Source organism: Loxodonta africana, chromosome 3, assembly GCF_030014295.1.
Source record: "Loxodonta africana isolate mLoxAfr1 chromosome 3, mLoxAfr1.hap2, whole genome shotgun sequence".
In the NCBI taxonomy this organism is placed as follows: domain Eukaryota; kingdom Metazoa; phylum Chordata; class Mammalia; order Proboscidea; family Elephantidae; genus Loxodonta; species Loxodonta africana.
In genome coordinates, this window is record NC_087344.1 from 81,717,279 (window position 1) to 81,859,597 (window position 142,319).

At 46.7% G+C, this 142,319-nt stretch overlaps 4 protein-coding genes and 1 non-coding gene across 13 annotated transcripts in view; 3 read left to right on the forward strand and 2 right to left on the reverse strand.

Annotated features, from left to right (window-relative positions):
- Nucleotides 1–21,509: 21,509 nt before the first annotated feature.
- RNF220 (ring finger protein 220) lies at nucleotides 21,510–41,441 on the forward strand. 4 transcript variants are annotated; one of them, XM_064281881.1, is made up of 11 exons: nucleotides 21,510–21,632; nucleotides 21,770–21,812; nucleotides 24,998–25,119; nucleotides 25,477–25,609; nucleotides 33,970–34,066; nucleotides 34,272–34,358; nucleotides 34,498–34,553; nucleotides 34,682–34,763; nucleotides 39,359–39,467; nucleotides 39,631–39,705; nucleotides 40,434–41,441. In XM_064281881.1, the coding sequence occupies exons 1-11, from the start codon at nucleotides 21,579–21,581 to the stop codon at nucleotides 40,503–40,505; spliced, it is 930 nt and encodes a 309-aa protein (XP_064137951.1). In that variant the 5' UTR covers nucleotides 21,510–21,578; the 3' UTR covers nucleotides 40,506–41,441. The 4 variants fall into 4 exon arrangements, with proteins under 4 accessions (XP_064137951.1, XP_023410414.1, XP_023410415.1 ...); XM_023554646.2 differs by having other exon boundaries at nucleotides 34,685–34,763; XM_023554647.2 differs by having other exon boundaries at nucleotides 24,998–25,041.
- Nucleotides 41,442–42,161: 720 nt separating this feature from the next.
- Nucleotides 42,162–62,913, reverse strand: TMEM53 (transmembrane protein 53). Of its 3 annotated transcripts, none has more exons than XM_023554641.2 (3): nucleotides 49,392–49,499; nucleotides 48,613–48,789; nucleotides 42,162–44,531 (listed from the first exon to the last, which is right to left on the reverse strand). In XM_023554641.2, exons 2-3 carry the CDS (start codon nucleotides 48,691–48,693, stop codon nucleotides 43,878–43,880), a joined length of 735 nt encoding a protein of 244 aa, XP_023410409.1. In that variant the 5' UTR covers nucleotides 48,694–48,789; nucleotides 49,392–49,499; the 3' UTR covers nucleotides 42,162–43,877. The 3 variants fall into 3 exon arrangements, with proteins under 3 accessions (XP_023410409.1, XP_010593607.1, XP_003415403.3); XM_010595305.3 differs by having other exon boundaries at nucleotides 48,613–48,769; nucleotides 49,392–49,487; XM_003415355.4 differs by lacking the exon at nucleotides 48,613–48,789 and adding an exon at nucleotides 62,661–62,913 and having other exon boundaries at nucleotides 42,164–44,531; nucleotides 49,392–49,513.
- Nucleotides 62,799–101,839, forward strand: ARMH1 (armadillo like helical domain containing 1). The gene is made up of 7 exons (XM_023554319.2): nucleotides 62,799–63,065; nucleotides 77,425–77,537; nucleotides 78,599–78,825; nucleotides 95,857–95,925; nucleotides 97,329–97,495; nucleotides 98,674–98,870; nucleotides 101,360–101,839. The coding sequence occupies exons 3-7, from the start codon at nucleotides 78,620–78,622 to the stop codon at nucleotides 101,507–101,509; spliced, it is 789 nt and encodes a 262-aa protein (XP_023410087.2). The 5' UTR covers nucleotides 62,799–63,065; nucleotides 77,425–77,537; nucleotides 78,599–78,619; the 3' UTR covers nucleotides 101,510–101,839.
- A 35,360-nt stretch (nucleotides 101,840–137,199) lies between these two features.
- LOC111752096 (U5 spliceosomal RNA) lies at nucleotides 137,200–137,314 on the reverse strand. The gene has a single exon (XR_002787114.2). It is a non-coding gene; the product is annotated as a U5 spliceosomal RNA (small nuclear RNA).
- Nucleotides 137,315–138,345: 1,031 nt separating this feature from the next.
- LOC100658789 (armadillo-like helical domain containing protein 1) overlaps nucleotides 138,346–142,319 on the forward strand; it is a 5,514-nt gene continuing 1,540 nt past the window's right edge. Inside the window, exons 1-5 of one of the 4 annotated variants that reach the window (XM_023554643.2) lie at nucleotides 138,347–139,001; nucleotides 139,086–139,158; nucleotides 139,301–139,430; nucleotides 139,510–139,946; nucleotides 140,021–142,319. The exon at nucleotides 140,021–142,319 is cut by the window's right edge and continues 1,540 nt beyond it. In XM_023554643.2, coding sequence (XP_023410411.1) covers nucleotides 138,839–139,001; nucleotides 139,086–139,158; nucleotides 139,301–139,430; nucleotides 139,510–139,946; nucleotides 140,021–140,081 — 864 coding nt within the window. In that variant the 5' untranslated portion in view covers nucleotides 138,347–138,838 and the 3' untranslated portion in view covers nucleotides 140,082–142,319. Of the gene's footprint in view, nucleotides 139,159–139,300; nucleotides 139,431–139,509; nucleotides 139,947–140,020 lie in introns of all 4 variants that reach the window. The other 3 variants (XM_023554644.2, XM_023554642.2, XM_023554645.2) reach the window with 3 other exon arrangements.

Sequence of the window (142,319 nt, forward strand, 5' to 3'; positions counted from 1 at the left end):
CAGGCCCAGGGCCAGAGTATGGATTTTGTCATTAAACCTGGGCAGGCCATGTCGTTAGTGCAGTAAAACCCACGTCATGACCACAGGTCTCAATATAAAATTATAGGGAACACAGCGGGGGAGGGGAGGCAGGGGGACCATGGCCATGCTGACACCTGCCACTGTAACCCCTGAGAAAATGGGGCAGGGTGGAGGGCATAGGCTGTGGGGTCCCTCTGCTGATCACTGTTAATGCTGGGAGCCAGGAAGAGGGCTCATTGTCCTGATAGGGAAACTGAGGTCAAGCTTAGACAAGTAGAAGATTCCTGTGGCAACAAAGCAGATGAACTGAGAATAAGTATATGGAAATAATGATTCCTGGTCCCCAGGCTCAAAGCGGGGAATCTGAGCTCCAGGAAGACCCAAGGACCAGACTTGGTGTCCCACGCTAAAGGGAGCTGAAAACTTGATATTTCCATCTTAGCTCAGGCCCCATGCCCTGAGTCCTCTTTCCTCATTCTCTTCTCTTACCACTTCACCCTTATACCCCAGACTCTGCCTCAATGACCTGATTTTGTTTGTGTATGTGTGTGTTTTATTTTATTTTATTGTGACCTGTTTTAATAGCCTTGTCAACTCTCCCATACTCATCCTCATGCCTTTGTTCAAGCATCACCTCCCCCATGGATCCTACGAACGCTCTGGCCCCTTCCTGACCTCCCATAGTACCTGTCCATGTCTCCCTCATACCCCTGATCAGGGTTACAGTGACTGGAATCACTGACTTCCTTTTTGGCTTTCCTGCTAGTTTGTTATATCCTAGGAGTCAAGAATGTGTTTTACCTCTGAGCTCCAGTTTCTCCTAGAATAATACCTGTCATAGAATCAATGTTTAATAAATGTTTGTTGAATGAATAAACAAATAAGACCAAGTCCAGGGATCCCTGACCAGTTTTGAACCTCAGCTTCCCCATCTATAAAATACAGGCAGTGGCCTGAAGAATGTTTCAGGTCTCATTCATCTCTGAGATTCTCTGACTAAGTGAATTTAGGGTCAGATCAGGGCCACGTCTGCTTCTTTACTCAGAGGTACCTTCCCGCTGTCCTTCCAGCATCTAAGGCCCAGCCAACAAGGTAGAGCCAAGCACATGATTGATAGGGCCCCTTCCCCTTCTCAGAGACCTAGCTACACAGACCGGAGCCATACCTACCCCACTCTGGCACTCACAAAGCTCCATACCTAATAACCAGCTCTGTTAAGATTCTAAAACAAGTTGCTCTTCATTCTCTCCCCTCCCCTCCCCTCCCCTCCCCTCCCCTCCCCTCCCCTCCCCTCCCCTCCCCTCCCCTCCCCTCCCCTCCCCTCCCCTCCCCTCCCCTCCCCTTTCCTCTTTTCCTCTCTCTTATGTCATCATTGAGCATCCAATCTATGTCAGTTCTGTTATCAATTATCTATAGATACGAAGATGGATATGAAATGGTTCCTGCCCACATGGAACTCACAGCACATTCATACATTCGTACATTCATTCATTCGTTTCCATCCATTCTCTGCCTGGCGCACTTCTAAGGTGCAACTTAAATTTCCCTTCTTTGGTTAAGCCTTCTTTTTGCCACTCCTCAAAACACACACTCAGGCGTCTGGGATCTTAAATGCTAGCAAGCAGCCATCTAAGATGCATCATTTGGTCTCAGCCCACCTGGAGCAAGGAAGAATGAAGAACACCAAGGATACAAGGTAATTATGAGCTTAAGAGACAGAAAGGACCACATAAACCATAGACTACATCAGCCTGAGACCAGAAGAGCTATATGGTGCCGGGCCACAACCAATGACTGCCCTGACAGGGAACTCAACAGAGAAACCCTGAAGGAGCAGGAGAGCAGTGGGATGCAGACCCCAAATTCTTATAAAAAGACCAGACTTAATGGTCAGACTGGGACTGGTGGGACCCCGGAGGCCATGGTCCCCAGATCTTCTGTTAGCCCAAGACAGGAACCACTCCCAAAGCTAACTCTTCAGACAGGGATTGGACTAGAATAGGGGATGGAAGATGATACTGGTGAAGAATGAGCTTCTTGGATCAAGTGGACACATGAGACTATGTTGGCATGTCCTGTCTGGAGGGGAGATGAGAGGACAGAGAGGGCCAGAAGCTACCCAAATGGACACGAGGAGAGAGAGTGGAGGAAAGTACTATGCTATCTCATTAGAGGGAGAACAGTTAGGAGTGTATGGCAAGGTGTATGTAAATTTTTGTATGAGAGACTGACCTGATTTGTAAACTTTCACTTAAAGCACAATAAAAATTAATTTAAAAAAACACTCAGCATGAACTGCTCCCTCCTTTGGGCTCTCTGATGACTTTATTTGAGCATCCAGGAGAGTTCTGATCATCCTCAGTCTTGTGTCAAAGGGAGGGTGGGTTCTTGTGCTCAGCCTGAACTGGGAGTTCCCTCAGGCCTAGGTTGTTAGATTTAGCAAATAAAAATGTAGGACACCCAGTTAAATTTGAATTTCAGATAAACAGTGAATAATTTTAGTATAAATATGTCCCACGCAATATTTAGAATATACTTATGCTAAAAAAGAATTCATTGTTTACCTGAAATTCAAATTTAACTGACCATTCTGTATTTAATGTGGCAACCTTACTCAAGCAAACATTTTGGTCATCACTGCATAGCCTTTATCTCTCTAAAAGCTAAGACCGTCTGCAGGCACCAGTGAGAAGAAGAAGTAGGGGGAAGATCTGAGCTCACTCTAAAGAACTCCTTTCTACAGTCAGAATGTCCATGGGTAGGCATGGATGTTTTTTAGATGAACAGGGCTCCTCAACCCCACACCTGTATGCAGAGGCTAGAGGAGCATTGGATGGGAAGAGTGGCAAGGAAGAGGACTTAGCCCTCCCAAGGGTATTGCACTAGGTGACCTTCAGTCTTCGTTCCAGCATGGAATGCTCTGGTTGCCATCAATGACAGAGTTGGGAATAGAGCTCAGACTCTCAGGTAGCCCCCAAGCCAGCATAGAAAGCACTACACCCACATGTGTTCATGTACTACTGTTGTTGTTAGGTGCTGTCGAGTCAGTTCCAATTCATAGCGATCTTATGTACAACAGAATGAAACACTGCCCAAGTCTGCACCATCCTTACAATTGTTGCTGTTTGAACTCAGTGTTGCAAGCCCTGTGTCAATCCATCTCATCAAGGGTCTTCTTCTTTTTAGCTGACCCTCTGCCTTACCAAGCCTGATGTCCTTCTCCAGAGACTGGTCTCTCCTGATAACATGTCCAAAGTACATGAGATGAAGTCTCACCATCCTTGCTTCCAAGGAGCACTCTGGCTATACTTCTTCCAAGACAGATTTGTTTGTTCTTCTGGCAGTCCGTGGTATAGTCAGTATTCTTTGCCAACACCATAAATCAAAAGCATCAATTCTTCTTCAGTCTGCTCATTTATTGAACCAAAAAAAAAAAAAAAACCCGTTGCCATCAAGTCGATTCCAACTCATAGCGACCCTATCAGACACAGTGGAACTGCCCCATAGGGTTTCCAAGGAGTGGCTGGTGGATTTGAACTGCCGACCTTTTGGTTAGCAGCCGAGCTCTTAATCACTGCACTACCAGGGCTCCAGGGTGCATGTATTAGGGCTACACAACTTTGGAGGAGAAAAACCCAGGATCACTGAGACTTACGAGAGGCCAATGAGGTTAGTGAGAGGCAATGAGACCTGAACAGGGAGAATTGAGAATCAAGGAACATTAAAGAGCAGAATGAACGTGACTTGGTGGCTCAATGAACATGGAGGGGCTGGTGAATGTGGGAGGGGTGGTAAGGCAAGGGTAGGAGCCTGGGGTGAAGCTAAGGTTTCTCACTTGGGGGACTAGGTAAATGAAGGTATCATTAACTGAGTTGGGCACTGCTGAAGGAGGAGCAGGTTTGGAGAGGGTGAAGCAGTTGAAGAACTCAATTTTGAATTGTTGCGTTTCAGATTCTTGCGGGACATATAGGCAATGATGTCCATTAGGCGTTTGGATATAAAGGTCTGGAGAACAGAGGAGGAATCTGGGGTTGAGATGGAGTCACTGGAGTCAACAGGGCACCGGTGGGAGTTATGGGTCTAAGAATGAACAAGATCATCCTGCATGCAGAGTGAGGAAGAAGAGGCTGAGGATAGAACCCTGGGGGGAAGTGATGAACTGGAAGAGAATTTTACCCTGGAAGCCATCTGGGTCCTTTTCATTCTTTCCCACTCAACTGTGAGGATCTCAAGGGCAGGGACTAGATCTGATTCTATTCTGTGTCCCTACTTCCCTGTACTGGGCCTGGTTCAGAGTAGACATCAGGGGATGTTTGTTGAATAATCGCAGGAATGAGTCCCCTTCTCCCTCTTTTCTTCCTTCTCCAGCAGTGGGGAAAAGAGATATAGAGGGGGCACTGGATATTGTGGGTGATGGTATGATTAAACCAAGTGATTCTTTACTAACACATATAAAATTACATGATCAGGGTTTGATTGCACAGAGCACTGATCGTGTCCAAGAGGCTACTAGCTAAGGAGGCGCCTTTCCTGGACACAGCCTCTGGAGCTACAAAGAGGAGTGATGCTCATGGACTCAGATCCTTATGCTCATCTCTCCTCTAGGCCAAGAAGCCCTAGGAGACAGCAGGATTAGGTCAGAAGACTGAGACACTGGGTTTCCCTCCATGGAGAAACCCAGCTTATGTGATTGTTCTTCCCCCTCCAGGTAAGAAGAAGGCAGCAGCGTTGTTTGACAGCCAGGCCCCCATTTGCCCCATCTGCCAGATCCTGCTGAGGCCCAGCGAGTTGCAGGAGCATATGGAGCAGGAACTGGAACAATTGGCCCAACTGCCCTCCAGGTAAGCCACCTACCATGTCCCAGAGACAGCTGACTGGCCCACACCCAGCCTTTAGTTAGAGGACCCAACAGTGATGCCACTCTCCTTCACTCTGCTTTCTCCCACAATTTCTTCTGTGGACCCACCTCAGGTCCTCTAGTTGAATAGTGCTGCTTTTCTCTCCTTGCTGTATTTCTGGCAGTGGGAGGAGGGTGACCCCTTAGGTTGCAGCCTCCAAAGAGCACCAGAGAGGCTGGAAAAGGGGTGAGCCGTGGCTACAGGCCTTACACCACCATGCCGAGCCCAGGGTAGGCTAAAAGGAGCAGGTACTGAGCATGACAGCCCCATTAGAAGTGCAGCCTAGTGCTGTCATCCAAGGGAGCGAGCACCACCTTCTCTATGAATGTCAAGGTCTCTCCCTTGCTTCTGCCTGAAGGTCTTGGCTCAGCTCCTCAAGGGCCTTGTGGAGGAGTCAGGTTATTGAAGGGAACAGAGGAGGGGTGTAACAAATTACCCCAAATCTTAATGGTTTAAAGTGACCATTTTATTATGCTCACGGAATCTGAAGGATCCGGAATTCAGACGGGGCCACAGTGGGTGGCTTGTATCTGTTCCATGATGTCTGAGGCCTCAGCTGGGAAGACTGAATGGCTGGGAGTAGAATCATCTGTAGGCTCCTTCACTCACATGTCTGGTGGTTGATGCTGGCTATCGCCTAGGACCTCAGCTAGGGCTGCAACCAAAGCACATCTCCATGTACCCTGCACCTCCTTATAGCATGGCAGCTTCAGGGTAGTTGAACTTCTTACATGACAGCTTAGGGCTCTAGAAGCAAACATTCCTGCCAAAGAGATAGAAGCAGGGTCACCTTTTATAACCTAGCCTCAGAACTCACTTGTCACTCCCACTTTATTGACTTAGGTAGTTTTAGCCCCCTTTTTATTCAGGGGGAGGGGACATGTACCCCACTTTTCGATGGAAGACGTGGCAAGGTCACATTATATTAGAGCATGTGAGATGGGAGATATTATTATAGCCACCTTTGGAAAACACCGTCTCCTACAGGGGTGAATAGTCTGTCCACTACCTCCTAACCACACCCCTTATTCAGTTGACTGATTCTCTCTCCTTCTCCCTCTCACCTAATCCCCCATGCAGGGTGCAGGGGACCCAAAGGTGAATCAGATAATATTCCTACCCTCAGATAGTAGATAAGTGGTAACTTTGGTGAAGGGTAAGATGGTACACAACACTGGGGAAATCTCTACAGCTTGACTAAAGCAAAGTCATAGAAGCTTCACAGATACATCCAAACACCCTGAGGGACCAAGCTATTGGGCTGAGGGCTGGGGACTGTGGTCTCGGGGGACATCTAGCCTAATTGGCATAACATGGTCTATAAAGAAAATGTTCTACATCCAACTGTGGTAAGTGGCATCTGGGATCTTAAAAGCCTGCGAGTGGCCTTCTAAGATGTATCTACTGGTCCCATCCCAGATGGAGCAAAGAAGAATGAAGAAAACCAAAGACACAAGGGACTAATGGACCACAACTACCACAATCTCCACCAGACTGAGCCCAGAACAACTAGATGGTGCCACCACCTGGCAAGGAACACAATAGAGGGTTCCAGACAGAGTGGGAGAAAAATGTAGAACAAAATTCAAATTCACGAAAAAAAAAAAAAAGACCAGGCTTGCTTCTCTGACAGAGACTGGAGAAATCCCAAGAATATGGCCCCCAGACACCCTTTTAACTCAGTACTGAAGTCACTCCTGAGGTTCACCCTTCAGCCAAAGATTAGACAGGTCTATAGGGCCAAGAATAAAACACATGATGGACACGCTTCATAGTTCAATCATGTATATGAGACTAATAGGCATGCCAGCCCAAAAACAAAGACGACAAGGCAGGAAGGGGCAGGAAAACTGGATGAATGGAAACAGGGAACCCAGGGTGGAGAAGGGTATTGACACATGCAGAGGTTGGCAACCAGTGTCACAAAACAATTTGTATATTAACTGTTTAATGAGAAGTTAATTTGCTCTGTAAACTTTCAGCTAAAGCACAATTAAAAAAAAAAAGAGAGAGCGAGAGATTCCTGCCGTCAGAAAATCATAGTATGCGCGTGAAGAGAGTCAGGCAATACAAACCCTGAGGGACAGAGACTGCTATAAGGGAAGAACTGAAGTGTGGGAGTGCCAAGGAGGCCCAAAACCCAGCATCGGGCACAGAAAACTTCCTGAGGGAGGTGAGGCCTGAACTGAATTTTGAAGGCAGATGTATTAGTTATCTATTGCTGTTACAAATTACCCCAAACAAACAAGCATTTATTATCTCACAGTTTCTGTGGGCTATCAATTCAAGAGCAGCTTAGCTGGGTGGTTCTGCCTCAAGATCCCTTATCAGGTTGCAGTCAAGATGTCAGCCTAGCCTGCAGTCATTTGAAGACTTGACTGTGATCCATGTCCATGATGGTTCACATGCATGGCTGTTGGCAGGAGGCCTCAGTTCCTCAACATGTGGTCCTCTCCATAACGCTACGTGAGTGTCCCCACAACATGGCAGCTGACTTTCCCCAGAATGAGTGATCCGAGAGAGAGAATAAGAAGGAAGACATGATGCCTTTTATGACCTATTCTTGGAAGTCACACACTGTCTCTTCTATATTCGATTTACTAGAAGTGAGTCATCAAATCTAGCCCACATTCAAGAGGGAATTATGCTCTATCTCCTGAATTAAGAGTCTCAAAGAATTTGTGGGCATACTTTAAAACTAACCACAGTAGACTATACTAATAACAACCCTTGCTGAGCCCTCACTATGTGCTCAGTACTTTACATTGCATTCACTTATTAAACTTCATAACTCTCTGAGGTAGGTAAGAATCATCACTCCCATTTTACAGATGAGGAAACTAAGGTACAGAGGGGTAAGTGACTTCCCTAATGTTGCACAGCTAGTAAGTGGGAAAGACAAGATTCAAATCCAAACAGTGTGACTCCACTGCTCATGCTACAATTGGCCTGGCAGGGACAGAGAGTGAAACAAATGCCCTTCTACAGCTGAGTTCCCATACCTCAGCTCTCCCAGCACTGGGGCGTTTTTGTGCAATTTCTCCCAAAAGAAGACTTCCCCTCAAAAGGAATGAAGAGAGGAAGAGATGGGGGGACCTGTGGCGCCTTGAAAAAGCAGTGTGCCTCTAAGGACCTAGAGAAGGGAGACCCCAGAGCTCTTCTTCTGCCCCCTCAGCCTAGTCTCCATGGCCCCACACGCACACTACCGAGGGCACCCACTCTGCCTGTAGCCTTGCTCCACCCCCACCCACCATCCTGAAGCCATCCCTTATCCTCCACATCCTCTCAGAACATCCCCTACTCTCACATATTTGCTCCCCGCCCCAATGCCCACTTCCCCACCCAGAGCCTCTACATCTGCTCCACACCCCTCAGGCTATGCCTTAAAAAAATGCCTTAGCGTCCCCCATTTCGTGCCCCTCACGTCTACGCCCAGCACAGCACCCCTACACCCATGCACCTCCTCCCCGTACAGGCACGCCCTGCGCCCCGGCCTTCCCCCCACCCCCAGTCGGGTGTCTGACAGCTGGACAGCGGGATCTGCACAGCAAGTGAAATTCCCGTCGGATCGATAAAGCCGAAGCGCTGGCGGCGACGGGTCGATGGTTTTATCTGTCTCGGGCCCGCCGCGCCCGGCGCGCTGACAGTCCGACCGGCCGGCAAAGGCGTTCAAGGGCAGCCCCGCCCGCCGCCCCCTCCCCTCGCCTCGTCGCCCTCCCCTCCCTGGGGCAGCTCGCCCACCGGACTGCGGGCTGGACCGCCCACCGCCACCCTTGTGATTTATCTGGATTTTTAATTGGAAAAAATTTGCGAATTAATTGATTTCAGGAACTTGCCAATTAACATTGTAATTGGGTGCGTGATAAATTCCCAAGGAACGTGTCAGCTCCCTCCGGGCTGATGGGCCGGGCGCGGGCGGTGGGCAGCGTGGGGAGGGCCTCCGCCTTGGTTGCCCTTGCCCCTCCCCTGCCCGCTCTCTGGGAGGCAGGAGGAGAGAAAAGGAGGTTGGGAAAAATGAGGCACCGGAGCTCCCTATGCCCCTCGGTTCCTCCTCCCCACCGTGAGCCCTCTGAGCTTAGAGGGGCCTTAGACCAACCATTTCACAGATGAGGAAACTGAGTCCTGCGGGAGGGCAGAGCTGTGTATGCATCACTCAGAGTTCTGAGGAAAGCCCAAATGAAGGCATCATCCATCCATGGTAGGTGGCCTGAGGCTTCCACTCCAGCTCTCCCGATCTCCCCTCTGCTTGCCTCCTCTCTCTAGCGCCTCCCCCCCCCCCATTGCTTCCTTCCCCACCTTGTACCTCCCTCAGCCCAGCCAGCTCCTGATTGTGTGGATGCTGCTGCCAGGGTGCCCCTCCATCGCTCAGGACCATCCCTCCCTCCCTCCCTCCCACAGGGTGGACCTGGTGATTATCTGCCTTCTGTCTTCCTCTGTCCAGACCACAGAATTGGAAGAGGCTGCTATTTCTGACACACACTGGGGCTCTCAGGGAACTTCCAGCTCTCAAGCTAGGGTTGGCTAGCTTTTCACAGACACACAGGTGCGCACACACACACCGATTCTAACACAGATAGATGTGCTCACACACACACGGAAACAACCACCTTCCCATAGATGGACATTGCCCCAGGCACAGGGACACAGAAATAAGAATGGTCAGAACTCCCCACTGCAAAGCACTTAGACTTTTCAAAGCACGTTTACATTCGAGATCAGAGATTATGCCCACACACACCAATAGACACACACCAATATATACTTACCCCACACCCTCCCTCACCTCACTATTTCCAACACATCCCCAGGATTTGGCTAGTTAGAGCCAAGAGGACCCAACTAGATCAAGGACAGATTGTGGAGGCCCTTCTTTGGAGTGTTGTCCTAGATGTAGTGGGGGAATGAGAATGTTCTTGAGCTGTTTCAGGGAGAGCTGGGTTGTAGCAGAATCACCCTGGAAACCAGTGTCCGAAATGGATTGGGGATAGAAAGTGGAAGCAGAAAGGCAAGTGAGTAGGTTGGGCAGGGTCCAGGGGAAAGATGATGAGGCTGGCCTGGGACAATGGCAGTAGCAGTGTGAACAGAGAAGAAGGAATGGTGAGAGACTTGGTAGAGGAAGAATCAAGAAGACTTGGGAAACTAGGAGGGTGGTGGTGTCAGAGAAGCAAGTATCTGAGGGAAAGAGGAGACAACAGACAGCACTCTGGGTAGGCTAAATCTAACATGTCTCCAGAGTGGTGATGGGGTGGAGATTGCGCTTGTGGATGTGGACAGGCAGGGACACAGCCAGGAGCTGAAGACTAAAGGATAGAGAGTGGGGGAGATGTCTCCAGACTTCTCTGTAGCCCTCAGACGGGAGTTTTCACTCAGAGAGGAAGGATTCCACCAAGCTGAGGGTGGGGCTTGGCCTGGCGGGACCTTAGCTCAGAGACATTTTCTGGGAGACTTCCAGAGCCACTGCAAGATCTGGCCTCTGGGCTGGGAAGCCACCTCTGGTCAGTGCTTTAAAAGAGCTGGAAGCAGCCAGACGGAGGCTGGGTGACACTAGAGGAGAGGCGGGGTGTGTAGATGGCAGTGCCCCCACCCCCACTTAAGCCTTATTTAAGGCCAGCCTCGGTGTTTGGTTGGGTAATGAACTAGATAAACAATTCCCCAAATAGATTAAAACGAAGTGTAACTTACAAAGGCGGCTGGTGATGATGGTTTATTCCCGGGCAGCGCACCATTTCTTTATTTCCAAGGATAATTCAGTGTAAATCACCTTAATTAAAAGTGTCAGCCCAGCCCATGAATATTGTACTTAGGAACGCGTTTCCTGGGTCCCAGTTATAATTTAAAACCCATGGATCACTAGGCAGCGAGTGACTGAGCAAGGGAGAAAATCGCTGGGGGTGGGCTGGGGAAACAGGGAGGGATGGAAGGCAGAGCTGATGGGCTGGGCGGGAGCCAGGCTGCCTGCAGCTCTGGACTCCAGCCTCTCCTCTCCAAGGCAGACCCTTCACCAGACGCCTCAGTCTCGGGGTAGGGTAGGAGGCAAGCACGCTTGGAGGTGATCAGGTTGTTGAGAAAGGTAGGGTGGGGGCCCTTGCTCAGTGAGAGGGAAGGAGTCTGGTGGAGTACCAGTCCAGCGTGAGAAAAAGGGAAGAGGGTTGCTAGGGAATGATCTTGAAGATTGGCAGAGCTAGTGGCTGGACATTCCAACCCTGAATGCCCCCATTTTTATTCACCCGCAGAGTCAACTGAAGCCCAGAGGTAGCAGGTGGCCTCCCCAAAGTCATACAACAAGTGGATAGAGAAAAAGCAGCTCAGAGCTCCACCCTCTCTCCTAATCCCTGAGTATCTTTAGGGAGGCAATGTGGGCAATGAAGAAGTATCACTTGGAACTCAGACAGGAACTCAAACCCCAGCCCTTCCACAGACTGTGTGAACATAGAGGTGTCACCTCGCCTCTCTTGGTCAACTTTATAACGGTTTCGTGCAGATTAAATGACATAGCATATACAAAGTGCCTAGCCCCTGTTTGTCATATACAGTGGGTACACATTTTTCCTTCCTTTTCTCTTCCAACCTCCATTCCAGGGGAGGGGCGAGAACAGTCTTATACAGTAGATGCCCCATTTCTGTACCTGCAGGTTCAGGCACAGTGCCCAGCTCAAAGGGGACATCAGTACTTGTTTACTGAGTGAATGAAGGAGTGAAGGAATGATAAAAGTGACAAACTCACAAACTAGCAGCTCCTCAATAGCAGCTCGATTTCCTCTCTGTATCCCCAGTGTCTAAATCAGAACCAGGCATGGAGCAGGAATACAAGGATCATTTATGAACAAAATGTAACTAAATAGAACCTGGTCTGGCTGTCCTTTTTAGTCTGTGGTGATCCCACTCTGTGAGTCGGACAGGCAGACAGCTCTGTCATTACACTCACACTTGGCCTCACTCTGCTGCTGAGCCTGGTGGCCTCTGACTGTGATGTATGTGTCTGTGTGTGTGCCCATATGTGCCTGTATTTGGGGGTGCATGTCTGTCTGGGTGTGTGTCGGTACACATGGGTGTATATTTCCATGCATGTGTTTATGTGGATATGTGCTTGAGCATATCCAGGTCTGTGTGACTGTTGTCAGCGTGTCTTTATGGACATGTCTCTGGGAATATGACTCCCTGTGCCCACGCGTCTGTATGCATGTCTGAGCCTCCGGCCAGGACCGCATGTATCTTTGTGACTTGGCAGAATTATAGCGGGTCTATGGATATATGTGTATCTGCCTTTATACCAGGGTTTCTCAACCTCAGAACTATTGACATTTTGGGCTGGATAATTCTTTGTTGTGAGGGGCTGTCCTGTGCATTGCAGGATGTTCTGCAGTGTCCCTGGCCCCTGCCCACTAGATGCCAGTAACAACCCCTTGTCCCCCAGTCGTGACAATCGGAACTGCCTCCAGGCATTGCCAAATGTCCTCTGGGGGGCAGGCTCATTCCCTGTTAAGAATCACTACTTTATCCGAATCTGCTTATGCCTTTGCTCACATATTGGGTATGTCTGTGTCTGGTCCTGTCGGTGCCTGTGCACATCTGTGAGTGTGGATACACTCTGTGTGTCTGTTCTGCCCCAGATATTCTGCCTTGGATGTGTGTGTATATGTTTTGTGCTCTCTGGATCTACCTGTGGTGTGCTGTATAGCTATACTCTGTCTGTGTGGGGTCCCTATGTGAATGTGCTGCGCTGTCTCCCTGTGTGCATGTATCAGCCAGTACCTCTGTGTGCATGTATTTGTGTGTGTGTGAGCACAGATGTGGTGAGTGCAGTGGGGGCGGTAGGGAGGAGGGACAGGAACAGGGATATTAATGTTTCTGAAGTGGATCTGATTTGATACGTCTTGTTCCATTGTCAGCATCTGTTTAGCGGGGATTTGTAATACTTTGTGGCTCTGGATCACTCATGCTTAGCACGGGATGTGGCCTTGCATACCAATTTTGTTATTAAACACAGTCCTCGCCTCCCCCACAGCCCATCCATCACCTCCCACCCCCGCCCCTGCCTACTCCAAGCCACCCACCATATTTCAGGGCCCAGCTCCCGCCCGCCCGCCTGCTGTGCCCGATGCCAGAGGGCCTGGGGCTGACAAATTGAATCAGGGGGAGATCATTCCTGGCCTAACGCAGTTTGTAGCGTGTTGGAGGGAGAATTGACAAGCGCCATGTCAGCTCCATCACCCCAATCCCATCGGAGCTAAAAGCAGGCTGGGGGCAGGGGGTGGAGAGAAGGGGCATTTAGGACAGGCAGAAACTTGACACCAGGAGTCAGGTAAAGCCCCTTTCCCAAGATCTGTTCGTGAGACTTCCATGTGTACTGCAGGTAGCCCCCTTTCAGGGGTCAGCACTGGCCTTTGACCCTGATGAAGGGTGAACCAGGCAGGGCCAGCTGGGTTTAAATAGGCTGCATGGAGCTGGGCTGAGCTGGCTGGCTGTGCCTTCTCTTGGGGTCCTCTCGCTACTCTACCCTTGCATGCCCTGAGCAGCAGGTGGAATGGTCACCCTGTTCTCTTCTTTCTTGGCAGCAAGAATTCCCTTCTGAAGGATGCCATGGTTCCAGGAACCCCCAAGGTAGGTGGTCAATTGTGTTTTCCCTCTGCCCATCCTAATGTAGCCCACCCAGAACTGTTTCTCCTGGAAAACAGGAGCTCTTCCTGCATCCCCAACCGTCTCCAGGGTTGGACTTCAACCAGAGGCCTTGGGCTGCTCTGTGTATTTAAGAGTGTGTGTGTGGTCTGTGTGTGTGAGTGAGGGTATGCTTGTGTGACTTCCTCCTCTCCTATCCAGAAAGGGGGTCAGACTTCAGAAGGACCCGGGGATTGTGAGCGACCCAGACACTGAGGCTGGGAAGACTTCAAGGAGGAAGATGAATTGTAGCAGGTGAAGAAAAATATAGAAATGCAGGTCAAGACAGACAATGCAGAGCCTTAGAGGCCAGACCGTGGGGTATGTGTATGTGTGTGTGTATGTGTGTATATGTGTGCTTTTTCCTGAGGCATCAGGGAGCCAGGGAGGATGCTGGGCTCATTTGGACAGATGGTTTGTCCCTCTGATCCAACACTATGGGAGAAAGGATTGAGAGGCATAAATGGAGAGAGGAGAAGTAAAGGCATGAAGTTTGCCCAAGGGAAGGGACCAGAGAGGCCTTAGCACAATGACAAGAACTTCCATATATGGCACTGCTTCCCCAAAGGGGATGATTTTGAGAATGGGGAGCTGGGGAGGACAACTAAACCCTCCCTCACTGGGTATCCCCTTCCTACCTCCCATCTGAGGTGGCCTCCTTTCTTATATTTCTCATAATAACTGGTAAAAGCAAGAGTCCCTAGCCCATTCTGTGGGAGCACGAGGAGTGAAGCTTTACGAATAGAGATCAGTGAGGGAGAGTATATAGAGCGATTAGCATAAAGCCAAGAAGAGACTCTGAAGATCCCTGCATTTAGGGGCAAGTTAAGGTACAGGAGACAGAGAAGGAATGGTCAGAGAGCTAGGCGAGGCACATAAGAGCATGGCGTCCAGAATCCTAAGGAAAACAAAGTTTCAAAACATATGGAGTGGTCAGCAGTCAAATAAGGGAACGCTGGAGAAGGGGCTATTGTATCTAGAAGTCTTAAAGCCACTGGTGAGGTCTCAGCAGTTTTGGGAAACGAGCCAGGGTGACAAGTATCACCTTAATGGGGTTGGCCCAGCTACCCTGCAGACCTTGAAAAAGGGTAGGAGTGGCCTTTGCACCTTCATTCAGGAAATCACTCAAGTGCAGTGAGCTGGGAAGAGGATGAACACATAACCTAGCCTTGCCTTGGATTGCTATAGGCTTCTCCATAGGCCCCTCCAAGAAGGCAAAGCCCCTCCCAGCCTAAAGGAAGAAAGTAGGGGTGCCAGGCAGCTGTAGACTCACAGAGATAAGGAGCCATACTCACTGAGTCCAGCCCCGCCTGCACATTTAACAGCTGTGTTTAAGGAATGTCATGGACTAGCTGCCAGGACTGCTGCCACAACCACTGACACCTTATACCTGACACCTGAACATGGCTGGCAGGGTAGGGGCACCCCAGTGAGGCCTGTGCTCTAAAGACAAATCCTGGCGTCCACCATCCATGTCCACACATGCATAGATCCATACACATACCCAGGTCAGAATATACACACAGAAGCCTGCAATGTGCGCAGAGTCCACAGCCACGGACACAGGCGTATTGATAATCACACTTGGAGACAAGGGACACTTGCCTGCTCACTCTCAGATGCATACATCCCCAAAACAGAACACTTCAGGGTCTACCCTCTGCCTTGACCTAGACTTTAGGGAAGCAGGCCATGGGTGGAAGAGGTTGGAGGTAGAAGGTTCCAGCAAGAGACTGAGAGAACAGACAGAAGGAGGGAGGGAGGAGAAGGAGGAGAGGGCGAGGGGGGCCTTAGACAAGATTGATGGCCTCGTTGCCATTAAGAAAAAAATTAGCCGGTGGCGGCTATCATATTAAAGGGTGAAGAAGCCGTGAATTATTTTCTTAAAGATCTTATCGCTTACAATGATAATTTTACCTTCCAAAAGGCCACTTTTAATGAGGCGAAGAGCCAGGCAAAAAGTCATGATTTAATGCGGGGATTTTTTTTTTTCAAAACACATTTTACTGCTTTTTGGTCCATGTTTAAAAAGCGCCAGTGACCTTTTTTTATTCTGCTTGCCCCAGGTATAATGCTGAGGCCTCTCAGGGCTTCTAACCTAGAGAGAATGAGAGAGAGAACACACAAGCACAAGCTTCCTCCTGTGATGGGAAAGCGAGGGGTGAGGGGCAACCCCACGTTGTCTCCCCTGCTCAGCATCTTCCTTGGGATCAGAAGAGGACAGTGCCTGAAAGCACCTTTTTTCTGAGCTGGGGACTGAGTCACCCTCTAGGTCTCCCACTGGGCCTGTGTGTGAAGAAGGGGCTCCAAGTTGCAGGGAGTCCCACCCCAGGCCCTTTCCAGCCTCTTTCCTCCTCCAGCTCTCCCCTAGATGGCTCCCGGGTGAGGGCAAGTCAGGGAGCCCTGCCAGACTAGCAGCTGCCCCTCCCTTCCCAGGGTCCTTGCCTGAGGATGTGCCGCGGGACCACAGCATGCAGGTCACATCCTAAGGCTCAGTCAGAGATGGAGGATAAATGGCTGCTCCATCTTTCCCAAATTGCTTTCTTTGGGCTGCCACTGGCGATTTGGCATGGTTTTCCAGGCTGGGGAGGCCTTGCAGTGAACTGTGTGCTTCTAGCTCGGAGCTGTGCAGGCTGGGGAAGTGGGGGAGGAAGTATGTGTTGCTCCCAGGCCTCCTGGCCTGTTTTTAGCTGCACATGCCTTGGCAAGAATTGGCTCTCAGGCCGAACGTGCCATGTGGTATTTAGCACTGTGGTGCTCGCACACAATTTAAGGCAGACAGTTTATTAATCTAAGCTGCAGGCGTATGTAGAAGAGGCCGTGTAGGATTGACACGGGGGGATTCATTTTGCTGGGGTTTTTGCTGGGGTCATCGCTGCAGCACAGGGGATAAATGGACCAAGCGTACATCCCTGGCCGCACACGAGAAACTCACACATACTATTTAATTTACTGTCTCCACAGCAGGGCTGCCAGCAGCCTATATTAGGGCCAGGCAGGGTGGCAGGTATGTGGCTTTGCCCCCAACCCTTCATGGGGTTCCCTGAGTCTCTGCTCTCTACAGGAGAGCAAAGCGTGTAGAGTGGCAGCCCGCTGGGAGTCCCGCTCCACTAAGGCAGAGATTAGCAAGCAGGGGTCTAGAAAAACAAACCAAACCCGTTGACATCGTCTATTCCAACTCATGACAATCCCATGTATGCAGACAGAACTGCTCCATAGGGACTTCAAGGCTGTGATCTTTTGCAGATCACCGGGCCTTTCTTCCAAGGCGTATCTGGGTGGGTTCAAACAGCCAACTTTTCAGTTAGTGGTTGAGCGCTTCACCATTTGTGCCACTCAGGGACTCCTAAGCAGAGGTCTAGGAGGTTTCAAAATGTGTAGGGTCAGAAAGGGGAAGGAAGGATGGAGAAGAGGCCATTGTATTTAGACGTCTTAAAGTCACTAGTGAAGGCTGAGAGGACAGCTTCAGGAAAGGGAACTAGAGTGACAAGTATCACCTTCACAACCTGGCCCCACCCTGGGGATCTCCACCCATCCCTAGAATCAGTCCACCCTCTCCCACAACCACACTTCCAGGGCTGGAGCACGTGCCTCTAGAATCTCAAGCAAGGTTCCTCGATCCCTACTTCTCTCTGCCTTGCTCCCAAAAGCTCCATAGGACTGAGGACTCAAGGGGACTGACTGTAGGTCTCATTCAGGCCTGGGGCCACATGTCCTTTTTCTTCTTTCAGTCCCTCCTGTTGTCTGCTTCTATCAAGAGGGAAGGAGAATCTCCAACAGCATCGCCACACTCATCCGCCACTGATGATCTGCACCACTCAGACAGATACCAGGTGAGGAGGGTGTAGTGGATGGGCATGAAAAGCAAGCTCACCTGGGTGAGTGCTCAGCAGTGCTAACTCCTCCCCATCCTCAGGAGCAAGAGGAGAGGCCTGAGCTGGGTTTGCTTCCCTCTGTGCCCAGAGCCCCTAACTGAACCCAGAAGGCCCAGGTGTCAGGGGATGAGCCTTAAATAGATGCATTTGGGGGAGCAGTGGCAGGTCCCCTGGGCTCTGGTGGGCTCTGGGCACCCCTGAAGCACCCCATCCATAAGGTGGTAGCCTACAGGGTTTGGTTTCCTGGGGGACCCAGAGACAGCCCAGAATCACCTGTGGCCCCCACCTCCAGGCTCAGACTTCAAAACCAGGATCCCTTGAGCAAATAACCCTTCAGACTTGCCAGTGTTGGTAACAGACCCAGAGAGATGGGCAGACATTAGGTAATAACATAATCCTAAAAGATCAGAGCAGGATGACGTCTAAAGGTAACATCCTAGCTATAGATGGGCCCTCTCTGTGGTAGGAAGGAGACAAAATTTCCCCCAGAAGTTTCTGTCTAAGAAGAGACAGAGCCCAGCCCTTAGGAGCCCTGGTCAGATGGAGGAAAACAGGGCCCAGCTCCAAGGAATGTTTGTTTAAATGGAGACGGCTTCTCAAGGAGCCCCAATGTGAAGAGGGAAAAACAGCCCTGGCTCAGAAGCCCTGATCTGATGTAGAAAGACAGGGTACCAGGGACCCATCATCTGAGCTAGAGAACTAGGGTCACTGCTAACACATATAAAGCCTCTACTGGAATTAGAGAAAGGCATCCCCTCTGGGCAGACCATTTGGAAAAGGGCCCCCTTTCCTCCCAAGCTGACACAACCTAGTGTCAGGGTACAGAGCATGAAGAGTGGCATGCTGAGTGTGGGCTGGATACCAGCCTCAGTGATCCCCCTCTGCTGGATGCCTTGGTCCGGGACTCAGCTTGTGGAACCCAAAGTGCTGGCCCTGTGGAGGTGTTCCTGCTTGTATGAACGCTGGTTTGAGATAGGGAGCCCAGTGCAGCCCCTGAGAGACATTGCCCTGACCCAGACCCTCCTGGTTTGAGGTAGAGAAATGACCCTACTCTAGGGAATTCTGCTCTGAGAGGGAGTTAAGGCTCAGTTCCAAAGAGTTTCACTCCAAAAGGGTAGACAGAGCCCTGCCTGCAGAGGCCCATCCGGTCTACTTCACTCATAGCATCAGCCTCATCACCTACTGAACTCGGAAAAGGGTAACAGGCAAAAATTGCCTCAACTCCTTGATTTCCATTCCTATCCCCAGAACGTTGATTTTACTTTTATTCTCTAGAGACTATGAGAAAAGTTATTGACCCTCTTGCTTAAAAAAAAAAAAAAGAAAAATACACATAAGACCACACACACACTTGAATACAGCACTTTACATACAACTTCAGGAAGTTAAGAAACCTCTAATTTCCATCCAAGCACCCTTTATACGTCTTTGGAGCCCAGGTTAAGACACAAGACCCTCGTCTAGACTCTAAAGTTTACCTTTTAAAGGACAAATCAGATTAGGTTACTTTTTACAAGATAAAGTTCAAGCTCCTTAGCATGGCATGAAGGCCTTCTGGGATTTAGATTCAACCCGTATTTCCAGCTTCCACTTCTAATTTCTCCCTCCATGAATCCTATGTGCTCTGCTCACTAAATGCTAATCACTCCCTGGATATGCCATTCCTTTCTTGCCTCTGTGTCTTCACACATGCTGTTTCTTCTAACGGGACTATTTTACCCCACCCCACCCCCAAATTTTTATTTCTCTTTCAATACCCTACTCAAATGCCATGCCCTCCAGGAAGCTTTCTGGGTTAGACATCTCATCTCAACCCCATGAGTCCCTATCATTGCCCTTATCACCCTATATTGTGATTGCCTGTTTAGGTGGCCTATATTCAGTTATCTCCTGATTTATAAAAAACTATCCTAAAATTTAAGAGGCTTAACAGTTTATTATTTCTTATGATTCCGTGGGTTGACTGGGCAGTTCCTCATGCATACAGCTCATTCAGCTGGAGGATCAGCTGGGCTAGAAAGTCCAAGGTGGCCTCACCACATGTTTGGGAGCTGGGATGCCTTGGTTTTCTTCCATGTTGCCTCTGATCCTCCAGAAGGTTAGATCGGCTGCCTTACTTGGCAGTCTTAGGGCAGTATCACACCAGGAGGGTGAAGATCAAAGCTGCAAGGCCAAACAATATCACTTCTACCACTTTCTCTTGGGCAAAACAAGTCACAAAGCCAGCCTGGAATCAAAGGAGGAGGAAATAGATTCTAACTCCTGATAGGAGAAGCTACAAAGCAATGGTGGCCGTATTTAATCTATAGCAATGAGTCTGACTTCTTCACTAGCCTCAGAGTCCTTGTATTATCCTTCTTTTACTAACCCTTCCTTCCTCAAACATTCACCTAGTACTCATGCATGTTCACCCCAGTGTCCTTGCCTTGCATACTTAGAAGACACAAATATGCAAATAAAGAGATAGTTGTGGCTCAATATTTTAATTGCTATGACGGAGGTATAAATAAGTTTCTAGAATAACATACTGGAGGAAGTGGGAAATCAGATAAAGCTTCACAGAAGAGGTAATGACTGAACATGAACATAGAAGAGGAGTAGGAGTTTACTTGGTGGCAAAGAAGAAAGGGTATTCCAGACAAGAGCAACTCTATGTGCAAAAGGCAGAGAGATATAAAACACAATGATATATTTGGGGATCAGCTAGCAGTTCAGTTGTGTTAGAATGCAAACCACAAGGGAGACTGGTAGATGAAGCTAGAAAATAACCCAAGGACTAGATGGGTATCCCATGGCCTGCTCTTTACGCAATGCGTAGCATATAGTAGTTGCTCAGTTATGTCAGAACTAGGCCTTGAAAGCAGGGGCTATTGGTTTCCGGTTTAGATTCTCATTTACTCAGCTCCTGCTGGGTACCTGACCCTCTTAAACATTATCTCACTTTACCCTCATAGCAACCCTGAAAGCTAGGATTCATTGCCCCCAATTTATTGCCAAAGAAACAGGTCTAGAGGAAAAAAGTACTCTTGGGAGAAGGAAACCTATTTTTTATTAGACCTGGAAGGATAAGTAGGAGATACACGGGGGTTGAGACGAGATTTAAGAGAGGTTTAAAGGTAGAACCTGCAGGATCTGATGAAGGATTAAGTGTGAGGGATGGAAGAGAGGATGTGGTCAGGACGGCTCTCAAGTTTCCTGAGCGGATGGTGATATCCTCTTATAAAGTGGACACCCAGGAGGAAGGCTTCCGTTTGAGGGTTGTTGAGTTCAATATTGGCAGCGTGGGTGTGTAGTGCCGGTGGGCGCTCCAGGGGATGTTCAGCAGCCAGCTGAAATGTTGGGGGTCCTCTAATAACGGAACTGTAGATGGGCTAACCTGGGGGGCAACTGATGGGAGCTTGCGGTGGGATCACCTGCGGGCGACCGGGAATTCCGAAGTCTCTTCCTAGTAAAGCGCTAGCTAGCCTCGGCGCCGCACGGAAACCGGAACCGGGCCTGGGCTCTGGGGCAGGAGCCCGCAGGGGAAGGGGCGCAGAGGGGAGGAGGGGGGGTGGAGGGGGGGTCTGAATCCAAAACCAAACCGGTTGACGTCCAGTCGACTGGACTCAGCGACCATGTAGGACAGACAACAGCCCCACAGAGTTGCCAAGGCTGTAATCTTTACAGAAGCAGACTGCCACCTTTTTCTCCCGCACAGCGGCTGGTGGATTCCAACGCTCACCTTTAGGTTGGCGGCCGAGCGCTTTAACCACTGCGCCACCACAGCTCCTTGGGAGGGTCTAGCAGCCGCTAAACCTGGGATGGGTTGGCTTTGCAGGCGGTGGGAGGGACCCCGGGGCGGCCCCAGCCGGTTGCTATCGGAGTACCAGCGGCCGTTTCCTAGCCCCTGTCTAACGGCCCCCCCGTGAACTTTCACCCCCGCGCGCGACGGCGGCGGGTCACGTGATCAGGGCCAACATGGCCGCCGCTGGGAGCTGAAGCGCCGCCACCGCCTGGCAGCCGGGGGGAATCCGCCCGCATCGCCGCCCTCGCCGGCCGGGCGGCCGCGGGGCCCGGAGCGCCGAAGGCCGGGGCTGGGGCGGTACCGCGCGGCGGCCACGGTCTCCCGTTAGAGCAGTCCTCGGCGGCTATGCCGAGGGCTCGGAGCGGCCGGCGGAGCAGGGGGGCCGGCGGGAGGGAGGAAGTAGGTTTGTTTACGGGCTGTTTGGGGCGGGGCAGGCCTGGATGGGGGTCCGGTGCTGGGGCGGGGGCCAGGACTCCAGGCTCAGCCTGACGCTCTTGTTTCTTTTTTTTTTGCATCTGTTCGGGATCTTCACCTAGACCTTCCTGCGAGTGCGAGCCAACCGGCAGACCCGACTGAATGGTGAGTCCTACCCGGCCCTTTTCTCCGCCCCTCCCCCGGCCTCCTCCCTCCCTCACTGCCTGCAGCTCCTGGTTGCTTGGGTCTCTTCGACATTGGAGCCCATTGACTTTTTCGCAGTCAAGGCGCCTGGGTATGTGCAAATCAACGACTGCCCTCAGTTTCCCCGTCTGTCTAGTGGAGATTATGGTTTCCATGTCCTGCCCAAGCCTCTCTGAAGGCCGTGAAGAACTCTGGGGGGCAATAAGTGCCAGAGAATGAGGAACAAGCCACACAATTCCACTCAAAAACTCAGCTTTGAATTTGCAAACTGCTGGGGCCTCACTGTACAAGCCGGCAGGGCGCTGGGAATGTTTTTCTTCCAGTTTTTAATCAGTGCCTAGTAGTGTGAATGCAGCCTCTCTGCTGAGACTTGACAATGCAGTGAGATCTGGAGTTCCCACGGCAACAGGAACTTACTCATCCCAGGGCTCTTTGAGTTATCAGTCGGCCCACATTTCACAAAGGTGATCAGCGTGGGCTCGACAGCTCTTAGAGGCCTCCTCTGAAAGCAGGCCGTGTATGCACTACCTGGCAGCCCTCCCTTTTGGATTCAGACCTCTGGAGCATTACTGTTTGCCAAACACAATTGAATGATCCTAGCTTTTTGTGCTGACTGGGGTGTAGTGTATCTGGGGGTGGCTAGAAGGGGCTTAAGAGTTTCTGGGCCATCGGGACATTCAAGATCCCCAGCTCTTGCCACTTGGTTTCTACTACCAGGCTGTACTCCAGTCTGGGAAAGCAAGAGTACTCATGGGCTGGCACCACGTTAAGCACCATTCTCACAACACACATTTTATAGATAAGGAAACCGAGGCTCAGAGAGATTAAGGTGATTTGTTTAAAATCACACAGCTGGGAAGTAACTTAGCTATGACTGAACCGAAGTCTCTTTATTTCCAGAGCCTGTGCTTCTCTGACCATGCCATAAAACCTTGGTAAATACTTTGACTGTAGGTAGAAGTAACTATTCTCTGGGTAACTTAGGGAGCAAAACTTTCCCTACCAAGCTTTAGTAAGCTTAGCTTAGGTTTTAGAAGGTGAATGGTGAGCAAAAAACCAATCCTGCCTTGCTTAGCTGACAGTTTCCAGGTGAAGCACATTCTATCAGGGTGTTTTCCTGGGACTGCCGGGGATCTTCTGCAACGTAGGTATCCCGGGCAAGGAGCGTGTCCAGTGTCACGCAGCTTTTCTGTGAAATTCATTTCTTCATTCAGTCATTGAGCAGTGTCTTATCATTGGCTCCTTCATATCAGGGTGGCACTCCCTCAGACAGGGCAGGGTAGGTGAGGGACTTTCATATTGGCACACTGCTCCATACTCGGCTTCCAGAACTCTCAGGATCCCTTGCTGAATGCCCTTCTGATATACAGCATGCCTTCTCCATCCCAGCCCTGGCTCTGAAATGTAAAGGCTGCTTGAGCCTGAGATTCCAAGGGGTAATGAAGCCAAGGCTGAGGGACTGGGATCTTTGTCTACAAAATTTGGTTGGGGTACTAGACATCGTCACATGTCCTATAGTTAGAGGACAGGAAATTGAAGAGATGGACCAGGCTATAGACCAAAGTTTCTCAAACTCCATGTTCATCCTGGTGGGATGGTGGCTTTCCTGTTGGTTTGGGTTTTTCTAGGTCTGATCTGTTTTGGAGTTGAAGTAGCCCCCTGCCTCAGACCCTGAACAGGCAGCAGCTGGATCCCCAGGTGCCTGAGGCCCAGAGGGAAGCTTCAAGTGCATATTCTTGCTTTCTAGCACATCAGTAGGGTCAGTCTTTGTTGATGCTGATCAGTCAGAGGGACTCTTGTGACAGGAGAGCATTCTAGGCTATAGTTAGGCCAGTCAGATTAATTTCCTATCTTGCCTTTGCCACTTTAAGGAACTTGGACAAGTGATTCTATAAGCCCCAGGTTTCTTTATCCGTTAAAAAAAAAAATGGGGTAAAGCAATCTAGCTTCAGCATATAGAATTGAATGAGCTACCTTGCATGAGGTACTTGGCTCCAAGCCTGACACACAGTAGAAGCTCTTTAAATTGTAACATACCCACTCTCACCTGTGTCCCCCCTGCCTGTACTGCATTCATGATCATCTCGTCACTTTGCATCAGGGTCAGTGTCCATGAGAAAATTCTTCCTGGCCCTGCAGTGGGGAACCTTTCCCTCCTTGGCTGGCTCTCCCCTGCTGCCACCCCATCAGTCTGGTGTCAGGGGCCATCTCTGATCCTGTTGTTGCATCCAGGGAGGGGCTAGAGGGAACAGAGTCCCTTGTTTTGACCCCTTCCTGCTTCAGTGACAGGAGGGCTGCAGAGAGGGATTAGTGAGCTAATTAGAAATGATTGCATCTCTCGGCATTAATTAGCAGTGCTGTGGGCTTGCAGTGTGCACTTTGGAACTGAGCCCCCTGCAGAACAGCATGGTAGGCAGCCTTCTGCCTCTGGGGCTTACCAGCCCCTCTGCACTGATTAGAAATGATGGAACAGGTCTGGGTAGTGCAGTAAAGGCTGCCTTCTCAAGGTGCCCTGGGCCCTGTGACCTGGCTGCCCAAGGTCTGATCCAGATCCTCCATATCTTTATGACTGGGCCTCAGTCTCCTCTCCTGTAAAATGGGACTAGTGGACATCAGAGGAATTCTTCCTGGGGTGATTCTAGGCAGGACCTAAAGGCTGTACCTCAGGGCTTTTGGCCCAGGAACAGCAGAGATTTGAGCATCTCTGATGAGTGAGCAACAGGCCATATCAGAGCCTTAGACCTTGGGCTCTAGCCCAGAGCTATCCTCCGGAGCTGCACTTCCTGACACCAAAAGAGCTTGTGGTCTTGGACTTCTAGGGAGATACCTAGTGACATGGAGTATCTTTGTCCATTGGACTCACTGAACAATGCAGATAGGGCAATGCAGGTTAAGTCTGAGCCAGCTTGACCAAAGAGCAGACACTTGGACACTTCCCTGGCCTAGCACCAGTCTCTTCCCCAGGTACTCTTGGCAAGACCCAGTCCCCAAGACAGGAGAAAGTGCTAAAAATGAGGGCCATCTCAGGCACTGAACAAAGGGGCTGATGGCTGACAGGAGGTCAGGCTGTGTCAGCCCCACTGGGACCCGGGAGCTAGAGTGACCGACTGCCTGTCCTGTGCTTTGTTTTCGGTTTCTCCATGCAGCTCGGATTGGGAAAATGAAACGGAGGAAGCAAGATGAAGGGCAGGTATGTCCCCTGTGCAACCGCCCCCTGGCAGGATCGGAGCAGGAGATGAGTAGGCATGTGGAGCATTGCCTTTCTAAGGTAGAGGGGCCACCACCCTCCCATTCCTCCCTTCCCTTCCCCTAACGCTAACTGCAGACTGCTCACAGATCTATGTGCTGTTGGGGTCTCTGTGTGGTCTCAGCAGCTTTTTCCTCTGTCCTTTGCCCTCTTCTTTTGCTTTCACTCTCCCATTTCCCGTGGGTCCAGTGGAAAATTATTGGGAAGAGGGCCAGGTCTTTGGCCTCTAGATTGGTTTCCTTCAAAAGAGTCCTAGAGCCAGGGGCCCATCTTGCACAGTGTAACTCTGAGGCCAGGGCAGTGTCTCCCTTGCAGGCCCTGGGGGCGGGCAGGTAGGGCCAGCCTGGGCCCTGCGTGATCCTGCTCTGCTCTTCACAGAGGGAAGGCTCCTGCCTGGCGGAGGAGGATGCTGTGGACATCGAGCATGAGAACAGCAACCGCTTTGAGGAGTATGAGTGGTGCGGGCAGAAGCGGATAAGGGCCACCACTCTCCTGGAAGGTGGCTTCCGAGGTACAAGCAGCTGACACAGGCAGTGGCACTCTGGTGGCCAGGCCTCTGCTGGTTATCCATCTGTTGGGGGCCAAGAGGCCAAGGCTGGTGGCTGGTCATCCATTCCACCATGTGGGTACTGCTGCTGGCGGGGCTCCTTTGTGACCGAGCTGCCTGCCTGTGATGTGCATATTAAAATGGATGTATTTGGGTGGAGAAATGGAATTGTGAGGCTGCAAGCTAGGAGTGACGAGGGGGGCTTTCAGCCTCGGGTGATGCATTGAAGGTGACAGCCAAGCCGCGTTGGCACCTGCATAAAATATTAAAGGGACGGTTACGCATTTATCACTCCATCCCTCTTAAGGCTGATAAATGAGAATCCAGCAACCTGCTGTACACCTCCAGCACTGGGGGCCCTGAGGGCTTCCAGCAAACACATTGGATTTTCCTCTTCCTCCTCAGCCCCATGTCAGGGAAATCAGTTACAGAGGAGAGAGTGAGTTATGGCAAAATTTGACCTCCCATGAGCTTTACTGGTGAATCTAATTTTAGCTGTGATCCCATCCCTTCTCCCTGGGCGCCCTCTGCCCTGAAGCAAGAGGGGCCTGGGCCCAGCTGCTCCCTGCTTCCCTTGGGCTCTCCCCAGTTGCTGCAGAGGGGTCTGCAGGGCCCTGCTCTACCTCCAGTGCCCTCCAGCTCCTCAGAGAGCCATGGCTTGGCCCAGTGGAAATCCCTCACTCTGACCAAGTCAGACAGCAGAACTGGGCAGGCACCCAGGGTCAGTAGTAACCTCTTGTCAAATTCCGTTCAGGCAGGGGAGAGGGGAGCGGCCTGCCTCCAGGCCTCCAGCTTTTCTTTCTCTCTGTGCACAAGCACACCTGGCACTGCAGCTTGTGGTCATTAAGTGAGCCAACCTGCTTCCCGTCTGCCTCCAGTTCTCTGGGCTACACCCTGGGGAGTGCTGCTGTGTCTGGTCCCTGGGGACACACCACAGCTGGGAAGAGGGTTTCTGCCTCCTTGGGCCCGTGCTGCTTGGGCTCGTGCTAAGGAGTGGTCTCTGCATTGACATCCAGTGCAGGCTGGCTACATGAAGGGATGAAGAGCTCACACAGGTTGTTATACCACTGGGCTTTTCTCAATTACCCAAGCTGTTGGGGACAAGCCCAGACGTAAACAGGAAGGCTAGCGAGACCAGACCATTTCCCTGGGCCTCAGCGCTGAGCTGGAGAGTGTTCATTGCCATTCACTCCAGGCTTATCTTGGAGCTTTAGTGTGTGAGACCCTGGAAGGATGAAGAGCAAAGCCCAGGATCCCACAAGGTGTATACACAGAGGTGGCGGGTGGCACCCCATGCAGGGTCAATTCCAGGACACAGCTTTGGGTCAGCTCTGTTGGCAGCTGCAGCTATTCTCATCTTCCATTGCTGTGGCAACTTCTCAGTCAGGACTCTTGGCCCAGCACTGGGCCCGATGGCTTCTGGGCACCAGACAGGGCTTAAGAGGGATAAAGCTGCGTTGGGCCTGTGATTTGACAAAGTATTTCTCCTATTCTGGATTGCACTTGCAGAGCGGGTATGAGGGGGCTCTTAGGCCCTGGGCGGGTGTCAGTTTTCCCTGAGTGTTTACACTGTGAGGTTGTTCCTTTCAAGAATTCCTGAGGGGAGTTCAAAGGGGGCTTTTCTTTGAGCGATTTGGAGAGCGAGAATGAGAGTGAGACTTGAAGAGGGAACAGGGGCCGGAGGTGCCTTTATCTGCAGAGAATTGCTCCAGCTTTTCTGATAGAAGCTGCTGCTGCCTCTTAAACAGCTTAGTGCAGTCAAAAGACAGGCAGACTTGAAAGGCTGTTTTACAGCAAGATCAGCGGGGGCCATGAGACGGAGAACAGGGCCCAGTGGAGCGGAGGAGGCTGAGGCTCCTCAGTTGGGGGGGCTATCAAAGGGAGGCCCTGGCTGATCCCGATCGCCTTTGCCCCAGAATCCTGCAGAAGCTGGCCATCTGTCGGTCTACCCTCCCTGACCAGCACCAAGAGGCCCCAACTCCTGGGGGGCTGGGTGTGGCCCCACCAGGCGGGCTGGTGTCAGTACAGCGCATTGATCGCCCGCTGGGCGGGCTGGGCCGCAAGCCGGGCAGCGCGGGCAGCGCGTGCTTAATGTGATTGAAAGGCAGTTAAAATGGCGGTGACCTTTTCAGGAGGAATTAGATTGCCTGCCAAGACCGGTTAGAGGGAGTGATAACGCCGGCTGAAGAAGCTGCCCAGCCGACTTCAGTGAGAGGGAGGCAGAGGCAGGATGAGCAGGCGAGCAGCGAGGCCCATTTAAGCTGCGCCGTGCGTGCTGACAGAACAGAGATTGCTGTCCTTGTTAGATATGAAAGAATTGAAGAATTGCAGATAAGTTCCTGTATCCGATCATCCCCTCTCCCTCCTCCCAGACCAGGGTCCCTTTGTCATCCTCAGCAAAGCTTCCCACCAGGCCTACTGGGAGCTAGTCTCTTGGATCACATTAGTTACCTTGAATGTAATCTCTTGTGGGAGGCTTGGTGGAGGCACTGGGCTGAGGGGGGCGGGCCTTAGAGATGGGAACCCATGGTCACTGAGGGGGAGGCCCAGATATCTTAGGCCTGGCAGTACTTGAAAATGATGTTTTAGGACAGGATAAAGGACCACACAATAGGTGACTGCCAGGAGAGGTCCAGCTGGAATAGATTTTAAGGGACTAAGAGAAACAGGTAAAGATTTCAAGAAAGCAGGTTGGCAGAAATTTGGGGGACTTAGAAGATACTTGCTCAGGCCTTTGCAGTTCTAGGAGAAATCCTCAGCCATGTGTCCAGGTTGTTGATTTTTCTCTCAGAACCATAAGTTTTTTAGTATGTTACTGCTGTTTCTCCCCATCCACAGTTGTGACTGTATAAAGGGAAGACTCAGAGCCTAGTGCTTCACCGGCATTCCCCGAAAGGGATCAGCAGTTAAGAGAAAAAGATGCTCTCCTAGGGCACCGTGCCAAATCTGGCAGAGCAAGGGGCCTCTAAGCTAGTGAAGCAGCCACAAGGGAAAGCCTAATTATAATACAGCCCCAGAGACAAGCCTACTCCTATTGTAGTCAAATGAGGTATGTGACAAGTGAGCCATACCTTTCCTCTCAATTCCTACACCCAGGGCCTAGATCCTGGAGAAGAGGCTTGTGGGGAGCCTTGGTTCCTCCCCTGTATGGGCTGCCAGTGAGAGCTCACCAACTGGATTTGGGAAGCTCAGGGCTCTGATGGCACCATCATATTTGGAAAGGAGGGAGGACATGGGAATGGTTGGTTTCAGATAAGCTGGCAGTGATGTGGTGGGCACAAGAGTGATGAGGTGGAGAAATTTCCCAGGAGGCTACACAGGAAACAGAAAGTGTCTGTAGCTGTATCTCTGGGCCCTGGGGGTGAATGCATTACTAGAATCCAGTATTAAGCCCCTTTGAATCAAACAGGTAGAGGTGAGGGAGAGGGAGGGGTACTACAGAGAACCAGCTGTGTAGGGCCTGTGCCCTGCCCAGATCTGGCCCAGGGACTACATCTTTCTCAGGTTCCTGTCTTAGATTTAGAATGGTTCCAAGTAGCCTGGAAAAGACAGGCAGGGCAGCTGTGACACAGATCTGTTAACTGTTTCGTGGTAAAACTTCAGTGCCAGATTGCGGGGCAACGAGATGGAGGGTATTGTGCATCCAAGGACATAGGGACATTGCCCTTGCCCTGCCTTCTTTGGTGTGTTGGCTCCCAAAAGATGGGAGCTCTAGATGCTAAAATGTCCCCCAGCACAGCTCTGCTGCCTGGTCCAGTCAGCGGCAAATGTTGGAACAGCAGCCTGCTTGAGGCAGTCTTAGAATGGAGAGGCTTATGGCTCCTGCCTCCCCGCCACCGTGTAGTAACAACTGTTGCCTGTTGGGAGGGGTGAGGAGAGGTGGCAAGGAGCAGGGCACCTTCTGTCCCCTGTGGCGACTGACGGGGATTTAATCGCCTTTTGGAACACAATTGTTAAGCTGGGACAGAGGGAGTGCAGGCAGAAGGAGCAAGTATCAATGGTTTTAAACAGCGTCTATCTCTACGCGTCTCTCCTGATGTGAGGCAGTGAAACGCGTTATCGAGGAGGCCCGGAAAGTGGCTAAGTGCGTTTGACACACGCCAACTCCCTGCCTCCACACTGGATAATTGCATTGTCAACTGTTCAGCGAGGTGGCAGGTGACACTGCAGGCCGATTGATTGTCCCGCATCGCAGCTCCCCAGACTGTCAGCTCCCCAATCGATGGCGTTTACACAAGACACCGTAACTGCATCTGTAACTAATTCCAGTGTAAAACTCTCCGGGAGCTGCTGCCCCTGCCCTTGCTGTTGGAGAGCACAGGCCTCCGAAGGGCCCAAGACTTTCCTCTCTCCCTGGGCTCTAGTTTTGTTGGGAGCAGCAGGTGAGGACATCGATGGTTCCTTTTTTGTGGTATCAGGTTCCAGAACATTACTGCCCCCGGTAAACGGGCATCTCTAGTTTCTCAATCGATCATCTGATCAATTGATTAAATTAACACTGATCCCCCCGCCCCCCTTTTCTCAGTGGCCCAGGAAGAAATGAGTTTATGGATGAGGGATCGTTTTTATAAAATTTAGACTTGCTGGTCATTTCTGTACTTAACTCTCTCCCTCTCTGTGGTTCAGTACTCATTTGAAGAGAAGGGGTTTTTTGCTTTGCTCTCCCCAGAACAGGGCAGTTCGGGCATCATTGGCCATCAGGTTTAGTTTGCCTGTGGACAGCACCCTCGATGCTGTTTTAAGGTGGGACAGAGCCCTAGCTAGGGGGCTTCCCCAGTGACTAAAATGTGTTGCGGAGGCCCTGGGTGCTGAGCCCCCTCCCGGGATAGCAGCGGGAGTGCCAACTTGCCTGTTATCCCCGAAGCCACATGGAGCAGGAGCCAGAGCCTTGGAAGGGAGCTGTCTGTGCCATCTTGCCTCTGACTACTGGCTTGGGATATTCCAGCAGCTGAGAACATAAAACGACTGTGGAGCCTTCCTCTCCTAGTGGGAGGGGGGCAAGCTGGCAAGGGCGCTGTCTGCATAAAACGGCTTTATGGCCGTTTCTTTTTATTATGATTCTGCCAGAAGTCAGCAAGTGACATTTCATTAAGAAAATAAAGTTTAATGTGCTGGGAAGGAGGTTGGAACAGGCTAGGGCAGCACAAGAGTGAAACTGGCAGCAGCAGCTTGTTCTGAACACCTGTAGGGGTAGGGAGAGGGTCCCAACATCTGTCTCAGCTGAGGCAAGGGGTCAGGGTCAGAGTCCACTGCTCAGACCAGAAGCGGAGAGGCCCTTTCCTGGGTAAACAAGGTATGTCACTCCAGCCTGCCCAGCTGGGGTCTGATAGGGAAGGTTATGTCCTGAGAGGTTTCTCCAGGCCACCAGCTAACCAGGCCCCAGCTTTCCTTTTGGTACAGGACTCCCCAGGTCCTTGTAGAAGAGTGTTGCCAGCATTCAGCCAGTACTACTAGAGGGCTGTTGTGTGGCACCTGCTGTGGACCTGACCAGCTCGGTGCCAGCTGATTCTGGAATTGCAGCTGTGAATCAGGCTTGGGACCTAACTTTGAAGCTTTCAGTCTGGTGAGGGCCAATGACAATAAATGGTAATAAATGCAATCCTGAAACGACACAGGAGTCTGGGCGAATGCCGAGGCAGGGACCAAACCCAGAACCCGCTGCTGTCAAGTCCAACTCAGCGACTCTATAGGACAGAATAGAACAGCCTCATAGGGTTTCCAAGGCTGTAAATCTTACGGAAGCAGACTGTCACATCCTTCTCCTGCAGAGCAGACTGGTAGGTTCGAACCACTGACCTTTTGGTTAGTAGCGAAGCATTTTAACCACTGCACCACCAGGACTCCCTTAAGGAAGGGACACCTGTGTATAAATACACAGGGAATTCTTATCCACCATCTAGCGTACCTTAACAACAGGGACCAGCTACCGAAACTCTGTTCACAACACCAAACCAGGGGATGAACTGAATAAAGTTTGGAAGAACGTTGTTGAGATGAGGTTTCATTCATTCAGCAAGTAGTTAGTACTTATAGAGCAATTACTGGGTGTAGGCTTTCTGAGTTAATGGTAGAAGGCTTGTTTGAGCTGAGTCAGACTTGAAAAATGAGCAGGTATCACATTCATTTTGCAGACCAGGAGGGTGAAGGTTCTAGGCAAAGAGAACAAGAGGTGTGAAGGATATGAGAGTATGAGAACACAAGTAGGATTTGGGAAGCCATGATGGCTATATTCCACGGGAGCAAGAGTCCTAGTCGAGGGGTAGCAGGCAATAAGACAGCAGTGGGCAGGACTTCAGACCAGAGAAGCCAGGTGTTTCCTGGCAGCTTTTGGGTGCCGTGTTCTCTCTGCTTTGACATGCAAGCCATGCTGGGCCCAGGAGTGGTGTCAGGGTTCTCTGCGTTCCTTTTTCCCACCCACAAAGCAGGGCTGGGCAGGGCCAGGCTGAGCAGAGGATGTGAGGCTGGCTGCCGAGCTGCATGTACTTAAGGGGTGTTGGCAGGGCTCGGGGGCACAAGCTGTAAGTGAACGTGATAGCTACATTCTGATTGATGGTGGAGTTTGTCTCCCAAACTGTCAGAGGGTTTATAGAGGTGCCACTCACCCACAAGGCGGGAATTGCTTGTCAGGACACCTGGCCGTGAGCAGGAGAGAGAGCTGTAACTTGGTGTTTTCTCAGCTTAATGGCCCTGCTGCTGACCTGCCTGCTGCCTTAAGTTTGTTGGTGCCTCTGCTTAGTGGGAAAATGACGACTGTCAGGAGGAGGTGGAGCCAGGCAGTACCTAGCTTCTTTCTTTCCCTGGTGCTTCCTACCCCTGGGTTGGGTGGAACCTTTCTGAGACTGAAGACCAGAAAGGTAGAAGGGGGAAGAAGGATCAGGAAGAAAGCGCTTCAATAAAGAGCCTTGGAAATGGGCTTTAAAGATGGAGGGAGAGTGTTTCAGATGGAGTGAAGAGCTGGACAGAGGTCTAAGAGCAGGGCATGCAGGGTATGTCTGAGGTGCAGTGAGTAGTCTACATGCTCAGTTACATGGTGAAGCGAGGAAAAGAGCCAGGGTGGAGAAGTAGGTGGCATCCAGGTCTGAACAGATCAGGGTGAGGAGCCTGGGTACGATTATCCATGCAGGGGAGCCACATGTGGTTTTTGGACAGGGAAAACAAGGGCTAGAACTAGGTGGTAAGCAGGATGAGGGAACAGACAAGAGACTTAAAGATCCATTACAAGGACCTGAGAGTGGGAAGAATGGACGAGAAGAAATTTCTAAGATCATCAGGCAGAAAGAACCCTGAGGTGCTTCCTCACCTCTCTGAGGATTTCCTTGCTGATCCCACTCACCACAGATTCTATCAGCTTCATCTCTTTTTATCCCTGGCAAGGCTGCTGTGCTGTCTGTGAGAGGTGGTCCAAGACCCACTGGGAGGGACGGAGGGAAGGAGGCAAAAAGTTCTGTGGCCCCTGACTCTGGGTATCAGTAAGGGTGACCCTGGGAGTCAGAGAGGCCACATGGCAGGTGAGTGGGCCTGGTGTACCTTTAATAACTCAGTCTTCTCTGTTAGCTAAGAGTCTGCCCGTGCCTGTGCCAAATGCATTTTGGTAAGGTCACCCGTCTGCACGGCCCTTGGCCCTGCCTCAGCCAAACCTGGCTGCCTTCATGGACTTCTTTGAGAAGCAGGTGTGCATGCCTAGCCTCCCTCATCTGTCCCTTCCTAATCCCTTTATAACTGCACTTGTCCAGGAATCTGGGCTGAGTGAGGTGGAGATGAATAATTAATGTCAGGCGTTTCAGACACCAAATATTTGAACAGCTGCCTGGTGTTTTTGCTGGCAAGGACCTGGCGGCCAAAATCAGGACATTGGCTGGTAGGGGGGAGGTGGTGGTCTCGCTCTATGGCTCTGACTGGCCTTAGCCAGCCTGTTCTCCCCTCTAGTGGACTTCTCACCCTGGACTGTGGGAAATAGAGGAGGCCTAGGTACTGAATGGGGTGACCTTTTAGACCTGAATTTCTCTGTCCTCTTCCTAGACCTGGAAGGCAGGTGGACAGCAGGCCTGGGCCTGGGTGTCTCCGGAGGACATGACAGTGTATGAAGGGGCTGGTTTATGAGCACTTGGAGCAGCAGGCAGTGGCAGAGGATGAGAATGAGGTGTGCAACGTGAGAGGGACTGAAATGTCCGGGTCTAGTATCTGGCTCTACACATCCCAGGCCCAAATTTCTATCTGGGCCTTATCTGACCCAAAACCTGACCCCTACTTCAAGGGCAGCAGAAGAGACACCCTTGGCCTACTTGTGTTGGTCCCTAGCCCTCCTTACATCCTCCTTCCCACAGGCTCTGGCTTCATCATGTGCAGCGGCAAAGAGAACCCGGACAGTGATGCTGACTTGGATGTGGATGGGGATGACACTCTGGAGTATGGGAAGCCACAGTATCCTTGGGGCTCTATGGGGCAAGGTGGGGCTGGAGGCGCAGGCCAAAGGGAGTAAGAAAAGTAGCTAGCACCTCTGGTACTTGCCACTCACCCCAGGGCCAGAGTCTCATAGCTTTGACATGGGGAGCCCAAGCCCTTCTCAGGATTCAGCCGTCATGGCCTACTGCAAACTAGGATCCATTGTCCTTGACCACCATGCCAGATACACGGAGGCTGACGTCATCCCCTGCACAGGCGAGGAGCCTGGTGAAGCCAAGGAGAGAGAGGCACTCCGGGGCGCAGTCCTAAAGCAAGTGTGGGCATAGGCTTGAGTGGGTGGGATAGAGGGATGGGAACCCCTGAGACCAGGGTTTACTCAGTGCCTACTCTCAGGGCTGTCCCACCTGCTTTCAGGGCTCACTTTGTTCTTTCTCCTTCCTTTCCTCTAGTGGTGGCCCTCCCAGCACACGCATCACACCTGAGTTCTCTAAATGGGCCAGTGACGGTAAGTCCTGCCCTCAGTTAGGAGTAATGGGGGAGAGAGGACATCCATGGGTGGTGGTTTCCGACTGAAGCCCAGCCCCTCACCTGTGCTGCCCAGTCTGGCCAGCATGTGTTGTCCCTTTATTCCAGCAGAGATGCCATCCACCAGCAATGGTGAGAGCAGCAAGCAGGAGGCCATGCAGAAGACCTGCAAGAACAGCGACATCGAGAAGTGAGTGTGGGTAGCCGGGGAGGGGCCCGTGGGGCAGCAGTTTAGGGGGAAGGAGAAGGGGCCCTTTGCTAGCAGGAAGGCCTGCTGCCAAGGGCTCCTGGCCCCTCCAGAGTGCAGTTTAGCCCTGTGGTCCTGGACACACAGCCGGCGATGGGGCCCAGCTGGTGCTAAGCATGATTCTGCGAATTGATCGCTGGTCCATGGCCCCAGGAGCCTTGGCGGAGGGAAGAGTAGGTCTGCCGGCCTGCCTGCCTGCCCGCCCGCCTGCCTGCCTGCCCATCCGCCCGCTGTGGCGGCCGCCGCCCGGAGAATGTGATGTATGGCCGCCCAGCCCAGCCGGCACACTTGATTCATCTCCAGTTTCTGTTTCTTAATCGGGAGCTAAATTGGTTTCATTTTTCTTGTCCCGGGTGGCACTCGCAGTGGGTTTTAGGCAGGAGCATTGGATCTCATCACTTCTGGGAGGAATTTTTGGCCTGGGTTCTCTGGCAGGGGAAAGGGATCCGTTAGCACTTCACCTAGGGCTAGGCAGCCTCTGGCCTAGATCCCCAGGAGCCACAAGGACTTGAAATCAGGTGGGTACCTCACTCCCTTTCCAGAAGCCCAAGCAAGGCCAGTTCTGGCTCCAGGAGGTAGTATCGCCCAATCTAGGCTGCCTAGAGCTACTGCCGTTGGCCGTTGCTTAACTCCTTGCACACTCACCCCCTCCAGTGGAAGCTAGGTTGCCTGGGGTTAAAAGGCAGCCTCTTCATTCCAGGGCCAGTGTTCCATCTTGCCTCCTGCCAGCAGAGTGGATTGCAGGCCAGTGCAGGGCTGGGTCGGTGGCCCAGGGTCACCTCCCATTTGTTTCCCTCCATTTTGTGTTGTCATAAATTCATTCCAGCCCGTTGTGGTTGATCAGTTTATCCCGGCCGGGGCCGTGAGTGCTGCTGGCATGATGTATGGGCCGCGGCGCGGGGCCCGGCTGCCCATGAATCACCGCAGCTGCTCCGTGTCAGCGCCGGAGCGGGCCGCACGGGTTTGGTGCAACCAGCTTGAGGGGGGGAAGGAATGACGTATGGATGTTTATTTAATAATTCTCTCCTACTCCAGCTGAGCGGGGCAGGCGGGGCCGTAAGGGGCGCCCACCCTCGTCTAGAGGGGCTGCTCATAAATCAGGAAGACAAGATCATTAATCAGGGATGGCGCCCGAGGGGGAGGTGGGGGCCAGAGCCAGTGGCCATCCATGAAGCTACTACCCACCAAGGCTGGGGGAAGTCAGGATTCTGTCCCACCTGTGAGCACAGGCACTAGTGGGCGGGGCTCTAAGACAAGGTGGGGACTGGCTCAGTCACATGCAAAGATCTCCATTGGGTCTGGATCTGCCAAAGTTGGGGGCCCTTCTCTCTCCATGGCTTCTCCCTCATACACAGAGGGAGATCTGTTTCACAACCAGGGGAGGGGAAAGGCAAGATGCCAGGCTTCCTCCAGGAATCCCTCCACCTGTGTCCTAGAGGGGCCCAGGAATAGCTCTTGACCAACCTGGGCATTTCACCAGAACAAAGATTAGAGGCCAGGTGTGTGCTGAGCAAATCCAGGATAGAGTGGACTCGGGGTTTGGATACTGGCCTCAGTGTGGCCTTAGAAGGAGCCCTGGTGGCGCAGTGGTTAAGTGCTTGGCTGCTAACTGAAAGGTTGGCGGTTTGAACCCACCAGCTACTCCACAGGAGAAAGATGCGGCAGTGTGCTTCCATAGATTCACAGCTTGGAATCCCTATGGGGCACTTCCACTCTGTCCTGCAAGGTCACTGTGAGTTAGAATCTACTCAACGGCAGTGGGTTTGGTGGCCTTAGGACTCTTGGAGATGGAGTGAGAAGTGCCTTCGGTCTCTCGTGGCCCCGCTTTTGGACTTGCTGCTGTAACTCATTCTTTGGTTTGGGGTTTGGCAGTTAGTTCTCCACTCTGGCATAGGCTGCCAGCTCCAGGCCTTATTTTCCCCATCTTTGAAATAACCACCTAAACCCAGCAGAGTCCCAGCCTGGTCCTTGGAGAGGGTGGGAGCATAACTCCCCAATCTTGTCTTCTGTCACCAGTGATTCAGATGGGGATGGCACGTATAGCTTTGGGCAGAATGCCAGGGAGAGAACCAGCTGTGCAGATAATTGTGAAGAGGGTAAGGGTGAAGGTTCCAGGGAGCTGAAAGGTTGAATGGAAGGAGCTGGCCTTAGGGCCTTTCTCAGCTTCCCTGGAGAGAAGCAGGGCAGAGAGAATCATGGACCCCTGGGGTGATGGATTCTAGAGCATCCCTGATACCAGGACACAGCCATTAGGAGCCATGTTCTGTGTTGCTAACACCCCAAGAGAGAAAGGTCAGAGATCAAAGTTTGTTGGTGTCCATGGAATTTCACCCCATCTGCCTTCCCCCATCTCCCTCCCCCCATTACCACGTGCATCTAGCAATGACAACCTATAAGCCTTCCCACTTTCTAAGCCAATTTTCTTTGTCAAGCTGGCAGAACAGACCACCCCAGGAGACTATCATCCATGCCTTAGCCACACCTCACTGTGACAAGGGGGGGGGAGTGGCCGCCACCCCTAACTCAGTCCAGTCTTTGCTTCCCTATTGAATACGTTTTTTAAACCCCAACTCTTATCCTACCACACCCCTCTCTTCCAGCATCCTCAGTGATGTCCCATTGCCTGTAAGATAAACTTCAGTTCCCAAATGTGGCATCTGAGGTCCTCCCAGACACTACCTCCTTTCTCGTTTTAGCACCTCGTGCTTAGCTATAAGTGAGCCTTCCAGCCAGATGGGACTCTTCCTGTCAGTCTCCTACTGTTTTCTCTACCTGGAGATGTGTCTCCTTCTGGGTACATCCAGTATCATAGTTAATCACACAATTAACGATTGACCCGTGTGCCAGGGTTTGAATCCTCTCTTCCTACTCTCTGTGAACCTTGGGCAAGCTGCTTTATTTTTCTGTGTTAGTTTCTTCATATATGTTAGAATCTTCTCGTGGAGCTTTTGTGAAGAGTAAATAAGTTAATTATCAGTCTCTCAGTACAATCCTTGGCATTTAGTATGTGCTCGATAAATTTTAGCTATTTTATTTGTATTATCATCACTATTATTCCCTAAGGCCCATCTCTAGTGCCATCTTTTCTGCTCCAGAAAGTGTTTTTCTCTTTTGAGTTTTCCAAGCACTGGTACCTCCTGTGTCCTGTTTTCTTGTTTTAGGAGGGGAGTGTCACTCCTTCAGATAGTCCTAGCTAGTTCATTTTCAGCATTGCAGCCCAAAGAGTCCTTGGGAAGTTGTAGAGACCTTGCTTGTGCAGGGCTTGGACAACAGCTAAGGATGACAGGGCATTGATGTGCCCGGGAGGAAATCACAAGGAGCCCTTGAGGTAGGCCAACCCTGTGGCCCGGGGACCTAGGTTATGTGGGACTCATCCAGTCCCCACATCTCTCACCCTTTCCCTGCTGGTGGGATTGGCTCTTTATTCAGCAAATGTGTCCTCATACTCCAAGCCTAGCATGGGGTAATGTCCATAGTAAATATTGGTTCAGTGAGTGGCCTATTCTCAGGGAACTCAGTCTAGCAGGGAGACAAAGACATTTGTGGTTACAATGTAGTACTGTCGCTGCTGTGGTGGTGTTAGCAGAGGGCGCTGTTAGAGCACAGAAGAGGTTAGCCACCAGTGGTGGTGCTGGCTGGCAGGGTTGGAAAAGGCTTCTGGGAGGAGGTGGTAACTAATCTATGCCTGAATGATGAGGCAGAGCTAGTTAGGAGGTAGAGCAGTCCAAGTAGAAGAAGCACAAAGTATAGAGGCCAAGGGGGTGTAGAATGGTCTTGTGTGGAGACTCGTAGTAGTTCAGTGTAGATGGAGCATAAAGTATGTGAAGCATAAAATATGAGGGATGCTGCTGGCTGGGGCTGGACCGAGGAGGGCCTTGTAAGCCTTATTACAGAGTTTGGTAGAGCTTTACTCTGGGGGAGCCTTTGAAATGTTGGAAGTAGAAGTGATCAGTTTGCATTTTAGAATGCAAATTCCTCTGCTAGGAGAATGGAATGGAGATGATAGGTCTGCAGGCAAAGAGGACATTTGAAAGGTTAGTGGAGTCATCATAGAAGAACTCATGAGGGCTTAGACTAGTGGTGGAAACTCTGCTGCTGTAGTGGTTAAGAGCTATGGCTGCTAACCAAATAGGTCAGCAGTTCAAATCCACCAGGTACTCCTTGGAAACTCTGAGGAGTCAGAATCAACTCGACGGCAACAGATTTGGTTTCTTGTTTTTGGACTAGCGGTAGTAGGGGTGGAAGGAGATATTTAGGAGATAGATGGAACATTTGGGATGTTCGAAGTGCCAGAGAAAGAATGATTACCGGGTATCTGGTTTAGAAATTCACTAGAAATTGTAGGAGGAACAGGAAGAGTAAGGTGTTCAGTTCTGGGATGGGATGTTTGCAGATAAGGGGATATTCAGGGGTTGGAGGGCAGGAAGGATGTCTAGGAGACATTTATATATGTGGTTCTGGAATCCAAGGGAGGTATGGGCTGGAAGCTCAGATTGGGGATTCCAGCCTGCTGCCCAACTGTGCTGTCCTCTTTACAGAATCACCGAAGATTCAGCTGTGACGACATTTGAAGCCCTGAAGGCTCGGGTCCGGGAGCTTGAACGGCAGCTATCTCGTGGGGACCGCTACAAATGCCTCATCTGCATGGTGAGTGGAGGGGACCTAGGGTGCCCTTGGTCAGACAAGAATAGGGAGCCTTCCGTGCTTCACTGCCCCCTTGGGTTGGAGAGGGTGTCTGTGCTGTGATCTGGGCTTTTTTGATGGTGGGCCAACCTCAGAGTGACCCCTTCTCTGCCCACATCCTCCCTAGGACTCGTACTCGATGCCCCTAACGTCCATCCAGTGTTGGCATGTGCACTGCGAGGAGTGCTGGCTGCGGACCCTGGTGAGGTGGCATGGGGCTGGGGAGGGGTGGCTGTTTTGGGGTCTGCCCAGATGCTCATGCTTGAGCCTGCTCAGGAGGGTGGGAAGGAGGAGCATAAAACAGCCAGAAGCCAGGATATTTACCCCCTTCAGGTTTACAGTGTTCCTCCCCTGCTCCAGGTTTATTAAATTCTCCCCCTCCATGGATTCACTTTCTCCTTCTCCTGGCCCCCACCCCCAGAGGGCTCACTGTATCACACATATTGGTGAGACCCCAGGTCAGGAGGAGGCTGGCTGTGGGTAAGCAGGACCTGGGCCTCAGCCCCTCCCATTCCTAAGCTCCTTCTGCTCCTGCCCCTGTTCTTCGCTCGGGAGCAGCCATTAAAATGTCGCCCGGAGACAGCAATAAAAGGCCCGGACGTGGGCTCTGTGTCCTGATCAAAGGCCGCGTGTAATCTCGTTAGGGCCGCGGCAGCCACAGCTGGACGCAGCCTTGTTCTCATTACCGGGGCTCCTGCTGCGGGGCTGGCCAGGCGGTTTGATCTTGGTGACCCCCTCCCCAACACAGGAGCGAGCATTGCCTGCCCGCCTGCTCGAGAGGCCCCCCATGCATCCTCAGCCTGGGCTGAGAGGACCCAGGGCCCAGCACACCACACTGATGCTGGAGACATGGCTACAGGCCCAGGTGCTCACATATGCAAACCTGTGGCATGCTGTGTGTAACCCAGGCCTTCCCTGCTCTCCCTACAGGGTGCCAAGAAGCTCTGCCCTCAGTGCAACACGATCACAGCGCCTGGAGACCTACGGAGGATCTACTTGTGAGCTTGCTAACCCCAGCAGGCCTTGCCTCGGGCAGCCCCACTTGCCCCCAGCCTCTGTGACAGTGACCCTCTCCCCTTGTACATACTTGCACACAGGTTCCCCATGTATATACATGCACTCTCACACACACACACATACATACACACACACACACACACACACACACACACACAACGACTCTGGAGCCAGAGGTGAACCTGAGGCCCAGGCCCTGCCTGCTGGCCCCCACCAGAATTGAGGACCATACCTGTTCCAGGCTCTTCCCAGGGTGGGACGGAGGGTGGGGAGAGTAAAGGGGCAAGTTTCCTGAGATCCAGCCCCTAGACTGACAGACGGACAGACATGCAAACACCAGACTGAAGCACATGTAATATAGACCGTGTATGTTTACAATGTTGTGTATAAATGGGACAATTCCTCCCCCTCCGCCCTCCCTTACCCCTTGGGTTGTATGATTTTTTTCTTTTTTTAAGAACACCTGAAGCAGTGCCTCCTTTAGGGTTGGCTGGGGGCTCGGCCCATCCACCTCTTGGGGTGCCTGCTCCCCTCCCCCCCCCAGCGGTGTCCCTTTCCTCTCCCATGTGCTCAGTGTTCAGTGGTGTATATTTTTTCTCCCAGACATGGGACACATGCCCCGAGGGACATGATCCTCTCCTTAGTCTTAGCTCATGGCGCTCTTTATAAGGCGTTGGAGTGGTGCAGGAAATGGGAACTGAGCTGATGCAGGGGCTGATATTGGGGCTGGATGAGGGTGCTCCTGGCTGCCAGCCTTCTGCCAAGAACTATTCCTGGACTTAAAGCTGCTGTTCCCAGGGAAGAGTGTCTCTCCCCCCCACGTGCCCCATGGTGTGATGCTGTGTCTGTATATTCTATACAAAGGTACTTGTCCTTTCCCTTTGTAAACTACGTTTGACATGGATTAAACCAGTATAAACAGCTGATGCCTGTGTGTGTGTGTAGGGAGGGGCAGGTGATGGGGGTGGACAGGGCAGTAAAGGGCTTAATCCTGGCAGCAAGGTGAGGAGACACTTGCTGTGATGTGTAAAGCCTGGCAGGACTGTCTGATCAGGGGCCCTGGAACATTCAGGGTGGGGTGGAGGTGGGAGGTCCAGGGTCCTGACTATTGATGGGTTGGGGCTCCAGGTTAATTCCATATTGATGCAGAATCGTCAGCTCATTAATCACAGAAGAGGTCAGAGCTTGGGGGTACAGAGGGGTTGCAGGCTCAATCCCCCAACCTAGGTCAGGAGCCAGCTACAAGCTTGGGAGAAAACACAAGCCCCAGGCCTCTCCCTTTCTAGTCCCCTGAAATGTGCCAGAGACTAAAATAGGATCACCATCCCAGCTCCCCATAGTGTTTTTTCTCCATCCTAGTGGCCAACATGTAGCTACTGCCTGGATCTTCAAATGGAAATGGCAGCAGTTCCTATTAGAGATGGACCCTGAAGTCAGGGAACTGAAGCTCGGTAGCTAGCACCAGGTAGCAGTGTCACCCATCACCACTCAGAACCTTCCGTGCTCCTACTGCCAGTGAGGTAGGTCAGCATCCTGACGCCTCCCGGGCAGGTGCTCAGAGCTGCAGATGATTCCTCTTCAGCTTTCTCAAAGCTGTTTGAGAAAAAAGATTGGGCTATAATTCGAGGCCCTGGAGTATCTCATGACTACAGACTCCTGTGCACATTCTTATAGGCCCAACCTCCGTCATCCCAAATCCCCAGCGGTAGATTCATCTCTTCTGGGATGCCCACCAGTAAGGACTACAGAATTGGGTGTAGTTGGCAGCTCCTGCCTCCCGTTGTACCCAGATGTACAGGAAACAATCACCCTATTTGGAGCCCACAGAAGGCCCTTCGGTCCCATGCCCAGCTTGATGGCATCAAGGATCCTGAACACAAGGATCCTAGGGCCTGAGATGCTAGGGAATGCGTGTGGCCTCTGTGGAGGTGTGCAGGATGGCTGAGGGCTTGGGGAAGATGCAGGCTTAGAAAAGTGCGTAGATGAGGGCAGTAGAGAGATGAAGAGGAGGATCTTGAATGCATGCTTCCCATGAGGCTGGCTCCTTTTATGTCTCTACTCTCCCCTTCCCTACCATGGGTTCAGTAGGCCCTTGATGGCTGCTACCTTCACCCTGCGGGCCATATGCTTTCTAATAGGGGACGTTAACCCAAAGTGAGGGCATTCCACTGAGGCCCACCCTGCTGTGGGATCCTTGAGCACTTGCGGCACAGGCAGCACTGCCACCTGTTGGCCGTGGCTAGGAATGCAGCTGCCCAGCATAGGAATTGCTGTAGCAGTAGTGGAGACTCCAGACAGCCGATGCAGATAGAGCTTGGCTCTGGGGACTGACAGTCCATCATCCATGAGCATATCAGGGGTCAGCTCCCACCCCTAACCCAGAACTTGTCCAGCCATGTCCTTCACTGCCTGCCAAACTTTCAAAGCCCAGCCCTGTCACCAAGCCCCTGGATCACCACAGTAAGCTCATTCAATCAACAAATATTTATTGGGTACCTACTATGTTCCAGCAGTGTCCAGCAGTAACTTGTAGAATGACAGATGACAGATCTAAGGCTGATGCTACCCCTCCTGCCTTGAAGGTATCCTTCAAGGAGATGAAGGAGTTTGTTGTTTCAGCCCAGTGGCCGCTTACCCTGTGCTGGTCTCCAAGTCTCGAGCTAGCTTGCCCCAGCTCCCTTTACAGCACGCTGCCTTCCTGCTCCCCACTCCATCTGCCCAGTATACACACAGCTTGCAACTTTCTGGATCCAGTGACTTCCTAGCAAAGGTTGATGGACCAGGTCAGGCCCCTCATGGTGTATCCTCAGCTTGTCACCAGGCTTTTCTACCTCAGACTCCCTGGCAATGAGGTCAAAGAAGCCTCAGTGAAATGCCAAGTAGGACCCGTGAGGATGGGGCTTTAAACTATACAGCTTTGCCTTTCTGGGCCCTTGGAGCACAGATCACAGCCCCTGCTTCCAAACTGACTACCCTCTGGCACCTCCCACAAAGCTCACCTTCCACTCAAGGAATCAAAAATCAACTCAGGCTCATCCTCAACCCTCTCCCCTTTGATAGCCCTTTATAGTCTAAATGCCACAGGGATCAGCGGCCTGACCTGACTTGTACTTGTCGAAACAACCAATTACAAGGCTCCGACAGAGACATGCCCAGGTATTCCCACCCCCTAAGATGCTGGGGTAGGCAAACTATGAGTAGTCCCCAGGACAGAGGCTCATGGGAATTTCCTACTTGGGGGACTACAAAGTCCCAAATGACCACAGAGAGTTGGACTAGAAGAGGGCCCCAAGGTGTAGGTTGTGCAGAGGTGTTAGGCATTTATTTCTGGAACAGAGGTAAGGGGAGGCGCAGGCCTCAGCAGTGGACGCAGCTGCGCATGAAGTTGACACAGAGACTCGTGTAGTAAGTAGGGTAGTCGCGGAGGTGGCTGACATGTGCGGATGACACAAAGTCCACAGAGCGCACCAGGACCTGGTGTGCCTGGCGTGCCTCCACCATGCGTTCCACATCCCTGGCCAGGACCACCTCGTCGGCCCGTGAGTAGAGGTAGAGCTCGGGCCAGCGAGAGGCTGAGTCCTGTAGCCTGTCATAGAAGTGGGTGTGGAAGAGGGCGGTGAGTGGAGCAAGCAGGATGTGGAACAGGACTGCCACCAGGGCAAAGGCCACCAGGAGCAGCAGGCGCAGCACGACAGGCCTGTGTGCCAGAATGGCTGACAGGGCCCGCAGAGCCCCCACCAAGTTGCTATCACCGGGACCGCTGTCAAAGATGGTGCCCACGACATGCAGGTGGCAGAAGCGCTGATGGGTGAGTAGGAGCTCCAGCATGTAGCGGTACAGCATGACACCAGCGTTGCTGAAGACATGGAAGAGCAGGGGCTCCTTCTCAATCTCATAATCAAAGAGTAACTCAAGCAGCTTCTGGGCCAAAACACGAAGTGAAGGGATGCCCAGGGATTCGGAGAAGAAGACCATGTGCCATGGGGCTGTGTATCGGATGACAATGCAGCCCTGGGGAGAAGAAAGAGGCCCAGTCGGTCCTCAGGGACAGGGACTGAGTGGGTTACAAGCTAAGGTCAGAGAGGTACGGCAACCCCAACTCCCGCAGGGCCCAGTGAGCCCAGCAGTATTCCAGCCCCACTTCAGCCTGGCTGCTTGCTCACCACGCACAGACACAGGTGCCTTCCAGGAACGGAAGGTACCTTGACCCAAGGCCTGTTTTTGGAATGATCATTTCATCCTGGCCAAACCCCCTCAGCTGGGAAAGTATTTGAGGTCTGGAACCCACAGCATGCTATGAAGACACCTGGGCTGACCAGAATCTCCTGGTTCGTTCCCTGTCTCCCCTACCAGAGGGCCTGTGGAGCCTCTCTACACCTTGCAATCTCATCTGCCCAACTCTTGCCCATTGAAGCCCTAGCTGCTTGGCTACCCCCTGCTGCAGCGACTCTGTCTATACTTTCCCTACAAGTAGATGCCTCCATGAGACTCAACTCCTGAGATACAGACTGCAAGTCCCGGTCCTGACCACCAGCAGCCACTTCTGAGCCAGGCCTGTATCACGTTCGTCTCTGGTCACTAAGTCCATGCTCTGGCCTCGGGTCTGACAGGCAAATCTGTCTGGCTCCAAAGCCTGGGATCACTCCTCCCATGTGCCCTGAAATTCCAAATACAGTAAACAGTGTTGCTTCTCAAATTTTAAAGTTTGGGCCCAAACCCTTCTAGGCTTCTGTACCCCTCAATGCCTGGGTCAAGTGTGCCCCAAATCTCCATTCAGGCCCCCTTTTGACCTATTAAAAATGGAGCCAAAGCAGCCCTGCCTGGGTCCTAATCCTCTCTCATTTTCCTGTTCCAGAGACAAAGAACCCCTCTGTCAGGGAAGTCTGAGTTGGGCAGGCCCTGGAATTAAGCAGGTGTGGTTCAATTCCTGATGCCACCATTTATTAACAGTAAGGACAAAGAGTAACTTACTTCACCTTTCTGAATCTCAATTTTCCCATCTGAAAGTTGGGGTAACATTCATCTCACGGTTTTGGTGAACATTAAATAAAAAACTGAATTTCAAGTGCCCAAAACAGCACATGACACAAAATAAACTCTGAACCAATCCCAGTAAACCCAAAACCCATAGCAGCAGAAATTAGTGAAGATAGCAGTAATACCCCTGGAGTACCTAAGCATCCCTCTGGGGACTCTGAGAAAAGGGTTGCTGATGCCCCTGATGCCTCCTGCCCCTCGGCTCTGGGAAATTTCACAAAGTGCTCTGCTCTAACTTCCCAGAGGGATGTGGAATGTCTTCCCATACCCCCGCTCCAACGTATACACAGTATTTCCCATAAATGCAACACACTGCCATATCACCACTACCACCACTCACAGCACTCCTGGGACTAAACAGAACCCACCCACCTCACATCCCGTGGACGCAGACACACACGGTACCCACCACCCACCATGTACACTTCACCACCTTCAAGTGCACAAAAACCAGACAGCTGCGAACACACACCCACAAGTACATACAGCACTGGCAGGTACACACCTACATGTTGCACAAACTTCAGGAGTGTGCACATGTTCACATACTCGCACACACATACACACAGCACTTTCTGGGATTATGGCCGCTCACGTGGTATTACACGTTTCTACCAGGATCATGTGTCTGCAGCAATGCCTGTCGGTACATGGACACACAGTAGTACTTCCTGGATGATGCGCACTGATCCGCTGCACCTTCCACAAGTGTACACACGCACCTCCTACCACAGGAGCACACATAACGCCCTCTCTACGAGTGTGGACGCCGTGAGCACTACCTGCCCTGCCTACCTCACCGGCAGCACTACCTACTAGGGTAGACACAGCCCCTGTGCCTGCACACATACATGCACACACACACACACACACACACACACACACACACCAGGAGCACTCATGTGCAGACCTATTTGCTGGCACACATAGAAACCCAGCAATTCCTGTACATGCGCCATCTATGAGGCCATACACAGTCCTCCTCTAAGCACACAGCACCCAGAGGGCACACACCTCACCCTGTGAACACCTGGCACTCCACGCGAATGGGCACACACACCAGGCTTCTCTCCATCCTAGATCTGGGCATCTCTGCTGCCACTCCCTCCCCAGTCAGCTACTTCTAGAAGTCCCTGTGCCAAGGGCCTGGCTCTCGCTGCACGTCAGATCCCAGTCTCTTCCCCACCCCACTCCCAAGCCAACCATCCACCCATCTCTGCATTTGGTCCCAGGACAAGGCCCTGCTCCTCCAGTTCTCCCCTCACTCTCCTGTATCTTCAGTCTCTTTCTCTCTCCAGATTGCTGCTCAAACAAATCTCACCCAAAAGCTCGGCCTTTATACTGTGTTCTGACTACACACGTCCCTCTCTTCACCTTCCTGGACAAACTTCCAGAAACAATTTTAACACTCACACTTTCCACTTCGTTCCCTTCCACTCACTCCAAACTGACTTCCATCCACTCCTTCCAGCACTGTTCTCACCAAGGTCACCCACGTTCTCCTGACCGGTCAAATCTAACCAACGCCTTTCAGCCCCCATCTTACTTTCCTTCCAGCAGCGTTTGGGATCACATATTCCTTAAAACAGCCTGTTGCAGCCCAGACTCTTCAATAAGTCAGTGTCACGAAGAAAGGGGCTGCCCGAGATTTAAAAGAGACTTAAGGAACAAAATAATTTGATTCAACTGTGGTCCGGGACTGGATCTTGGTTTGGGCAAATCAGCTGTAAAGGATGTTTTGGGGACAGTTGGGGAATCTGAATATAGACAGTAAACTAGATGAGATGAAAGTTCATTAACATGAGAAAGTAGAGATCATGATCTGAAGAAAGCAGGATACAAAAAAATATTCAGTAGATTTCATTTAGGCAAAGAAACAATACACTCATATACACAGAGAAAGAGAGCTGGAAGGATACATAAACCCCAAAAAACTAAACCCATCGCAGTTGAGTCGATACTGACTCACAGAGACCCTATAGGACAGAGTAGAACTGCCCCATAGGGTTTCCAAGGAGCAGTTGGTGGATCTGAACTGCTGACCTTTTGGTTAGCAGCCAAACTCTTAACCACTACTAATGTATAAATAGAGGACAATCTCTAAACGGTAGACTATGGTGTTTTCACTTTCTTCTAAATAATCAAATATTAGGAGTTTTGACTTGGAAAAAAAAATTTCTCCATAGCCATCCTGTCCTCCCTACCAGAGGGTACCCCCTTCCTTGCCAAGTCTACCCTCCACCAGCCCTGCAACCCTCGACCCCTTTGCCTTTTCCAGGAATCTGATTCCATCACCTTCTTCTCCCTTGTGTCTTCTGCCCCAATAATATCTCTACTCTCTCTCCGCAATGGCCCATTTCCCAAAGACTGTCTTTCTGTGGATTCTGTCACGCTCTCCTGGGTTTCTTGTCCATGTCTGCATACCTCCTTTCATCTGTGGGACCCTCTTCATTGTCCACTCTTCTCCTTTCCCTCTATGCTCTTTCTGGGGAATCTCATCCACCCCAGTCTTAGGGCTTCTCTTCTAGTGCTCCCTATTGCAAACAACTTACTCCCCTCTACCAGTAACTGCCCAGCCAAAAGCCTGGCATTATCCTGGACCTCCTCCCTATCCCTCAGCCCCATACCCAATCTCTCATTAAACTACCAACCTACCTCCTAATGAGCTCCTCAGTCCATCAACTTCCCTCTGCTTGCATCACCAGCCCCAAGGTCCTGGCCACACAGTCCTGGGTCACAGCAACCCCTCCTAAGTCAATTCCCTCCTTCCAATCCTTTCCCCACTCTGCATGGAGGGGCTTTCTAACACCACACCTCTGCTTAATCCCCTGAGGACCCCTGCCCGTTCTTTCATCCTCTGTTCTAATCACACCCAACAACTGCTGCCTGCCCTCAAGGATCTTAAGCTAGTGAAGAGCCCAGACAAACAAGCCTAGTTCAATGGATGGAATTCAGAACAGCTGAAACTATCTGCGGAGTAGGCAACCTGCAAAAGGTGACACCAGAGGATTTGCTGGTTAGACAACCCCACTCCCATTCCAGGTCCACTATATACCTTGGGTAGGGTGCAGACTTGGGTCAGTGCATGAGGAAGGCTGGCAGGTTGGGGGTGGGGGGTGCTGGAGCTGCCAGACATCTGCTGGCCTTCTTCCCAGGTGACTCCCACTCCTCCTCAGTCCAAGGCTTTCTTTTGCTGGTGACCCTGCAGGAAGCTGCTTTGGAGAGGTCTAGGCTAAGGAGGGAAGAGCCAGGCCAGAGGCCAAAGACTTGAAAAGATAACCAGGCCCTCCTCAGGCCCCTCTCCAATTACCACTTTTCCATCCTAGTCTTGGTGGGGCCTGAGAAGAACCATGAATACCTCACTTTTCCAAGAGATTCTTCTACTTTGGGGATGTAACAGGTGCCATGGTCAACCCTAAGACAGAAACTCACCTGGTCACAGGAGAAAGTCCTGGGAGTACAGGCTCCACCCAGCACACCCAGCCCAGGCTCCTGCTGCCACAGGGAGCATACTTCACAACTGGGGAGCTAATCCAGGCTGGACTGCCCACCATGGGGTGCAGGAGGAAGGAAGGGAAGCAGGTCAGAGGGCTGAAAGGGCCAGGCCAGGCCAAAGAACTGGCAGCAAAGGGTGGACAATCTTGCCAAAGTCCACATGGCTCCATTATTCTCCCCACAGGCTGATCTTGGTGCCATTTCCCAGCCTGTCCCATGGGTGGCCAGCCGTTGCTGCACACCAGAGGTGACAAGAGCCAGAAGCTCAGCGTTCCCTGTGAGTGGCCACAGGTGGCAAGGCCCCAGCTCACTGGGTACCCACATGCCTGTAGTACTCACCCTTTTATGGTAGATGGCGCTGTACTTTGCAAGATTCTTGTCCGTGCAGCCACCCCAGCCCAAGAGAATCACCACAGGCTGTCGAGTCCCTGCCTCCTTCCTCCCTTGCTCTGGGCTGCTCTCTGAAACACAGACATGGAGTATCAGCAGTGGAGTTGGGGTGAGGTGGGGTGGGCTGGCCAATCCAGAGTCAGCACCACTGTGGCTGCAGGCAGGGAACCAAGGGGTGCCAGGCCCAGGCATCCCACCAGTCCCTGTGCCCTAAGCTCCCACAGGGCTCCTTCCTCTGTCTTTTGCCCCAACTGGCTCTCTGCAGGCCTCTCAGGAAGCACTTGGAGGTCACTGGGAAAACCCGCGTGAGGGCACCTTTAGTGGCTCAAAGATACAGCCCAGGTGAAGTGAACACTGTCCACATGATTCCACCTAACTCAGGGATCAGCAAACTACCACCCATGGGCCAAATCTAGCCTACCGCCTGTTTCTGCATGGTCTGCAAGCTAAAAATGGTTTTACATTTTAAATGGTTTTAAAAGAAAAAGTCAAAAGAAGAATAGTATTTCGTGACACATGAAAACTGTATGAAATTCAAATTTGAGTGTCCATAAATAAAGTTTTATTGGAACACAGCCTTGTTTACCATTTACATATTATCTATGGCTGCTTTCACATCAAAATGGCAGAGTTGGGTAGTGTCAACAGAGACGGTATGGCTCACAAAGCCTAAAATATTTACTGGCCCTTTACAGCAAAAGTTGCCAACCCTGTTCTAATTCCAAGAGCATATGGAAGAAAAAGATTTTAAAAGGAGAAACAGAACAGGGGGGCAAACAGACTCTGGCTCACACCAAACCTATCCTGCCAGAGAATAATAGCCTACACTTACTGAGAAGTACCTGGGTAGAGCAGTTAACGCACTCAGATGCTAACTGAAAAGTTAGAGATTTGAGTCCACACAGAGGTGCACAGGAAGAAAGGCCTGGTGATCTACTACTGAAAAATCAGCCATTGAAAACCCTGTGGAGCACAGTTCTACTCTGACACGCATAGGGTTTCCATGACTCTGATCCGCCTCGATGGCAACTGAGTTTTTTGTTTTTATATTTACTGAGGTTTAGGACTATTATTACAGATGAGGCAACAGAGGCACAGGGAACTTATGTCAGTTGCCTGAAGTCACAGGTAATGTAAACCCAGGAATCTGGCCCCTTCTCCCCACCCTAAGGTACTTGATCACCTCCCATGCCAGAGACCCAGTCCACGCTGGAAGCATGTCTCCTTCAGTGATATGCCAAAAGACACAAGCCCAGCTGCCTCCTCCATGACTACTTTTGAAAAGGCCTCCCTGCAACCTTGCTGAACAGACCTCACCTCATTTCCCTCGTGAAGTGAGTGCCCATCCCCTCAGGGGGACTTCTGTGCAGGGACTGTTCACAGCTAGTTATCTGCCCTCATGAAAGGGCTGGCGTGTACCCTTCCAAGGACCAAGCCACTTGGCTATGCTCAGCTGCCACCCTGAGATTTATGGGTGCCAGAGGTGACCTGGCAACAGTAAATTTCAAGGCTAGTTAAGAGGATGGTAAATATAAATCACTAACCTTTGGACAAAAGGAAGACAACAATTTCCTGTGGAAATTAATGTGATTGAAAAGTTCAATGTTCCTGCTCTCTAGTCATGGTGACTCTGGCCTTCGGAGATTAACTGCCCGCACCCACTGGGATCGCAGGCTGGATGCCTGGCTGAGGCCTGCTGGCCCTCCCAGCCTCTGCTGACAATGGCTTCGGCACTCTCATAGCTCTAACTGTGGCTGCTATAAATATTCTCGCCTATCTTTCTCTGTCTGGTTTCCCTCTGTCCTCTGCCTGGGCAGCTCTTCCCTTGCACTTGCCTTTCTGGTGGACAGGCCACATCTGGGCCTCGCTCTGGCCCCGGCTGGATCTTGCAACTCTACCTGTCAAGCTCAGGTAGAGGCAGCCTCATGGGTGGCAACCAACAGTTACCATCTGACTGTCTTTTAGGCTCTGAGGTGGAACAGCTGGATTTCTGAGACCCTGCCCTGGGGAGGCCACCCTTACCACTGGACAGCGTTCTGAGCACAGCCCACCCCACCACCACCACCTGAAGGGATTCCCTCCATGTGCCACCACTGAGGCCCCAGCAAAGGGCTTTGGGATTTATCTCAGATACAGAGAAGGCAGACATAGAGGCCAGTCCCCCTCCCAAGCAGTGACGGTACACTCGCAAGGGAAGGTTCAAACAGCTTCTGCTGGGCCTCAGAACTGCCTTCCTCCCATAGCTGGGATTTATAGCTCCACTTTGCTAGAGACTGAAGCTGCGGCAATGGCTTACTTGCTCCCCCACATGTTTTGCTGGCACCCTTGGCTTCACCAATTCAGGTAGGAATGATTCTCCACCTACCAGATATAAGTCTCCAAAAAGAAACTCTCACAGTACTGGCATCCTGGACCTACTGCCTACTCCCAGAACGCAAGTTTTCAATAACGTTCTTTCCATAAAGCTCGGCCAGGCCCACAAGGCATCCCCTCAAGCCACAAGATGCTCTGCCTACCAAGAGCATCTCCCACTTCTGACACAGTCCCCTCCCAGTGCCCTATACATCATGCCCATTCCTAACTTGGAGACTATATCATGACGTTCTCCCCTTATGATTCTATACTGAAGTGCTGTAATCCAGGAGAATCCAAGGTGCTCTGCGAACACAGCAGAGAGAGTAACGGTGACCGGGAAAGAGCTCCCAAAGAATGACACCTTTATGCTGGACCTTGAAGGCTCTGCAGGAGCCTGCCAGGTGGACATACAGCATGAGCAGAGGCAGGGGGCTACGGCGATGTTACAGTCAGTCTGGGAAACGGCAAGCAGTCCTAGGAGGAGCAGTGGTCAAGAAAGCTGCCAGAAGTGGGACTGGGGCCTGATCCTGCAGAGCCACACTTAGGAGTTGGCATGTTATTCCATAGCAGTGGAGAGCGAATAAAAACTTTGAAATGGGGGAGTGACATGATCCAATCCCTATTGATTCATGACCTGCACCAGTTATTTGTTTAATGCCTGTCTCCCCTCTTAGCCAGTCGGCTCCATGAGGGCAGGAATGGGGCCGAGGTGTTGATCACCACATTCCTAAGTGCTCAGCACCATCCCTGGCACATTCAGGGGCTCTGTAGACAGGTGCTTAATGAATGAACACATGGCTGCAAAGTGAAGGATGGATCCAAGGAGAAAGAGTTGGCATTCTTCTTGTTCCCCGTTGCCCTTTCCAGGGTAATAAAAATAATTGTTATGGCTATTGTTATTTATTGCTACATCCGGATCAGTATTCCTCTACCCTCTTGTAAAAAAAAAACCCTGTTCTTTTCACACTCATTCCACTGACCATACCATGCTCTCCCCACCTGCTGCTGACATTCCCCAGCCTTCTGGCTGCTGCTGCTCAAGCACAGAAGACACTGACACCTGGCTCAGTTGCCCACCGTACTCCAAGATGTACCATCACCCTGGCCAGCTGCATTGGCTATGCAGGCAATCAAATCCACCTTGTTACTAAAGCATTACAGACCCCTCTGACTCCCACGTCTCCTTCCAGCGACTGCTCCTCCCCTCTTTCCCACGGCCAAGAATAACGATAACAGTAGAGAGAGCTAACACATGCAGCATTATGTGTATGGAATTATTCTAAGCACTTCACTTATCAGCTCATTTAACCTTCACAATAACTCCACAAGCAAGGTACTGTCATTATTCTCATTTTACAGATGAAAAGCTGAGGCACAGAGTATGCAACTCACTCAAGGATACACAACTAATTCCACAACTATTCACATTAAGTAGTGAATCCAAACCCAGGAGGTCTGACCCTAGAGGCCAGCCTGTAACCACCACTCTAGCCGGCTTGCATTCCCTCCCCTCCAACTTCAGCCCAAACCTCTGCAATCTCACTCCTGGCCCCTCTCCCCAGCCACCCTCCTCAGACTGCTCTAACCAAGGTCACCAATGCCAAATATATATCACCTACCAGAATTAATTCTTTGCAGTACTTGTCACACTTGACCTCTCAGCCTCCTTTCACACTATAGCCACTCTCTTCTCCAAACCCTGGGGCTGGATACGATATAGTGACCTCACACTCCCATCACACCCTGGGTTGCTCAGGCCACTTCCACTCATTATCCTCTGATTCCCCTCCCTTCATCTTTCCCTCCCCAGCCTCCTGGGCTCCACCCTTGGCCCTCTTTTCTTTTCATCCTATACTGGCTCCCTGGGTAACAAAACCCAAGCCCACGGTTTTAACCAAATCACATCGTCTCAGCTTCAAACCTGTACATGCAGCTTCCTCCTGTACATCAGTAGATCCAACCCTGACCTCATCCACCTGCTTCTCCGCGGTGACTGGCCACCCCAGTCAGAACTGCAACATATGCTGCCTTGGTCCTGCAACCACCCTAAGAGTTAACTATTACTATCCCCATTTTACAGATGAGAAAACTAAAGCACAGAGAGGTTAAGTCCTTTTCCCTAAGAACACACAGTCAGGAAGCAACAGAGCCAGCGTCTACTCTCTGACCCATGATGCAATATTGCCTCTTGCCTCCCTCCACATGCTCTTTACCCCCTGGCCCAGGATGCCGATGCTCGTGTTTATGGTTTGCTAATGCCCACCTCCTGGTGGCGCAGCGGTTAAGTGCTACAGCTGCTAACCAAGGGGTTGGCAGTTTGAATCCACCAGGTGCTCCTCGGAAACCCTATCGGGCAGTTGTACTCTGTCCTATAGGGTCGCTATGAGTTGGAATCAACTCAACGGCAGTGGGTCGGTTGGTTGGGAATGCCCACTCCACCTGCAGAGTCAGCTCACTATTCCCTTCCAGGAAGCTGCCCTTGATGCATTCCCCAGCGCTTTCTCACACCCCATACCAAGTCACCAGACTGGGCTAGATGCCTCTCCTCTGTAGTGTCACAGCACCCACCATCACTATGCCACTACTTATGACACTACATTGAAGTATCCATTAGGAATAGTTCGGAGGCTACTGCACACTCAAGGCAAGAGCTGGCAAAGTCCTGAATCAGAGCAGTGGGGGGACAAGTTGCAAGGGGATTTTGGAACACACATCTAAATCTCAAAAGCATGATCACAGGGTTGGCAACAAATGCCACAAAACAATTTGTGTATTAATTGTTTAATGAGAAATTAATTTGCTCTGTAAACTTTCTCCTGAAGCACAATTAAAAAAAAAAAATCTCAAAAGCATACACCCTTTGATCTAGTAATTCCACTTCTAAGAAAGAAAAATACTTAATCACATGGAAACACTCAATAATACATTACGTGGATCAGAGGCATAAATGTAAAAGCTAAAACTGTAAAATTGTTAGAAGACAACATGGGAGTAAATCTTCATGACCTGGATTAGGCAATGGTTTTATAGATATGACCCCAAAAGCACAAGCAACAAAAGAAAAACTAGATAAATTGGACTTACTCAAAATTAAAAATTTTTGTGCTTCAAAGGAAACCATCAAAGCAAAAAGACTACCTACTATAATTGCATATTATATATCTGATAAGGGACTAGTCTTCAGAATATACTAAAAAACCAAACAACTCAAAAATAAAAAGATAGATAATCCAATTAAAAAATGGGCAAAGGAATCTGGATCAAAAGGGGGAAAATCTACAGCAGAATTTCAAATTCTCATAGACTCCAGACTTTCTGGAGCCATGGAGGCTGGATGAACCTCCAAACCTACTGCACCGGGATAATCTTTAAACCTTAAACCAAAAATATCCCCTGATGTCTTTTTAAAACTATAGTTTAGCTTAACCAGTAAAAAATGTCTGCCTTGAGCATTATGCTCTTTTAAGAGCTATCTATATGGGATCAAACTGACAACAGCAACATGCAAGATTAGATAGGAGCCTTAGGGGGCAGTGAGTTTATGTTAATGGAGGAGGAACAGCTCAGAAAGGAGGGTGAGAATGGCTGCACAGCTTGAAGAACTGAATCAATGTCACCAAATTACACATGCAGAAACTGTCGCATTGCTGTATGTTTTCCTGTGTATATTTTCAACAACCACAACAACAAAATTATTTTTTTTTAAATGGGCAAAGAATTTGAAAACACATTTCTCCAAAGAAGATATACAAATGGCCAAAAAGCACATGAAAGGATCCTTGACATCATTCATCATTAGAAAAATGCAAATCAAAACCACAATGAGATACCACTTTATACTGCTAGGAGAGCAATAACAAGAGTTAGTGAGAATGTGGAGAAACTGGAACTCTCACTCATTGCTGGTCAAAATGTAAAATGCTGCAGCCACTTTCAAAACAATTCAGGAGTTCCTCAAAAAAATTAACGTAATTACCATATGACCCAGCAATTCCAAGCCTAAGAGAACTGAGAATATACATGTATACAAAAACTTGCACCTGAATGTTCACAGCAACAGTATTTGTAATGGCCAAAAACCAGAAACAATCCATTTGCCCAACAACCAGTGAACGGATAAACAAAATGTGGTATACCCACGCCACAGAGTATTATCTGGCCATAAAAAAGAATGAACTACTGACACGTGTTACAACATAAATGTACCCGGAAAACATTCTGCTAAATGAAAAATGCCAGACACAAAAGGCCACATATTGTATGATTCCATTTATATGAGATGTTCAGAACAGGCAACTCCACAGATACAGGAAGTAGATCAATGATTGCCAAGGACTGGTGGCAGGCAGAGGGGAGGCGGGCATCTGCTAAGGGGTACAGAGTTTCTTTTTGGGGTGATGAAAATGTTCTGGTATTAGATAGCAGTAATGGTTGCATGACTCTGTGAATATACTAAAAACTGCTAAGCTGTACACTTTAAAGTGAATTTTATGATACATGAATTATATCTCAATGACGCTATTATTAAAATAAAACTTTAAAACAATACGCTGTGAAAAAACAAGTTGCAAAACAGTACATACAACAGAATACTCTTTTTATTTAAAAATATATACATATATGTTTATGCATAGAAAAAAGACATCAAAATATTAGTAGCAATTATATCTGGGAAGAAGGGCAATTTCTTTTTCCCGATTTTTCTTTTTTTAATTTTACCATTTTCTATAATGGATATGTATCACTTTCGTAGATTTAAAAAGTTCTTTTTTAAAAAAACAGGGTGATGAAATTGGTGTCACTGAATCGTACATGTGAAAAATGCTGAATTGGAAAATGTATTATATTATTTTTACAACAATTTAAAAAATAGGGGCCAGTCGGCAGAGTCAAAAGCAGCTAAGAAGTCAGAGGCTACAGATGCCCAGAAACCCCTCTGCAGCACGGAAAGATTCTTTTCTACCCTAGACCTTCTTGGGCACTACTGGACACACCACAAAACAATTTAATCTCACAGTTTCCCTGCCCTCTAGAATGTCTCAAAAAAAAAACCACTGACGCCGATAATACAACAAGACCTACAGATACATATATATATTGTACAACAGTTCAAGTCATAAAACTAAAGCGTAAATTAGATTGTGTCTATCCCAGGGGTCCGCGGGGAAGACAAAGGAACGGCTGACAGGAAAGGAAAGGTCTGTGGTACAACGTGTGCTTTTTTATTTGCAAGCCAGAATCAAAAGACCAAGAACCTGTGTTTTCTTTTCAAAAATGCAAAGAATAAAAGGATCCTTAATCTCCCACTCTCCCCAGAAGTGTCACAGTTCCTATATTTAAACCAAATTATTTCTAAATTTATGGGTTTTTTTTTTTTACTTTTTGAAATTATAGTAGAACAGCATCGTATCTAAGAGTACATATTGTATAAAATCATATTCAGGTTGAAATCGCTAGCTCAAGGGAGTCTGGAAGGAAAAAAAAACTCTCTGGCTCAGCCACTTAATAACTATGAAACAGACCTTGAGCAAGTTTTCTAAGCTTCAATTTCCTTATCTGTGAAATGGGGATAATAATACAAAGGATGAAGTAAGATAATGACTATTTAGAGAGACTAAAAGAGGACTTAGCATGGTACCTGGCACAAAATAAGAGTTCAATAAATCAAAGTTATTATTATCACCTTACAAGTAATACACGTTCACTGTAGAAAAAGTAGCAAATGAATATCTACATAATAAAATTGGAATCATACTGTTTTGTAATCTGCTTTCTTCCGTTTAGCAATATATTGTGAACATCTTTCCCTGTCGTTTATATATTTCTACACCATCATTTTTAGTGGCTGCAGACCAGCTGTAGGATGTTTCATAATTTATGGTGACCAATCTCCCATTATTGAACATGATGTTGTTTTCAATTTTTTGCTGCTATAAAAATACTTGAATGGACACTCCTTTCTTTGTGTGTGTCCTTAATTATTTCCTAGAAACAGAATTGTATTCAGGGAGCACTACTTAACAGCAAATGGAACTTTTGCATGCACAAGATTTGGGGTGAGGCTCCTGAGCTGAAATCTGGGATAACTTTGGGCCAAATTCAACACCTTCCCCAAAAGCTTCTGTCCCTCACCTGTAAATTGGAATAAGAGTAGTCTCTATTTTGAAAGGTGGTTCTGAGGATCAACAACATAATGAAAGGACAGTCTGGTGGGCCTGGTATGTGGATAGGGCATGATCAACAGTGCAAATACCACTAAGACCTCAGAGAAAAGGAGGTCTGCAAAGTGCCTACTGGGTCTGGATCTCAAATCCAGGACCCAACACAGTGCCTGGCACTGACTAGACACTTCAAAAACGTTTATTCATGGGTGAAAGAAAAGAGACCATGATTTAAAAATAAATAAAAGTCTTCTGTTTAAATAAAAAAAACAAAAACAAAAAGCACTTCGCTCTTCACCTAGGCTTTTGAGAACTCTTTGGCATAACAATTCTTAAGGTTTTCATCTCATTCCTGGCTCCCAAAACCACACCACAGCCTCCTGCCAGGCTGTGTTCCCTGAGGCCACTCTGCCTCTTCCCTCAGAGCCCTGACTTCTGCACTTTCTGCTGCTCACCATCTATCTGTCAGCCTCCCAAAGTTTCAGGTCCAGCTCAGGCCTCCCAGACCACTGGGGCCCACAGGACTGTTTTCCAGGTGTAGTGGAAGCTTTCTGAGGGTTAAGAGGATGTCTACATTTCTTTGACCTCAGTCTGTGCTTAGCAAGAGAGCAGGCTCACCCTGAAACCTGGGGAACTAAAACCAGTCACTTTGCTCTGTTACCCCCTTAAGGCCTTCCTTTTACTCTAAGAGCAAGCTGTGTCCAAGGCCCAGGGCCCCATTCCCATTAATTCTGTGAATTATTTTTGGAAATGTTTACTGAACATGAAAGCAACATGGTACCTTTAAGAAGGCCTGCTTCCCTGCCAGGAAGCTGCAGAGGGACCTGGGGCGGGATTTGGCTGACCATTCTCTGGCTGGGAGGAGGGGCAGGGCAGCCTCAGCCAGGATGTCAGGCCAGCTTGGGCCCACAGTGCTGCCAAGTAATTCCATTTAGCTCAGCAGATGAACTAGGCCCTTCATCCCTGCCAAGCCCCAGCAACAGTGAGCAAAACCATCGAAAGCACTAGACCAACATGGCAATATAGTGCTGTGGGAGCCCCCCGCCCCCCAGGCGAGAACCTTCCCCAAGGAAATGAGATGGGAGCTAGGGAATAGAGGTTTGAGGGGATTCAGGTTAAAGAAGAAGAGTGTGTACGGTGGGGGTGGGATTCGGGGTCAAGGGACAGGCTTCGGCAAAGGCCCGGGCGGACTACCCTCAGCATACGCAGCCACAGATACTGGCTGGTGGAATCCCCAACAGGAGGATCCTCAGCTGCCTGGTCTGGCCACAAAGCCCCATGACCACAGAGATGCAGTTGTCTTCCAACCAGCTGATATGCCAGCGGCAGCTGCTCACTTCTCTGTCAACTTACGGCCCAGTGCTTCACTCTGTGGCCTAGATTTTCAAATATGGGGGAAATGCAATTCCAGAAACCCAATATGAATGTCCTACACACTTCTTACTATTAAACAGTAATTGCAAAAGGGAGACAATCTCTAGAGCCCCTAAAGACTAAAGCTCTGTGAAGCCATGTTAGCCTGGATGGGAGCTCTCTGCAGACGGGAAGCAAATGGATTCAGGGGATCACAGTGCTGTTACCTCCTTCTGAAAAGGGGCCCTACAAACTCTGACTCAGCTTTGGAGTCTACGGTGTGCGAGGAAGGGCATGACCAACTAAAAAGCAGGTCCTATGGGTCAATCAGGAGGAGGAGCACTATTTGAATCACATCAGAAGATGAATGGCTGATGGCCCTGGAGGTATTTCCCTTGGAGAAGAGATTTGAGGAAGGCACAAAGCTGTCCTCTTAAAGAGAGAGGAAGAGAGATTACCTTGCTCTGTGTTGCACTTCCACAACCCCCTAGCCCTGCAGTTACCACATCATTTTGAAACCACCTGTTTATAAACCCTCACCCTCTCCAAGACCACAGCTCCCTGAGAAGCCCATGTGAGTCACTTCTTAGGCATCAGCAACTAACCCAGGACCAAGACACAGCAAATGCTGAACTGAGAATGGAAATGACAGAAAAGTCTATTGTGGCTCAAGAAAGGGAAGCACTTTGTAACAATCCCAGGTGCCTTCAATAGACCAAGATGATTGGTGCCGAACTTCCTGTCAGGAAAGGGTCTGGCAGCAACAAGCGCCCTCAGGCTGGTAGCGGGATGCTGGACAAAATGGCCCCCTGAGATTTCTTCTGATTCTAAGGCCCAGCCTCCTGGAGGAGTGAGGAGAGCCACAAGGGGCAGGGAATGAAGGGACAGAGCACCGGCTCTGTGCAAGGCACACATATCCAGTCACTACCTCGTCAGCTTTCACAACTCCGTGAGGTAGGCACTATTATTATTCCCATTTACAGCAGAGGCATCTGAGGCGCAGGGAGGTTCAATAACTTGCCAAAGCCACAGAGCTACTAAGAGGTAGAGCCAGAACGTGAACCAAGGACCACCAGGCTGCCCACCTGGGCTGAAAACTTCTGGCCTCCTGGCCTTGCAGAAGGCAGCTCCAGCTTACTGCAGCTGAAGGTTCTCCAAGGGCAATAATATTAACTGATCTCACTTGTCAAAACTCTGCAAAAGCATTTTTACTTTTATAAACCCGAGACCCCTAAGTCAACAGATCCAGCTCTAGGGAAAAACAGCTGGGCTGGAGTCAGCTGTTCTGCGGAAGCCCAGGAGCTATCCTCCCCTCCTAGCCCCGAACCAAGGGACACAAGATGCTGTGGAAGGGGTCTGGGAGGTCCTGAAGGAGGCAACATCTGAGTTCGGCCTTAAATAATGAGCTGGACAAACAAGGTGGCAGTAGAGGGGAAAGGGCATTCCAGACAAAACAGCAGGAGCAAAACCAGAGAAGCAAGAAGTGTGTGGAGAATCGCAAGCCATTTGGGGTTGCCAGAACATAAAATTTAAACTGAGCCACAGAAGGACACAGTGATCAAAGAAGGAAGCAGGGGCGGCTAAATTATGAAGGACTTTGAATGCCATGCTTACCCATTACCTTACCCATTGCTGTCGAGTCAATTCTGACTCTTAGTGACCCTATAGGACAGAGTAGAACTGTCCCATAAAATTTCCAAGAAGCACCTGGTAGATTCAAACCACCAACCTTTTGGTTAACAGACATAGCTCTTAACCACTACACCACCAGGGTTTCTGAATGCCATGCTAAGGAATCTGGACACTATCCTGAGGGAAATAAGGAGCCACTGAAGAGTTTTAGGAGGTGCAGTGATAAGATCACATCTTCACATCAGGAAGATACTTGCAGTAGCAACCTAAAAGGCTGGGCTGCTGGCAGTGAGGCTGGAAGTACGAAGGCGAAGCTGCAGCAATGCTGGGCTTAGGGTGAAGAGGCAAGTGCCCCAAGCACATGAGTGCTTCAAAACTCCTCTGCCATAATTCCCAGTCGGGACCAAACTTTCCATTCCCTGGGCCCCAAAACCAACTCACACTGCCAGGAACCTAGGCCTTAAAGGCTACTAATTTTGAGGGACATATTGCACTGCTGAAATCTGCTGCAAAAGACTTCTTCAAAGTGCCACTTTGAGGACTAAGGTGTGCCCGACTCAAGCCATGGTATTTTCAATTGCCTCATATGCATGCAAAAGCTGGACAATTAAAGGGGAAGACTGAAGAAAAACTGATGCATTTGAATTGGGGTGTTGCTAAAGAACATTGAATTTACACCGTGAACTGTCAGAAGAACAAACTAATCGATCTTAGAGGAAGTACAGCCAGAACACTCCTTAGAAGTGAGGATGGTGGCTTTGACTCACTTACTTGGGACATGTCATTAGGAAAAACCAATCACTAGAAAAGGACATCTGGTAAAGCAGAAAGTCAGCGAAAACATGAGGTGAGATGCACGTGAGATGGACTGACGCAACAGCTGCAAAAATGGGCTCAAACATACCAACACTGTGAAGGGCAATGTTTAGCTCTGTTTATACACAAGGTGGCCATGAGTAGGGGCCAACTCTATGGCAACTAACAACAATTTTGTGGGGCCTCCCACACATCTTTTTTTAATGATAGGACTGTGAGGTAAAACTAATGCTAAATTCCAATTACTGAGCTCACTCCATGACAGGCAGTATGCTAGGTACTTTACACAAAATAATCTCAATTGTGCACCCAAAAACCCTACGAGGGCGGTTTGTGCAGATGATACTGAAATTCAGAGCGGTAGCTTGCCAAAAGCAAAGGTCATCTAACTATTAAAGGGAGGAGTCAGGATTTGAACCGAGCTCTATCTTGACTGTTAAGACTGTTCCGTTAGTCACTGCCAAGGAGAATGGAGAGGAAGGAGGGCTAAGGGTTCTGCGATGACCCAAGGTCCCGTGAAGACCCCCGTCCCTTCGGGAAAACAACGGGTAGGACCGCCCAACCACACCGCTGAGGAGAAGCTAAGTGCGAAGCCCAGCCCTAGACAAAGGAATCATGAGGGACCCTGAGAACACTGGACCGAATGGACAGAAAAAGGGCCGCAACCGAGCAGCTGACTCAAGGATAACTGCGGAACTCGGAAAAGGGGAGACATTCTGGGGGCGTGGCTTGCAAAGGGGCGTGGCTCATCGAGTCCAGTGACGCCTAGAACCAGGGGACCCTAGGAGGGGGCGGGCCGTGAGAGGGCGGTGCCGCAAGGGGGAGGAGCTACAACTGCGTTTGCGACCCACAGGCTGGTTAGGTCACCTCCCCAGGACTGGACCCAACCGTAGTTCCATACCCTGGCTCCGGCAGGGCTGATCCGGGATCTCGATGGTGTAGTCCAGCTCAGCCGAGGCCATGGTGAACGCGCCGGCCCTCAGCTCGGGCCTCCTGCCGGAACTCCGGCTCGCGCGAGCGCGCCTCACCCGAGCGCCACCGGGCTCCTCCCAATCGCTGCCCACCTCCTCCGGCATTACCCAATCCGTGAGCCGCGTTCTGTGACCTCCCTTCCTAGCAACCACCGAGTCTCTCTAAGAGTCTCTCTAAGAGCCTCTCGCCGCACGCTGCTAAGTCGGCCCTGGCAGCCATGCCCCGCCCCGTTCTAACTCCCTGGACCGCAACCATTGGCTGACTCTCTTGACCTGGATCAGGTATTGGTCATCCAGGACGCCGGTCAAGGAAGAGTACCCACCCTCCTGTGTAGGTAAGAGGGTCTGAGAGAGAGTAGTTGTATTCTGGGAATGAGGAGGGTCTCTGGTCGGAACCGTGTCTTATCCTGCCGGGAAGGCAGCAGTGCCCTGTGGCGTACGTGGTCTAGCTACATCCACCATCCTGCTCAAAGCCGCAGGTCCGAGGGCTGGAGGTAGAAAAACGTACAAAACGGCCTGGAGGCGCGTGCCATCCCGTCCTCCACCCAGGGGTGTCGAGGCATATTTTGGCTGGGGCGGGGAGGCAGGACGTCGGGAGGAGTGTCGAGACTTTAGGCAATAACCAGTTCGTGGGAGTGGGGGAGAAAATATGGTCTTGATTGGGCACATCAAAAAGCTATTGAGTACAGCTTTCTTGCATTTATACACACATTTTTTTCTTATTTACTCTTTTTTTTTTAATTGTACTGTAGGTGAAAGTTTACAAATCAAGTCAGTCTCTCATACAAAAAGTTATACACGCCTTGCTGTGTACTCCTAGCTGCTCTCCTCGTAAAGAGACAGCACATTCCTCCTCTCCACCCTTTATTCCCCGTGTCCATTCAACCAGTTGCTGTCCCCGTCTTCCTTCTCATCTTGCCACCAGACAGAAGTTGCCAGCATAGTCTCAAGTGTCTACTTGAGCCAAGAAGCTCACTCCTCACCAGTATCATTTTCTGTCTTACAGTCCAGTCCAATCCTTCTCTGTAGAGTTGGCTTCGGGAATGGTTCCGATCTTGGGCTAACAAAGGGTCCGGGGACCATGACCGTCAGGTCCTTCCCATCTCAGTCAGACCATTAACCCTGGTTTTTTTTTTAATGAGAATTTAAAATCTGCATCCCACTGTTCTCCTGCACCATTAGGGATTCTCTGTCGTGTTGCCTGTCAGGGCAGTGATCTGTGGTAGCTGGGCACCATCTAGTTCTTCCTGTCTCAGACTGATGGAGTCTCTGGCTTATGTGGCCTTTTCTGTCTCTTGGGCTCATCTTTACCATATGTCGTTGGCGTTCTTCATTCCCCTTTGCTTCAGGTAGGTCGAGACCGATTGATGCATCTTAGATCCCCACTTGCTAGCGTTTAAGACCCCAGATGCCTCTCACCAAAGTGAGATGCAGAACTTTTTCTTAATACATTTTGTTATGCCATTTGACCTAGATATCTCCTGAAACCATGGTCCCCAAACCCCTGCCCCTGCTAGTCTGGTCTTCGAAGTGTTTGGTTGTATTCAGGAAACTTCTTTGCTTTTGGTTTAGTCCAGTTGTACTGACTATCCCTGTGTTGTGTGTTGCCATTCCCTTCATCTAAAAAAATTTTTGTCTACTATCTAGTCAGTAAATATCCATCTCCCTCCCTCCCCACCCTGGTAACCATCAAAGAATATTTTCTTCTGGGTTTAAACTTTATCTAAATTTTTTGTAATAGTCGTCTCACACAATATTTGTCCTTTTGCAGTTGACTAATTTCACTTAGCATAATGCCTTCCAGGTACTTCCGTGTTCTGAGATGTTTCACGGATTCATCATTCTTAACCATTGCGTAGTATTCCATTGTGTGAATACACCATAATGTATTTATTCATTCATCCACTGGTGGGCACCTTGGTTGCTTCCATCTTTTTGCTATTGTAAACAGTGCTCCGGTGAACATGGGTGTGCATATTATCTGTTCATGTGAAGGCTCTTATTTCTTTAGGATATATTCCAAGAAGTGGAATTGCTGGGTCGTATGGTAGTTCTAGGTCGCTATGAGTCGGAATCGACTCGACGGCACTGGGTTTGGTTTGTTTTTTGGTTTGATGGTAGTTCTATTTCTAGCTTTTTAAGGAAGCACCAGATCCATTTCCAAAGGGGTTGTACCATTTTACATTCCCATCAGCAGTGTTTAAGTGTTCCAGTCTCTCTACAGCCTCTCCAACATTTATTATTTTGTGTCTTTTGGATTAATGCCAGCCTTGTTGGAGTGAGATGGAATCTCATTGTAGTTTTGATTTGCATTTCTCTAATGGCTAATGATTGTGAGCATTTCCTCATGTATCTGTTAGCAGCCTGAATGTCTTCTTGGTAAAGTGCCTGTTCATATCCTTTGACCATCTTTTAATTGGGTTATTTGTCTTTTTGCTGTTGAGTTTTTGCAGTATCATGCAGATTTTAGAGACCAGACGCTGATCAGAAATGTCATAGCTAAAAACTTTTTCCCAGTCTATAGGTACTCTTTTTAAGATTTTGGTGAAGTCTTAAAAAAAAAAAAAAATTTTTTTTCTTTTTTTGGATGAGCATAGGTGTTTGACTTTTAGGAGCTCCCAGTTATCTAATTTCTCTTCTGGTGTTTATACATTGTTAGTGATGTTTTGTATAGTGTTTGTGCCATGTATTAGGGCTCCTAGCGTTGTCCCTATTTTTTCTTCCATGATCTTTATCGTTTTAGATTTTATATTTAGGCCTTTGATCCATTTTGAGTTAGTTTTTGTGCATGGTGTGGTGTATGGGTCTTGTTTCATTTTTTTTGCAGATGAATACCATTATGCCAGCGCCATTTGTTAAAACAAAACAAAACAAAAAAACAAACCCAGTGCCATCAAGTCGATTCCAACTCATAGCGACCCTATAGGACAAAGTAGATCTGCCCCACAGAGTTTCCAAGGAGTGCCTGACAGATTCGAACTGCCAACCCTTTGGTTAGCAGCCGTAGCACTTAACCACTATGCCACCAGGGTTTCCTACCATTTGGGCCTTTGTCAAATATCAGCTGCTCATATGTGGATGGATTTATGTCCGGATTCTCAATTCTTTTCTATCCATACATTTAACAAATATTTACTGAGCACCTACTGAAAGGCCGGCAGTTCAAATCTACCAGCCACTCCTTGGAAACCTGGTGGGGCAGTCCTTCTCTGTCCTATAGGGTCACTGTGACTCGGAATCGACATGAGAGCAATGGGTTATTATGTACCAGACACTGAGCTAAGTAAGATTCCTTGGGCTGTAGGTGAAGATTAAGCTTTTGGCCTGATTTCCATAAGCCTTAACATGAGAGGGAGAGATACCATGCATGAACCAACTCTAATTCTGTGCCAAAGATAAATACTGTGAAAGAACAGGCCCTAAGGATTTCAGGAACTCACTCAGAGGGATGGCAGCAGGAATGGCTTTTAGGCTGGGCCGTGAAAGACTTGTAGAGATTTGAAGGGAAAAGAACTCCTTACAGGAACTCAAAGAGGGGAAATCCGAGAATGGGTGCCAGAAACTGCATAAGGTATCTTCTAGCCAGAGGAGAGACTAGTGTGAGAGTGACCTTGGAAGAAGAGTTAGGCCCAGATCCAGGAGGGTCTTTGATCCTAAGCTCAGCTTTGCGCTTGTAGATAGTAGATCTTACTGATAGTAAAAATTTTCCAATACGTTTTACCCCTAAGATCTTAGACTGTCCTGAGGACAATGGGAAGCCATTGCAGGGCTTTAATCAGGGGAGTAATGATCAGACTTGTGTTTTAGGAAGATCAGTGCAAAGAATGGATTGAGAGAAGGAGAAAGACCAGTTAAAAAATTGTTGCAGTATTGGGGAAGGATTATGGTGGCCTAAGGCATGGAGAAGGAGCCCTAGTGGCACAGCGATTAAGTGCTCTGATGCTAACTGAAAGGTCAGCGGTTCAAACCCACCAGCCATTCCATGGGAGAAAGATGTGGCAGTCTTCTTCCATAAAGATTACAGCCTTGGAAACCCTATGGGGCAGTTCTACAGTGTCCTATAGGGTTGCTGTGAGTCAGAATGGACCGACAGCAATGGGTAAGGGATGGAGTGGCAGCAGGAATGAAGAGGAGGGGATGGATTTCTTATAGACTTATGAGCTGGAAAGAACTGGACAAAGTGACTGATGGGTGTAAGGACGTAGGAGAAAGGAAGGGTGCCTTCTAGATTCTTGACTTACTCAAACGGAACAGAGAGGAACAGCATTTTTAGGAAGGAGTCAGTTCTGGTCTTAGAATGATGAGTTTAAGATGCCAGTGGGACATCCAAGTGGAGGTGTCCAGGAGGCAGTTGAATATGCCTATAGTCTTCTCACAGGAGAAATCTAAACTGGAGATAGAAATGTGGGGGACTGTAGTGCCTTATAGATAGCAACTAGTGGATTTGGTAAGCTTACCTGGGGAATATGTATAGAATAAGAAAGGAAGAGGGCCTGGGATAAAGCCCGGAGAAGCACCCAAATTTGAGGGTCTGGCCAAGAAGAATGAACCGTGAAAGTAGTTCAGATGAAGTGTCCCAAATGGTGAGAAGAAAACCAGTAGTAGAATGTGGTGTTTTAGAAGCCAAGGGAAGAAAGTGTTGAAGGCTGATGATTAATCAAGTAAAATAAGGTCTGAAAAGAATCCACTGGATTTAGAAACAAGGAAGTTGTTGGTGATCTTTAGAAGTACAGTTCCAGTAGAAAAGGTCAGATTAACAGTGGCTTAAGAAGTGGGTGGGAAGGTGAAGGAGTGAAGACTGAATGTACAGTGCATTTCTAAGAAATGTCCCAGTTATTTAGGAGAAGAAAGAGAGAAGGCAATACCGGAAGGAGACATAGGGTTTTATTCAGATGAGAGAAATGCCATTGGGATTGATCCACCAAAGAAGAAAATGACGAAATTATAGAGGAAAGAAGATAACTGAGAGTGGTGCCCCTGAAGAAGGAATAAAGTATGAGATCCAAAGCACTGGTAGAGAAATTCTCTTAGAAAAGTGGAGGGACATTTGAATTGAACAGAAAGTGAGAGTGCGTTGAGATTAGTATGTTAGTAGGTTTGGTGACAGGAAGTTCAGGGAATTCTTGTTTGATAGTTCCTATTTTCTCTGTGAAATAGGGACATGATATCAGGCAGTGAGAGTGGGATGAAAGGATGGCGTAGGAGGTTTGAGAAAAAAAAAAAAAAAACCACTGCCATTGAGTCGATTCCGACTCATGATGACCCTATAGGACAGAGTAGAGCTGCCCCATAGAGTTTCCAAGAAGTACCTGGTGGACTCAAACTGCAGGCCTTTTGGTTAGCAGCTGTAGCTCTTAACCACTATGCCACTGGGGTTTCCAAGAGCAGAGAAAGATTGAAAATGCTGCAGTAGAGAATGGGAGTGAGATGAATGAGTAAGGTAGCATACAGACTTCTGGGCAGTTCTGATGGTCCTGTTGAGGCTGGTGACCATTAATTTGTAGCAGCACCAGTCTGCATGGTTGTATATGTATCTTTCCCCCATGAACATTCGTCCACCTAGTGGTGGGTGCAGAGAGGTTAGTTGAGTTGATCCTGGTTTGGGTTTTACCAGGTGGATGATGCAATGGAAAAGGAACTTGAAGATCCTAGCAAGAAAATGGTTGAAATGATGGACCTTAGAACCTAAGCTAGATAGAGTAAAGATGCATGGACTAGAGGGCCCAGTGAGGTCAGAGAACCCATATCTTGGTACTAATTGAATGAGAGAGTTGTGATCAGAAAGTGGAGTAATGATATTTGAGTGGTTCCAGTGATGACAAGGTCTAGAATGTGGCCATGAGAATGGGTTGCAAAGTGGAGTACAGAGATGGTGGGAACACCGATATAGCCATGAAAATCCTCCTGGAATAAGGTGGGAAGGGAAGGGAGATGCTTGTGAGCTAGGTACCAAAGTCCTTGATGAATAAAGCTAGTTATTCTAGAAGCTGGACTATAAAAGCATAAGGAAGGGCAGAGGTCAGTGTAGTCAAGTAGCATGACCCTCAAAGTAGCAAGCATTTTCATAAGAAGGAAGTGGAATAAGGAACTGGATTGGACTTCAGTGAGGAGACACTAGCCGCCACCCCAACCCTGAGATCCTTTGGGTGTAAGAGTATGAGCAGTCTCCATAAGAGAGGGCTATGTAGAAGTGGATCCCTCAGGTAGAGCCAGTTGGAGGTGAACAGAGGGACTGTGGAGAAGCTGAGGGTGGGAAAGACTTTGCCAATCAGAAACAATAGTTTTTGAGATCACACTGAGAAGGTTAGGAAGAGAAGGAAGGACAGATAATTAGGTCAATGAAGATGAAGCATATAACACCGAAGTAGGTCAGGGGAGAGGATAAAGAGTTCTGCAGGGAGGAGATGGGGGAAAAGAAGTCTATAAGGAGAGGACGGAGACAAAGGATGGATGTGGGAAAAGATGGGGGCAGATGGAGTCTGTAGGGAAGTCATGAGTGGGAATGAGTGGGAAACAGAAAGGGCTCTATGAGAAAGAAGTGCATGTGTGCCTGAGGTGGAAGTGAAGGTGAGGACACCCACTTTGGCTGTGTGTGTGTGTGTGTGTGTGTGTGTCTGTGTGTGTCTGTGTGTGTCTGTGTGTGTCTGTGTGTGTCTGTGTGTGTCTGTGTGTGTGTGTGTAACAGTGACTGGCTTGTTCTCTGCAGGGCCATCTGGGGACAGTGAGCCAGGCTGGCAACCCATGCCTTGGAGGCTTCTTGCTATTAGAAATGTATCTTCTGATTCATTAAAAAAAAAAAAAAAAACCCTCAGGAAATTTTATTTAGAAACAAGACCTATTGACCTCTTGATTTTTAATACCTCCTCTCACTTGTTGCTAAGGACCTTTGGCTTTATATGGAAGCTGAGGTTTCTGAGATGTGTGATTTTAGTTTCTCTGTGTGAAGAAGAACCATTTGGCTGCCATAGAAATGATTTATGGATGAGTCCGGATTTATTAATCACCTCTGAAGATAGAGAGGAAATGAAAATCAAAGAGTCCACTCTTGGCTGAAGACAAAGTAGGTTTGCGGCCCTTGCAGAAGACCTTGCCAAGGTGAGAAGGCCACAAACAAACCAATTTGGACCAAGATTCCTAATCCAGATTTTCATTTCATGTGCTTTGATTTTTTTGCAGACCATTTTCTCTCCAAGGTAACGTAATGACTGTTTTAATTGTCTGCCACTTACAGAGAGACTCCAATAAGCATGATGGCATCCGTATATTTTCCTCTGGCACTCCATGTGTGCTCCTGTTCTTATGATCAAGCTGGTGAAGCTGACTTTTACTGCGTATTGCCGCATGCCATGATCAGTTGACTATAAATTAAATCCTCTTTTCCAAAGCCATTTTCCATTAGTGCTAATTTGTTTGCTTCTCATTTCCGCTGATCATTAGAGTCTCTGGTTGTGAGCACCAAATTGGAAATAATTTCTTTGACATTTCAAAAAAATTTTTCCCCTTCTTGAATGCCATTTGGCTGCAGCTAAAGAACATTATGGTTTGCAGAAAAACAGTTCACTCCAATTACAATTTAACTGACCGTTCATGGCACTGAATCCCTGTCCTTAGTGTCCAAAGATGACACCACTGCTGACATTGCTATTTCCTGTCATAGCTGTAAAATGCCTCATAGACTTTGCACTGGCCTTCCTGGATGGAGATTCTGCCACCTTGCACATGGCAGCTTTGGGAAGTTGGTAGTTTTATAGACCTACATATCATATACATTCAAATAGAACCATCTAAACAGGGGCTGGCTGATTTCTTCACTCATTCGCCCAGAAGCACTTATTAACCATCTATTTTGTGCCAGGCATTATGCCAGACCCTGGGGACACAGATAGGGAAGACCAGCCCCTGCCTTTGAGGAAGTCACGCTCTAGTGGGAAAGACGGGGTAAGTTTTACAACATAGTAAGGGAAGAGGTGTTCTAGATGGGACCACAGAGCAGAGAGCCCCTAATTGTTTCTGGGAATTTTCCAAAGGGCAAAGAGGAAGCTGGTCTGTCCTGATGGCAGAACAGCTTTCAGATGCAGAAGGCTCTGATAGGACCTGGGGAATTGGGAAGTTGAGGTTTGTTGTAATACAAAAGTGACTAGAGACGAGATTAGGTTGGGGCCAAAGTTTTAAAGGGCTTTGTATGCTACATTGAGTTGAGACTTTATCCTTTAGGCCAGAGGGAGCAATTGGAGGGATTTGGGGCTGAAAAAGGAAGGAATCATGGAAGCGTGAGGAATAGGTAGTCAAGGAAAGGCTTTGTTTACGTATTTACTTGGTTGACAGAGGTTGAGCAAGTGTGTGAGACAAGTCAGAGGAGATGGAAAGATTGAACATAGAGGGCATGGAGTCTAGTACACATGGAAAAGGAGCCCTTGTCATTGTTTGACACAAGGGAAGGCTAGGTGCTGGTATGATATGCGTAAGAATGGAAGGGCAGGGGAGTTGCACTTGATGAATCCAGTTTTCTCTGTGAAATAGGAAGCGAGGTAATCTGGGCATCCTGCTTGATTGCTCCCCTTCTTCCATCCTCACCAGGTCCTGTTACTTCTCCCTGTGTGACATTTCTAGAGTCTACTTCTCTCCAATCCTAATATCATCAGCATCTTCAGTGGAGTTACTGGAATGACCGCTTAACTGGTGCCCCATACCTGTCTTGCCCCCTTCCAATCCTTTTTCTACACTGTGGTGGAGATGATAGATCTAAAACAAAATCTCTTCTTGTCACTCTTGACTTAAAACCCTTCAGTGCCCTCACATTGCCCTCAGGATAGAATGCAAACCCTGTAGTAGGAAATATGAGGCCCTTCATTCTCTGACTTCTGTTTTTTCAGTCCCATATCTTGCCACTTCCCTTATACTGTACACTGTCTCACCTCTGAGCCTTTGCATACTTTATTCCCTCTGAACAGTTCACCTCTTCGCCTGGCTAGCTGCATGTTGCCTTTCAGCCTGGACGGCATCTCCTCTGGAAAGTCTTTCATATCAGCCACCACCCGACCTTAGGTGGCCCTTCCTCATATTCAAAAGTACCCTGTGCTTACCCTGGTGCAGCACCTACCACACTATTGGAGTTGAAATTACTCATTTACAGGGCTCTATGCAAACTCTACCCTCGAGGGCAGGGACTGTGTCTTTTTCACATTTATCCCCAGGGGCCTAGCACAAGGCATGCAACATACTTGTCACTCACAATTTGTTGAATTTCATGCTTAGTGGAATTGCTGATAATGAAGATGGAGGTGGGGCAGATGGATTCCTAGTTATGTTTGACTGTCTTCCGAGGCAACTTACTGAGGCCTTACATACAATGTGACAGGCGCTGGGGACTCAAGGACAGCAAACCATGAGAAATATCATGGTGGATAGGCATCAGGGGAGACAGCATTCTGAGTCGGAGGCGATGGTCAGTGATGTTGCTGGAAATGGTGATGTGGCAGGTGGGGGGGCGGGAGCGGAATTTCAGTTGTGCCAGAAGGTAGCTGGAAGTTCTTTGGGCTGAGATGTTTGAAACTTTATCCTGAGGGTAACGGGGAACTACTGAAGGGTTCTAAGAAGGGAAATCTGTCAGTTTTGCGTTCTAGAAAAATGTCTTGCATCACTCTGGAGATCAGGGTGGGGTAAATCTGAAGGCCAGTTAGGAGGCTGTTGCAGTAATTCATGTGAGAAATAAGAGTGTCAATGAAGATAGTGGCAGTGGAGATGAAGATAGGCTGATTTGAACTCCCTCTAGAGGTAAAGCTGGCAGAACCTGGCAACAGTTCAGATAAGGAGGTCAAAGGAGAAGAATAAGTCAAAGATAGCTCTTGGGTGACTAGGAGGGAGGTAGCCAAGTCACTGAAATAGGATGGACACAGGGGAAGGAGCAGGTGTGGGAGAGTTGAGGAGCTCATTTTGGGACTTGTTGATTTGAAGTGCCTGTGAGGCATACCAATAAAGAAGTCCACTTAGACCAATAAGGACAGTCCATTTAAACATAGGGATCAGGAGCTCATAGGCCCAGACTGGGGATGTGGATTTGGGAGTCATAAGCCTGTGATGTAATTTGAAGTGTTGGCAGTGGAGACTGCAAAACGTGGGACGTGAACTGAAGACAGGAAAAGGACCTGCACAGGAACCTGAGGAGGATCCACAGAGTCAGGAGTAGAACCAGGAGAGTGGGGTCAGGAAAGGAGAGTTTTGAGAAGAGAGTCATCAGCAGTGCAATGTCAACGCATCAGAGACATCAACAAGATGGGACTGCAAGCTAGCAACTGAATTTGACAAGAGGTTGTTGGTGACAGTTTGGAGAGAGCAGAATTAGCACTTTGGCAAGAACCTAGGCTTTGGAGTAATACACAAATCTGGGTTAAAAATCCAGTTCCACCAATTTTTGGATGTGAGACCTTCAATAAATGAGCAAACTTTTTTAAACCTTAGTTTCCTCATCTGAAAATTGTGGTGTCCGTAAAACACTAGAAAGCAGCCATCTAAGATGCATCAATTGGTCTCAACCCACCTGGAGCAAAGGAGAATGAAGAACACCAAAGACACAAGGTAATTATGAGCCCAAGAGACAGAAAGGGTCATATAAATCAGAGACTACAGCAGCCTGAGACCAGAAGAACTAGATGGTGCCCGGCTATAACCGATGACTGCCCTGACAGGGAACATAACAGCGAATCCCTGATGGAGCAGGAGAACAGTGGGATGCAGACCTCAAATTCTTGTAAAAAGACCAGACTTAATGGTCTGACTGAGACTAGAAGGACCCCGGAGGTCACGGTCCCCAGACCTTCTGTTAGCCCAAGATGGGAACCATCCCCAAAGCCAACTCTTCAGACAAGAATTGGACTGGACTGTAAGACAGAAAATGATACTGGTGAGGAGTGAGCTTCTTGGCTCAAGTGGACACATGAGACTATGTGGGCAGCTCCTGTCTGCAGGGTAGATGAGAAGGCAGAGGGGGACAGGAGCTGGCTAAATAGACATGGCAATACAGGGTAGAGAGGAGGAGTGTGCTATCTCATTAGGGGGAGAGCAACCAGGAGTATATAAATTTTTGTATGAGAGACTAACTTGATTTGTAAATTTTCACTTAAAGCACAATAAATTAAAAAAAGAAAATTGTGGGATCTTAAGAGGAGTAAAGCTAATATATATAACAAAATCCATTGCCATCGTGTTGATTCTGATTCATAGCAACCCTATAGGGCAAAGTAGACTGACTGCTCCATAGGGTTTCCAAGGAGCAGCTTGTGGATTCAAACTGCTGACCTTTTAGTTAGCAGCTGAGCTCTTAACTATTGTGCTGCCAGGGCTCCACATTATATATAATATATATGGTATTATATATATACACAACACGTCTATGTATGTGTGTTTGTGTGTGTGTATATTGTCTTTAGTTAGCTCTTAGGGTTATCCCCATTACCCTCAGAATAAATACTCAAAAAACTTTACTTCCTTCTCCCATCATCATTCCTTCCTTCCTCTATCACCCTGAAAGACACAATCTTTCCCCTTTTACCTTGGTGTCTGAGAAGTTTACAGGATTTATCCTAGCAACTGATTCTTGAAATTGGCACATTTCTTTCCTTTTCTTGATGTTCTTTTTAATTACTTCTTAAAATGTTTCTTTTTTTTTGCAATCCTTATCAAATCTTATTTAGAAGAAATGTTGAGATAAAAATAAGTAAAGAATAAGTGGCTGGAGACTCTTGATTAAACATGGCAGCTTGGTTACCGCCCTTTACGTCCCCGTGAACTCTGAAAACCTTAGTGGCATAACACCAAAGAAATATAGGAAGATATTAACTCACAGAAGTTCAGAGAATGAGAATGGAGACAACAGCTGATGAAAGAGTTCAGCAAATATTTGGAAGGTAGCAGGCAGGTGGGGGAATGGTAATTGTCTTGAAGCAGAGGAAGTTACAGACTATGGTAAGTGCCAACAGAGAGAGATTACCAGCAAGAAGCAAGTCAGTTCACCCAGTTTAACCTCCCAGAAGCTTAGTGCTTGGAAGCACAAGTTCCCACAGAAGGTCATAAATGAGGTACGAGGCTGAACACCGGGATTGGCTGAAGTCTATGTACAGAGCACTTTGCCCCCACCTCAGACCTCCTCTCTCAGCAGCAAAACAACTATTTTTGCCGCATAAGGAGAAAGGAACTCTGAAGGCCACCATCTCAGGGACACCAGGTATAGTTTGAAGGGCAGAGATGAGATATCAGGCAGAAAACTGAGTGGTTAAGGGCAGGTCTACGCACTGGGCTGTGGTAGCCTCAGCCCCTTGCCCAAACCTACTCCCAGGATGCCCACAGCCAGGCATCTGTCACTCCTACCCACCTTTCCTAGAAAAAAAAAAAAAAAGACACCTCTACTGACTGACATTTATGGGTTCCCCAATAAAAAGGCATTTCCAAAAACTGAAGGACAGAGTACCTGATTACAAGAGCCCATCAAGGGCCTCATATAATAAATGGAAAAAAGACCTGTACCAAGGTACATCATATAATTTCACAAAAGCCTTTAAAAGCTTCATGAGTGAAAAAACAAACAAAGGCATAGGAATCAGAATGGCATTGCACTTCCCGACAGTGACGCAACCTGAGAGAGGCTTAATTCCGGAGTTATATACCCAGCCCATTCATCATGAGGGTAGAAAAAAGTTTTGTTCAGCCTTTGAAAAACACACAAAAATAATTCTTAAGAAGCTACTAGAGAATGTGCTTCAACAAAATGAGGGAGTAAGCCAAGAAGGACGAAGATACATGATTCAAGAAATAGGGCATCCAACAGAGAATGGTAAAAGGAAATTCCAGGACAACATTTATGGACCAGGCTTAGGGAGGAACCAGTCCAAATGGGAGCAGAAAAACAGGTCTGTGGAGAGGGGTCTCCAGGGAAAAGATGGGCCTAATCAGTTATAGGTTGAGCATTTAGAAACATTATTGCTACATATTTGAAACATTTGGAAGAGATTAGCTCTTGGTAGTTAGAAAACTCTACCACTTATCTGTCAGCTTGTCCTACCATGTAGCTTGCGTGTTGCTGTGATGCTGGAAGCTATGACACTGGTATTTCAATTACCAGCAGGATATCCATGATGGACAGGTTTCAGTGGAACTTCCAGACTAAGACAAACTAGGAAGAAAGGCCTGGCAGTCAGCTTCCAAAAAGTAGCCGATGAAAACCTTATGGATCACAGCAGAACACTGACTCATTTGCTTTAGACACATCATCAGGACGGATGAATCACTTGAGGAGGACATAGTGTTTGGTGAAGTAGAGGGCCAAGGAAGGGCGAGAGAGACCTTCAGTGAGATGAAATGGCACAACAGCCAATGATGCACTCAAACTTGCTGGTGACCATGAGGATGATGCAGGACTGGGCAATGTGTCCTTCTGTCGTACCAAAAGGTCACCGTGAGTCAGAGTGGACTCAATGGCACCTGTCTATCTAGTTAGAAAACTTAGCAACTGAAGAAAGAAAAGACACTTGTTAACTGCAGGTTAAACCAACTCGTAAGAGAAAGAAAATGTAACAGTAGTTACTGCTATTATGAACAATAAACAATGTTTATTAGTCAATAATGTAAACACTGTTGATTTAACTATATCTTGTGAGGCTAAAACCAGTTGCAGTCGAGTCAATTCCAACTCATGATGACCCCGTGTGTGTCAGAGTAGAACTGTGCTCCACGGAGCTTTCAGTGGCTGGTTTTTTGGAAGTAATCACCAGGACTCTCTTCAGAGGCACCTCTGGTGGATTCAAACCTTCAACTTTTCTGTTAGCAGCCAGGCCTGGGGCATACACCATTTGCACCACCCAGGGATTCATTTGTGAGGGTGGCGGTAAGGGGACAGGAATGGGGGCTAGAGAGGTATAAGAGCTAATTCCTCAACTGCCATAATAAGAAATCAATAAATATTGTCTGAAATTTATAAATCAAGTAATATTTGTATAAGCTCAATATTTGGAAATACGGAGGTAAAAACCAGAAGAAATAGCAAAAAGTTGAAAGTGGGTCTTCTCTGGGTTGAGGCTAGAGGATGGAGGCGGGTGAGGCAGATACTGTTGCTTTTTGAGTTTTAACTAAACAAGTGGCTGAGCTGGGCCTTGAACGCAGTGTGACTGCTTGTGTTCCTTCCACTCTACCACAAGATTCAGAGCTCCTCAGGGCTCCCAACAGCACCATGTTCATCTTGACATCTCCCACAGCACCTGTGCAGTGCCACCGGATGGGCAGTATTACTGCATTTGTTGGTTTTCTTTTCCTATTTTCAAGAGAAAACAGGAAAAGGCTGTGGCCTAAGACACCTTCAGGGGCCATTATGTGGAGAGTCCTACTGCAAGTTTCCTTGGTGTCCTGGAGTTTGCTGGGTGCATCTCTCATTGGCACTTTGAGCTTGGGCCTAGAAATGGTCCATCTGAGGCAGGGAAGGGGCACGGGGTGTTATCTTGCCTTATAGAGCTAATGGTGGTGTTTCAAGCACTCGTCCTTGGGGTCTAGAACAGCTACTTCATCCCCATTTTCTCGAGGGCACTTTAGCTGTTGAAGGGGGCCATGGCCTCTGGAAATTATTCTCAGACTTATGGCTATAATTCACCATTATTAATGTATGATCCTGTGAGGGATTTTGGTCATTCCTGTGTTTATGTTGACCCACAGTAATTCACCTGGTTCTTAAGGCTGGCAGAATTTCGTGTTTCTCTCCATCCCTGAGGCTACGTGGACGCCCTTCCTGGGAGCACATATCCAGTGTCCTCTGGGGAGGAGTGGAGGTTGGTGTGTATGTATGTCTGTCTCGGCATGCCTCAGATTATTGCTTCCTAATAAAATTCTGATAGCTCGGCCCCATCAATATCTCAAATACATGTGAGGAAACGTTAATTTAGAATCAATTTTAGGATGTTTCAGACTGTAAAGTCCTTTTAACTAGATCTCTGGTGAAGATGTAGAAGCACTTTATGGGACTGTAAATTTCATGTTGAACAGTCTTCGTGAAATACACATCTCCCCTACACACAAGCTGTTCTCTCCATATCAATCATGGCCCCTGCAAGTAATGTTTCACAAATATTCTGTAAATCACAGAAAACCCCATGATAATGTGAAATATGACTTTCACTTGTCTGTTAAACAAAAGAATCGCACATGCCTTTCTCCCATCAGCACTAACATTTGTTATGGATAATAACACTTTCAATCACAACTATTTTTGGAAAACGGGTTTATTTTAAATCTTCCCTCCCCCACTGAAAATACTCTCCCAAGGACACAGACTCCTACAAACCACAGTCCATTAATCCAACTAGGGAATGGGAACTTTTTCTTCCCACTAACTTTTTTTAAAAGTTATTTTTAAGAGAGTTAGTATAAAAGCCCAAGGTACAAGGTGAAGGAGCGTTTTACCTTAGCTGATTGGCATAAGAGTGGGCCAGGTTTCTAAAGGCCCCAAATCTCTGAAGTGACCCTGTGTGAAGTGAGGTGTTAGAGAGACCCAGGTTTTTAGCAAGCACCTTCATCTCACCTGGAGCTGTGGTCCTTTGAGTTGCTGGCATCAGCAGAGATGCCAAAGAGGTAAAAATTTTAACTGTTAAAGAGCAGACTTTTACTACCCGGGTGTTCGTAATTCCATTACAAAACAGCCAGAGAGTCCATATTCAAGTATCAGATCCCTAGTCCTAGAGATGTATTCTAAATGTAGCTACACCCATGGGGATTACAGAGGCTCAACCTTCCTCCAGTTAACTTCTGGAAAAGCAAAACCCACAGAGTCACATATAGGGCTTGCATGGCTCTTAATACTGTGGTAACCTGTCTGTTCTCTCTCCCTCTGTAGACAACTTCAGGACTGATTGATATGACTTCTATAAAGGAGCAGGCAGCAATTAGCAGGCTCTTAAGTTTTTTACAGGATTGGGACAAATCTGGCAAAGTGGCAAGGAGTCACATCCTCAGCAGTTTCATTGAAACCAACCAAGGCAAGACTGCCCCTGAATTGGAGAAAGAGTTTTCCCAGGGAGCCAGCTTGTTCCTGGTACGGCTGACCACCTGGCTTAGACTCACGTATCCTTTGCTCAAGGGGGAAAAAAATGATGCAATCTTCAAAAGAGAAAAAGAGGGTTGTTAGAGGAGCTTTTCTTTTGATTCTCTCTAGTATTTTAGAGTAGAACATCTGGTGATAAAAATATCATCCTAAAAGTCAACAACTTCCTCAACTTCCTGTCTTCCCCACCTATAAGTCTATCTTAGCTCTCACCCCTTACCTCTTTCGCTCACATCAGAGTTGAAGAAGTAGGTATTCCTCTATTTGTTTTGCACTTGAATCCCCTCCCATCTCCTTAAGGTCTTTATTCTTTGTTTCCTACGTCTTTTCTCTTTGCTTATTACCAGCTCTTTTTCATCAGCATGTACCTGATGCTTAAATCTCTTCTACCTTAAAAAATAAAATGAAACCCCTGTCTCAAACCTGTATCCTCACCCAGCTCCTACCCTTCGTGGTGATGCTTCCTGAAAAAGTCGATCCTCTCTCCATGTCTTCCCCCTTTTATCCTCCACTCACTGCAGTCTAACTGTTACCGGAATAAGGTTCTTGCCTCTCACTGGTCAAGAATGAGCAGGTAAGGCACGTATTTTTCCACAGGAACAAAGCTTTATTGAAGAGGCTTGCAAGCGGAGACAAGAAGGGCCTAGAGCGACGCATACCCTCATCTCACAGAACAAAAGACAGCCCGAGTTTTTAAAAGTTCTTGGGTGGGAAAGGATTCATGTTTACTCATAGACACAGGCAGGGATATGTTGACTATGGTGTGCACAGCAGCTTTCCAAGATGGCTCCTGTCCTGGAGGCCTCTGGGATTCGTAGCAGGACTTATTATGGGGTGTCACGCCTGTGCAGTCTCCCTCTCCCCAGGTTTGATTCCCCGGCTGGGGCTGTAGCCCCTCACTGCCCCTGGTGGAAGGTCACACAGCAGTCACAGGTGGATGTTCTGCACATGTCCCTGGGCCAGGTTTTCTCCAGCTGCTTCTGAAAGGCAACTTTAAAGAAGTTTGTGGGCTATTTTTAGGTACCCTGCCCCATTGTTCTGGGGAATGGCTTTGTTTCTGCACCCTGGCCCATTTCTTATTTTGTTTGCAGATTTGGGGGCCCCTCTGTTCCTTGTCTTACTAAGTCTCTAGGTTCCACACTCAACCCCCATTACTTCCCTGATAGTGTAGTCTATTTCTCCTTTACTTGTTTCTCCTCTAACCACAGCAGTCTCTTTGCTATTTTTCAAACAGGCACCCTCTGATCTCAGGGCCTTTGCTCCTTGTCTTATAACTTCTGTCCTCACCACTCCACTGATACAGGTCTTGCCAAGGTTACCAGTGATTTTCTAACTGCAAAACCAATGACTACATCCTCAGTCCTTATATGTAACCTCTCAGTGGCTTTTGTCAACCTTTCCCACTTCTCAAGACATCCTTCCCTTGGTTTCTGTGATAGCATTTCTCCTGGTTTTCTTCTCTTTTTTTGTCCTTTCTATTTCTTCTTCAACCATTCCTTAAATGTTGGCATTCCATGGGACTCCATCCACATCCCTCTTCTCTGCTCACACTGATTCTCCCTGAGTGATCTAGTCCATTGCCAGGATGTCAATACCACTCAGGTTGAGGACTCTTAAATTTTACCCCCACACAAATTACTCTGTGGAACCTGAGCTCTATACCCATACGTCTTAGTTATCTAGTGCTGCTATAACAGAAATACCACAAGTGGATGGCTTTAACAAACAAATTTATTCTCTCACAGTTTAGGAGGCTAGAGGTCCACATTCAGGGTACCAGCTCCAGGGGAAGGCTTTCTCTCTTTGTCGGCCGTGGGGGAAGGCCCTTGTTATCAATCTTCTCCTGGTCTAAGAGCTTCTCAGCGCAAGGACTCCAGGTCCAAAGGACATGTTTCCCTCCTAGCTCTTCATTCTTGGTGGCATGAGGTCCCTCTCCTCTCTGCTTGATTCTCTTTTTTATATCTCAAAACAGTTTGATTCAAGATACAACCTAATCCTGTAGATTGAGTCCTTCCTTATTAACACAGCTGCCTCTAATCCTGCCTCATTAGCATCATAGAGGTTAAGATTTATAACACGTAGTCAAATCACATCAGATTGTAGAATGGTGGACAACCACACAATACTGGGAATCATGGCCTAACCAAGTTGACACACATTTTTTGGGAACACAATTCAATCCATAACACCATACATCCAACTACCTCCTGCATTGGTATCCCACAGGATGAAGCTCGTATTTCTAGACTGAGAAACCAGATGAACAGAGTGCTGTTATAGGGCAAGAGAATACAAAAGGAGGAACAACTGTGGGGTAAGTCAGTTTGGTTTGAGACTGTCTTAGTCATCTGGTGCTGCTATAAAAGAAATACCACAAATGGATGGCTTTAACAAAGAAATTTTATTTTCTCACAGTCCAGTAAGCTAGAAGTCCAAACTCAGGGCATCAGCTCCAGGGGAAGTCTTTCTTTTTCTGTTGGCTCTGGAGGAAGGTCCTTGTCATCAATCGTCCCCTGAACTAGGAGCTTCTCTGTCCACGAATCCCGGGTCCAAAGGACACACTCTGCCCCCAGCACTGCTTCCTTGGTGGTATGAGGCCCCCCTTTCTGCTTGCTTCCCTTTTGTTTTATCTCTTGTAAGATAAAAGGTGGTGCAGGCCACACTCCAAGGAAACTCCCTTTACATTAGATCAGGGATGTAACCTTAGTAAGGGTGTTACAATCCCACCCTAATCCTTTTTAACATAATATTACAATCACAAAATGGAGGATAACCACACAATACTGGGAATCATGGCTTAACCACCAAGTTGACACATATTTTGGGGGGGACTCAATTCAATCCATGACAGAGACATGTTAGGTTTTGAGGTACCTGTGCTCAGGAGCCCCAGAGGCAGATCTGGACAGAAGAGAGATATGCTAACCATCAAGGTGTTGGTTCAAGTTATACATAGATTTAAGAATACTCCTGCTCTGTGTGCCCATAACACTCTATGGATTCATCTCAGACCCTTTCATTATAGTTTTTCATCTTGCCTGAGCCCTTTCCCCTTTTCTAAACCCCCTCCTTATTTAACTCTTTCCCTCTCCATTATTCAGGTCTCAATTTAAATACCATTTTCTCAGGAAGGCCTTTTCTCAACCCTAGGCTAGCTTAAACCCAGTGCCATCGAGTCAATTCCGACTCATAGTGACCCCATAGGACAGGGTAGAACTGCCCCATAGAGTTTCCAAGGAGCGCCTGGTGGATTCGAACTGCCGATCCTTTGGTTAGCAGCCATAGCACTTAACCACTATGCCACCAGGGTTTCCAGACTAGCTTAGGCCCCCTATTATATATACTCATAGCACATTCACTACCATAATAGTCATAATATTTTATTGTTATTACCTGTTTCATATCTCCCCACTGGACTTTAAGCTCCATGAGGGCAGGTATTACATCTGTTCTATTCATTTATGCATTTCTAACACCTAGCACAATGCCTGGCACATAGTGGGTGCTTTATACATGTTTGTTGGATAAAGGAATGAATGAACCAATGAGTCTGCAGCTAGGCAGAATGGAAGGTTTAAGTAAGCACAGCTCTCTTTTTTGTGCATTCAGGTCTTTGATAAAATTATTAATCAGGGGGCAGGGCCAAAACGGCTGACTAGGTAGAAGCTACCTCGGATCCCTCTTGCAACAAAGACTCGGAAAAACAAGTGAATTGATCACATACATGACAATCTACGAACCCTGACCATCAAACACAGATCTAAAGAATTGACCTGAGTGACAGAGACTGAGAACGAACAACCACGGGGAAGCAGCGACTGTTTTCCGAGCCCAGAGCCCGCGTCCCAGTCAGGAAACCTTGGTGCCGGGCTTTGGACTGGGTGCAGGGGAGCTGAGCACAGCATCCTGAGATGGCGCAAACACGGGATGCAGCCCTAGCCCCCAGAAGGGACCTCGGGGGAAGCCCAGCCAGTGCACGCAGGCAGCGCAGCGACGTGGCTGACAGGAGGAGAAGTCACCAGGAGGCAGCAACTGGTTTTGGAGCCTGGAGGGCGGCGTCCCAGCCGGGGAACCTTGGCGCTGGGCTTTGGACTGGGAGCGGAGGAACTGACCATGGCTTCTGAGACAGCACAAGCACGCGATGTGGGCCTGACCCTCGGGAGCAATCTCTACCCAGCCAGTGCACACAGTCAACACGCCCCCTCGGGAATCTCAGACAAAACAGTCATCCCAAGCAAGATAAGTATATTCCGGGGTGCCACTCTCTCCTATTTATCTGAACCCTCCCCTCCCCTTCCCAGGCGGCTTCATTAACGTTGGAATTTCCTGAGCCAGAGAGTGAAGTGCGCTGCAGTTTTTCTTTCTTTCTTTTTTTTTTTTTTTTTGGTCTTTTCCTAACCCATTCTCCTGGCCTGAGAGAAGCAGCTACAAAAAACCCAGGGACCAAAACTCTTTCCCAAATTGGACTAAAAACACAGAACCAGCTCCAGCCAAACATATGTGACCCGCAGTCTTGGGCTTTCATCCCTACAGGGAACAAGGTGGCTATTATAATGCAAAGGCATTTCTGATAGGGATCTGACTGTAATTGTTTTAGCGGATTACTGGAAAGACAAGTTTCCCGGATCTGATATCTCTGCATATTCAACAGAGCCCTCACTGACCCACAACAGGGAACTGAGGGCTGAAGCTCCCCCCAGACCACCTAGCTTCCTGCCTTAGGGGTCTAAGGAGGGTGACACCTACCAATCTGTAGAGGTACTTGCATTGGGGGCCTAAGGTACAGCTGCAGAGCCCACCCACCAAAGTGCTTTGGGAATAGAGACATACCTACCTCACTGGCACTTGGGGGAAGTCTGTCAGCATCCTGCCTGCCCCCCCCCCCCCAGAATGTGAAACCCTGCTGCTACTAGAATCTGGTGCACACAACTATCACCAGTACTTCTCTAGGTGGATAGGTGACAGTCTGCACCACATACTTGATGACCCAAAATCAGATTCTACTCAAGAATAGTGAATGAACTCTTAGGCTTATATATCTGGTAACAGCCCAAACCAGCTGGTAATAGGACATAAGTGATTCAAGGGCTACAACAATCAAGATGGCACAATCTAGTAGCCCATCTATGTATATTGAAAGAAAACAAAACAAGATAAGACTCAATGAGCAAATATAGACTAAATCACTGCAATATCTTAGAGATGGCTTGGAGACAGCAGTCGATATCAAACCACATAAAGAAGCAGACCATGATTGCTTCTACAACTCCCCAAACTAAAGAATCAAAATCTTTCCCAAATGAAGATACAATCCTGGAATTGCCAGATGCAGAATATAAAAAACTAATTTACAGAATGCTTCAAGACATCAGGGATGACCTCAGAAATGAAATAAGGCAATCTACAGAAAAAGCCAGGGAACACACTGATAAAGCAGATGAAGAACTCAAAAAGATTATTCAAGAACATAGTGGAAAAATTAATAAGCTGCAAGAATCCATAGAGAGACAGCATTCAGAAATCCAAAAGATTAACAGTAAAATAACAGAATTAGACTAATTAAAAAAAATGAAGAAAGCCTAAGAATCATGTGGGACTCTATCAAGAAGGATAACTTGCGTGTGATTGGAGTCCCAGAACAGGGAGGAATAACAGAAAATACAGAGATAATAATTGAAGATCCGTTGGTAGAAAACTTCCCTGACATCATGAAAGACGAAAGGATATCTATCCAAGATGCTCATCGAACCCCATTTAAGATTGATCCAAAAAGAAAATCACCAAGACATATTATCATTAAACTTGCCAAAACCAAAGATAAAGAGAAAATTTTAAAAGCAGCCAGGGATAAAAGAAAGGTCTCCTACAAAGGAGAATCAATAAGAATAAGTTCAGACTACTCAGCAGAAACCATGCAGTCAAGAAGGCAATGGATGACATATATAGAGCACTGAAGGAGAAAAACTGCCAGCCAAGAATCATATATCCAGCAAAACTCTCTCTAAAATATGAAGGTGAAATTAAAACATTTACAGATAAACACAAGCTTAGAGAATTTGCAAAAACCAAACCAAAGCTACAAGAAATACTAAAGGAAATTGGTCAGAAAACCAATAATATCAGATACCAGCACAACACAAGGTCACAGAACAGAACATCCTGATATCAACTCAAATAGGGAAATCACAAAAACAAATTAAGATTAATTTTAAAAAGAAAAAAACTCTCAAAACAGGGAATCATTGAAGTCAATATGTAAAAGATCACAATAATCAAAAAGAGGGACTAAATACAGGTGGCATAGAACTGCCATATGGAGAGGGAAACCAGGCGATATAGGACAATACAAGTTAGGTTTTTACTTAGAAAAATAGGGGTAAATATTAAGGTAACCACAAAGAGGTACAACAACTCCATAACTCAAAATAAAAACCAAGAAAAACATAACAACTCAGCAAACGAAGTCAAATACTATGAAAATGAGGAACACACAATTTACAAAGAAAAAGAGCACAAAAAAGTAAGTGGAAAAATGAAATTGTCAACAACACACACAAAAAAAGGCATCAAAATGACAGTACTAAACACTTATCTATAATCACGCTGAATGTAAATGGACTAAATGCACCAATAAAGAGACAGAGAGTCTCAGACTGGATAAAGAAACACGATCCATCTATATGCTGCCTACAAGAGACACACCTTAGACTTAGAGACACAAACAAACTAAAACTCAAAGGATGGAAAAAAATATATCAAGCAAACAACAAGCAAAAAAGAGCAAGAGTAGCAATATTAATTTCTGACAAAATAGACTTTAGACTTAAATCCACCACAAAGGATAAAGAAGGACACTACATAATGATTAAAGGGACAATTTACCAGGAAGACATAACCATATTAAATATTTATGCACCCAATGACAGGGCTGCAAGATACATAAAACAAACTTTAACAGAACTGAAGAGTGAGATAGACACCTCCACAAGTATAGGAGACTTCAACACATCACTTTCGGAGAAGGACAGGACTTCCAGTAAGAAGCTCAATAGAGACACGGAAGACCTAATTCCTACAATCAACCAACTTGACCTCATAGACTTATACAGAACACTCCACCCAACTGCTGCAAAGTATACTTTTTTTTCTAGTGCACATGGAACATTCTCTAGAATAGACCACATATTAGGTCATAAAACAAATCTTTGCAGAATCCAAAACATCGAAATATTACAAAGCATCTTCTCAGACCACAAGGCCATAAAAGTGGAAATCAATAACAGAAAAATTAGGGAAAAGAAATCTAATACTTGGAAACTGAACAATACCCTGCTGAAAAAAGACTGGGTTATAGAAGACATTAAGGAGGGAATAAAGAAATTCATAGAATGCAACGAGAATGAAAACACTTCCTATCAAAACCTCTGGGACACAGCAAGAGCAGTGCTCAGAGGTCAATTTATATCAATAAATGCACACATACAAAAAGAAGAAAGAGCCAAAATCAGAGAACTGTCCCTACAACTTGAACAAATAGAAAGTGAGCAACAAAAGAATCCATCAGGCACCAGAAGAAAACAAATAATAAAAATTAGAGCTGAACTAAATGAATTAGAGAACAGAAAAACAGTTGAAAGAATTAACAAAGCCAAAAGCTGGTTCTTTGAAAAAATTAACAAAATTGATAAACCATTGGCCAGACTGACTAAAGAAATACAGGGAAGAAACAAATAACCCGAATAAGAAACGAGATGGGCCACGTCACAACAGACCCAACTGAAATTAAAAGAATCATTTCAGATTATTACGAAAAATTGTACTCTAACAAATTTGCAAATGTAGAAGAAATGGATGAATTCCTAGAAAAACACTACCTCCTAAACTAAAACAATCAGATGTAGAACAACTAAATAGACCCATAACAAAAAAAGAGATTGAAACGGTAATCAAAAAACTCCCAACAAAAAAAAAAAAGCCCTGGCCTGGACAGCTTTACTTCAGAGTTCTACCAAACTTTCAGAGAAGAGTTAACACCACTACTACTAAAGTTATTTCAAAACATAGAAAATGACGGACTACTACCTAACTCATTCCATGAAGCCCACCATATCCCTGATACCAAAACCAGGTAAAGACATCACACAAAAAAGAAAATTACAGACCTATATCCCTCATGAACATAGATGCAAAAATCCTCAACAAAATTCTAGCCAATAGAATCCAACAACACATCAAAAAAATAATTCACCATGACCAAGTGGGATTTATACCAGGTATGCAAGGCTGGTTTAATATTAGAAAAACCATTCATGTAATCCACCATATAAATAAAACAAAAGACAAAAACCACATGATCTTATCAATAGATGCAGAAAAGGCATTTGACAAAGTCCAACACCCATTCATGATAAAGTCTCAGCAAAATAGGAATTGAAGGAAAATTCCTCAACATAATAAAGGGCATCTATACAAAGCCAACAGCCAACATCACTCTAAATGGAGAGAGCCTGAAAGCATTTCCCTTGAGAACGGGAACCAGATAAGGATGCTCTTTATCACCTCTCTTATTCAACATTGTGCTGGAGGTCCTAGCCAGAGCAATTAGGCTAGACAAAGAAATAAAGGGCATCCGAATTGGCAAGGAGGAAGTAAAATTATCTCTATTCGCAGATGACATGATCTTATACACAGAAAACCCTAAGGAATCCTCCAGAAAACTACTGAAACTAATAGAAGAGTTTGGCAGAGTCTCAGGTTATCAGATAAACATACAAAAATCAGTTGGATTCGTCTACATCAACAAAAAGAATATCGAAGAGGAAATCACCAAATCAATGCCATTCACAGTAGCCCCCAAGAAGATAAAATACTTAGGGATAAATCTTACCAAAGATGTAAAAGACCTATACAAATAAAACTACAAAGTACTACTGCAAGAAACTAAAAAGGACCTACTTAAGTGGAAAAACATACCTTGCTCATGGATAGGAAGACTTAACATAGTAAAAATGTCTATTCTACCAAAAGCCATCTATACATACAATGCACTTCTGATCCAAATTCCAATGACATTTTTTAATGTGTTGGAGAAACAAATCACCAACTTCATATGGAAGGGAAAGAAGCCCCGGATAAGTAAAGCATTACTGAAAAAGAAGAAGAAAGTGGGAGGCCTCACTCTACCTGATTTTAGAACCTATTATACAGCCACAGTAGTCAAAACAGCCTGGTACTGGTACAACAGGCACATAGACCAATGGAACAGAATTGAGAACCCAGATATAAATCCATCCACATATGAGCAGCTGATATTTGACAAAGGCCCAGTGTCAGTTAATTGGGGAAAAGATAGTCTTTTTAACAAATGGTGCTGGCATAACTGGATATCCTTTTGCAAAAAAATGAAACAGGACCCATACCTCACACCATGCACAAAAACTAACTCCAAGTGGATCAAAGACCTAAACATAAAGACTAAAACGATAAAGATCATGGAAGAAAAAATAGGGACAACCTTAGGAGCCCTAATACAAGGGATAAACAGAATACAAAACATTACCAAAAATGACGAAGAGAAACGAGATAACTGGGAGCTCCTAAAAATGAAACACCTATGCTCATCTAAAGACTTCACCAAAAGAGTAAAAAGACCACCTACAGATTGGGAAAGAATTTTCAGCTATGACATCTCCAACCAGCTCCTGATCTCTAAAATCTATATGATTTTCTTAAAACTCAACCACAAAAAGACAGACAACCCAATCAAGAAGTGGGCAAAGGATATGAACACGCACTTCACTAAAGAAGATATTCAGGCAGCTAACAGATACATGAGAAAATGCTCTCGATCATTAGCCATTAGAGAAACGCAAATCAAAACTACGATGAGATTCCATCTCACTCCAACAAGGCTGACACTAATACAAAAAACACAAAATAATAAATGTTGGAGAGGCTGTGGAGAGATTGGAACTCTTATCTGCTGGTGGGAATGTAAAATGGTACAACCACTTTGGAAACCTATCTGGCGTTTTATTAAAAAGTTAGAAATAGAACTACCATACAACCCAGAAATCCCACTCCTCGGAATATACCCTAGAGAAATAAGAGCCTTTGCACGAACAGATATATGCACACCCATGTTGATTGCAGCTCTGTTTACAATAGCAAAAAGCTGGAAGCAACCAAGGTGTCCATCAACGGATGAATGGTTAAATAAATTGTGGTATATTCACACAATGGAATACTACGCATCGATAAAGAACAGTGATGAATCTGTGAAACATTTCACAACATGGAGGAACCTGGAAGGCATTATGCTGAGTGAAATTAGTCAGAGGCAAAAGGACAAATAAGACCACTATTATAAGATCTTGAGAACTAGTATAAACTGAGAAGAGCACATACTTTCGTGGTTACGAGGAGGGGAGGGAGGGAGGGCGGGAGAGGGTTAGTTAGTAGATAAGAACTGATTAGTTAGTAGATAAGAACTACTTTAGGTGAAGGGAAGGACAATACTCAATACACGGAAGGTCAGCTCAACTGGACTGGACCAAAAGCAAAGAAGTTTCCAGGATAAACTGACTTTTCTGCATCCTACTTTGAAATGTGGCATCTGGGGTCTTAAATGCTAACAAGCGGCCATCTAAGATGCATCAATTGGTCTCAACCCACCTGGAGCAAAGGAGAATGAAGAACACCAAGGTCACACGATAACTATGAGCCCAAGAGACAGAAAGGGCCACATGAACCAAAGACTTACATCATCCTGAGACCAGAAGAACTAGATGGTGCCCGGCCACAACCGATGACTGCCCTGACAGGGAGCACAACAGAGAACCCCTGAGGGAGCAGGAGATCAGTGGGATACAGACCCCAAATTCTCATAAAAAGACCAGACTTAATGGTCTGACTGAGACTAGAGGAATCCCGGCGGTCACAGTCCCCAAACCTTCTGTTGGCCCAGAACAGGAACCATTCCCCAAGACAACTCATCAGACATGGAAGGGACTGGGCAATGGGTTGGAGAGAGATGCTGATGAAGAGTGAGCTGCTTGTATCAGGTGGACACTTGAGACTGTGTTGGCATCTCCTGTCTGGAGGGGAGATGGGAGGGTAGAGAGGGTTAGAAACTGGCAAAATTGTCACGAAAGGAGAGACTGGAAGGAGGGAGCGGGCTGACTCATTGGGGGAGAGTAAGTGGAAGTATGGAGTAAGATGTATATAAGCTTATATGTGACAGACTGACTTGATTTGTAAACGTTCACTTAAAGCTAAATAAAAATTATTGAAAAAAAACCTTATGGAGCACAGTTCTACTCTGACACACATGGGGTTACCATGAGTCAGAGTTTACTTGACAGCAACTAGTTTTTTTTTTTTTCTTTTTTAATCCCATTTTACAGAGGGGCACGGAGGTTAAGTAATATTTCCAAGCCCACACACCTGGTTAGTGGTAGACTCAGGATGGCTTCTGAAGGCATGTTCTTTTCTAGAGCTCCATGGCATCACAAAGGCAGCTGTATGGGCTGAATACAGTAGGAAGTAGTTATTAAAGATTCCTGAGCCAAGAATTGACATTCCAGGAGTAAGGTATGAATTCCAGGTAGCATAATTCAAAAATTCGAGGTAAGAGGGTATTGTAGCAGTGTCTGTCAAGCACACATGTAAGTGAATGTCTCCTGTCCACCCTCTCGAAGAGAATTAAGTGAAAACACCCTGGGGGTTCAAGTTTCAGCTCCCAGAAGAGAACTTGAGGTGCGAGCCAAGGTCTACCTGGTGACTTCCAGGCAATTCTGCCTCTAGCAACTAAATAATCTTTTGACAAAGATAATTAAAATGTGCATAGAGCAAGTATACCTTATTGAGAAAATTTCTGAAGTTCATGAAATGTGACTCTTTTCTCTTGTGATATTTAGTCAATCATCTCAACAATAGAACAAGTTGCCATTGTATATCTCAAATGGAGAAAGAACAATAAAGTGCCAAGGAAAGGCTGTTACTGGTTTGAATGAAGGCAGCTGCCTCACTGAGCTGCAGGGGTGAAGAAAGTGCTGGTACAAACCTGTCAGTACAGAGCTGGGGGCGGAAAGGGAGAGGACGGATACCAAGGAGCTGTCTAAGTAAGGAAACAAGAACAGGAAAAGAAGAGGACTTATACAACAGAATGGGAAAAGGAAGAAGAACATCTTCCGTTTATTGAAAACCTCTCATAGCCAGGCAATATTAGGAACTTTGAATATGTTTTTCTAAACCTGAATGCAGCCATGATGAAACAGTTCTATTCTTATTTTACAGATATAGGAATAGGAAGAAAGGGTGAAATGTGGGGTAAAAGAATGTGTAAAGCAAGGTGGGAAGGGCATGGGGAAATGGAAGAGAAAGGAAAAGCAAAGGATTAGAGTATAAATGAAGAGTTAAAATAAGAGAGGTGAGAGAGATAGTGTTCTTATACTAGTTGCTCCAGTTGATTCCAATTCACAGGAATCACATCTGTGTCAGAACTGTGATCCGTAGGGTTTTCGGTGGCTGATTTTTTGGAAGTAGATTTCCAGGCCATTCCAAGGTGCCTCTGGTAGACTAGAACCTCCAAACTTGTAGTTAGCAGCAGAATGTGTTAACTGTTTGCACCACCCTTCTTATAGATATATAAAAACAAACAGAAAAATAAAACCAACACAAATCTAAACCCTCGTAAGTCTAAAGATAGGATGCGTCGAGCTCTTTTTTCCAAGAGAGTTTCCCTGAAAAGAGAGAAATTGTTCTCATTCTTGTCTGTTCAGAGAGACAAGAAAAAAGACACACAATACTAGCTGAGGAGGTGATGGGGCAGAGATCTGAGCACAGATTTTAGGAGAAAGATTCCCATGGACCTGTGATGCTGGCCTGGATGCTGGGAGGCCGGGAAGCTTGTCTTCTTTTGAAGTGACCTTCTGCCTTGAAGGAAACCATCAGGGCAAGCCTGAAGGTCTTTTGTAACACCTAAGCCTCATAACCAACATCTTTAGGAGTGATAAAAAGGAAAGAGAAGCAAGCAGAGAGTTGAGGACTCATACCACCAAGAAAGCAGCACCAGGAGCAGAGCGCATCTTTTGGACCTGGAGTCCCTGAGCCTGAGAAGCTCCTCGACCTGGGGAAGATTGGTGACAAGGAATCTTCCTCCAGAGGCAACAGAGAGAGAAAGACTTCCCCTGGAGCTGACACCCTGAATTTGGACTTGTCACCTACAAGAGTGTGAGAGAATAAACTCCTCTTTGTTAAGGCCAAAAAAAAAAAAAAAAAAAATTATTAATCAGACAGAGGGCCAGAACAAAGGCCAAAGGGAATACCATTGAATACAGTTCTAGACATTAGTGTACATAATGTTCTTAGAGATTAATGTGCATAATTTAAATTACAGATTACCAGCCTACCTCCCCACCCACCTCAAGGTTCTGATTTAGTAGATTGAGAGTCGGCCCCTGGACTCTTCATTTTTAACAAGCAACCTGGTGGTCCACAGATCATGCTTTGAGAAATATCAATACCTGTAGTCTGACTTCTCTCCCACGACTCATGGCACTAACCTCACAAAGTTATCAACAACCTCTCATAGGCCAAATCTAGGGTACCTTCTTCACTCTCTAACTTACCTGACAGCATTCTCTGACCATAGGGTGAGATAAGTGAGGCAGGGTCTTTCCATAGGTACAGGGCCAGATCCTGTCTTTATTTAAAATTTCAATATTTTTTCATCATGGCATTCTTTTGCATTAATTTTTACTTTTTTAAATGTTGCATTGAAATATTATTTATCTTGATTACTGAGTTTTGTTTTGTTTTGACACCCCCTTAAATTTCGTATCCAAAGCAGGTGCCTCACTCACCTTACCCTAGAGCTGGCCCTGCTTGGCCACCATCCCCTTCCTAACCTCTCCCCTCTTGTACCCTCTTTGATTGCTGCTTCTCAGTCACTATTGCAGGGCCTTTTCTACCCATCCCTTAAATGTTTGTGTTTCCAAGGATCCTATCTTCAGCCTATTTCATTTTTTACTCAATCATTGCACTTAATACACTAGGCATTGTATCTTTCTCCATATCCTAGGTGTCAATCATGTTGTTAGGTGTCATTGAGTCAATTCTAGCTTATGGAGACCCCATGTGACAGAATAGAACTTCGCCAGAGGGTTTTCTTGCCTGTAATCTTTACGGAAGCAGATCATCAGGTCTTTCTCCCACAGAGCCACTGGGTGGGTTCACATCGCCAGCCTCTCAGTTAGCAGCCGAGCACTTAGCCATTTGCACCACCAGGACAATCACAGTGCCTAACATTTAATGAATTCTTAGTAAATGCTTATTGAGCCACACTTTTAATATACAGTTGTATATTCAGTTTTTACACCTAAAATTATTCATAATTTCTTAATTTTTGTGACCTTGTCATACAGCAGATAAAATCAACTGGCTGAAGTGATGTAGTATTTTGAATTTGTGATCCCACTTCTCCCTGGCCATCTAGTTCTAGTGGGTTTTGAAGGAAAACAAATCAATTTAATATCATTATCTTTTGCAAAATTGGCAACCATATAAGCCTCAAATTCCTTTAGCCTTGAGCTTTTAGAATAGATCAGTAAAACTGAGGATTTATATATTATAATGACAAAATTATTAGTTATCCTTTATTGAGTCTTTTTTATGTTTTAGTCACTGAACTATGTACTATACATATATTCTCATTTGAGCCTAACACTAATAGGTGAATGGTTTTATCCCATTTTATAGATAAGAAAGGGTGAACCTTGAGACGGTTGAGTAATTTACTAGAAAACAGCAGAAATAATATTTGAACCTGGGTCTTTTGACCCAGGAGTCCCTGGGTGGCAGAAATGGTAAGCGCTCAGCTACTAACGAAGGTTAGCAGTTCAAATTCACCCAGAGATGCCTCAGAAGAAAGGCCTGGCAATCTACTCCCACAAGGTCACAGCCATTGAAAACCCTTTGGTGTGTAGTTTCTACTCTGAAACAAATGGGGTCTCCGTGAGCTGGAGTTGACTCAGTGGCAGCTGGTTTTGCCTGACCCAAAGTCTATTTGCCATCCACTGTACTGCAGTATCTTACCCCCAACCCCCCCCAGTGGATAGTACAGACCTGCAGCTGCACCTTCTATGTGATAACCCATTATCCTCGAGTCGATTCCGACTCATAGTGACCCCATAGGACAGAATAGAACTGTCCCATAGGGTTTCCAAGATGGTAAATCCTTATGGAAGCAGACTGCCACAGAGCAGCTGGTGGGTTTGAACCACCAACCTTTTAGTTAGCAGCTGAGCACTTAACCACTGCTGCACCAGGGCTCCTTTCTACATGATAGCAGGAGGTAGTCTACATAAATGGCCCTACTCCCTCCATTTGTCTACAGGCAGGATGGTTCTATCAGTTAACTTGGCTGAGATTGTTTCAAGTGGTAAATGGAAATACTAATAGCACCCACTGCGGGGCTGTCTTGAGAATTAAATGAGTCAATGCAAGTGAAGCAGTGAGCATAGTGCCTGGCACATAATTAATGCTCAATACTTATTAGCTACTGCTGGTATTGTTGCAACCTTCTAATTGCTGGAAATAATAGGCTAGAAATACATATAATGAGTGGCTATGAAAACGAGAAGGATCCTCGGTGGTGCAATGGTTAAAAGCTTGGCTGCTAACCAAAAGGTTAACATGTTGTTACATCCATGTTGTTACATGTATTAGTTCAGTAGTCCGTCCCTTTGTATTGAAGAGTAATATTCCATCATACGGATATATCACAATTTGTTTATCCAGTTGATCCGTGTGGCTTACTTTCCAGTCTAGCTTTAGTTTAGGAGCCCTGGTGGTGCAGTGGTTAAGAGCTTGGCTGCCAGCCGAAAGGTGGCACCCAACAACAACATGGAAAATAAGGCTAGCCTGAGACAGAGGAAAAAGAATGTGACAAAATTTGGTCAGCCTAGCTGATAACTGAAGAAAAGAAGGGAATGTACGGAGACAGAATAGGGGCTGGGGGCTGGAGTGGGGGCAATGTAGGAAGAAAGAATGCAATGTGGGTGGGTAGCAGCAACAGGCAGGGGTGCCTGGCTCCAGAGCAAACACTGTTTTTGCAGTAAAGAGCCCTTCCTAATGAGCCAATCTGTCTCTACTTCTATTGGCATCCTGGGAACCAGGGTGCAGCAGAGATAATTTGCCTCATGCCTGCTCTCCCCCGCCCCCCAACAAAGCACCATTACCTCCAACCCATTACATTAGCCTTTATCAGTCTTGGAAGCTCTCAGTCATCCTCCATGAGCTGCAGTAATTTCAGCTAATTTCTTAAGTGTTCTAAGAGCCTGTGATGTGTTATGAGCCTAGTAATTGTTGACTGGTTCCTTTTCTGTTGTGGCTTGATTTCATACCTTGTATCTGAGCTGATGCATGCTCTGGGTGCTTTATTATAATGAAGCTTTTTGCAAAGGCTCACATTAAAAAATAACATTAAATACTGAGGTTGTTTTACATCAGAGTTTAATTTTTCCACCATCTCCTTGTTATTCTTATTAGGAGGCCATGCAGTTCTTCATAAAGATAGTGACCTCCAGTGTAGAACTTTTGAGCAAGTACAAAATTGAGAATTAATGATGAAGCTGATTATTTTCGGAGAGGGCTTAAGAATGAAGCATGAAGCGATATACTGTGCTGTGACCCAAGGATGTGATGGTCATGGCTTAGAGACACTTGGGAAATTGACCCCAAGCTTTCTCAATGCACCTTTTATTTATCAGAGCCTCTCTGCTCCCTAGGAAGCCTGTCAGAGCCACAGAAGCTGAACTACCCCAGAGACAGCTTCCAGGAGAGCAGTAAGCATGCCTTCCAGCACTCCCTTCTCTCCACCACCTGTGTGTGGCCACTTCCCCTTCAGCCTGGTGGCCCCTCTGAAAGTAAAGGGCACAATTCAGCTGCTTGATCATTCTGGGCAGTAGGTGCTACCAGGGATCAGGCACAGGATCTAGTTTCTGTGTGAAAAAACCACCCTGAAATTCATTCTTTAACCTGTCATCCAGCTACATGACTGGCTGTTGTTTAGATAAGCTGCTAAAGTCCATTGGCATCTTCTTGTCAGCTGTAAGCAGGTGAGTGCAAGATTTGTTCTAGAGAGACTCCAGGGTTTCAGTGGCATATTGGGCTCATGCCGTCCTTGATATTCATGACTTCTAGCTATCAGTGGGTTCCCAGGAGCCCTCAGGATGGGCCCAGAAGTAGAGTCAGCCGTGGTTCTGCTCTAGTTGCTCCTCTGTCCGATGTTCTCCACCGACACATTACTAGTCAGGACCGTCTTGGTTCCAAATTACTGGAAAACAACTCATAGTAGATTCAGGAAAAAGGGAAATTTCACTTAACCGAAAAACCCAGAAGTTGGGAATCTTTATTTCTGGCCTGAGTATGTAACCAAATGAGGGTTCTTATCCTGTCCTGTTAGTTGATCAAAATAAGGCACACGCCACACCACCAGTTACAAGGGAAACAGAAAGTAGAAATTTATTGTTTGTGCAAACAAGGAGCAACAAGGAGCCTAGCAGCCGAAAGACCATGTGCACTCCCCGCCCCAGGGGAGCTTGGAGCTTTTGTCCCCTCCAGTCCCAAAGGGGTGGGATTGGCACCCAAAATCTGACACCCCAATCCTTCCCATGTCCATATTTGGAGATCCAGGTGCTGCATCCTTTGTAAAGGAAGGGAACTTTTGCTTTACAAATGGGCTCGGCTGTAGCTGTGTGCTGAAGAATATTTCCTCTCCAGTGAAGTTCAGGTTCAGGGTCAAGTCTGGGGCCATGGCTCTTCAGGCCCTGTGCATGTGCCAAGATCTTGGTTTCCACATGCGCCTTGGCAGGCTGAGACAAGGGAGAAATTGCAGTGGAGCAGGGGAAGCCTCGGTGGTGTCTGCAACTGGATCCGGGGCTCAGTGTCATCAGAACTTGGTCTGTCTCTCTTTTTCTTCATTCCTCAGCTCAGCTCTGCTCTGCTCTGCTGTCAGTATTCATAGGCCTCTGTGTGCTATGATCCTCAGAAGCTCCAGGCTTACACCCTTGTATCTCAGCCACACCAAAAAGAAAACAGATCTTTCTCAAGGGTTACAAAAAAGTCCTGGGTTTTGAGCCTCGTTGAAACAACTTAGGTCACATGTCTGACCCTAAACCAATTATTTCAGTCAGGAAGATGATAGGTCCTGTCATTAAAACCACATGGCCTGTGAGTGCTGAATGGGTGATTCCCCAAGGGAAAATTGAGGTGCTATTACAAGAAAAAGGGGAAACAGATGCTAGGAATCTCAAGGCAAGAAATGTCACTGTATTCGCCTTTTAATTTCCTGCTGAAAGGAAGAATTTCCAAACTATTGTATCACTTGACCCATATTGGGGGGTTTTCTTGGGTAGAATGGCGAAGTATGTGAAGAAAGGAGATTGAGATCCCTTAGAAAGGCTAGTGCCAAAGGACTTGACAAGTGTTTTATTTCTACTCTTCTATCCTTTCTGAATAGTAATCGGTACCTTATAGAATTCCTTGAGGTTGGAGGTGTCCTAACACTCTTGGAAATACTTGGGCTGGAGAAGATCAAGGAGGAGCACAAGAAGGAATCCATCAAGCTACTTCAGCTTATTGCGAATTCTGGCAGAAAGTACAAGGAGCTCATTTGTGAAAGCTATGGTGGGTACTGTGCATGACAAGGGTGTTGAGTCCCTGTGTCTCCCTAGGGGCCTGGATGAAATGGTAGCAGCACCCACCACTGCTACAGGAAAACACATCTTGGAACTGGTTGTGCAGGAAAAATTTTATACAGCGCACTCAATTAGCTGCTGTCTGTGTTACCACCAGAAGACGCGGATTTATGATTTTCCTGATTGTTTGCTGAAATCTATCAATGGTGGTTTTGGAAACACTTCTCCCTTTTTAATACATTCTCTTTCATGCATCCATTCAACAAAGATTTGTTGCACAGTTGCCTAAAGTCCTTTGTTGAATTAAGTACAGTATGAATAACTCTAGAAATAAAATTGAAATAAAATTATTGAATACCGACTGTGTTCTAGGTATATGCTAAGGTGCTGGGGATACAAAAATAAATAAAATACAGTCCCTTCCCTCAGAGAGCTTACAGTCTGGTGAAAAAGGTATATAATCCAGTAGAATCTATCCAGTGCTATGATGGAGGCATGTAGAGGAGGCGCCATCTCCCGTGCATCCTTTTATCGAGGCATTTCACACACTGTACTTTCACCATGGAAACCCTGGTGGCATAGTGGTTAAATGGCTGCTAACCAAAAGGTCTGCAGTTTCTATCTACCAGGCACTCCTTGGAAACCCTACGGGGCAGTTCTACTCTGTCCTATAGAGTTGCTATGAGTTGGAATCGACTCGACGGCAGCGGGTTTAGTTTTTTTGGTACTTTCACCATGGCTCTCGTCTCTGCCTCCCCTTGGCTTCTCTGAACCTTAGTGTTTTTATCTGTAAAATGAGACTAATGCCTCCCTCTCGGTATAGTTTCCAGGATTAAATAAGGTAAAACACTTTGTAAATTGCTGATGGTTATACCAGTGATAGTTAACCGATAGCAATCAGAATAGCCTGTTTTATTTGTACATGTTGCAGAGCCATTTTTAACTTTTAAAACACAGATTTTGGCACACCTAGGCTAAAACAAAGTCCTCCAGCAACAAGGCTGTAAGGAGAACGAGAGAGTGGTAAGAACTAAGCTTCAGTTTTGCTTTGATTGAACATCCTTGTTGAATAGATCTTAATCCTGTTACTTCATATTATGTAATCTTGAGTAGGGATTGTTTTCGTGAATCCCTTCCAATTTAGCATTTCCTCTGTTCTTTGCTCAGGTGTCCGGTCCATAGCAGAATTTTTGGCCAAGTCTAAGTCAGAAGAGACCCAGGAGGAAGTGCAGGTTCTGTTGGATGCTTTGGTCCATGGTAATCCTAAGTACCAGAATCAGGTGTACAAAGGTCTAATAGCTTTGCTGCCCTGCGCGTCCCCCAAAGCTCAGCAGCTGTCCCTGCAGACTCTCAGGACCGCCCAGGTGAGCCAAGGCTGCACAGCCCTGTGGTTCTGATTCAAATGCAATAATCTTACAATTATCTTCTGCAGTTGTGCTCCACACAGCATGAGAAGCAGAGCTCAGCCTCCCACTGCATGTCTGCTGTTCAATCAGCGTTACTTCCAAGAGGCCAAGGCAGGGCACAGAGTTCATGTCTCCAAGCAGAGTGATTTGTCCTGTTTACTTAAGGATCAGAAAGATGTTGGCATACTTAAAACTGGTTGAGACAAGCAACAAGGATGATGAAAGGACTGTAGAAAAGATTAAAGGAGTCAATCTGTTAGGGAAAGAATCATAGTGCATTTGTAGACAGCCCAGCATGAAGAGTTCAGGTCTCCAGTACTTGGGAACACTCCTCATTTCTTGTTGCCTCTCACACTTGTCTCAGGCAAAGCCCTAGAACATGAGGGAAGTCAGATGTAGAGCATAGTGACCACATGAAAACACTGCCTAGTAAGGAGGAGATAGAGGCTCAAAAGATGGTTTTTAGATTAGCCATCCAAAATTCTCCAATTTCTGTTATAGCAGCACTGGATAACTAAGTCAGAGTAGTAAAAGGAAAGGAGTCAAAAGTGACTTAGAAACCTGGGTGGGTTGTGCCACCATCAGGAGAGAGCAGGAATAAAGAGAAGGAACTGATTTTATTTGGGAAGAGTTAGGTTTTGACTCAATAAATTTGAGGGGCCTCAGTGGTTCCCAGATGCCCTTCTGAGGAGCAGACCAAGCTGCCTATAGAGGAGAAAGTTGGGTCATTGATTCAAAAAATACTAAATCTTGAGCCTTTGTCCCAGAGAACTGACCGCTCTGAGGTGAGCCTTAGTAATGCTTTTCTTTATCTATTTTAAACTCCCCCAAATGATTCTTGCTCCTAGCTAGATGTAGGAATTACTACTCAGGACATATACCAGAGCTGCCCATTGGGTAGTAGAAAATAAAGGCCAGAAGTTCCAGAGAGATGCCCAAGAGGAAGATGTCAGTTTGAATTTCACGAGCAGAGAGGTGATAACTGAAGCCACAGAAGATCTCCCAGGTAGAATGTGCCAAGTAAGAAGTGAAGGCAGGCACAGGTAGAACCAAGGAGCACCCCAATGTTTAGGAGACAGGCTGAGGAAGAAGATCCCGCAAAACAGATACTATTATCATCATTTCCACAGTGTCCATTTATTAAGTGCCTCCTTTTTTTACATGCCAGGCACCGAGCTAGGGGCTTACTTATATTATGCCTTTTAGTCTTCACAACAGCTGAGGGAGGCAATAGTACTATCTTCATTTTAAAGATAATGGAACTAAGCTTCAGGGAGATGTTTAGTGACTTATCTAAAGCCCACATACTGAGTAAAGGGTATTTACTAAGTGGGCATTAAAATCCAAGTCTAACTCCAAAACCTTTATTCTTTCAGCATAACCCTGTGCCTCTTTGAAAAAAGAGCAGTAAAAGCGATAGAAGGAAACAGGAGAGAGTGGGATGTGAAAAGGGAAAAGAGTTTCCGTAAGAGGGACGTGATCAGCTGGGTCAAATACAACAAAGAGATTAAGTAAAGGTAGAATGGAAAGATGGCCCCAGCAGGAAAAGTTTTGGTGAATTAGAGGACGATGTCCTGTGGCAAGAGGAATTAAATTGCAGCAGCCTGTCAAAGAATGAATGGGGGATGAAGAAGTGACTTCTCTTGGGAAATTTAGGTGTAAAGGGAGGAAAAAGAGCAGTAGCAAGCAGGGAAGACAGAGGAGGAGGAGGACAATTTCACTAAATATGGGCAAGCTTGAGGATGTTTAAATGCTAAAGGAAGGGAAGCAGTGCACGGATAAAGATTGAAGAGACAGGAAAGAGGGGTTGACTGATTGGGTGAGGTTCCTGAGGAACAGAAGTTTTTAGGATCTTAGTGTTAGAGGAAGGAGCCTGATGGCACAATGGTTAAGTGGTTAGCTGCTAACCAAAAGCAGTAGTCCAGCGGCTACATGGAAGAAAAGACCTGGTGATGTGCTCCCATAAAGATTACAGCCTAGGAAACCCTGTGGAGCAGTTTGACCCTGTCCTGTAGGGTCATTGATGAGTCATAATCAACTTGATGGCACACAGCAGCAACAACAGAGTTAGAAGAGTTCAGAAAGGTCACATGATGAGTTCTACTCTCCCTGCCCTGTGCTCACCCTCCCCCAGCCAAGGTAGCAGTCCTTGTTGCTGCACTTGTAGCAGCAAATAGTTTCCTAGTTCAGCCAGCAAGCCTCAGCTTAATGCTTCCCAAGATAGAGGGTTCAGTAGCAACCTCAGCAGATTCTCAGGTGCCCATCTCTGCTGCACTCTCGAAGAAAGGTACCTTTACTGTGGGGGACCTAGACCCAGTGACCCACCACTGCCCTTCCTTTCCTCCACTCACCCAAGGCACCCAGCTGTTTGGAAGTCTGCTTTTCAGTTCTTCCAGGTAGACAAGATCAGAAGAGTAACCACCTTGTCCTGTTGTCTGTCTTGTCAGTCGATCATTGGAACCACACACCCCAGCATTGTGGACTGCGTGCTGAAGGTGCTGCGCACGATGCACCTGGAAGTCCAGTATGAAGGTAAGGGAGGCAGAAGGGTCTGCTCCAGATCATGGAAGGTGGCAGTGAGAACTAGTTGCCATTGAGTCAGTTCTGACTCATGGCAACCCTACTTGTATCAGAGTAGAACTGTGCTCCATAGGGTTTTCAATGGCTGATTTTTCAGAAGTAGATCACCAGGCCTTTCTTCCAAGGTGCCTCTGGGTAGACTCGAACATCCAGCCTTTTGATTAGCAGCTGAGCATTTTAACCATTTGTATCACCCAGGGATTCCTAAGAAGATTAGCTCTTAGAAGTTTTCTCTTGGTCACAAAGAGCCTTGTTGTTGAGTGCCCTTGATAGCCTCGTCATATCAAAGATACCGGTTCAGTATTGACTGGTGAATTATTGAGAAATTATAGTCATGTTCTGTGCTTCAAATCAGCCATATAGTGCTTTAACAGTTGTTAGTCTGCCTGGGTCCAGAGCTGGCGACAGTTCTCTGTCTTAGGTGGTGTTTCCCCTTTAAACAGAAACACCCCAAGGAATTTATTCTTCTAAGAAACTGAATTGAATAACAGTAGTATTAATAAGTTTTCATTTGTTGAGTGCTTCCTTGTGCCAGCCCCTTTCTGTGCATCATTTCATTTAATTCTCAGAATAACCACAAGAGTACAGAGCCCGGCACTTATTAGGCATTTCAATGTTCCAATGAATGAATGGTGGAGGTAGGTGTTTTTATGTTTTTTGAGGCAAAACATTGACGCACGAAGAGAGTAAGTACTATGTTAGTTTCTAGGGTTGTTGTAAGAAATTATCATAAACTTGGTGGCTTGAAACAACAGAAATCTATTCTCTCATAGTTTGGGAGGCCAGAAGTCTGAAATCAAGGTGTCAGTAGGGCCACACTTCCTCCAAAGGCTCTAGGGGAGAATTATCCTTGTTTCATCTGGCCTCTGGTAGTTCCAGGCCTTCCTTGGTGCAAAAATGGTATGGCAGGGCATCCGACCTCCTCTAACTTCACAAGAAGGAAGGAGAATCAGGATCAACAGCCCAAGACTGATTCCTGTGAGGCTGAGGTCAGACATGCCTCCTCTCTGTACTATCTATACCAATTGTGACACCAACTGTCCCACCCTCCGCACTACCTCTCTTCTCAGTTCAATAATTCGTTGCAGTTGCCACACAGAACTCACAGACCATACTCAGAAGTTATGGGGTTTATTAAACAAGTAACAGGTTACAGTTCAGGTTCAGGAACACTCTGGATACAGTTCTTTGATCAGGACATCCTCTTCTCAGCCATGCCTGCAAGCGGGTCTCTCTCTGGCCCTCAGCCCCTAAGCCCGGCCTCTGCCCCATGAGTCTTACAGAGCACTTTGAGCTCTGCTGATTAGTGCCCAGAGGCACCCTACTCTGCCAGTAAACCTCCAGCTGGCAAACCTATCTCCACCAAGTGCCCAGAGACACCCTACTCTGCCAGCAAGGTTCCTGCCTGAAGGCACTTAGCCTTCTCACTCCATGGGCCAGGAAGCCCACCACGCCATCTCCTGCTGGTCTTTTGCCCGTCTCCTGCCTCTGCTGCTGCCCATTCTCTGCCATCTTTGGTGTTACAGCTCTCTCTCTCAGTCTCCTAGTTCCAGGAGTTTCTCAGCTCAGAGATCCCAGGTGCAAAGGATGCACTCTACTCCTGGCTCCTCTTTGCTAGTGGTGGTGAGATTCTCTCTTCCCACCTCTAGAATGGCTCATTCTAAGTCTAGCAGGATGGCAAAACTGACCAATCCCTTCATTAGGTTTCCATCCACCTTATTTGCATAGTCCCACTCAGTCATTGTATGTGAGTCACAAAGACTTTGGCTAGGAGGGTCATGTTAAGTAATTCATTGCACTGCACTTGGCTTGTGGCTGCATAACTGCAGTCCCTGCCTCAATCTTCACATGGCCTGTCCTCTGCTCGCTGTGTCTCTACTCTGTATGTCTTTTGTAAGGACACTTGTCATTGGATTTAGGGCCTGCTTGGATAATCCAGGATGATCTTATCTTGAGATCTTTAATTTAGCTACATCTGCAAAGATACTTTTTTCCAAATAAGATTACATTCATAGGTTTTAAAACATGTACATACCTTTGTGGGAGGCCATCATTCAACCCACTGTAGTACCCTTCCCAAGGTTATACAGCTAACTGGATTCAAACTGGATCTATCTGACTAAGCACATGTTTTAACATGTAGCACCTGGCAGGTATTAAAGGATGTTATTTCCTTCCCTTTCCCTATGTGAGTTGAGAGAAGGGAAATACTATTTTAACAGGAGGGAACAAGGAGGGGTTCACCAAGAAGGTAGCATTTGAACTGAGCCTTGGAGAACAGAAAGAATTTTGGAAGGCAGAAAAAGGAGCAGAGGAGGCCATTCTGGAAAGGGAAATGGTATAAACAAAGGTATAGACATAGAGAAGTACAGGATGTGTCTGGGGAATGACAGGTAGACCATTTGATGGGAGTTTGAGTAAGAAACCCTAGAAAAGTCAGCTAGGACCAAATTGAGGAGCGCCTTGAATGCCAATAAAGTAGGTGGCACTGTCTCAGTAGGCAGCATGGAGCCATTGGATCATGAACTGTGAAGGTGAGTGGCAGAGGGAAAGCAATGCCTCAGGAAGATTGCCTGGGTGGTGGTATGCCCAGGTGGGCAAGAGCCACAGGGAGACTTGAGGCTGGAGGCCAGTTGGAAGGCCGTTCCATTTGTTAGAAAACAAAATAAGAATGTGCTGGGCCAGCTGGCCACAGGAGGACCTGAGGAGGATGGACAGGATGGGAACTGCCTGGGTGAGGAGAAGGAGACAGCTTATGGAAGAGGGAATGGGCAGGGCCAAAGAGGCCAGGACAGGGAGGCCCATTAAGCAAGGACGGTCTCGGCATCAGTGAGCATAGGGACTCCTGTGTCCAGGGTGACAGGCTGAGCCCCAGCTCTAGGAAGCCTGGGAGGGGGAGAAGGAGCAGGCAGGTCTAAAGTTGAGGTATGCAAGTGAGATCCTGGGGAAGGTCAACAAAGGTCTGGAGCTTGGTTCCAATTTAAGAGGCAGTGTTGAAAATGGAATGTGTGCCTTATTATTCCTTCAGCAACAGTATCAGTTCTGTATTTGTTTGACCCTTGCAGGAACTTAGGCCTTGTTTGTTGAAAGTAAGGCTATGTTGAAATTACTATTGATTACCAGCTGGAGCAGAGTAGCCCAGCTGGGGAGGAGTTGCCAGTGAAGGGATGGAGTGTGGAGGGGCCTGGGTAAAGGTCAGACCCAGCGGCAGGGAGTTTATTGCTGGCATTGGAGCAAGGGGGCAGCCTGGCAGAGGAAGCATGTTAGGGAGCTTAACCTAACCACCCAGAGGAGAGTAAATTGGGAACACAGAGACCTCTGTCCCCCACCCCACCCCTGCTTGGCAAATGTGGCATTCCTACTCACCCATCGATTCTCAGCTTAAGCGTTTCTTCTCTAAAGCCTTCCTGACTCTGCCTCCAACTCCCCCGAAGTCTGCCCTCTCTCCTTTGCCACTCTGCCCGTCACCCCACCCACCCCACCCCAATATCTCCTTCCAGTGAAGCAGTCATCTGTAAAATGGTACCTGCCCTTTATGCGGGCGGTGTGCGGTTTCAGTGCAGCTACCGTGGTTTTTATCCTTATATCCTAAGCACAGTCCCTAACATATATTGGGTCCTCGTTACACGTTTGTTGAACAGATTAGTGAGTGAATGACTACTGCAGATACACGCTGTACTAGTGATTACTTGCCTATATGGCTTTCTCCTGCAGACCTCAGACCAATGCCAGGGCAGCGACTGAATCTAATTTCTCTTTTTCCAGCTCAGTGCCTGGACCATAATAGGTGGTCAGTAGAAATTTGTTGAATAAATTAATGAAAAAATGGTTTAGCTTCAGTTACAGTAATGAACCCCTCCAGAGCTGGAATGCCATGGCCCTCAGCGTCTTCCATTATCAGACCCAATTTAGAGTCACTCTGCATTTATTAAATAACAACTAACATTGGCACAGGCAGAGGGAGCACAAAGCTTGTCACCATCTTTTTGGTTTGATGTCTGTACCTGTGATAACAGTGAAACTCTGCACCTCAAAATAATTTCAGATATGCCAGGCTCCTAACAGGTGCTCAAGAAGTATGTTAAATGAATGTCTTATTCTTCTTTTACCAACCAAAAAACCCCATTGCTGTCGAGTCGATTCCAACTGATAGTGACCCTATAGGACAGAGTAGAACTGCCCCATAGGGTTTCCAAGGCTGTAATCTTTATGGAAGCAGACTGCCACATCTTTCTCCTGTGGAGCAGCTGGTGGGTATGAGCCGCCAACCTTTAGGTTAGCAGCTGAGCACTTAACCAGTGCACCACCAGGGCTCCTCTTTTATCAAAACCCGTTACCACTGAGTCGATTCTGACTCATAACAACCCTATAGGACAGAGTAGAACTGTCCCCTAAGGTTTCCAAGGAGCAGCTGGTAGATTTGAACTTCCCTCCTTTTGATTAGCAGCCACTTAACCACTGTACCACCAGAGCGCCTTCCTTCAAAATAGTCTTCATATAATTCAAATATATAGAGAACGCATATGCTATGATTGTCCACAAGGGGGAACTATTTCACATGCTCAATGAAGTTGAAGTTAAGAGAGCAAGAATACAGTATTCAGTTTCCACTGAAAGTATCCAGATGCAGGGGAGGGAAGGTCTGACAGGACTTAGATGCGGCCCTAGCATGAGTGACTAGAGAGGACCAGAGATGAAGGTCTCTGCTTTTGAGGATACCAAATTGCAAAACCAAGGTGAAGTACCCCGGGATGACAGCAACAGTTGGGGTACAGAGGAAGCCTGTGACCAAGAAGAGTCAGTGGATGACAGTAATGAGCAGAGTTAGTGGCAACATAGTTAAATGGACTGACCTTCAGAAGGCCAAAGGGCAGGGTTTCTTTAAAAAAAAAAAAAAAATTTATTGGACATCTGTGGTGTGCCAAGAACCTATGCCAGGTACTAGGGTTTTGTTTGTGTTTGTTTGCATTAGGAAGGACAAAAATGGTTTGGAAGGATGGTGTAAGGAGGATGGTCACTCTGCCTCCTATGCTGCAGGTGGGGGTGGAGATGATATTGACTCCCCCCTCCCCCGCAAGGCTACAGGGAAAGTGGAGTTCTCAGGGAAGTCTGGTGAAAACAGGGGGCGGAGAGGCTTAGAGTGCCTGCTTATTGTTTACCTTGCTGTGGGTGTCAGTGGTGGCAGAGCTCGCTGATGCCTCACCTCCTCCTTCACTGAGAATTGCATCTTCCCAAAATCTGCCAACCTGCCTGACCCATTACCCACGTTCTCTGTTTTCCTTCCCATTACAACTGCTCCTATCACAGGCCACCTCTTCTACTTATTCTCTGACTCACCTCCCCTCAGAGGCTCTCTCCTGTAGTTATCCGCTCCCTCTTTCTCTGGTGGATCATCTCCACTGGCATAAAAGTATACTCTGTGTCTCCCGTCTTAAAAAAGAGCCTTGGAAATCTATAAATTAAAGGACATTTAAAAGGCATATTAAAAAAAAAAAAAAAAAAGGTAAATCCCCATCTTGACCCCAAGATCCCTTCCAGCTATTCATTTTTCCATTTTCATCGTACTTGACCTCTCAGCTGCTTTTGACCCAGCTGACCACTCCCTCCATCTCCTCTCCTGACTTCTCCCACTTTCTCCCAGTTTTCCTCCTGCCTGCTGAGTTTCCCACAGTCTCCTTTGCTGGTTTTTCCTATTGCTCTACCAAACTGTTGGGTTCAGTCCAAGCCTACTCCTTATCTCTTTATACTTTCTTCCTAAGTGATTTTGTCCAGTTCCAGGGGTTTAAGTGCCATTATGTGTGTGTATTATATATACAGATACCAAATCTGTGTCTCTGCCCTGACCTCTCCCCTGAAATCTCTATGTGGATATCTAGTGGACATTTCAACTTATCATGGCCAAACCAGAACTCCTGATTTTCTTCCCAAAACCTGTTCTTCCTTCCGTGTTCCCTATCTCGGTAAAAAGTACCACCACCAACCCAGTCACTCAAATAAAAAATATAAGGCTAGTACCAGATTACCTTCTTTCTCTCACTTCCTACCCCATCCTATCCTTACCAGGTATCTAGGCTATATCTCCACTTGTCTTCTCTGTCTCCACTGTGATTTCTCTGGTCTGAACCACCATTCTATCTTCTACTTTATCTTTCTGGTCCACCTCTAGTCCGTTCTTCCACTGCAGCCAGAATGATCATTATAAAAATCTAAATTAGATGTCACTTCTCAGCTTCCTATTGCACCTAGACTGAAATCCAAACACCCACCAGGGCCTGCAAAATCTGGAAGACTCCTTCCCCAGATGGACACCTTCTAGGCTTCAAGTCAGCTCAGATGTCCCCTCTGTGAGAGGAATTCCCTGACCATCCCTCCTGCTACCCACCCTAGTCTCTCGCCATCATATAACATCATAGAACTCATCCTTTGGAAATGACCTTATTTATTTGCTTACTTGTTTATTGTCTGTCCCCTACTAGAAAGTTAGCTCCAAAAGAGCTGAGATCTTATCTTTTTTTGTTTACCATTGTAAACAGTACTGGCAAATACAGACCCTTAAATATTTATTGAATGGATGGATAATGAATTAGAATGTATAAATTGTAAATGCCCTAGGTTGTCCTGACAATCATCATACTGGGAATAGAATTTGAAATGAGTAATTTTTTCAGCCCAGATATCCAACGTTAGTCTTAATGGTTAAGTGGAGGCTGTGTGTCTTAAACCAAAAAAACCAAACCTATTGCCGTCGAGTCGATTCTGACTCGTAGCGACCCTATAGGACAGAGTAGAACTGCCCCATAGAGTTTCCAAGGAGTGCCTGGTAGATTCGAACTGCCAACCTTTAGGTTAGCAGCCGTAGCACTTAACTACTACACCAGCAGAGTTTCTCTGTGTGTCTTAAGTGACCTTTTATTTCCTGAGAGTTCTGAGAGACAAGAGGGTATGGAAAAGGAAGAAAAAGAGAAGGTTCTTGGAAGAAGGTAGGAGGAGTAAGGCCTCTAGAGCAGAGAGTGAGTGTGCCTGGTTATGTACTGCTTATAACAAACCACCCCAAGTTTAGTGTTGTTGTTGTTAGTTGCCATCAAGTCATGATGACCCCATGTACAGTGGAACTAAATGTTGCCTGGCCCTGCACCATCTTCATGATCGTTGGTATGCTCAAGTCTATTGTTGTAGCCATCATATATTTTGAGTGCCTTCCAACCTAGAGGACTCATTTTCCAGCACTGTATCATACAATGTTCCATTGTGATCCATAGGGTTTTCAGTGGCTAATTTTTGGAAGTAGATTACCAGGTCTTCCTTCCTAGCCTGTCTGGGAGATTCATTGAAACCTGTCCACCATGGGTGACCCTGCTGGTATTTGAAATACCAGTGGCATAGCTTTCAGCATCATAGTAACACACAGCCAACACAGTATGACACACTGACAGACATCCATAAAACTACCACTATTTTATTATGCTCACAAATTATGTTGGTCAGGAATTTGAACAGGGCACAGTAAAGTTGGGTTATCTTTGCTTCCCAATGTCTGAGGCCTCATCTGGGAAGATAGCTGGGGGCCACAGCTGGGACTGTAGCAAGGCTAAAGAGGGTAAGTATTTCTGATTTTTCCTTTTGCCTGAGGCTCTGATATAGCAACACATGGCACTCTTACTGATCCTGCCTTTATTTAAAAATTTTGATACATTATTCATCATTAATTTTTTATATTTTTATTTTTCTTTTAATTTAGCATTAAAATATTACCTTGACCTCCCCCTTGAATTTTATACCTGAGGCAAGTACCTCACTTGCCTCACCCTAGTCCCAGCTTTGAGTAATGCAAAGGGGCAGGAATCATTTAGGGGCTTGAAGGTAGGGCTCATCTAGAACTGTTGACTGGAGCACCTACACGCAGTCTCTCCATGTAGCTCAGGCTTCTCTCAGCTTGATGGCTGGGTTCCAAGAGGGAGCAGCCAACAGTGAGCTTTCCAAGACATTCCAGACAGAGGCACCTCAGCCTTTTTTGACCTAGCCTAAGTCACATAGCATCACCTCCTGCTCAAATTCAGGGGAAGCCCATAGACCCCTTATCTCAGTAGGAGGAGGGTCAAATAATTTTGTGGCCAAGTTTTCAAATCACTGAGTGGGGTGTGTGGGACCTGGGGGATGAATGGGGTAGCATCTCTATGTCGTTCAGTTGGGACAGGCTTCCCTCTCTTCGGTTTTCTTCCCTTTCTCCTCAATACTTTAATATGGTTTCCTGAAATATGTTTGTCTGCCGTAACATGGTTTCATAAAATTATATCTCTCCCTCACATCTGTGCAGGTGCCATCAGAGGAGGGGCAGGTCAAAGTGCGTTGTGTTAAATGCTGTGGGGAAGCATCCTGCCCTTCCTGGTTTCTTAAAAGAACAGTGGGAAAAGAAACCTATGTACCAAGTATGGCTTTCTAGTCCCTTCTGCAGGAGACCCCATTATTGTCCATCCTTATTGTATTCTTCCTTTTCAATCAGAAATAACCAGGGAAAGGATAGTGACTCCTGTGCCCACCAATTTCTTAGGTTTCTCTCATGGAATTAAGATTTTAGAATTTTTTTTTAATCAATTTTTTATTGTGCTTTAGGTGAAAGTTTACAGAGCTAATTAGTTTCCCATTCGATAATTTGTACATAAAGCGTTCCATGACATTGGTCGCATTCCCCACAATGTGTCAGCACTCTCCCCATTTCTTCCCTGGGTTCCCTATTCCCTTTTGTGCGGGTTTTCTACCCCTTCTTACCTTTTCATCTTTGCTTTTGGGCAAATGTTGTCCTTTTGATATCACGTAATTAATCATTATAAGGAACACATTCCTCTAGGGTGTTATTGTTTATTTTAGGAGCCTGTCTATCATTTGGCTAGAAGGTAGTCTCTAGGAATGGCTTCAGTTCCAGGTTTGAAGGGTATCTTAGGGCCATAGTCTCAGGGGTTCCTCCAGTCTCTGTCAGACCAGTAAGTCTGGTCTTTTTTGTGAATTTGCTTTTTGTTCTACATTTTTCTCCCCCTCTGTCCAGGTAACCTCTGTTGTGATACCAGTCAGAGTGGTCGGTAGTGGTAGCCGGGCACCATCTAGCTCATCTGGCCTCAGGGTCATGTAGGCTGTGGTTCCTGAGGTCCATTAATCCTTTGGACTAACTGGTAACTTGAGTATTTGGTTTTCTTCACTCTCCTTTGTTCCGGACGAGAAGAGACCAATATTTGTGTCTTAGATGGTGTCTTAGTTATCTAGTGCTGCTATAACAAATATCACAGGTACGGATGGTTTAAGACAGAGAAAATTTATTCTCTCACAGTTTAGGAGGCTAGAAGTCCAAATTCAGGGTGCCAGCTCCAGGGGAAGCCTTTCTGTTTCTGTGGGCATTGGAGGAAGGTCCTTGTCATCAATTCTTCCCTTGGTCTAGGAACTTCTCTGCAGAAACCTCAGGTCCAAAGGATGCACTCTGCTCCTGGTGTTGCTTTCTTGGTGGTAGGTGGTTCTCAAGTGTCTTGGTCATCTACTGCTGGTATAACAGAAATACCACAAGTGGATAGCTTTAACAAAGAGAAGTTTATTCTCTCACAGTCCAGTAGGTTAGAAGTCTGAATTCAGGGCGCCGGCTCCAGGCGAAGGCTTTCTCTCTGTTGGATCTGAAGGAAGATCCTTGTCATCAGTCTTCACTTGGACTGGGAGCATCTCAGTGCAGGAACCTCAGGCCAAAGGAGCGTGCTGCTCCTGGCTCTGCTTTCTTGGTGGTATGAGGTCCCCAACTCTCTGCTTGCTTCCCCTTCCTTTGATCTCTTGAGAGATAAAAGGTGGTGCAGACCACACCCTAGGGAACCTCCCTTTATATTGGATCATAGTAAGGGTGTTACAATCCCACCCTAATCCTTCTTAACATAAAATTACAATCACAAAATGGAGGACAATCACACAATACTGGGAATCATGGCCCACCCAAATTGATAGACACATTTTTGGGGGAGGGACATAATTCAATCCATGACATTCCACCCTTTGGCCCCCAAAAAACCACATTCTTGCAACATCCAAAACATATTCATCCCATCATATCAGCAAAAGTCTTAAAAGTCCAAAATCCAAAAATTCCTCTTCATCTGTGAAATCTAGAATACAAGTTATCTGCTTCCTGTGGCAGAACAGGCACAAGCTAGACATTTCCTTTACAAATGGGAGAAACTGGAGGGAAAGAAGGCATAACAGGCAAGCAAGTCAGCAGAACACATTACATTAGCTGTCAAGGCTTTGAAAATAATTCTCTGTTCTCTGAGACAGTTTACACAACAGCCCTGCCCTCCAGACTCTAGTTATTGGCCACACTCTCCAGATTCTGAGGCCCCTTGCCCCTGGGCTTCAGCTCTGCCTTCTAGGCCCACTGGGATAACAACTCTGCTCCCTCACCTTTGTTGTTTTTTTAGGTGCCGTCGAGTGGGTTCCGACTCATAGTGACCCTGTGTACTGCCTGGTCCTGTGCCATCCTTCCAATCATTATTATGCTTGAGCCCATTGTTGCAGCCACTGTGTCAGTCCATCTCGTTGAGGGCCTTCCTCTTTTCTGCTGACCCTGTACTTTACCAAGCATGATGTCCTTCTCCAGGGACTGATCCCTCCTGACAACATGTCCAGAGTATGTAAGACGCAGTCTCGCCATCCTTGCTTCTAAGGAGCATTCTGGTTGTATTTAGGCGCACCATTCTCCTAGTCCATCTGAGTGGCAACCCCACCTTCAGAAACACCAGAGGCCATGGTACCACCCTTTGAAACCCCTGAGGTCATGGCCATACCTTTTGAGATTGAGGCAGCTCAGCTTCATGTGTTCTTTGTCCCTTTTGTTTCTGCTTCCTGGTTTCTTAGCCTCTTCGCCTCATGCCCACCCACATCTGCCCTGCTGGGGCAAGTGTTCCAAAGCTCTAGAGCTCCACCGATAAGTGCCTTGGAGGCACCCCACCCCATGAGAAAGCCTCCCGTGCACAGGCACTCAGCCTTCTTGCTCTGTGTGTGGGTTGGCAAGCCTAGCTCCACCAGTAAGTGCCCAGAGGCACCCCCCTCCACCAGGACGCCTCCTGCACACAAGCACCCAGCTCTTTCACTTTGTGAGTCAGCTCCAGCGCTGTCTGGTGCTGGTCTCCTGGGTCTGCTGCTGCTGATTCTCTGTTGCTGCTGATTCTCTATCCATTCACAGTTTCAAGACCACGTCCAGATTTTAGTTATCTGTTAGATCAGCACCCCACTCCTGGTACCAAATTCTGTTTTAGTCATCTAGTGCTGCTGTAACAGAAATACCACAAGTGGATGGCTTTAAAAAAGAGAAGTTTATTCTTTCACAGTTCAGTAGGCTAGAAGTCCAAATTCAGGGCACTGGCTCCGGAGGAAGACATAATCCAATCCATGACCCCAAGTCTCTCTGCTCACCTCTCCCTTTTACGTTTCAAAAGAGATTGACTTAAAACACAACCTAATCTTATAGATTGAGTCCTGCCTCATTAATATAACTGCCAATAATTCCACCTTATTAACATCTTAGAGGTAGGATTTACAATACATAGGAAAATCACATCAGCTGACAAAATGGTGGACAGTCACACAATACTGGGAATCATAGACTAGCCAAGTTGACACACATTTTTGGGGGGGACAGAATTCAATCCATAACGGATGGCTAGAATTTCTTTTAATGATCATCCATTTAACCTAAAAGACCCAAAATCAGAATTAAAGGAGGACTTCTCCAAAGCCGTCCTGCCTGGAATTTATCTCCATTTATAATTGCTTTGAAGTGAAAAATGGCAATTTCCTCCCAAGGAGGATCGCTATTCCAGGAATTAGTGGCAGGCAGGGACTTAATCATGACTAGCAGTTTAAAGCTGCAGAAGCCGTCTCTAACTAGTCTCCCTCCTTAGAGAAATTTCAAAGCTATAGAAAGTTTTTTGGATGGAGCAATTAATTAATTTTGGTGGGAATGTTTTAAATATATATGATATATATGTAATAAAACCTAAACCAAACCCACAGCCATTGAGTCAATTCTGCCTCATAACGATCCTACAGGACAAAGTAGAACTGCTCCATAGGGTTCCCAAGGCTGTGAATATTTACAGCCTTTTGGTTAGCAGACGAGTGCTTTAACCACTGTGCCACCCAGGGCTCCTTATATATGTGATATACATCATATATATATACTAGTATTTTTTGCAAATATTTCCTTAGAAACATAAAAATTACTATGTGTGACTTAAGTGGAAGCAGACCAATTCAATGCAAATTAATTTGCCAAATGCACGCTTGCCAAAATCAATTGGCCAAATGACCAATTTGCTGAATAGCAAATTTACCAAATTACCAATTTACTGAAAACATGTTTCCTTTAAATACTTGTAAAGTTCATATTGGTTACATTGGCAGGGCCTAAGAGAGCTGGGAGAAGCTGGAACTTCAGAATTCTAGAAACTTCATACCATCCTCTGCCCCTCAGTACCCCCTTTCTTCTCTTTGTTGGACCTCTTCTCTGGCCCTTAGTCCCCCCTTTCTCTACTCTGGCCCTTCCTCATCCTCTCTTTTCAGGGATGGGTAGCCTAGGCTATGCAGTGTGGTGGCCTCTAGCAGGTCCCCTCTCCGGGTCCCCTCTCCCTGCCCCAGCTCTCTGCCATGGCCAGTACAGAGCCCTTGGGCAGAGACAAATGAATCTTATTTAAAATGCTGCTATGAAGACAAAATGAAAGCCATTATATTCATACTTTGCATACAAAAGCTGTTAAAAATCAGTCCATCTGTATTAGTTACTGATTGCTGCATAATAAATTACCACAAGGCTTAGTGGCTTAAAATAATAAACATTTATTATCCCACACAGTTTTTATGGGCCAAGAATCTGGGAGCAGCTTAACTGAGTGGTTCGGTCTTGGGGTCTTTCATGAGGTTGCAGTCAAAGTATCCACTGGGCTGTAGGATCACCTTCTAATGTGGCTCACTCACATGCCTGGCAACTTAGTGCTGGTTGTTGGCAGGAAGCCTCAGTTCTTTGCCACATGGATTGCCCCACAGGGCTGCTTGAGTACCCTTACAACATGGTAGCTGACTCTTCCCAAAGCAAATTATCCAAAAGAAAAAGAACAAAGAGAATCCCCAATACCTTTTATAACTAATCTCAAAAGTTTCACACTGCTGTATTCTACTAATCTGAAGCCAGTCACTAAATCCAGTCCACAATGAAGGGAGGGGAATTAGGCTCTACCTCTTGAAGGGAGGCATACTGAAAAAATTGTGGACATATTTCAAAACCATCATACCATCTAATAAAAATTGCTGAAAATCACATGTGTAAGAAACAAGTTTATGACAAAATGGAAATGTTGGTGACCTTGGAAAAATGGTCACTTAGAGAATCAAATCTTTGTCTAATTGACCTAGAACCTAGAATTAACTTGACTTGCTTATTTTGATCATATTTTGTATAGTAAAGGTGAAAGTGTGGCTTATTAGCCCCAAAGTACAACAGCAGAGTTAATAGCTCATGTACTGCACTAACATAGTAGGACCCTCTAGAGATGCTAGTGCAGGGAAACAGTGGCCATTAGTGACCAAACAGGACAGAGTCAAGTCTTTGAATATGTGACTCCTCTCCTAAAACCCACCCAATGCCTGAAGAAGCTCTGGTGGTAGACGAGACCCTAATTGTTAACTTTCCTTAGGTTCTTGGTTTTGTGAAGCTACTTAGGTTCCTAGTTCTAAGAAGTATGATTTATTTAGACATTAATCACAGAATTGATTTTCTTTTAAGTGATGTAAGATTTTCACTCATTCACTTACCCTATAAGAGCAGGCACTGAGCTGAGCACTGAATGAACAGTGGTGAATGAAACAAAGTCCCTGCCCTCGTGGAGCTTTGTTTTAACGGCAAAAATAACAAGCAATGATAACTAGTAATCACTACTAGTGCCAGGCACTGTTCTAAACTCTTTAATCATCTCATTTAATCTCACGTGGTAATCCTCAGAACAACTCTATGAAGTAAATACTGTTATCCTTAGTTCACTTTTTTTTTTTTTAGTTTATAGATGAGGAAACTGAGGCACAGAGCAATTCAACAACCTGTTCAAACCATATTTTTTTTTTAATTATATTTTCTCACCTTCATCCCCTTCACAGGATCAGGCAAATATTATAAGATCTCCTTTGTAAAACTAGAGCTTTTGCCCCACAGAGTCTTGTATCTTCGCTGACCTCTGCTGAGCTGACATGGGCAGTAGTTTCAGCTTTTCCTGTTGTGTAAGAGGCCACCTGGCCTGTAACTTCATTGAACAGCAATTACAAGGCTCTGACACTAAAGGAGAGTTTCACCTAAAAATTTTTCTGCTGAATATTTTTAAAAGATACTTTATTCCCCCAAAATTATACGAGCACTTTAAGTAAGTCACTTTATTCAGTGAATAAAGTTTCGTAATACAGAATTTTGTTTTTTAAAGAAAGTCCTCAAGAAAAACTTGTTCGTAATTTCACAGTTTTCCTGGCCCTCAAAACATCTGCATCTGGCCCTTTCTTGGTACAGTCTCCCCTTTGGGTAGAGTGATGTTGGCTCAGGCCTCGGGAACAGTTAAAAGTATCAGCAGGTTGACTGGATGGACTGAGTGAAACTTGCCCAGAGGAGCACATAACATTATTTTGTTGCCTGACTTTTTTAAAAAAGAAATAGAGTGTATTTTTAATATACCTACTCCTCATTTGGAGCCCTGGTGATGTAGTGGTTAAGAGCTCAGGCTGCTAACCGAAAGGTTGGCAGTTTGAATACACCAGCCACTCCTTGGAAGCTCTATGGGGCAGTTCTACCCTGTCTTATAGGGCCACTGAGTCAGAACTTACTTAACGGCAGTTGGGTTTACGCCTCACTTATAGACTATCTCGTTATCTGACATTTCACATTTACAACAATAGTAAAAAATCTACTATCTGACAGTTTTGCGCATTAAAGACATACATCTGGCAGTAACAAACACCAAGGTGCGAGGCTAGAGTAATGCCTGTGATGGTTAAGGTTATACGTCAACTTCACTGGGCCATGATTCTCAGTGGTTTGGAAGTTATGTAATGATATAATTTGGCAGCTGTGTAATGATGTAATCATCCTGCATTTGATGATCTGATGTGGTCATCCTCCATTTTCATATAATGCTGATTTTCTTAAAACAACCTGGTCTTAATATTGATAGGTGAGGAGTGGGTATATTTCAACACTGGGCTTTAAACAGGATGTGGTGAGAGGTGGTGAAAGGTACAGGAATCAAAGATAGAATGTAATTGGTTGGGAACATGCCTAGCACTGGTCTTTTCCTTACAAAAGTGCAAATCGCCAGGGTATATTGGTATTGTACCTTGTTGCTATGAGTCAGAATCAACTGGAGGGCACTGGGTTGCCGTGCTGAAAAAGGAAGCAAACCTCTGATGGAAATGCACTTCTCACATATGACCAGTAGGTGGCAGTCTTGTCCGGTAGTGCAGAGAAAGAAGTGGGACAACTAGTTTTCAAAACTGTTATTAGTTGAGGTCAAGTCAATTCCGACTCATGGCGACCCCATGTGTGCAGAGTAGAACTACTCCATGGAATTTTCAAGTCTGTGACCCTTCAGAAGCAGATCACCAGGCCCATCCTTCAAAGCACCACTGGATGGGTTTGAACCATTAGCCTTTCAGCTAGTGGTTGAACTCTTAACCATTTGCACCACCCAGATAGCATTTCCAAAGCTATAGGAGCAACGAATTATAAAAAAAAAACTCTATCAATGCAATGAGCACCTTGGAAAACGTTGTGTGGAATAGCCAGTCCCCAGGTGCAATGCCATTTCTAAGGCTCCTCTGCCAGCTCTGTCTCCCATGCATTGATTCCCTGGGCAAGTCATTTGTCCTCTCAGTTTCTTCATCTTTAAATGGGGTGATCACACAGGTGATCTCTGAGGTTTCTTCCAGTGCTAACTGGCTGTGGATTCCAGGGTTCTTCTGTGGATTGGAGAAACCATTCCCTTTTCGCTAAAGGCTCCGTGGAGTGTAAGTGGCAAGTTCCTTGTATCTGTTTACCACCGTTTCCCCAGCACTAGCACACAGCAAGTGTTCATTTGTCAAATGAATGAGCATGGGCCCCGCAGAGCTGCTTCTCAGCCTCATGGGGCATAAACTCTCAATGGCTCAAACCTTCCTGATCACACCTTCCTCTTCGAAATGCTATCATCTCAGCCTTCCCAGACCCCACACGCTCCTGGTTTCCTCCTATTTCTCTGGAAACTGTTTCCCAGTCTTTTGCACATTTCTATCCCTGTGTCGATTTTTTTTTTTTTCTCTCTCTCTTTCAGGATTCAGTCCTAAGGCCTCTTCTCTTTCTTCACACTCTGTCCTAATTCATCCACTCCCAACATTTTAATTCCACCTTTAATGATAGAAATAGTAATAGCTAACATTTATAAACCAGTTGTCATTGAGTCATTTCCAACTCACGATGACCCCATATGTGTCAGATTAGAACTATGCTCTGTAGGGTTTTCAATGGCTGATTTTCTCAGAAGTAGATTGCCAAACCTTCCTTCCAAGGAGTCTCTGGATGGACTCAAACCTCCAACCTTGCAGTTAGCAGCTGAGCATGTTAACAATTTGCACCACCCAGAGACTCCAATATTTATAAAGCAATTACTATATGGTAGGTAGTAGTAGGCTTCCGGGTCCTTATTCCTAGTCTGTCTTAGTCTGGAAGCTCAGCTGAAACCTGTCCTCCATGGGTGACCCTACCGGTATCTGAATACAAGTGGCATAGCTTCCAGCATCACAGCAATACACAAGCCCCTGGCAGTCTACCTCTGAAAAGCATTAGCCAGTGAAAACCTTATGAATAGCAGTGGAATGTTGTCTGATATAGTGTTGGAAGATGAGCCCCCCAGGTTGGAAGGAACTCAAAAGATGACTGGGGAAGAGCTGCCTCCTCAAAGTAGAGTCAACCTTAATGACATGGATGGAGTACAGCTTTCGGGACCTTCATTTACCGATGTGGCACGACTCAAAAGGAGAAGAAACAGCTGCAAATATCTATTAATAATCGGAAACTGGAATGTATGAAGTATGAATCTAGGAAAATGGGAAATCATCAAAAATGAAATGGAACTCATAAACATCGATATCCTGGGCATTAGTGAGCTGAAATGGACTGGTGTTAGCCATTCTGAATCAGACAATCATATAGTCTACTATGCTGGGAATGATAACTTGAAGAGGAATGGTGTTGCATTCATCGTCAAAAAGAACATTTCAAGATCTATCCTGAAGTACAACGCAGTCAGTGATAGGATAATATCCATACGCCTACAAGGAAGACCAGTTAACTCGACTGTTATTCAAATTTACGCACCAACCATTAGGGCCAAAGATGAAGAAATTAAAGATTTTTATCAGCTGCTGCAGTCTGAAATTGATCCAACATGCAATCAGGATGCCTTGATAATTACTGCTGATTGGAATGCGAAAATTGGAAATAAAGAAGGATCAGTAGTTGGAAAATGTGGCCTTGATGATAGAAACAATGCCGGAGATCAAATGATAGAATTTTGCAAGACCAACGACGTCTTCATTGCAAATACCTTTTTTACCAACATGAACGGCGACTATACACATGTACCTTGCCAGATAGAACACAGAAATCAAATTGACTACATCTGTGGAGAGAGATGATGGAAAAGCTCAATACCATCAGTCAGAACAAGGCCAGGGGCCAACTGTGGAATAGACCATCAATTGCTCAAATGCAAGTTCAAGCTGAAACTGAAGAAAATCAGAGCAAGTCCACAAGAGCCAAAATATGACCTTGAGTATACCAAAACAAAACCAAACCCACTGCTGTCGAGTCGATTCTAACTCATAGCGACCCTTTAGGACGGAGTAGAACTGCACCATACAGTTTCCAAGGAGCACCTCGCAGATCTGAACTGCCAACCTCTTGGTTAACAGCTGTAGCACTTAACCACTATGCCACCGGGGTTTCCTACCTTGAGTACATACCACCTGAATTTAGAGACCATCCGAAGAATAGATTTGACGCATTGAACACTAGTGACCGAACACCAGACAAGTTGTGGAATGACATCAAGGACATCATCCATGAAGAAAGCAAGAGGTCATTGAAAAGATAGGAAAGAAAGAAAAGACCAAGATGGATGTCAGAGGAGACTCTGAAACTTGCTCTCGAACGTAGAGCAGCTAAAGCAAAAAGAAGAATTGATGAAGTAAAAGAGGTGAACAGAAGATTTCAAAGGGCTGCTTGATAAGACAAAGTATTATAATGACATGCGCAAAGAGCTGGAGGTGGAAAACCAAAAGGGAAGAACATGCCTGGCATTTCTCAAGCTGAAAGAACTGAAGAAAAAATTCAAGCCTCGAGTTGCAATAGTGAAGGATTCCATGGTGAAAATATTAAACGATGCAGGAAGCATCAAAAGAAGATGGAAGGAATACACAGAGTCATTATACCAAAAAGAATTAGTTGATGTTCAACCATTTCAAGAGGTAGCATATAATCAGGAACCAATGGTACTGAAGGAAGAAGTCCCAGCTGCTCTGAAGGCACTGGCAAAAAACAAGGCTCCAGGAATTGATGGAATATCAATTGAGATGTTTCAACAAACCGATATAGCGCTGGAGGTGCTCACTCATCTATGCCAAGAAATGTGAAAGATAGTTTCCTGGCCAACTGACTGGAAAAGATCCATATTTGTGCCTGTTCCCAAGAAAGGTGATACAACCAAATGTGGAAATTATAGAACAGTATCGTTAATGTCACACGCAAGCAAAATTTTGCTGAAGATCATTCAAAAACGGCTGCAGCAGTATTATCAACAGGGAACTGCCGGAAATTCAGACCAGTTTCAGAAGAGGACGTGGAACCAGGGATATCATTGCTGATGTCAGATGGATCCTGGCTGAAAGCAGAGAATACCAGAAGGATGTTTACCTGTGTTTTATTGACTATGCAAAGGCATTCAACTGTGTGGATCATAACAAACTATGGATAGCACTGCAAAGAATGGGAATTCCAGAACACTTAATTGTGCTCATGAGGAACGTTTACATAGATCAAGAGGCAGTTGTTTGGACAGAACAAGGGGATACTGATTGGTTTAAAGTCAGGAAATGTGTGCATCAGGGTTGTATTCTTTCACCCTACCTATTCTACCTGTGGAAACCCTGGTGGTGTAGTGGTTAAGTGCTACGGCTGCTAACCAAAGGGTCAGCAGTTCGAATCCACCAGATGCTCCTCAGAAACTCTATAGGGCAGTTCTACTCTGTCCTATAGGGTCGCTATGAGTCAAAATCGACTCGACGGCACTGGGTTTGGTTTGGTTTTTTTGGTATTCAATCTGTATGCTGAGCAAATACTAGAAGCTGACTATATGAAGAAGAACGGGGCATCAGGATTAGAGGAAGACTCGTTAACAACCTGCTTTATGAAGATGACACAACCTTGCCTGCTGAAAGTGAAGAGGACTTGAAGCACTTACTAATAAAGAAAACAAAAATCCTCACGACTGGACCAATAAGCAATATCATGATAAATGGAGAAAGATTGAAGTTGTCAAGAATTTCATTTTACTTGGATCCACAACCAACAGCCGTGGAAGCAGCAGTCAAGAAATCAAAAGACGCATTGCATTGGGCAAATCTGCTGCAAAGGACCTCTTTAAAGTGTTGAACACCAAAGGTGTCATTCTGAAGACTAAGGTGCACCTGACCTAAGCCAGGGTGTTTTCAATCGCGTCATATGCATGTGAAAGCTGGACAATGAATAAGGAAGACTGAAGAAGAGTTGATGCCTTTGAACTGTGGTGTTGGCGAAGAATATTGAATATACCATGGACTACCAAAAGAACAAACAAATCTGTCTTAGAAGAAGTACAACCAGAACGCTCCTTAGAGGCAAGGATGGCGAGACTGCGTCTTACATACTTTGGACATGTTGTCAGGAGGGATCAGTCCCTGGAGAAGGACATCATGCTTGGCAAAGTACAGGGTCAGTGGGAAAGAAGATGACCCTCAACAAGGTGGACTGACACAGTAGCTGCAACAATGAGCTCAACCATAACAACAATTGTAAGGATGGTGCAGGACTGGGTAGTGTTTCATTCTGTTGTGCATGGGGTTGCTATGAGTTGGAACCGACTCGACAGCACCCAACACCACCAACAATATGGTAGGTACTATAGGGTCGCTGTCATGGATTGAATTGCATCCCCCCAAAATATCTGTCAACTTGGTTAGGTCATGATTCCCAGTATAGTATGATTGTCTACCATTCTGTCATCTGATGTGATTTCCCTATGTGTTGTAAATCCTATCGCTATGATGTAATGAGATGGATTAATGGCAGTTACACTGATGAGATCTACAAGATTAGATAGTGTCTTAAGCCAATCTCTTTTGAGATATAAAAGAAGCGAGCAGAGAGACATGGGGACCTCATACCACCAAGAAAGCACTGCTGGGAGCAGAGCACGTCCCGGACCTGAGGTTCCTGTGCTGAGATGCTCCCAGACCAAGAGAAGACTGATGACAGGGACCTTCTTCCAGAGCCAACAGAGAGAGAAAGCCTTCCCCTGGAGCCAGCACCCTGAATTTGGACTTCTAGCCTACTGGACTGTGAAAGAATAAACTTCTCTTTGTTAAAGCCATCCACTTGTGGTATTTCTGTTATAGCAGCACCAGATGACTAAGACAGTTGCCATGAGTCAGAATTGACTCGACGGCAACAAGTTTGAGTTTTGGTTTAGGTACTGCTCTAGCTCTTCACTCGTTTAATCCTCACAACAAGCCAATGACGTTGTTTTTGTCAGGTGCGGTCGAGTCAGTTTCGACTCATAGCAACCCTGTGCGCAACAGGATGAAACACTGCCTGGTCCTGTGCCATCCTCACTGTTGTTGCTATGCTTAAGCCCATTGTTGCAGCCACTGTGTCAGTCCATCTTGTTGAGGGTCTTCCTCTTTTTTGCTGACCCAGCATGATGTCCTTCTCCAGGGACTGATCCCCCCTGGCAACACGTCCAATGTATATGAGACGCAGTCCCGCCGTACTTGCTTCCAAGGAGCATTCTGGCTGTACTTCTTCCAACACAGATTCATTTGTTCTTTGGCAGTCCATGGTGTATTCAATATTCTTCGCCAACACCAGAATTCAAAGACATCAATTTTTCTTCAGTCTTCCTTATTCATTGTCCAGCTTTTGCATGCATATGAGGTGGTTGAAAACACCATGGCTTGGGTCAGGCGCACCTAGTCCTCAAGGTGAATCTTTGCTTTTTAACACTTTAAAGAGATCTCTTGCAGCCAATTTGCCCAATGCAACGCATCTTTTGATTTCTTGACTGCTGCTTCTATGGGTGTTGATTATGGATCCATGTAAAATAAAATCCTCGAAAACCTCAATCTTTTCTCCATTTATCATGATGTTGCTTATTGGTCCACTTGTGAGAATTTTTGTTTTCTTTATGTTGAGATGTAATCCGTACTGAAGGCTGTGGTCTTTAATCTTCACCAGTAAATGTTTCAAGTCCTCTTCGCTTTCAGCAAGCAAGGTTGTGTCATCTGCATAACACAGGTTGTTAATGAGTCTTCCTCCAATCCTGATGCCCCATTCTTCTTCATGTAGTCCGGCTTCTCAGATTATTTGCTCAGCATACAGATTGAGTAGGTATGCTGAAAGGATACAACCCTGATGCACACCTTCCTTGACTTTAAACCACGCAGTATTCCCTTGTTCTGTTCAAACAATTGCCTCTTGACACATGTACAGATTCCTCATGAGCACAATTAAGTGTTCCGGAATTCCCATTCTCCTCAATGTTATCCATAATTTGTTACGATACACACAGTGGATAATAGAGAGGTAGGCACTATTATTCCCGTTTTATGGATAAAGGACAGAGTGGTTAAGTGACCGTTCTACAGCTCAGACCTGTCCCTGAGCTCCAGACCCATGTTTCCATTTGCCATCTGAACATTTCCTCTTGGATGTCTTCTGACACCTCATACTTACCATGTTCAGAACTGGACTCCTGATTTCCAGCCCCAAAACTTTCCTTCTCCCAGGTCCCAAGCTCAGTGAAAAGCACCCAGTCACCCAGGTTAGAAATGTGGGCAGTCATCATCTCTTCCCACTTCCTTACCTTCATCCAACTTCTAACAAAACTAGTGAATTCTGATTCCTTAGTATCATTCAAATCTGTTCCCTCTTCTCCATTCGGTCACCATTGCTATAATTTGGGTCTTCGTGTTTCTCACTTTGATTCTCCACTGGCCTCTAAACTAGTCGTAGTCTCTCTAGTACGGTGTCTACACACATTCTATTTTCTAAGTCCATCACTAGAGTGGAGGCAGTAGAGCTTAGCAGTAAAGAATATGGGTTTTGGGATCAGAATCATTCCATTCCTTATTAACTGTTTGACCTTTGGCAAGCTACTCAACCTAGCTGAGTCTTAGTTTTCTCTGAACTGAAAGATGAGAAACACCTGCTGTATAGGGTTGTCGGCACATGCAAAGCTCTTCAGAAGCTGGGGCTTGGCTATCTCTGCAGCCTTGGCTCTCACTTTATGACTCAGTACCCACTGTCCCAGCCAGACCTCTCTGCTTGTCTGGTCACAAGTGTGACCTGGCATTATCAGGCATGGCACTTGCCACATTCTTCATTCTAGCCTCCCCCCCTCCCCAGCTTTTGTCAGTTCAGGTATCATCTTTTCCAGGAAGACTTCTCTTGATTCTCTACCCTCCACCCCCTCACATACTCTCACACTAGCCTGGCTTCCTCTGTGTTCCCATGGCAAGAGCTACATCATAAATACTGTTTCCTTAGTGGTCTCTCCCATTGGACTGTGATGTCCTTAAGGGCGGGGACTGTATCTTAGTCCTCTTTATAGCCCAAGTGCAGGGGTCTGGCACAGAAAAGATGCTCAATATGTATTTGTTGGATAAATGAAATGAATCAATGTGTAAATCAGTGACTACTTACGGTTGGGTGTTATCAACACTACAGGCTTCAGCAAAGCTGCCAAAGACTGTCTTCTCTTGTTGTGCTTTGCCTTTTGAATGAATCTGCTATGCTTAGTAACTAGCACAATTTATAAAGAGTTGTGACTGGGCTGTGTTTTTGCAGAGACATTTGGGCAGGAACTAGTACTTCCACTTTGGGTATAAACAGTGACAGCTATGAATTTTAAAGCACAATCAAAAATGATTCAGTGAACTAATGGACCACAGCTACCACAACCTCTGCCAGACTGAACCTAGAACAACAGATGTTACCCAGCTACCAACAGCAACTGCTCTGACAAGGATCAGAATAGAGGGTTCAGACAAAGTGAGAGAAAAAAATGTAGAACAAACTTCAAATTCACACACACAAAAAAGATGAGACTTGCTGGTCTGTTAGAGACTGAAGAAACCCCAAGAGTATGGCCCAGGTACCCTTTTAACTCAGTAGTGAAGTTACTCCTGAAGTTCACCCTTCAGCCAAAGATTACACAGGTCTATAGGGCAAACAATAACACACCTGAGGAACATGCTTTGTAGTTCAGTCACTTAAAAGAGACTAAATGGCCACACCAGCTCAAAAGAAAAGACAAGAAGGCAGGAAGTGACAGGAAAACTGGATGAATGGAAACAGCAACCTGGGGTAAAGGGAGAGTGTTGACACAGCGCAAGGTTGGCAACCAACATCACAAAACAATTTGTGTATTGTTTAATGATAAACTAATTTGCTCTGTAAACTTTCACCTAAAGCACAATAATAAAAATATACATATAATAATAATACTTACATAAATGATTCAGTGAATGAATCTTCCTTTTTCCAAGGAGCTCCAAGTGTTGCAGGTACATAATTAACAATGGCTCAAGCATGCAGTTCGTTCAGATAGAACAAGGGGATACTGCATGGTTTAAAGTCAAGAAAGGTGTGCGTCAGGGTTGTATCTTTTCACCATACTTACTCAATCTGTATGCTGAGCAAATAATCTGAGAGGCTGGACTATATGAAAAGAATGGGGCATCAGGATTGGAGGAAGACTCATTAACAACCTGTGTTATACAGATGACACAAAGCAAAGATGTCACCTTGAGGACTAAGGTGCGCCTGACCCAAGCCATGGTGTTTTCAGTCACCTCATATGCATGCATGAGCTAGACAGTGAATAAGGAAGATGGAAGAAGAATTGATGCCTTTAAATTATGGTTGTTGTTGTTGTTCTTGTTAGGTGCCGTCGAGTCGGTTCCGACTCATAGCAACCCTATGCACAACAGAAGGAAACACTGCCCGGTCCTGAACCATCCTTACAATCATTGTTATGCTTGAACTTGTTGCAGCCACTGTGTCAATCCACCTCGTTGAGGGTCTTCCTCTTTTCCATTGACCCTGTACTCTGCCAAGCATGATGTCCTTCTCCAGGGACTGATCCCTCCCGACAACATGTCCAAAGTATGTAAGACGCAGTCTCGCCATCCTTGCCTCTAAGGAGCATTCTGGCCGCACTTCTTCCAAGACAGATTTGTTCGTTCTTTTGGCAGTCCATGGTATATTCAATATTCTTCACCAACACCACAATTCAAAGGTGTCAACTCTTCTTCAGTCTTCCTTATTCACAGCTTTCACATGCATATGATGTGATTGAAAATACCATGGCTTGAGTCAGGCGCACCTTAGTCTTCAGGGTGACACCTTTGCTCTTCAACACTTTAAAGAGGTCCTTTGCAGCAGATTTGCCCAATGCAATGCGTCTTTTGATTTCTTGACTGCTGCTTCCACGGCTGTTGGTTGTGGATCCAAGTAAAATGAAATCCTTGACAACTTCAATCTTTCTCCATTTATCATGATATTGCTCGTTGGTCCAGTCGTGAGGATTTTTGTGTTCTTTATGTTGAGGTGTAATCCATACTGAAGGCTGTGGTCTCTGATCTTCATTAGTAAGTGCTTCAAGTCCTCTTCACTTTCAGCAAGCAAGGTTGTGTCATCTTCATAACGCAGGTTGTTAACGAGTCTTCCTCCAATCCTGATGCCCTATTCTTCTTCATATAGTTCAGCTTCTCAGATTATTTGATCAGCATACAGATTAAATAGGTATAGTAAAAGAATACAACCCTGACACACACATTTCCTGACTTTAAACCCATCAGTATCCCCTTCTTCTGTGCGAACAACTGCCTCTTGATCTATGTAAAGGCTCCTCATGAGCACAATTAACTGTTCTGGAATTCTCATTCTTTGTAGTGTTATCCATAGTTTGTTATGATCCACACAGTTGAATGCCTTTGCATAGTCAATAAAACACAGGTAAACATCCTTCTGGTATTCTCTGCTTTCAGCCAGGATCCATCTGACATCAGCAATGATATCCCTGGTTCCACGTCCTCTTCTGAAACTGGTCTGAATTTCCGGCAGTTCCCTGTTGATAATACTGCTGCAGCCGTTTTTGAATGATCTTCAGCAAAATTTTGCTTGCGTGTGATATTAATGATATTGTTCTATAATTTCCACATTCAGTTGGATCACCTTTCTTGGGAATAGGCATAAATATGGATCTTTTCCAGTCAGTTGGCCAGGAAGCTGTCTTCCATATTTCTTGGCATAGACGAGTGAGCACCTCCAGTGCTGCATCTGTTTGTTGAAACATCTCAATTGATATTCCATCAATTCCTGGAGCCTTGTTTTTCACCAATGCCTTCAGAGCAGCTGGGACTTCTTCCTTCAGTACCATCGGTTCCTGATCATATGCCACCTCTTGAAATGGTTGAATATTGAATAATTCCTTTTGGTATGACTCTGTGGATTCCTTCCATCTTTTTTTTTTTTTTAATAATTTTAATTGTGCTTTAAGTGAAAGTTTACAAATCAAGTCAGTCTCTCACACAAAAACCCATATACACCTTGCTACACACTCCCAATTACTCTCCCCCCTAATAAGACAGCCTGCTCTCTCCCTCCACTCTCTCTTTTCGTGTCCTTTTTGCCAGCTTCTAACCCCCTCCCCCCTTTCATGTCCCCTCCAGGCAGGAGATGCCAACATAGTCTCAAGTGTCCACCTGATCCGAGAAGCTCACTCCTCACCAGCATCCCTCTCCAACCCATTGTCCAGTCCATTCCATGTCTGAAGAGTTGGCTTCAGGAATGGTTCCTGTCTTGGGCCAACAGAAGGTCTGGGGGCCATGACCACCGGGGCCCTTCCAGTCTTAGTCAGACCATCAAGTCTGGTCTTATGAGAATTTGGGATGTGCATCCCACTGCTCTCCTGCTCCCTCAGGGGTTCTCTGTTGTGTTCCCTGTCAGGGCAGTCATTGGTTGTAGCCAGGCACCATCTAGTTCTTCTGGTCTCAGGATGATGTAGTTGCTGGTTCATGTGGCCCTTTCTGTCTCTTGGGCTTGTAATTACCTTGTGTCCTTGGTGTTCTTCATTCTCCTTTGATCCAGGTGGGTTGAGACCAATTCATGCATCTTAGATGGCTGCTTGCTAGCATTTAAGACCCCAAACACCACTCTTCAAAGTGGGATGCAGAATGTTTTGTTAATAGATTTTATTCTGCCAATTGACTTAGATGTCCCCTGAAACCATGGTCCCCAGACCGCTGCCCCTGCTACGCTGGCCTTCGAAGCATTCAGATTATTTAGGAAACTTCTTTGCTTTTGGTTTAGTCCAATGGTGCCGACCTCCCCTGTATTGTGTGCTTGTCTTTCCCTTCACCTAAATAGTTCTTATCTACTATCTAATTAGTGAATACCCCTCCCCCACCCTCCCTTCCTCCCCGCTCTTGTAACCACAAAAGAATGTTTTCTTCTCAGTTGAAACTATTTCTCAAGTGCTTATAATAGTGGTCTTACACAATATTTGTCGTTTTGGAACTGATTAATTTCACTCAGCATAATGCCTTCCAGGTTCCTCCATGTTATGAAATGTTTCACAGATTCCTCACTGTTCTTTATCAATGTATAGTATTCCATTGTGTGAATATACCATAATTTATTTATCCATTCATCTGTTGATGGGCACCTTGGTTGCTTCCATGTTTTTGCTATTGTAAACAGTGCTGCAATAAACATGGGTGTGCATATATCTGTTCGTGTAAAGGCTCTTATTTCTCTAGGATATATTCCGAGGAGTGGGATTGCTGGATCGTATCATAGTTCTATTTCTAACTTTTTAAGGAAGCGCCAAATCAATTTCCAAAGTGGTTGTACCATTTGGCATTCCCACCAGCAGTGTAGAAGTGTTCCAATCTCTCCACAGCCTCTCCAACATTTATTCTTTTGTGTTTTTTGGATTAATGCCAGCCTTGTTGGAGTGAGATGAAATCTCATTGTAGTTTTGATCTGCATTTCTCTAATGGTTAATGATTGTGAACATTTCCTCATGTATCTGTTAGCTACCTGAATGTCTTCTTTAGTGAAGTGTCTATTCATATCTTTTGCCCATTTTTTAATTGGGTTATTTGTCTTTTTGCTGTTGAGTTTTTGCAGTATCATGTAGATTTTAGAGATCAGGTATTGATCAGAAATGTCATAGCTAAAAATTTTTTCCCAGTCTATAGGTACTCTTTTTACGATTTTGGTGACGTCTTTGCATGAGCATAAGTGTTTGATTTTTAGGAACTCCCAGTATCTAGTTTTTCTTCTACATTCTTTATAATGTTTTGTATACTGTTTATGCCATGTACTAGGGCTCCTAACGTTGTCCCTATTTTTTCTTCCATGATCTTTCTCATTTTAGATTTTATATTTAGGTCTTCGATCCATTTTGAGTTAGTTTTTGTGCATGGAGTGAGGTATGGGTCTTGTTTCCTTTTTTTGCCAGCACCATTTGTTAAAAGACTGTCTTTTCCCCATTTAACTGTTTTGGGGCCTTTGTCAAATATCAACTGCTCATATGTGGATGGATTTATGTCTGGATTCTCAATTCTGTTCCATTGGTCCATGTATCTGTTGTTGTACCAGTACCAGGCTGTTTTGACTACTGTGGCGGTATAATAGGTTCTAAAATCAGGTAAAGTAAGGCCTCCCACTTTGTTCTTCTTTTTCAGTAATGCCTTATTTATCCGGGGCCTCTTTCCCTTCCATATGAAATTGGTGATTTGTTTCTCCATCTCATTAAAGAATGTCCTTGGTTCCATCTTCTTTTGATACTTCCTGCGTCATTTAGTATTTTCACCATTCAATCCTTCACTATTGCAACTCAAGGCTTGAATTTTTTCTTCAGTTCTTTCAGCTTGAGAAACACCGATCATGTTCTTCCCTTTTGGTTTTCCATCTCCAGCTCTTTGCACATGTCATTATAATATTTTACTTTGTCTTCTCAAGAGGCCCTTTGAAATCTTCTGTTCAGCTCTTTTATTTCATCAATTCTTCCTTTTGCTTTAGCTGCTCAACACTCAAAAGCAAGTTTCAGAGTCTCCTCTGACATCCATCTTGGTCTTTTCTTTCTTTCCTGTTTTTTCAGTGACCTCTTGCTTTCTTCATGGATGATGTCCTTGATGTCATTCTACAACTCGTCTGGTCTTCGGTCACTAGTGTTCAGTGCATCAAATCTGTTCTTCAGATGGTCTCTAAATTCAGGTGGGATATACTCAGGGTCATATTTTGGCTCTCATGGACTTGCTCAGATTTTCTTCAGTTTCAGCTTGAACTTGCATATGAGCAATTGATGGTCTGTTCCACAGTCAGCCCCTGGCCCTGTTCTGACAGATGATATTGAGCTTTTCCATCGTCTCTTTCCACAGATGTAGTCAATTTGATTTCTGCGTGTTCCATCTGGCGAGGTTCATGTGTATAGTCACCATTTATGTTGGTGAAAGAAGGTATTTGCAAAGAAGAAGTCGTTGGTCTTGCAAAATTCTATCATTCGACCTCCGGCATTGTTTCTATCACCAAGGCCATATTTTCCGACTACTGATCCTTCTTCCTTGTTTCCAACTTTCGGATTCCGATCACCAGTAATTATCAATGCATCTTGATTGCATGTTGGATCAATTTCAGACTGCAGCAGCTGATAAAAATCTTCATCTTTGGCCCTAGTGGTTCGTGTGTAAATTTGAATAATAGTTGTATTAACTGGTCTTCCTTGTAGGCGTATGGATATTATCCTATCACTGACAGCGTTGTACTTCAGGATAGATCTTGAAATGTTCTTTCTGACGATGAATGCGACACCATTCCTCTTCGAGTTGTCATTCCCAGCATAGTAGACTATATGATTGTCCAATTCAAAATGGCCAATATTAGTCCATTTCAGCTCACTAATGCCTAGGATACCATTTATGCGTTCCATTTCATTTTTGATGATTTCCAATTTTCCTAGATTCATACTTCGTACATTCCAGGTTCCGATTATTAATGGATATTTGCAACTGTTTCTTCTCATTTTGAGTCATGCCACATCAGTAAATGAAGGTCCCGAAAGCTTTACTCCATCCACGTCATTAAGGTTGACTCTACTTTGAGGAGGCAGCTCTTCCCCAGTCATCTTTTGAGTGCCTTCCAACCTGGGAAGCTCATCTTTCAGCACTATATCAGACAGTGTTCCGCTGCTATTCATAAGGTTTTCACTGGCTAATGCTTTTCAGAAGTAGACTGCCGGGTCCTTCTTCCTTGTCTGTCTTAGTCTGGAAGCTCAGCTGAAACCTGTCCTCCATGGGTGACCCTGCTGGTATCTGAATACTGGTAGGCATAGCTTCCAGCATCACAGCAACACACAAGCCCCCACAGTACAACAAACTGACAGACCCGTGGGAGAGAATTATGGTGTTGGTGATAAATATTGAATATACCATGGACTGCCAGAAGAACAAACAAATCTGTCTTTTAAGAAGTACAGCCAGAATGCTCCTTAGAAGCAAGGATGGCAAGACTTCATCTCACACACTCTGGACATGTTATCAGGAGGGACCAGTCCCTGGAGAAGGACATCATGCTTGGTAAAGTAGAGGGTCAGCAAAAAAGAGGAAGACCCTCAATGAGATAGATTGATACAGTGGCTGCAACAATGGGCTCAAGCATAACGAATGTGAAGATGGCACAGGACCAGGCAGTGTTTCATTCTGTAGTACATACGGTCTCTATGAGTTGGAACCAACTCAATGGCACCTAACAACAACAAGCATTTAGTGTAAAGTGAATAGGTAGAACCAGATATCTGTCTCCTGGAGTATGGTGGCACAGTGGTTAAGAGCTTAGCTGCTAACCAAAAGGTAGGCAGTGCAGATCCAATAGCTGCTCTTTGGAAATACTTTGGGGCAGTTCTACTCTGTCCTATAGGGTTGCTATCAGATTGAAATCAACTCAACAGCAACGGGTTTATGAGAATGCTGTTGGTAATCAGGGAAATTTCATAAAAACATCTCCATCTATTCATTTCTATTCTGAATGTCCACCTAGTCATTTTCTGCTGTCAGGAAAAGCTGTCCCAGGCACAAGCAGACATTTTCCCAGGGTGTCCTGGCACTAAGGGCTGCCAGCTTGTACCTGGGAAGAGCCCAACTACTACTGAGAGATACGAAGAAGAGCCAGCAACTTGGATCCAGAAAATGAGCTGCAAGAAGAGGGGAGAAAGGATTTTGTAGTCAACAATGGCAGAACAACAAGAAAGATTTTCAGGCCCCAGCCAGCGCAGGCCATGGCACCGTCTGAGGCACCCCAGGCTGCAGTCCTGTCCAGATGGGAGAGCATTTGGGGGAAGCCAGGGAGGTCAGTGTGCTCTGTGCCTTTCCAGGGCTGGTCCCTTTCCCTCCACAGCATTGTTGGTTCTCTGATTTCTAGTTAGAACCAGAGGCTGGGCTGGAGAGTAGCTGGGATTACAAGGGCTACCCTGAAAGGCCTGGACAGAAGGGGATGCCCATGAGCAGCAGCTGGACCGGCAGAGGGAGCGTTTCTGAATGCAGCATCATTTCTGAGCCAGCGGTGTCCACAGAGGAAAGTGGTTGCCCTGGGAGGCCTATCCCTGAGTGCCACCAGCACTGGGAAGGGTAGCACAGGCTGTCCTTGAGGGCTTTCCTGCAGGGGAGTGAATCTCTGATCCTGTGATTGGGAAAAATAAGATGAGACAGGGCTGGTTTTATGTGGGGCTTCAGGAATGAGCTCTCTGGCATGCTCCGTGGCTCTGCGTCCTGGGGCTGGATTGGAGGCCCCCCCAGGATCTGGCACAAGAGCAAGTTCAGTGAGGTGGGCTGGCTCTCTCCTTGTCGGTAGCCTTTCAGTGCCTTTCCTTAGATCACCACACCAGCCAAAAGTAGCTCTCTCCTTCCTGCAGGGAGGGCACCTAAGGCCTGGAATGGAGACATCAGCTTCCCCTCCCCCTGGCAGTGTTCGCAGCGGATGTTCAGCTCCCAGGCAGGACAGTTGAGCGTGAAGCATGTGAGACACAGAATGGGGCTGCTGACTGCCACCCCAGCCCCTGCCTTTCCTGAGACCACTGTTTATTGGTAACTGCCAATGAAAATTTTCTGACAGGGTTCTAAATCACTAATACATGTTCATTGTTAGGCAGCATATGTTTGGAATTAAACAAGTAACGTTTCCATGCACTGAAAGTAGTCCCCTACAGAGACCCGTTCTCTCTGCTCTGTGGATGCATGCTGTCCCTTTCACTGGCCACTTGACCAGATGCCCCTGTGGGCATGCCCATGCCCTTCACTGTAGAGGAAAGGCCACAATCCTTTCCCCTTTCCATGGCGCCTGGCTCATATGAAGTGGGCTCTCACGGAGTGTTGCTCAGTTCTGGGATGGCCAAGATGGATAAGGTGGGGGGTGGTTTGAGAGGGGGCAAGAAGCTGTGGCCCTGGCTTTCCAGCCCGTGGAAGATTCAGAGCCGGGAGTGGTTCAGTAGCTCAGTGTGGATAGAGCCAGTGCAGGGCCTCCTCTGGGGTCATCTTTTGCCTGGGATAGCAGTCTGCAATCTCAGTCCTAGGCCACCATGACCTGAGTGGTCCTTACCCTACAGGAATACAGGATTCTGTCAGTTCTTTTCAACAACAACATTTATGGAACATGCACTGTATGCCTGGAACTGTGTGAGGCTCTGTGTAAACAGATGCCTCCGATGTGTTCATTGGAATTCACACGCTAGTGGAAAGACATGTGATACCAGTACTCCATGGCAAGAAATCAGTGCTCTGGAACCAGAGATGACACACATCTAATCCTGAGGGGTGAGTGGGGCGGGAAGAGTAACAGCTAGGTAGAGAAACCTTCTGTTTCTGATAATGCGGGCAGAACAATTTCCACTGATCCCCTCTTACTAACTATGGAAAAATTTAGAAGGAAAAAAATTTTTCTTAAATCTTTTTAATAGCATTGGAGAGCACCACAGTGAGGAATCAGCACCCCCCCTCCAAAAAAAAACAAACCCGTTGCCATCAAGTTGATTCCAACTCACAGTGACCCAACAGAAGAGAGTAGAACTGCCCCACAGGGTTTCCAAGGAGCAGCTGGTGGATTTAAATTGCTGAACTTTTGTTTGCAGCCAAGCTCTCAACCTCTGCATCAGACCAAAATCTAGGGGATGGTGAAAGCCCAGAGAGATGAAGCCAGCACTGAAAGTTCCTTTTGCACTGAGGCCATTTGCTGATCCTAAAGAAACTTAGCATCACAGGGCAAGCAGGACAGAAGGCACATTGGGCTTGCCCTAGGTAGAAGGTCTGATACCTGCCCCCCATCCACCCAGAATAGATACACATTAAGCTGGGACATCAGAGGACAGTGCCCTCAAAGTAAAGGTGAGCCAGAAATAAGGCAACCCTCAAGTAGTCTGGCAGCATGGACCTGGGTGGTACAGGGAACTCAAGCTTTGAACGTGGGCAGAAGTGGTCCAGAATTGTTAGTGCCCCCAGGTACCTGGTAGAAACAAATGAAAAAGCTCTCTGAAGGAAGCTAATATCTTCATCCTAGCTCTCAAGTTATTCCTACAAGTAATTTTCAAATACAAGACCAACCCAAAATCAAAGACAACCACACACACAAAGAAATAACTATAAATTGGAACTAGTAGATTGGAAACTGACTCACAAAGACTTCAGCCACAGGAATTATTAGATACATACTATTAAGAAACTATGCCAACTAAATTTAAATTAAAAAAAGATAATCTTGTAAATATCTTTAGGACTCAGAAAGCTATAAAAAGTGACATAATACAACTTAAAAAACAACCAAATAGACTTTCTCAAACTGAAAAATACAATAGCTAAAAGTAAATACTCGATGGACAGGCTTAAGAGTAGAGTAGACATAAATGAAGAGAAAATTAGTAACATGGAAGAAAGGGCAAAAGAAGTTATTCAAAATTCAACACAGTCAAAATAATGAAACAGAGTAAAGAGAGTAAGAGATTGAGTGAGAAAGTCTAATATATGTTTAATCAGAGTCAAAGAGAAGACAGAGAATGGAATAGAGACTATTAAAGAGACAATGAAAAGAGAATTTTCCAGAACTGATGAAATATACAAATCCACAATAAATTCAAATTAAAATAAATCTACACATTACTCAGCTATATGCTATCTACAAGAAATTCACTTCAAATAAAATAATATAGGCAAGTTGAGAGTATAAAGATATAAAAAGATATCTTGTGAAAACATTAATCAAAAGAAAACAGGATTGGCTATATTAATAAAAAGTAGACTTCAGAGCAAAGAAAATTACCAGAGACAAAGAGGGATATCATATATCAATAAAAGTGTATAACCACCAGTGTTCATTGCAGCACTATTCACAGTAGCCATTTAGGTGGAAATAACCTAAATGTCCATCAGCTGATGAATGGATGAACAAAATGTGGTACATACATACATACAATGGAGTACTACTGAGCCAGAAAAATTAATGAAGTCCTGATACATGCTACAACATGGACGAACCTTGAAAACATTATGTTGAGTGAAATAAGTCAATCACAAAAGGACAAATATTGTAATGCATCACTTATATAAAATGACAAGAATAGGCAAATGTATAGAGACCAAAGTTTATTAGTGGTTACCAGGGGAGGTAGGGAGGGGAACAAGGGAAGCCACTGTTTAGTAAGCAATGAGTTTCTGTTTATGGTGATGAGAAATTTGGCATTGATTACAGGTAATGGTTGCAAAACCAATTAATGCAATTGATGTCACTAAGCTGTACACCTAAAAAAATCTGATTTGGCAACTGTTGTGTGCTATATATTTTTAGAACAACAACAACAAAAAGAGCAACTGCTGCTGCTGCTTAGGTACAACCAAACACCTCATGGGATTTGTTTTCTTGGTTTGGAGGTTTAGGGTCATGGTTTCATGGGACATCCCAGTTAATTGGCCTAGTATCATTTTTAGTGCCTGCATTATACCTCCTAGTTTGTTGCATAGTGCCTAAGGTCTTAAAAGCTTGCAAGTGGCCATCCAAGGTACAACAATTGGTCTCTGTTCACCTGGAGCAGCAAAGGAAGAAGGAGAGTCAGGAATAGGAGGAGAAAATGGAACGCACTATCTGATTGCCTCCATGAACAACTACCTCCTTTGCCATGAGACCAGAAGAACTAGATGTGCCTAGCTACCATTACTGAACTTTTTTTCCTAATAATTTATTTTATTTTTGTTGTTGTTGGGAATACACACAGCAGGACATACACCAATTCAGTAATTTCTACATGTACAATTCAGTGACATTAATTAGATTTTTCTATGTGTGCAGCCATTCTCACCCTCCTTTTCTAAGTTCTTCCTCCCCCATTAATGTAAACTCATTGCCCTTTAAGTTTTCTATCTAGTCTTTCTAGTTGCTGTTGTCAATTTGATCTCATATAGATAGATCTTAAAAGAGCTGTAAAAAAGGCACGAGGAGGTGTCTGGCCTCCTCTAACTTTACAAGGGGGAAGGAGGATCAAGATCTACAGCCAAAGGCTGATTCCTATGAGGGGGAGGTCCTACATGCCTTCTCTCTCTGCCATCTTTACCAATTCTGACACCAACTATCCCTCCCATGGCACTCTCTACTTCTGTGCTGGGTTTGATAATTCATTGCAATGGTCACACACAACTCAGACAATACTCACGATTATGGGGTTTACTAGGGAAGTAACAGGTTACAATTCAGGTTCTGGAACACTCAGGATACAATTCTTTCATCAGGACAGCCTCTTCCCAGCCATGGGCATGCCTCTCTGGTCCCTCAGCCTCTGCCCTGCTCAGACAAGTGTTACAAAGCCTTTTCAGCTCCATCGATAAGTACCCCAAGGTACCCTACTCCACCAGTAAGCCTGAATTGGGGCAGGACCCACATCAACATTTATTAAGGCCCAGAAGGGTGGACCTGAGTGCCTCAGGGCTTTGGGTCAAGGGCAAGGAGCAAACGGTGCTAAAAAAGCTCGACACATTTATGGTCCTACTAGTAGCTGGTGGCAGGAAATAAGGGAACCCAGTTCTAAACCATTGTTAAAATAAGCTACTGCGTGTCCTGGTTTGCTGACCCTGCCCCAGCTGATCCTCCTCGTCTTGGGGGGGGTGGGGGGAAATGAGAAGCACATTGAATTTTGGTCCTACTTTGGGCTTGAACTGCTGACCTTCCAGTTAGCAGCGGAACGCTTTAACCACTGTGCAACCAGGGCTCCTCTGGTCCTACTTATACCTTCATAAGCTAAATATATACCTTTGACAGACAAGTATTTAGCCTTACTTAAGACCTGAAAAAAATTTGATAACCAACTCATAAAGATTTCTCTCCATGAAAATCTTTAGTAAAAGGCAAAAGATTTACTCAATCTGAAGAAAAACCAGAGTGTATTTGTCACTGTCGTGCCCATCTTCCCAGGTATTGTCTAGTCCCCCATCAATTGGGTGCCTTTGCAGGTACCAACAAGAGCTTGTCTTTCATTGTAGAGAATTATCCCAGACATGTTCTCACTGGGTAAAATCTCCTGACAAGGAAGTAAAGAGATAATTATGATTATTCAAACAGATAATACTGGTAATAGTGCTCATGTGTCTACATTGCATTCTGGTATGCAAATGAGCTAGTCAGGCGAGCCAGATTTTCCCCTAGAAGTAAATGGAGATAGAGAAATACCACATTTATTCCTGGGGGTAGACAGCATGGCTCTAAGTCTTATCTTCCATGTAGCAACCACATATGTTCAGAGTATTTACCCCATTGGGCAATGTCATCATTACCAATCTGGTCCCTTCTAGTTCTGCTTCTCTATGGCTCCTTTTTCCTCTTTACATAAATAATCGGACCCCCCTCCCATCTTCCCAGGCACTGCCACAGCCCCTCTACTGCTCTTATAGCACTTGTCGCCATATTGTCACTGCCTGTTTGTACATGCCCAAGGAAAGTTGGTTGAATGAATGAATTTATCCTTGTATTCCCAACACCCAGTGCAGTGCCTGGCACAACAGACATTCAATGCAGGTTTGCTGAAAGGCTGAGTGAAAGCCAGAATGAATGAATGATTGTAAAGTAGCCACAGAAAAGCCCTGCAAGAAATGCCTCTCAATAAATTATAGTTCCTTCCTGGTTCCTAACCAAACCTTTCCCTCCTTTCACTTCTACCACTTCCTAGCTGTGAGACCTTAGGCAAAGTGCTTAATTTCTCTGTGCCTCAGTTCCTCAAATGTAACATGGGATAACAGTCATGGGATTACTGCAAAGCTAACCTCATTTGGTTATGGTGAGGCTTCAATAGGATACTGCCTGGAAAGCCCTCCTCAGCGTGGTGCTTAGGCAAAGAGGGGCCCAGTAACTGTTACAAAGAAAAGTTTCTCAACTGCTGCGTGCCTTACTTCCTCCCCTTTCTCATTTCCTGCCATGCACCCCTACTTCCTCCCCTTTCTCATTTCCTGCCATGCACCCCTACGCACTTGCTCTTACTCTTTGTCTTCCCTCATCCTTGTCTCCCTTTGAAGACTCAGCCCCTCCCTCCCTCCAAGAAACCTTCTGAACTCTTTCAAGGGGAAAGTGGCACCACGCCCCCCCCCGCCCCCCGTGGGGCCTTTCAGCCTCCAGGCCTCCTGGACCACTGGGCTCACAGGTCCAACCCCCCCTACTTCCCTTTGGCTTTTTCTGTGAGCCCTGGAGCCTAGGCCTCCTCCTTTTCGTCTTTAACCGTAAGCTCCATTGAGGGCATTGCTTCCCGACTCTCCCAACACCTTGCCCAGCACTGGCGAATAACAGGTGCTAGGAAAGGTGGATGAAGAGGCTGGGCTTAAAGGGAAGCCACTTGGTTTAAGGGCTCTTTGCTTCCTAGGTGGGGAGGGCAAGGGGGAGCCTGTGTGTGGGCGGGGAGTTCTGTTTGGGCCTCTGCTGGATGGGCCTCGTGGGTTCTCCAACACTTCATCCTTCCCTAGCCATCGAGCTCATCAAGGACCTGGTCAACTATGACGTGCGCAAGACTCTGCTCCAGGGCCTTGTGGCGCTGCTGATACCGTCCGTCAAGGAGACCTCCAAACTGCAGCCCAAGATCCTCAACGGTAGGGGAAGCGAGGGGGCGGCTGGGCATCAGGGCTTCCGGGAGAGTGGAGGTTCTTCCTGCTTCACGGCCGCTCCCTCCCCAGACTCCACGGTGCTCCAGCTCACCGCCCACCTGCCGGTGTTTTTGCAGCAGGCCGCGGCCGCCAAGGCCATCGGGTAAGCGGACAGGCAATAGTGGGTGGATGCAGCAAGCCGGCCTCAGCGCTGCCTGCGGAGCCCGGGAGAGCTCCGGGCGCAGTGCGCAGGGCAGGCGCGGGAGAGTCCCAAGGCGCTGCCGCAACCCGAGTCCTTGGCCCAGGGTCCTGGCACGCAGCAACCTAAGCATCGCCGAAGAGCTGCTGCATTTGCGCGTGGTGCACAGTCTGATGGCCGCTATGGGCAACACCGACCACAGCAACAGCCAGCGGCTGGCTAGTCTCACCCTGGAGGTGAGCGGGCGGCGGTGGGTGCTTGGGGCGGGTGCCGGGCGCTGGGACTGGCAGTCATGCCCCCTCCCGCCGGCCGCAGTACTTCGTGCAGATGTTTCCAGTGGTGGAGACGCACGTACGCAGGAGCATGGGGGAGGAGCTTTACAATCTCTTCATCGTAAGTGCCTCCTCCCCTCCGCTGCCACAAAGCAGCAGTTACCTCAGACAGAATGGCGCCCCCACTATACCGCCCCTACCCCAGTATACACCCACACACGGAATGGGCCTGGTTACCGGCTGCTGGAGGGCCTGTCTTGGCTTGGGCCCCTCTTCTCGGCCTCTTTCTGTTCATTTTCCTGCCCTTATGTCAGTTGGGCGCCTGCAGCATCCTTCTGCCCAAGCCCAGCTCCAAGTCCAGACTGTTCTGGCATCCCAGCTCTTGCTCCTGTCTTCAGAGCAATGCCGGGGACTTGTACACGAAAATGGACAGCATTCAGGCGGACATCTTGGCAGCCAACAAAGTCAATGTTACCAAAGGTGAGTAGGAGCAAGGGGGCCTGGAGTGGAGGTGCAGGTAGCACCCAGACTCACGCTCTCCTTGTCGCCTCCAGCCTTACACGACTCTGGCATCTCCAGCAACATGAGCTTTTACTTTGGCCCTTCTGCAAATGAGAATCATCTGGCCTACATCACACATTTCCAGAAAAGGAATATGGAAGCAAAGGGGGAACAGAGCCCATGAGGCAACCGGAGAAAACCAAGGCAGGGAAGCCAGGCAGTAGGAAGGCGCCTGCGCCAAGCTCAAGGTGCTCCACTTGGCCCTAGCTGGGAGGCTGGGGGTTAGGCACCACAGTTGGGGAGAGGGAGAGCTGGCTGGGAAGGGTTCAATAAACAGTCTTGTTATCTGTCTAGTTCTCTGTGTGTGGAGGGAGATGGGAGATCAAATGAGAACTAGGGGTACCTCTGCTCACCAAGGAAAAAAGCAGGTCAGGAGGGAAGGGTCACCAACATCCTGGAAGGTTCCAGGGCATAGCCTGAGGAGAGGGCCTCACCTGAGCTCCCTGCTGGTCCCAGAAGAAAGTCTAAGACACCACACATGCCTGTTTTTGTTTTTGTTTTTTTCCCTACCTCTCTGGTTGCTTCCTCTCATTCTCTTTTGCCAATTCCATCTCAACCCAGCCTCCTTCAAGTTGGATTTCTGCAAGATTCTGACCTCGAGCCTCCTGTCCTTGAGCCTTTTACACCTTGATGACCTCATCTAGTCTCAGAGCTTCAAATACAATGTATATGCTGTCTCCCACATTTCTGTTTCCTGCTTAACATTCCTGCCTCATGTGTCCATATCTGACCTCCTGATCCAGTGCACCCACAACCTCCCCTGTCTGAACTGATGGCAACTGTCCTTCCTGTCAGAATAAAATAGTGCAGATCTCCTTGATGTCTCTAATGCTCACATCCTTTCCATTGGCTCTACCTTCCACATACATCCAGAATCCAACCATTATTTCACGACATTCATTGCTGATAGGCACCATTGTCTCTGTGTTTTCCACCCCCATTCTCTTTTCAATTCAGCAACCAGAGAGGTCCTTTTAAACTTTAGGTAATATCCCTCTGCTAAAACCCTGCAGTGGCTCTCCATTTCACTGAGGGTAAAAGCTAAAGTCCTTACTATTGTCCTCCAAGGCCTTAGGTGAGCTGGTCTCCCAGGACCTCTGAGCTCATCTCCTACTTCTTTCCCTCTCCTTCACCCTGCTCCAGCCACACTGGCCTCTGGGGCTGTTTCTTGAAGTAGACAAACAAGCTCTTGCCTCAGGTTCACTCTGCCTAGAGCTCTCACCCCAGATATCTATCTGCATAGCTAACACCTTCACCTCCCTTTAACTCTCCACACACAAGTCACCTCAATGAAATGAAAAAACCAAACCCATTGCTGTTGAGTTGACTCTGACTCCTGGCGATCCCCATGTCACAGAGTAGAACTGATCTCCACAGGATTTTCTTGGCTATGCTCTTTACAGAAGCAGATCACCAGGCCTTTCTTCCATGGCACCTCTGGATGAGTTTGAATCCGCAGCCCTTTGGTTAGCAGCCAATCACAAACCATTTGCACCACTCAGGAACCTCCTTCACAATGAAGGTTGCTCATTTTTAAAATAGCAACCCATCCTGCCACTCCCTGTACCCCGAATCTCTCTCGCTTTGCTCAGTTTTTTCCATAGCATTTACTACCTTATTTATTATGTTTATTTATTGTCTGTTTCTCCACCTGAATGTAAGCTCCACTGTTGTTAGGTGCCCTCAAGTCAGTTTTGACTCATATCAGTGCCACGTGACAGAATAGAACTGCCCCATAAGGTTTTCTAGGCTGTTATCTTTACTGGAGCAAATTGCTGGGTCTTTTTCCCCGAAGAACTGCTGGGTGGGTTCAAACCGCCAACCTTTTGGTTGGTAACCAAGTGCTTAACTGTTGCGCCACTAGGGCTCCTTAAAGTTCCACTAGAGCAAGGATATTTGTTTTGTTACTGATGTACCCTAAACACTTAGAACAGTGGCATGCATGCATGAATGAATGAATGAGTTTATCTGAGGGAATTGTCCCCTCCACCTCAAAGGAAATGTCAGATGTCAGTAGTGTTCCACAAGCTGCCACGAGGGGGCGTCACCAGATCTGCTGCTGGTCTAAAGCAACTGGTCTTTACCAAACTGAGATTTTAAGCCTCAGCCTTCCTCTGTTTGGGCCTGGGGAAAAAAGAAAAGTTAACAAAATATAATTATATTTTTCATAAAGTTAAATGGATTTCATATTTTAAAGAAGCGTCTTTTAGTTTGAGATCAGTCATTGTTGCTTTTTCAGTCCTGAAATGTCCTTTCTTTTGTATAATGGTGGTAAAAAATGGGCAATACACT

Coding starts and splice junctions, on each gene's coding strand:
- ARMH1 (XM_023554319.2), top strand. CDS start 78,620: ATGACTTCTATAAAGGAGCAGGCAGCAATTAGCAGGCTCTTAAGTTTT. Junction 78,826..95,856: donor ACCACCTGGCTTAGACTCAC/GTATCCTTTGCT, acceptor CCTGTCATCCAG/CTACATGACTGGCTGTTGTT. Junction 97,496..98,673: donor GCTCATTTGTGAAAGCTATG/GTGGGTACTGTG, acceptor TTCTTTGCTCAG/GTGTCCGGTCCATAGCAGAA.
- RNF220 (XM_064281881.1), top strand. CDS start 21,579: ATGCCGAGGGCTCGGAGCGGCCGGCGGAGCAGGGGGGCCGGCGGGAGG. Junction 25,610..33,969: donor CCTGGAAGGTGGCTTCCGAG/GTACAAGCAGCT, acceptor TCCTTCCCACAG/GCTCTGGCTTCATCATGTGC. Junction 34,554..34,681: donor CTCTAAATGGGCCAGTGACG/GTAAGTCCTGCC, acceptor CCTTTATTCCAG/CAGAGATGCCATCCACCAGC.
- TMEM53 (XM_003415355.4), bottom strand. CDS start 62,835: ATGCCGGAGGAGGTGGGCAGCGATTGGGAGGAGCCCGGTGGCGCTCGG. Junction 49,514..62,660: donor TCAGCCCTGCCGGAGCCAGG/GTATGGAACTAC, acceptor TCTGTGTTTCAG/AGAGCAGCCCAGAGCAAGGG. Junction 44,532..49,391: donor GCGCCATCTACCATAAAAGG/GTGAGTACTACA, acceptor TCTTCTCCCCAG/GGCTGCATTGTCATCCGATA.